General features: G+C 43.9%; 20 protein-coding genes across 25 annotated transcripts; 7 read left to right on the top strand and 13 right to left on the bottom strand.

Annotated features, from left to right (window-relative positions):
* The first annotated feature begins 3,170 nt into the window (after nt 1-3,170).
* Nucleotides 3,171-8,569, top strand: LOC4330770 (probable pectin methyltransferase QUA2). The gene is made up of 8 exons (NM_001416906.1): nt 3,171-4,012; nt 4,102-4,231; nt 5,347-5,587; nt 5,957-6,179; nt 6,301-6,464; nt 6,574-6,877; nt 7,188-7,326; nt 7,929-8,569. Exons 1-8 carry the CDS (start codon nt 3,384-3,386, stop codon nt 8,079-8,081), a joined length of 1,983 nt encoding a protein of 660 aa, NP_001403835.1. The 5' UTR covers nt 3,171-3,383; the 3' UTR covers nt 8,082-8,569.
* A 1,659-nt stretch (nt 8,570-10,228) lies between these two features.
* Nucleotides 10,229-12,773, top strand: LOC4330769 (5'-adenylylsulfate reductase-like 3). Its single transcript, NM_001416905.1, has 4 exons — nt 10,229-10,568; nt 11,373-11,560; nt 11,654-11,778; nt 12,064-12,773. Exons 1-4 carry the CDS (start codon nt 10,392-10,394, stop codon nt 12,507-12,509), a joined length of 936 nt encoding a protein of 311 aa, NP_001403834.1. The 5' UTR covers nt 10,229-10,391; the 3' UTR covers nt 12,510-12,773.
* A 720-nt stretch (nt 12,774-13,493) lies between these two features.
* Nucleotides 13,494-17,153, bottom strand: LOC4330768 (uncharacterized). The gene is made up of 4 exons (NM_001416904.1): nt 16,976-17,153; nt 16,723-16,881; nt 14,230-14,417; nt 13,494-14,067 (listed from the first exon to the last, which is right to left on the bottom strand). The coding sequence occupies exons 1-4, from the start codon at nt 17,107-17,109 to the stop codon at nt 13,877-13,879; spliced, it is 672 nt and encodes a 223-aa protein (NP_001403833.1). The 5' UTR covers nt 17,110-17,153; the 3' UTR covers nt 13,494-13,876.
* Nucleotides 17,154-17,357: 204 nt separating this feature from the next.
* LOC4330767 (histidine--tRNA ligase, chloroplastic/mitochondrial) lies at nt 17,358-22,423 on the top strand. The gene is made up of 11 exons (XM_015770386.3): nt 17,358-17,674; nt 17,778-17,873; nt 18,158-18,246; nt 18,405-18,534; nt 18,664-18,756; nt 19,140-19,214; nt 19,952-20,069; nt 20,372-20,514; nt 21,311-21,439; nt 21,781-21,941; nt 22,015-22,423. The coding sequence occupies exons 1-11, from the start codon at nt 17,384-17,386 to the stop codon at nt 22,151-22,153; spliced, it is 1,464 nt and encodes a 487-aa protein (XP_015625872.1). The 5' UTR covers nt 17,358-17,383; the 3' UTR covers nt 22,154-22,423.
* LOC136355158 (uncharacterized) lies at nt 22,291-24,084 on the bottom strand. Its single transcript, XM_066307417.1, has 2 exons — nt 23,228-24,084; nt 22,291-22,968 (listed from the first exon to the last, which is right to left on the bottom strand). The coding sequence occupies exons 1-2, from the start codon at nt 24,024-24,026 to the stop codon at nt 22,625-22,627; spliced, it is 1,143 nt and encodes a 380-aa protein (XP_066163514.1). The 5' UTR covers nt 24,027-24,084; the 3' UTR covers nt 22,291-22,624.
* A 318-nt stretch (nt 24,085-24,402) lies between these two features.
* LOC4330765 (outer envelope protein 64, mitochondrial) lies at nt 24,403-32,293 on the bottom strand. Its single transcript, XM_015770388.3, has 13 exons — nt 31,900-32,293; nt 31,650-31,802; nt 30,775-30,899; nt 29,860-29,985; nt 29,159-29,341; nt 28,914-29,058; nt 28,102-28,270; nt 27,505-27,639; nt 27,220-27,426; nt 26,549-26,676; nt 26,418-26,469; nt 25,713-25,782; nt 24,403-24,794 (listed from the first exon to the last, which is right to left on the bottom strand). The coding sequence occupies exons 1-13, from the start codon at nt 32,163-32,165 to the stop codon at nt 24,712-24,714; spliced, it is 1,842 nt and encodes a 613-aa protein (XP_015625874.2). The 5' UTR covers nt 32,166-32,293; the 3' UTR covers nt 24,403-24,711.
* A 12,994-nt stretch (nt 32,294-45,287) lies between these two features.
* LOC4330764 (transcription factor MYB41) lies at nt 45,288-47,262 on the top strand. Its single transcript, XM_015767734.3, has 3 exons — nt 45,288-45,606; nt 45,728-45,857; nt 46,105-47,262. The coding sequence occupies exons 1-3, from the start codon at nt 45,474-45,476 to the stop codon at nt 46,973-46,975; spliced, it is 1,134 nt and encodes a 377-aa protein (XP_015623220.1). The 5' UTR covers nt 45,288-45,473; the 3' UTR covers nt 46,976-47,262.
* A 3,059-nt stretch (nt 47,263-50,321) lies between these two features.
* On the bottom strand, nt 50,322-52,067 carry LOC4330763 (large ribosomal subunit protein uL29c). Its single transcript, XM_015767735.2, has 2 exons — nt 51,683-52,067; nt 50,322-50,741 (listed from the first exon to the last, which is right to left on the bottom strand). Exons 1-2 carry the CDS (start codon nt 52,034-52,036, stop codon nt 50,598-50,600), a joined length of 498 nt encoding a protein of 165 aa, XP_015623221.1. The 5' UTR covers nt 52,037-52,067; the 3' UTR covers nt 50,322-50,597.
* Nucleotides 52,068-55,449: 3,382 nt separating this feature from the next.
* LOC4330762 (DIS3-like exonuclease 2) lies at nt 55,450-60,410 on the top strand. Its single transcript, XM_015771173.3, has 6 exons — nt 55,450-56,041; nt 56,137-56,190; nt 56,279-56,344; nt 57,138-59,348; nt 59,432-59,503; nt 59,587-60,410. The coding sequence occupies exons 1-6, from the start codon at nt 55,643-55,645 to the stop codon at nt 59,986-59,988; spliced, it is 3,204 nt and encodes a 1,067-aa protein (XP_015626659.1). The 5' UTR covers nt 55,450-55,642; the 3' UTR covers nt 59,989-60,410.
* Nucleotides 60,411-60,840: 430 nt separating this feature from the next.
* On the bottom strand, nt 60,841-64,103 carry LOC4330761 (uncharacterized). Its single transcript, XM_015767245.2, has 8 exons — nt 63,725-64,103; nt 62,473-62,981; nt 62,319-62,391; nt 61,983-62,063; nt 61,831-61,894; nt 61,463-61,550; nt 61,270-61,354; nt 60,841-61,185 (listed from the first exon to the last, which is right to left on the bottom strand). Exons 1-8 carry the CDS (start codon nt 63,833-63,835, stop codon nt 61,102-61,104), a joined length of 1,095 nt encoding a protein of 364 aa, XP_015622731.1. The 5' UTR covers nt 63,836-64,103; the 3' UTR covers nt 60,841-61,101.
* A 389-nt stretch (nt 64,104-64,492) lies between these two features.
* On the bottom strand, nt 64,493-67,898 carry LOC4330760 (protein LNK1). Of its 5 annotated transcripts, none has more exons than XM_015768262.3 (7): nt 67,457-67,898; nt 66,703-66,937; nt 66,431-66,605; nt 66,041-66,071; nt 65,256-65,900; nt 64,953-65,089; nt 64,493-64,848 (listed from the first exon to the last, which is right to left on the bottom strand). In XM_015768262.3, the coding sequence occupies exons 1-7, from the start codon at nt 67,502-67,504 to the stop codon at nt 64,734-64,736; spliced, it is 1,386 nt and encodes a 461-aa protein (XP_015623748.1). In that variant the 5' UTR covers nt 67,505-67,898; the 3' UTR covers nt 64,493-64,733. The 5 variants fall into 5 exon arrangements, with proteins under 5 accessions (XP_015623748.1, XP_066163513.1, XP_015623746.1 ...); XM_066307416.1 differs by lacking the exon at nt 66,041-66,071 and adding an exon at nt 66,122-66,332 and having other exon boundaries at nt 67,457-67,844; XM_015768260.3 differs by lacking the exon at nt 66,041-66,071 and adding an exon at nt 66,122-66,335 and having other exon boundaries at nt 67,457-67,839.
* Nucleotides 67,899-71,398: 3,500 nt separating this feature from the next.
* LOC4330759 (annexin Gh1) lies at nt 71,399-73,592 on the top strand. The gene is made up of 5 exons (XM_015771878.2): nt 71,399-71,546; nt 71,646-71,791; nt 71,888-72,106; nt 72,676-72,888; nt 73,138-73,592. The coding sequence occupies exons 1-5, from the start codon at nt 71,471-71,473 to the stop codon at nt 73,426-73,428; spliced, it is 945 nt and encodes a 314-aa protein (XP_015627364.1). The 5' UTR covers nt 71,399-71,470; the 3' UTR covers nt 73,429-73,592.
* An 822-nt stretch (nt 73,593-74,414) lies between these two features.
* LOC4330758 (uncharacterized) lies at nt 74,415-75,231 on the bottom strand. The gene has a single exon (XM_015771879.3). It carries the CDS (start codon nt 75,186-75,188, stop codon nt 74,616-74,618), a length of 573 nt encoding a protein of 190 aa, XP_015627365.1. The 5' UTR covers nt 75,189-75,231; the 3' UTR covers nt 74,415-74,615.
* Nucleotides 75,232-81,324: 6,093 nt separating this feature from the next.
* On the top strand, nt 81,325-85,790 carry LOC4330757 (inactive TPR repeat-containing thioredoxin TTL3). Its single transcript, XM_015768645.3, has 6 exons — nt 81,325-82,424; nt 83,478-83,673; nt 83,810-83,982; nt 84,097-84,430; nt 84,534-84,689; nt 85,251-85,790. The coding sequence occupies exons 1-5, from the start codon at nt 81,511-81,513 to the stop codon at nt 84,681-84,683; spliced, it is 1,767 nt and encodes a 588-aa protein (XP_015624131.1). The 5' UTR covers nt 81,325-81,510; the 3' UTR covers nt 84,684-84,689; nt 85,251-85,790.
* A 1,182-nt stretch (nt 85,791-86,972) lies between these two features.
* Nucleotides 86,973-88,325, bottom strand: LOC4330756 (uncharacterized). The gene has a single exon (XM_015769251.3). It carries the CDS (start codon nt 88,247-88,249, stop codon nt 87,311-87,313), a length of 939 nt encoding a protein of 312 aa, XP_015624737.1. The 5' UTR covers nt 88,250-88,325; the 3' UTR covers nt 86,973-87,310.
* Nucleotides 88,326-94,399: 6,074 nt separating this feature from the next.
* Nucleotides 94,400-95,317, bottom strand: LOC4330755 (PLAT domain-containing protein 3). Its single transcript, XM_015767810.2, has 2 exons — nt 95,151-95,317; nt 94,400-95,084 (listed from the first exon to the last, which is right to left on the bottom strand). Exons 1-2 carry the CDS (start codon nt 95,250-95,252, stop codon nt 94,605-94,607), a joined length of 582 nt encoding a protein of 193 aa, XP_015623296.1. The 5' UTR covers nt 95,253-95,317; the 3' UTR covers nt 94,400-94,604.
* Nucleotides 95,318-96,536: 1,219 nt separating this feature from the next.
* LOC4330754 (uncharacterized) lies at nt 96,537-98,642 on the bottom strand. The gene is made up of 3 exons (XM_015768023.3): nt 98,246-98,642; nt 97,078-97,228; nt 96,537-96,963 (listed from the first exon to the last, which is right to left on the bottom strand). Exons 1-3 carry the CDS (start codon nt 98,625-98,627, stop codon nt 96,747-96,749), a joined length of 750 nt encoding a protein of 249 aa, XP_015623509.2. The 5' UTR covers nt 98,628-98,642; the 3' UTR covers nt 96,537-96,746.
* Nucleotides 98,643-105,495: 6,853 nt separating this feature from the next.
* Nucleotides 105,496-108,715, bottom strand: LOC4330753 (probable trehalose-phosphate phosphatase 4). The gene is made up of 11 exons (NM_001416903.1): nt 108,335-108,715; nt 108,042-108,182; nt 107,860-107,931; nt 107,698-107,775; nt 107,552-107,605; nt 107,325-107,426; nt 107,099-107,176; nt 106,897-106,966; nt 106,626-106,696; nt 106,370-106,462; nt 105,496-106,259 (listed from the first exon to the last, which is right to left on the bottom strand). The coding sequence occupies exons 1-11, from the start codon at nt 108,596-108,598 to the stop codon at nt 106,179-106,181; spliced, it is 1,104 nt and encodes a 367-aa protein (NP_001403832.1). The 5' UTR covers nt 108,599-108,715; the 3' UTR covers nt 105,496-106,178.
* A 12,672-nt stretch (nt 108,716-121,387) lies between these two features.
* Nucleotides 121,388-123,328, bottom strand: LOC4330752 (ethylene-responsive transcription factor RAP2-4). Its single transcript, XM_015770385.3, has one exon. The coding sequence runs from the start codon at nt 122,763-122,765 to the stop codon at nt 121,749-121,751; it is 1,017 nt and encodes a 338-aa protein (XP_015625871.1). The 5' UTR covers nt 122,766-123,328; the 3' UTR covers nt 121,388-121,748.
* Nucleotides 123,329-131,106: 7,778 nt separating this feature from the next.
* Nucleotides 131,107-135,398, bottom strand: LOC107276601 (uncharacterized). Of its 2 annotated transcripts, XR_003240544.2 has the most exons (6): nt 134,924-135,398; nt 134,679-134,803; nt 134,263-134,577; nt 133,975-134,144; nt 133,344-133,881; nt 131,107-131,621 (listed from the first exon to the last, which is right to left on the bottom strand). XR_003240544.2 is itself a non-coding variant. In XM_026022909.2 (5 exons), the coding sequence occupies exons 1-5, from the start codon at nt 135,311-135,313 to the stop codon at nt 133,538-133,540; spliced, it is 1,344 nt and encodes a 447-aa protein (XP_025878694.1). In that variant the 5' UTR covers nt 135,314-135,398; the 3' UTR covers nt 133,215-133,537. The 2 variants fall into 2 exon arrangements, 1 of the variants encoding a protein (XP_025878694.1); XM_026022909.2 differs by lacking the exon at nt 131,107-131,621 and having other exon boundaries at nt 133,215-133,881.
* Nucleotides 135,399-135,826: the final 428 nt, after the last annotated feature.

Below are 135,826 nucleotides of genomic sequence, written 5' to 3'. Positions count from 1 at the left end.
TGTTGACTTGACTGTCATAGGATTTTCATTTTTGAGATCTGAAAACTAACCTCATTGTTACCTATCCCGATACTATACTAGCTACCAAGATGAACCATTACTAATGATTTGTGTTCGTTGTTTGCCTTGTTACGTTTGCTGCTTGTTTGTGAGCAATCAAATGTGGGTGGTAGCAAGCAGCAACTAGAAAAAGAGATATGAGAAAATCTTTTAATTTTTCAGATCTGAAACCTAACCTCATTGTCAACTATCCCAATACTGAACCATCACCAATGATTTCTGTTCATTGTTTGACTAGTTACATTTGCTGCTTGCTTGTGAGCAACCAAATGTGAGTGATAGCGAGCAGCAACTAGTAGCACCAAAAAAAGGGAGAAAATCTTCAGCGTTTGGCCCAAAACCAACAGCAAGAATTCATCAGCGAGTAGTGGGGGATCGTTAAGCACTGCACTGGTGCTGTGTTGGCCGCTTCCCACATGGATATAAAGTGGCCATCTACCAACCTACTGTTTGACATTGACGACCATGTCAAAAATCCTTAGCTGTTCTATTTTGTCTCCACGGCGACGGATCCAGTGACCCGTCTATCATTTTCAGATCCGTGACCACTCGCCGCCGCTTTCCTCTCTTCTCCTCTCCAACCGCGTCGGCGTCTCGATCCAGTGGATGGACTGCATGTGCAATGCGTTTGTAAACTTAGATACAACTAGTGAAATGCAATCCAATCTAATCTGACATATGAAGGGTTTGACACCTAGGGCTGAAATCCATATGTTCCGATATGGGACGCACTGGCTACGTACTGTGCATGATTCAAAATGGATAGGCACAGCTCGTGGGACGAGTTCTTGGCTGCCGAGGGGAGTAATGCGCAACTGCATTGCACGGGCAGGAAAGGGACGAGTCCTCGCTCATCAGAGCCATTGAATGCGTGCGTTTGAGCTTACTCCTACCTTGGATGGTGAGGTGAGGTAAATGGATTTTGTCGGTGTCAAGCCTCTGTGCAGCCAGTATGGGCGCGTTGCTGTACCGACGGATTGAGGTGAGGGCTCGAGCTTTCTCTCCCGAGAGCTGGAGGGCGGCGGTTTCCACCGACATTTTCGCGGTCCAGCCTAGCTTGGCCGTGCCCCCACTGGCGTTCGCGTACATTGCATGTTCTGTTCTTCTTTTCAAATGATACAGGAGAAACGGACGTACTGTACAGAGGGAGGACGTTTTGATGAACCATGGAGGTGGAGGGTTTGATTGGTAGACGGTGTCGCGGTGACGTAACAGGAGATTTCTGGAGCTGTTGTAGATGCGAATGCGAGAAACAATTAATCAGATCCACCCCCTGTTACAGATCGAACTAATCCCCATCTTGAATTCAATACCGGACACTACCTAAGTAACGCAGTACATTGTAGTTACCAGCCGACATTGTAGAAAGTGGATGAGCTCTCCGTATCTAGTTCGCTCGTACAACTTCAGGCCTTTTCCAACCGACTTTACGCTTCGCTGAAGATCGCGAAGAAGGTTGCCAGGTAGGAGGGCAACGGCGTAGCTTCGCTCTATGGAAGCATCACTGACCCACTGACCCCGGGCTACATGCCGTCAAAAATTAAGCAGCCAAAAAACCACGTACTCGAGGTTTTTTGCAGCAGTGGCTCGTGGTGGGTTAGCGACGAGGCCATCCACGCCGGGTGGGAAACGGGCGCGTCGCCATCCGTCACAGCGCTGCAGGTTGGTTGGCTCGCCACCCGCTGGGGCCTTTGCACAAATCTTCCGCTCGTCACACGCGCGCACTGGCGCACACACATACACTCTACGCGGCTATGCACACGGGATGATACGATCTTTTGCCGCTGCAACCGCTTTTGTCCACGGCCGCGCGCGCGCCGGCGCGGGCCGCGCGGCGTGCGCCCGCCTTTGCCTTTCCAGCCGCGAAGAAGTGGCGGCATCGCGGGGCATGATGGTCGCATGAGATGAGAGGCCTAGCCGGCCAGCGAGGTGGTGACTGGCGGCGACGCGGTTTTTCGCTTGATTCGCAGGGAAATCTCGGGTTGTCACGGCGTCCGGCACGTCAGGTGTCAGATTATTTGTTCACAGAAAACTGCTTGCCGCCGACGCGTAGTACATGGCCTCGTCCTGCTTGGATTGGACCCCGAATATTGTTGGTACTACCGGTTTTCTAATTAAGCTTCACTGATTAGTAATTTAGTGTGCGGGTCTGTACTGTCTGGTCCTGTGCAAAAGTGATTAGTTGATTAATGCCAATCGTTGATTGCACCAATTACGTGGAGCTTAGCCAAGTTTATGCCACTTGCTCGTACGAGTCGAGTGTAACAGCACAGCATTCTATTCCAATTTGCATATCAAAACACAACATTCTGGCTCGAGCAAATGAATCGTCCGCATTATCGCTTTCGCTAATTCCCTCCTATGGCCACTTCCCACTTCCCACTGCTATGCTTCGTTGTAATTTGTCAACTCACTATGACTGGTACTACGGTAGGACCGTGCCAACCTCGTAGTAACAGTGTTAACACTGTACCAATATTCTTTTTTTTTTAAAAAAAAAATCTTCACTCCCCGGGATTACACATGACATGCGGCGACGACACTGGTTTGGGATCTAATGACCCGACACAATTATTAACTAATCACTTCGATAGATTATACAATCTCCCTGCCTCAGAGATTTTAAATTCGAGCAGCACTGCAGATCAGCCTGCACCCCTGCACAGTCACAAGGCGGCACGTCCAGAAAAACAATTCCACATTCTGTAGCATCACGAGACCAACGGGGGGCCGAACACACGTCAAACGCATCCGGTACACCCCCAAAACGGGCGTGGGCCCCGCCCCTCATTAAGGATCAGTTCCACTCGCAACACCGCCACCCTCCCTCTCCCACCGACCGTGGGGCCCACACCTCCCTGTCCCACCTGTCAGCCTCACGGCCCAACCCCGTAAAACCCTCCCCTATTTATACCGGGTGTTTTGGGAGTAAGCGAGAGATTGATTACGCATTATCACAGCGTGTTGTGTGTGTGCGCGCAAGCGTGGCGTTGCTCTCCTCCCGTTCCGTTTTGCGAGGCGAGGCGAGCGCGGAGATCCGCGGCGAAACGGCCAAGGCGAGGCAAGGACTCCCTCGGTTTACTACTCGTGGGTGTGTGATATTATTGCGCGGTATCTATCTCCCTCTCCTCTCTCTCGGCCTCTCTCCATTACTCGCCGCGTGCAATGGCGAGGCAGTGGTGGTAGTAGGCTGGTAGTGGTAGCGAAGACAGTGGAGTGGGCGGGCGAGTGCGGCGTCCGCGGGTGTGCTATTGCGGAATTGCTGCGCTCCGGTTGTGTCTGGTTTCCATGCGGCTGTGGTTGGGGCCGTGAGATCCGCAGCGATGTCGCGGGCGCTGTACCGGGGGGCGTCGGGGATCGGCGGCAAGCCGGTGGCGGGGTATGACGCGGCCGACGAGGCGCGGTACGACCCCAAGGAGCCCAGCGAGAACGGCATTGGCGGCGCCGGCGGGAGGGGGAGGAAGCGGCACCTCGCGGTGGCGGCGGTTAAGATCGGGGTCCTCGTGCTCGCGGCGGCCGCGCTCGTGGGGTCGGTGGCGTGGGCGGGGTCGCTGTACGCCGGGCGAGGGGCTGCCGCGGCTGCGGCCGCGGCCGCCGCCAGCCGTGGGTACCGCCGGCTGCAGGAGCAGCTGGTCACGGACCTGCTCGACATCGGCGAGCTCGCCGGCGGCGGGGTCCGCGCGCGGGAGGCGGAGGTGTGCGTTCCTGAGTACGAGAACTACGTGCCGTGCTACTACAACGTGTCCGACGCCGTCGACGTAGCGGATCTGGGCGGTGGCGTCGTGATAAGCTACGAGCGGCAGTGCTCGCGCGAGGGCAAAATCGCGTGCCTCGTCGCGCCGCCACGGAGCTACCGGATCCCCGTGCGGTGGCCGAGTGGCAAGGGGTTCATCTGGAAAGACAACGTGCGGATTAGCGGGCAGGAGTTCTCGTCGGGGAGCCTGTTCAAGAGGTGCGTGAGCAATTTATTTTCATCGGGGAAATTCTGAGGTGATGGTTTGGTCTATAGGTTCTAATTTGGTGCTTTTCAATTGTGTATAGGATGATGGTGGAGGAGGACCAGATCTCATTCCCATCGGACGCACATATGGCTGATGGTGTGGAGGATTACGCACATCAGATTGCAGAGATGATTGGTCTGCGGAACGAGTTCAATTTCAATGAGGCCGGGGTGAGTTGTATCCCCTGTTTGAATCTATATGCCTTTAATGATTTGTAGCTTCATAGCTAATGAATGCACGACTAGAGCTAGCTAGTGCCTAGTAGAAGAAATAAACCACTGGAATTTATGCCTATGAAGGTGTTACTCTTCTGTAAACTACTAAATTTGATTCTTCGAAAGGCGGCATACTCTCTATTCCTTCTTGGCAACATCAAAGGAATTTCCTATGTAGTTTAATTGTATGCAGATTCTTGTAATTGCATAAGGAGGCTTTCATTATGTCCGTTGAAGATCTGTTCTGGATTTGCTGTTTTGTTAATCATAGATAAAGCAGTACATTTGACACTAAGAGCAAGGATAATAGTATAGCTCACTTCCTACTATTAGCCATCTTAAAGCCAACATATATAATAGATTAGCTATAAGATTGGCTATAATTTTCTTCTCCTCTCTCTATCTCTCACTTATACATTTAATGTATTTATCTTGGAGATTGTGTTAAGCTAGCTCTTGCATGAGAGCTAACCCCCTTGATTTTTTGTTACCTCTCTCCTCCACATAAGCTCATAGTAGGCTTATAGCTCACTATTATACTTGCTCTAATATCTATTAATTTAGAATCAGGGAGAAAGTTCTGTATAACCACATAATCACTGTTTGTTTTTTCTCTGCATGAGTGTATTTCTCTTATTTGTTTACACCATGATCTCTTATTCAACAGCACTGGTTCATGGTGCCCTTTCCACTAGCGGCCCTCTAGAAATATTACATGGCAAGTGGGCTGACTGGAAAGTGCTGGTCTGTTTCTACTTAATCTGACCTTTGGAAACTATGCATGGCCAATGCCCTGGAAAGTGTATATCTGGGTTTCCTTTACTGTGCTACAAAAGTTTTCTGGTAGGACTGTAAGGCATCCACTATGATCCATTACAGAAGATAAAGTTAGAGATTATATTGCACTTCCTTTCTTGTTAAGTTGGCGTGATGTTTTCTGCTGAAGTAATTTTCTAGTTTCTCACCATGGTTCACTAGTTCATCTTCGACTTTGCTATTATAAGGTTAGAGATAATTGCAATTGTTATCACATGCCTTTCTAATAGTGTTTCTTGCCATAACAATTTCAGGTTAGGACAGTTCTTGATATAGAATGTGGATTTGGTACCTTGGGAGCACACCTTTTTCAGAGAGATCTCTTGACCATGTGCATTGCTAACTATGAGGCGTCAGGCAGTCAAGTGCAAATAACACTAGAGAGAGGAATCCCTGCAATGATTGGTTCATTTGCATCGAAACAGCTTCCATATCCCTATCTTTCTTTTGATATGGTGCATTGTGCAAAATGCAATATTGAATGGGACAAAAATGGTATGCATAGTTTTTGTTCTTTCCCGTGTTCTAAATCTCATTGGTTGAAATGTTTTTTGTCAATCTAATTTTAGCCTTAATGTCCTTCATATCTGCCATCTTAGGTTAGTATCTGCACATGAAAAGGATTAAAAATTGATATAAAAATCTGACTGAACCAAATATTCAATAGCATACTGATATCTACCTGAAGTGATTTCATTTTAGTTAGTGATAAATGAGCAAATTCTGTTCTTGTCTTATTTTTGGATCACTTCAGTGAAGCTCCCGCCCTTGCAATTACCAATTTGCATGTATATATTTCTTACTCTTGAATGACAATCAAAATGTTGTTATCTTACTATTTATTTCCTTAATGTAATGTTGCAGATGGTGGTTTCTTGGTTGAAGTGGATAGATTATTAAGGCCCAGTGGATACTTTGTGTGGACATCAAGTCTGAATACACACAGGGCTTTGCGTGACAAAGAAAATCAAAAGAAGTGGAGAACCATTCGCGACTTTGCTGATAGCCTCTGTTGGGAGATGTTGTCACAACAAGATGAGACAATTGTGTGGAAAAAGACAAATAAATTGGATTGCTACAGTTCAAGGTATCATGTTGCAGTTTCGCATTATGTCTTATTTTGAATATAACCGCTTGCTGATAACTCCAAGTTGTATGATATGGCTAAATGATTAAAAACATGCTGAATTTGATGTGTTCTTTCACAGGAAATCAGGCCCTGTGCTTTGTACTCATGATCCAGAATCACCATATTACCAACCACTAAATCCCTGCATAGCAGGAACAAGAAGTCAGCGATGGATTTCCATTGAACATCGCACTACATGGCCTTCTCAGTCTAGGTTGAACTCAACAGAACTTGATATACATGGTAAGTGTCAGTCTAAATGCAACTGGAGAAAAATAACAAACAGAACTACAGACAAACAATATGGTGAAGACATGAATATTTCTAAATTGTTTCTCTGCCTTGTTGTTAGGGGTGCATTCAGAAGACTTTGCCGAGAATACTGCAAACTGGGACTCAATGGTGCGAAACTACTGGTCTTTGCTGTCTCCTCTTATATTTTCTGATCATCCAAAGAGACCCGGTGATGAGGACCCACAACCACCATTTAACATGCTAAGGAATGTTCTAGACATGAATGCTCACTTCGGTGGATTTAATGCTGCTTTACTTAAGGCTGGAAAATCTGTATGGGTGATGAATGTTGTTCCTACAAATGCTCCAAACTATCTGCCGCTAATTTTTGATCGTGGTTTTATTGGGGTTCAACATGACTGGTAAGTAATTGCCCTTGGCTCACAAGTTCTCTCTAATTTCCCCCTTTTTTAGGTGGTGTTGTATACGTTCTGCTTATTTGAAATTCCTATTTCTCTTTCTTTCAAAGTTGCATATTATAAACTATAAACACCATTAAACATAAACCTTTTAGCATGCTTAACGAAAATACTTTTCATGTAGAATAAGCATATGTAAATAACATTGAGATCAATGCAACATGCATGTGTAAGAACCTTTTTAGATTTGTAGTTATGTTGATCTGCTGATCACATACCTTCGATCGACTGATAAAATGTGAAACGTGTTTAGGTGTGAAGCATTTCCAACTTATCCAAGAACATATGATATGGTCCATGCTGATGGCTTTCTATCACTTGAGAAGCACCAAAAGCATAGATGTTCTACTCTTGATATATTCTTGGAAGTTGATCGCATCCTACGTCCAGAGGTAAGCAACCTTTTCTAATTATATACTCCGTACTGATTTTGTAACAGAATCATTTAATCATAAAAGTGGATCCGTAACTCGCATATAGATGTTCTAGTACATGTGTGCCAACAAACCACAACAAGTTATTGCTGGTTCAGAATAACCAAATGATTCATATGGTAGAGGACTCAAGTATGGTGTGTGTGCTGGTGATTGTTGGGTGTGTCCCCTTTATTGGTTATGTTGGTTTAGGATTTTCCTTTTTCTCTGTTACTTTCTCTCCCACTTTTTTTGTGTGCCAATTTTGGCACTGCAATGACTGTGTGCGCCCCTAGTTGGGTAGTTATTGTAGAGGTTGAGAGTTAACACTTCTATTGTATGAAACAAGTTAGTGCATTATTGCTTAATTATGCCGTACAGAAGTATTGTATTTATTTGTGCAAATATTGTGGCAACCCTGGTTGAAGACATTGTCATTTCTTGTAAAATAGTGCACGCTTAGTTTAGAATCAGCACCCGCCTTACATCCTTTATATTCGAAGCTGTACATGCATCAGTTATAAATTGATTTGTACTCTTATGTTGTCTAAATTTTAGCTACTTATTTGATGCCTATGCAGGGTTGGGTTATAATCCGTGACACTGCCCCTCTTATTGAAGCTGCAAGATCTGTTGTAACACAGCTCAGGTGGGATGCCCGTATTTTGGATCTTGACATAGCTAGTGATGAAAAACTTCTGGTCTGTCAGAAGCCATTTATTAGAAAACAATGAACAGGACAGCTGACATGAGATATGAACTTATTCTTTACCACCTACATGGCTACATACTGTTAAAACTATTGTCCAAGAACAGTTGAGAACAGAATTCAGTTTCAACACTAGAGGCATGGTCAGCTAACTCGTCATGCATCGTCATGGAACCGCAAGGTGCCATTGGACTGATCGGACAAGTGCGTGCTGCAGAGAGGCCTGGTAGCTAAGCTTTCCAGGCCGAGGTTTTATTGCCAGGGTACAGAGATGAAGCCTTCAAAGTTATTTGAGTAGCACAAAGACTATATATTCAATAAAGGGATGATGCTGCGGTGTACATAATCGCGGCCAATGTGCCATATAGGTATAATTCATTTTTTCCCCTCACATTCTTCTTTTTGTAACGGTACTCATTTGTTTTGTATACCGATAGTCTGTAAATTCGTTGGTATCTATACCTGTCATCCCTGTGAAATCAAGATAAGTTATTCTCGAAATGAATGAGAAACAAAAAGAAAAAAAAATCCTTGCAGAGTTCCAATCGAATGTTCCCATATCCATTTCTCTATGTATATGGAATTTTTACTTTTGTCAGACACGGTGCTCTGTATGCTGTAAGGTTCAATTTGTTGACGAAGCCATCTTTGTGAATTGGTGGCATTCTGTTGTTTCAGCCACCCGTGATTCTATATGCATGGTGGAATTTCTTGTTCATCATGGTTGTTATTGTTACCAGCTGACACATCTATATGTCGTGATGACAGCGACATCCCATCCTAATGGACCTAAAATCCAACGGAATTGGCATCATGGCATGCTGATATCTCTTACAGACTGATAGTACTTAGTGGGGAGCAGATTAACAGGCTAGACCAAATATCAACAAGCATCACAAATAAGACGCTACCCTCAAATGCAGATTGGGGAATGCGCTCAACGCTGCTGAGTGCTCTCACTCATTCATACTTCCATTATTCGCTAGCGGATACAATCTTATTCGCGTGACAGAGACATGCCACCTGAGACCAAAATGATTGCCCCATTCATTACTCGTCCTGTAGCTTAACCTCACTCAAATAAAGACTCTTTAGAACACAATAATTTATGTAATGTACAGGATTTGGTTCAATTCCTCTATAGTTTCTTCAATTTTCTCCGTTTTCAAAGAGAATTAATTTTGCAAATCTGAAACGAGCCACAATCCAAACATCAGACAACTCAGACTGGTGCTCTGGTTATATTCCAAAAACCCAACCACTTGGAGCAACTATATATAAAAAAAAGAGGGCATTATCGGTGTATAATAAGCAAGACCACATTGGAGACAAGTAATCAGTTCAGAACGTTGTACAATTGGGACTGAATGACGGGGACCGCATGCTCCTGTAGCTTAATCAATTTTAGGCAGCCTATCATGCGATTCTTTTGAGATACAAGGGCAAGTTTTATAGCGAGAATGATAGTCACCCTTAACCTAGTCCATATCAACAACTCATTAATTAAGAGGTAATATATATAACAAATTACCTCTAACACACTTATCTCAATACATCATATTAATTTTACTTTATCTCTTTTCTATTAATTTATTGGTCTCTTTTTCTCATCTCTCTCTTTATATCAATCATCCACCGTATCATGTGAGCTTATATGGCACCTAAAGACGCAAAAGAACCTTCACAACATGCAACCCTGCAAGTTGCATAGGTAGATTTCCCGGTGCCTGCTTGTCCGTGACTCAAATCACCCAAAACCCAAATAGCAAATCGATGCAGCGAACGTCTCATCTGCGTCAAGCCTACCCATCAACTGATTCGGATTTTGACTCGAGAGAAGGAAAAGAAAAACTGATGCTAGATGGGGGCAAGGCTACAGCCTCCTCCAAACCGCGTACCCGCGCCCGCGACTGACAATGACGGCGCTACTGACACGTGGATCCACCGGCGGCTTTCCACGATGGCCCACATGTCATACTCCGTAGGGTGCACCGCAATCCTTCATCACTCGTCCTCGTTACCGCAGCACGGTGGGCCCGCAATCCGCGGTCCAGACTGGCACGTGTAGGAGTATCCGCCGTCCGATCGTGATCGGACGGCTGAATGGTGATCCAGCCCGATAAAGCGGACTCCCGCAACGCAAGCCTCACGTACCAACCCCACCCCCCACCCCCCAACGCCGGCCCGCCCATCGCAGCCCAAATCCCATGGCCGCCGCCGCCGCCGCCGCCGCCGCCGTGACCTCCCGGCGCTGAAGGCATCCAGCGGCCGCGCTCCAGGCCCCCCCCCCCAGATCTAGGATTGAGCGATCCCCTCCTTTTCCCCGCGGTCCCCCATGGCGACGCGGCTGCTGTGTTGGACGGCGCTCCTCCTCCCCATCATCGCCGCCACCGCCGCCGCCTCGCCGCTTCCCGAGGCGTGCCCGGTGCCTACTGCGGCGGAGGAAATCCTTGGGCCTGGCGGCACATGCACGACGCTGGATCGCCGCGGCGACCCTGTCGGCGTCATCGAGGTGAGCTGTTGCGATGGCGTGATATAAGTAACAACAGAATTTATTTGTTATATGCATACTGGTTTCCACCATGTTTAGCGATGCTATATGATCGTATTGTGCGAATCAAGGTAGACTGCCTATTTGCCTAAATGATTGATTGGTTAGTGTTTAAAGTGCGAATATTTGGGGTCCTGAGATTAGGAAGCTTTCTAGGGTTCATACCTATTCCAGTGGTGGTTCTGAGCCCCTGAGATTACGGGCGTAACTGAATCGATAGATTGTTACAGTGTTTAGCACCTTGCTACGGGCGTAACTGAATCGATAGATTGTTACAGTGTTTAGCACCTTGCTCTGACGTCTATTCATTAATATATTGCTTATGCCAAAACAAGCGAAGGCCAATTTTATACCAGATTTTGTTTGCTTGCTTTGGAGATATAATCATGATTCGTTCCATGTTTGTACCACACACATCCCTTCTGAAGCAGCCAAACTACCAAAGGTCTACTATATGTTGGGGTTCCAATCTGCTTTCATAAGCCTTTTTTCCGGCTATGAACCTTGGAAGCCATTTGCTTGTTTGATTAGTAGAAAATACAATACGAGTTCCTCTGCGGGTGGTATTTTGTTTGTCTTGTCATGTTTGGAGCTATGGTTCCCACATAAAATATCTGTAGCTTGACCCGCTTCTTGTTCTTTTGCATCAAAGCAAGCTCAAATTAGTTTTAACTGTTAGATAGTGATTATGGTATCTATTTCTCTCCGTCTTATATCTATTGTAGCTCTAAATGCCAAGCTGACTTTTAATCCTTGTCATCGCAGGGGGATGAGGTAACATTGGCGAAGGCCATTACTCTTCTTCACATGAACAAAGATGATTACATTGCTGTACTCTTCTATGCTTCCTGGTGCCCATTCTCACAAGAATGCAAGCCAAATTTTGAGATATTAGCATCTTTGTTCCCATCTATTCGGCATTTTGCGTTTGAAGAATCCTCAATCAGGCCAAGGTATGTTATGTGTGCCTCTGTGTAAATAAAAATGTGCCTCTTAGTGTAAGATGTTCTTTTGGTGAAATGTTAACTTGATTTTTGGAACTGCAGTATAATATCAAGATATGGGATTCATGGTTTTCCAACACTATTTCTCTTGAATTCAACTATGCGAGTGCGGTATCATGGACCACGGACTGTTAAGTCCCTGGCTGCTTTCTACCGTGATGTTTCAGGTGCACCAATTATTACATGTGGAGTGTGGACTCTGTCTCTCTCTATCTCTCTCGTTTTGGTAGTTTTCTTGCACTTTCAAGATTCAACTGAGCAGTTGTGTTATGTATCATTAAATGAGCTTGTATTTTCTTAGCTCGGGTGTGACATGAACATATAAGGTATTTTTGTTCCAAAATTCATGTCCTGGTCTTTGGACTTCAGAATTTCCTTTCCTTAAAAAATGTTTGGTAGTTATCTCTGTTTCTCTATAAGTCATTTTCTAATGTTGAATTTATGTGATGAAGGTTTCGATGTTTCAATGACGTCAGAGGCCGTGCTACATTCAGTAGATGGTATTGAGCTTAAGAAGGATGCTGAACAGGAAAATTGTCCATTCTGGTGGGCACGCTCACCGGAGAAAATACTTCAGCAGGATACTTATCTAGCACTGGCAACTGCATTTGTAATCTTGAGGTTACTGTATCTTCTCTTTCCAAAGATAGGTTCCTTCGCCAAACGGGCGTGGAGGAGGCATACTCTTTTTCCAAACTTGGTGGGTGTGCATGAATATTTCTTCACCTACCTTGAACAAGCAAGACACAAATTCTTTAGGTTATACCCTTCGAAGCGAGGGAATTTACAGGAAGGGGCCAGGAATGCCACTGCTTGGGCTTCCAAGTCATTAGCATCCGTCTCAATCGGAGAACCAAGCACTATTGGAAGGACAAACTCTACAAATGAGCTAAGATAAAGTGCAACTTTTTTGTCCGCAGGGATATTTGTACAGTAGAGTATCAGGATATGAACACTAAGAATCTGTTGTAACCGGCTTTGTTAGATATTGTAACATCCTTAGAATAATCACTTTTACCATTTCCCATTGTTACTTTCACTTCGGTTTATAGCTTTGCCTCTTGCCTAAATTCATACTCTTGGGAGTATGTGTTGCAAAATATCTTTGTTGTGTGAAATGTGTACATGGTCTCTGCAATCCCAAGTTGATGACATTTGAATCAAAGTATACTGCTGTCATGGAGATTTCTTGTGTGTCGCGCGCGGTATCAGACGTTTGATGCGTAAAAGGCGATCAGGAAGGGAATAAATTGTTGATCTGCTGGGTCGAATTTGTTACTTGGTACACTTCAAAAGAAAAAAAAGGAAGAAAGAAGACACTTTTGTTACTTGGTCAACAACACCGTATGTTTCCAGATCAAGTCAAATACTCAAAACAAAGAAAGGAATACTCAAATTGCAGGATACAGATGCTGAATACCAGCAAGACTTAACCATGCGTGGCATGAAACAAATATATAATTTGATTGATTTCAAATCATATGACGACCCAATCCAAAGATAAACTCTGGGAGTCTAACGTGGTGTAATGCACATGCCAAAACAAGAAATTCAGTACAATATGATGCAGATTGCTAGTGTTTACTGAGGGTAGTCTCAAGAGAACCATCAAGACACTGTTTGCAACTCAAACACTTTCCTTTTTTAAAAGAAGAGGAAAAAATTCTCAGCAAACAATCCAATTCCCGGCATCCACAATTCCACATAGGAACAACTCCCTGGTTTCTCTGTCAAAAACGCCCTAACTCCACAGCCTATCTCAACCTGAACCATCTCGGCGTAACAGCGGCTCACTCGCAGCTCGCTGACGAACGAATGCTGAAAAACGAATGACAACATATATCCACATAAATCCTGTTCACTACAAGTCTGCACTCCCTATTGTCATGAATCTTAATCCATATCAAATTCGGCACATCAGTACATACAAATCACAAAGATCAACATCTGCTCTCTTTTTTTTTTTTGCCGGAATGACCGAAGGAGGTCATTCAATGTAATTAAGATAGGAAGAAAATGTTACAAGAAAAATTTTACATCGACAGCTGGCTGTAAGAAAAGTTTTACATCAACAGCTGGTTGTCGAGGAAGGATGTGCACCAGAGCACACGCCCCGAACCATGTGCCAACCGCCCAAACACACGCTATAGAGAGGGAAGCCAAGCACCGAATCAGCCATCGCTATGCGAGACCGATCTGCTCTATTTTTTCTGAGTGTTGGCAGAAAGGTAGGTGTCTTCAACTCTACATCAAGTTGGTATATAGTTAACTCTCCTGTTCTTGACGTTCCCAAGGAATACTCTCACAGTCGGATACTCTACTAGGATGATCAGGACAGTCTATAAGGTTTATCTTGAGTGTTTTCTGCTTGTCATCATCTGAAGGCACATGAAGATGAGCCTCCATGACAAGTATGTCCCAGTCATGATGCCGTAGGAAAGAGAGTACACCATCGTCTGCAGAACAAAAGACAATGTACTGAGCTTTCCAGAGCCTTCTTCGATAGGAACTAGTTGAGTTCAATTGCTTAAAAGAAAATGGATGTCTTAAAAACTACACATAAAGAAGTAAAGAACACGAATGATTAAATATATGTAGTTTGAGGAATATGAATTAACCTCCATTCCGAATAGCTTTGAATTGAAAAATTCCTGAGCCCTGTGGCCCAGACACTGGGAATGTACATGATACAGATCTTCGTCGATGACCCACAGCAAGAGATGCATCATACCATGGTCCTCTTACTATAGGCACCCCAATTGCTTCTACAACTTCTTGGTTCTCAGTAGCCTTTTTAATTGCCTTACTGAAAGCATTCACAATTGCAGGTATCACATACTAAGAGAACAGGAAGTGAATCATAGTGTGATAATAAGTCATGCATATTTTTTTCAATTTTAACAAGGAAACTGTCGGTGAAGTGGGCCCGGGGTATGCGGAATAAGGGGAATTTACCTTCCCATCCTGGCGCATGACCTACAGCATGGCTCTACCCCCGTACCCCGCGGGTCATAGGAGCGGTCAGGGGGCCTCGGGGTGCCATGTCATGCCCGTTTTGCCCCGAGGCCTCGGGGTGCCACGTCATGCCCCTCGGGCCCTCGCGCCGTTTTGCCCCGAGGCCCCCGCCTGTCCGCCATCTGGCGGGGGGAGCGAGCGGGGAGGGAGCCCAAGCCGAGCCTCCTTTAATGAACGCAGCGCCTCAACTGCCCCATGCCGCATTCAATGCGGTAGGGGCAGACGTGCGGCGTGCGCGACTGGTGCGCGGCGGACAGGAATGACCGGTCTGTGACCGGCCTGTCACCAGTCACATCTGGCTGGGCAGACAGCCGTGCCCCCACGTCGCATCTATCTCCGGCGGAGTGGAGGAAGGTATGACCCGTCCCATCGAGAGGGTCATTCGAAATCCTCCCCGTCAGAGGACGGCCACCACAATTCTTCATCCATTAATGGGAGATTGACAGGGGTGTCCCCCGTGTCAGACAAGGGACGGCGCTGGGCCCCACTCAAAGGCAAACCGTGGCTTAGCTTCCAAGCTAAGGCACAAGACATGTAATTAATATAGAGAATATTTTCCCTTCTCCCTAGGTAGATCTCTCAGCATGTTTGGTATCCCCTTAGAATATAAAAGGAGGGCCATGCCTAGTGGAGAGGGGGATCGGACTCGGGATCCAGGGGAGATAGCTTCTCTAACTCTAGCTTGTACATCTGAGATTCGGAGGCTTCCCGAGCACAGAAGAATCATCATACAAACAGGAGTAGGGTGTTACGCTTCACAGCGGCCCGAACCTGTATAATCTTATTGTGCGCATACTAGCTGATAATTTAGGGGGCGAGTACGTGACTTCCAGAGGCGAGCCTTTTCCCCTGGCCGAACTCACAAAAGGGGGATCCCACGATCTCCCGCTCGAGAGGATCACTCCTCAACAGAAACCTATGTTCCTATGCCTCTATAATATCATTATTAGGGTAGCAGAGCTAGGTGACAGATAAACAATGTAAAATGAAACAGAGCTGGTGTTCATATCAATAATTTACAACTCATGTAGTATGATGTAAAAAACAATCCGATATTCACTTGCATGATCTGTTTTACAAGGCAAATATAAAAGACCCGAATATACCAGGCACATAATATGTAGAGATATTTAATCGCAGTAGTTTTAATTCTGGGGAGATATATATGTGGCAAAATTCAGGGAACAAGAGAGGCTGGGAGGGAACTTTAAAATTCAAACTCTGTGAAGGTGCCGAGACTGCTCATTATATCATGTCCCAGATTCTGGGAGGGCTCTTTATGGCGCATTTATGCTGGTTTGTGTTGTACTGTTGTGGAGGAGGCACTTGGATAATTGTGACCAGCCAAAATAATGAATATCTATTCTTTGGGCTAAGCTTCTAGTTGTTAGATGATGAGGGATACTCGAAACAACATGGTTTTAAGTTTTAACAATAAGATCTTGCTACCCCCCTCATATGTATAAACTACTCTTAGTATCCATGTAACAGTGGTAGATTCTTGTGAAGATACCTGGGAAAATTGGCTGTGGACAGAATAAGGAAAGTTGTCCTCAGCTCTAAGATGTACCAGAGATTGGAGTGGAGGAGTCCTGAGGACTACATACTGAGTGCACATTTGGTTGACCATGATAATGCCTCTGTTTGAGATAAGTTGTGTAATTTGCTTGAGAGCTTAATGAAATCATTAGGGCTATATTATCTACCTTCCTTTCTTGCTATCTCCCTTCGTTTCTATCTTCTGTTAGTACCTACAGGAGACTTTGCTGCCTATTGTAGATTTGTTATAACGTAGTTACTCATAAGAAGCTGGGTAATACTACAGTCTAAAGTTTCCAATTAAACTAAAAAAATGTCGAACGCAGCTAAGATCCTAATCAGAAGAAAGTTGCAAAACAGACATAGTAACCAAACAACAGGACTTCTTCTGACATAATATCCTTCAACACAGTTACTGCCCTACTGGTTATATGTTGCATGGATAGTACTGATGCTCAAGCATCAGTGATTCTAAAGAGGAACACCTTAAAAAAAATGCACGAACTTGATAAACGGATAAAGAATGGCGGGATGGAAGAAAGGGAGAGAAATATGACCTGCTGCATCCATGGAATATAGCAAGGTCGTTGAGGGCGCTAAGCGCGACGCCGCCAGCGATGCTGATAACCCCAATCGACACGATCCTCCGGATCCGTGACCTCTTCCCGCCACCAGTGGCACCTCCATTTTCTCCGGTTTTCGCCGCAGAGTAGGAGCTGAATCGGGACGCCACAATGCACACGGCAGATAGAGAGGTCAGATCAGGTGGATGAGTCCATGGGAGGGGAGGGAGAGGTCGGAGATGGTTACCGGTGGGGAAGGAAACTCGTCTCGCATGGAGATGCCCGCGCCCGAGGGATACAGCCGGATCCGCGGCCGGCGGCGAGCAGGCGGAGTGTTCCGGCGAGCTTTCTCGCTCCCGCCGCCGCCGCCGCCGCCGCCATTTTCCTTTTAATTATTTTCCTCTCTCTCCTCTGATCTCTCCATCAGGTCTAATTTTTGGAAGGTGACGTCAAACAGGAAGCGCAAATCAGCCCAAGCCCAAGAGTCATCGGAACAAAATTTGGATCATGATCCAATATGAGGTCCATTTTGGCCCAATAAAATACGGATCGCAACCACAAATGCTACCCAAATATAGCCCAATCTGATTCTGCGTTTTATCTCCTATCCACGAACAGGGAGACGAGCCGAGACCTCCTCGCGAGTCGTCAATCCATGGCCGCCTCCGCGTCGGCGTCGCTGCGCCACCACCTCCTCCTCCGCCGCCGCCCGCGCTTCCCCCTCGGCCCTAGCCCCACTTTCCGCACCTCCTCCCTACCCCGCCGCCACCAGCGGCTCTTCGCCTCTGCCCCATCCTCGTCGACGGTGGAGAATGGCGAGCCCTCCTCGCCGGTGGAGCCGTCCGACGGTGCGTCCGTCGTCGACGTGAATCCGCCGCGCGGGACCAGGGATTTCCCCCCGGAGGACATGCGCCTCCGCACCTGGCTCTTCGACCAGTTCAGGGAGGTAAGCGAACGCCGCAGCTGCGCTTCTCATCTCTCTCAAGGAGCCATCAAGGGTTGCTTGCTAGGACTAGTTGCTAATGCTAGCTTCCCGTTTGCAACTGAAGGTGTCCCGCGTCATGGCGTTTGAGGAGGTGGACTTCCCAGTGCTCGAGTCTGAGGCGCTCTTCATTCGCAAGGCCGGAGAGGAGATCACGCAGCAGGTACCAACGCCGCCCTTTACAGTGCAGTGTCACTAGCTTAGAGTGTACTAGCTCTCTAATGTGAAACCGAATTGAAATTATCTTCTCATGGTTCAGAAATGCACATACCTTGGCATACATTTCAGTAGATTATAAACTTGTTGATCATGGTAGAATAGATCAGAAGGAATCTAAGTTTATGTGCTCTTTCTTTTCGTTTTTCCTCTTATACCGATGTTCTAGTTCTGTTTGCAGATCTATTATTCAAGTGTTAGTTACGAAACCTTGTACTATTGCTTCTGTAGCTTTATAACTTCGAGGATAAAGGAGGGCGCCGTGTTGTTCTGAGGCCTGAAATCACCCCTTCCTTGGCACGCCTAGTTATAAAGCAAGGGTATGCCTTTTTCAACTGGTTTGTTTGTGGCATGCTTGACTTACATTCATGTTTGTGGCATTTTCCATTAATTTCTGTTGAGTGACCGTTTCATCTTTGCCATATTATGAGTTTGTTCTTTGAAATGTGATTTTTCGCTTACTTTTTCTCCTGTCTAGAAAATCAGTCTCCCTTCCACTGAAATGGTTTACTATAGGACAATGCTGGCGATATGAGCGTATGACAAGAGGAAGACGGCGTGAACATTATCAATGGAACATGGATATTTTTGGCATGCCTAAAGTTCGAGTAAGTAGTAAATTCGTTCTAGTGTGAGATTCATATTTGTCCTTGGATTCAAGATGCCACTCTGCTACATTGTAGCACCTTGTTTGATTTTAATTGATTTAGAATTGACTTATTGTTAATAAAAATCAGGCAGAGTCTGAGCTTCTTCAAGCTATTATTCTCTTATTTGAACGTCTTGGGATTACATCTTCAGATGTGGGGATCAGAGTGTCCAGCCGAAAGGTAACACTTTTGTACATATGGCTAACCTTTTTCCTCTGAAAAATCTTTTGCAATATTTTCTATTTGGTTATTATGTTTTTACTTTTCTTTCCCTATTTTCCCTTTCCTATGCCAGTCTGGTGTCAATATTTCATTTATCACTATTGAAACGTAAGGTACTGTGAGCTGATGTGCTGCATATCATGTTACTACATGAGTACATGCTCACGGAGAATGTATAAATTACATATATTTTTCATTTCTTATGTGATGAGGAGCTATTGGGACCCAAATGGTGTAGTGACTGCCACTTGATAACTGCTTTGCATGTGTTACTGCAGTCTGGACATGTTTATTGACATGGCACCTCTTTTGTATGTCTGACCATTCTTTGTTTTCTCCAGGTCCTTCAGGCTGTGTTGAATATGTACTCCATTCCAGAACATTTGTTTACTGAAGTTTGTGTGATTGTTGATAAAGTATGGTCAGATTCTACTAACGACTTTCCACCCTTTACATTGTGAAATTCGATATTTGTACCCTGATGTTTTCTTGCTTCTGTTTGAATGTTGACAACCATCAAATAACATATAACTGCAAATAATAGCAGGGAAATTAGCAATGTAGTGTATATTCTTTGGCTCATTCCTGAAAGTTTGTCTAATGAACTATGGGTCATTCACATCAAATTCTCTAGTAAGGTCCTGATGGTCTAGGATAATTATCAACTTGCCATTCATCAAGTTTGCCCGAAATAAGTTCATTTCTATCCCCTTAACTACCGTCGGTCTTGATTTAAGTGAAGTTCTGCATATTTTCTTCTTAGCTATTCAGTCCAGGTACAGAGTTAAGGATAAATCACTCAATTGAGCAGCCCATGGCTTATACAAATAGAAGCTGTGACATGGGCCTTCTCCCTGCTTGTTTCTCATTGAAATTTATGGGCTTGTTTGTAAGATGATAAATTTTTGCACCTTGTCTACCTCTCTGGTGAAACCCAGAAATGGACCAGTAATCTATTATACAATTCCAGTCTTATCATTAATTGTAATATGCCACAGGCCATCATTTATGCCTTTTGCGTGGATACTCTTTTTTATAGCATTAGATGAAGGAAATTCCTTAGGTGAATACTTGCATTAATGCAATGTTTTGTTGATATCTTCATGTTGGCATTTTTTTTTCCTTGTCTAACACTTAGTTTACCATTGAACAGCTGGGAAAGCTGACTAGAGAAGAAATTGAGAAGAAGTTGGTTACAATTGGGCTGTCATCTGAAGCTGTGCTGGGTATCATTGAGGTTCTTTCTCTCAAGTCGCTACCCAAGCTTGAAGGTTTCCTCCTGACCTTATTGTTTGTTTTTGTTCATGGACTATAATTAATCAATGGACTGCTGCAAAATGAATAAGCTCGTTTGATTATTTCTTTAGATCATGTGCCAAACTAAAAATTGTATTTCTAAAGAAAATCATCAACAGCTACGTTATATTCTGGGATCTTTTTTTATTTTTAAAAAATGCTCTTACTCTGGCGATTTCAACTAATGCTATCCGCATTTGCATTTATAAAAATATAATCATTGCATCTTTCAGAAAGGTGGCTATTGTTCATCTTTAATTTTGGTGTTCTCATACAGAGGTGCTAGGCTCTGATGTTGAAGCTGTTGCTGACTTGAAGAAGTTGTTCTCGTTTGCTGAGCAGTACGGTTATGCTGATTGGATTTGTTTTGATGCATCTGTTGTTCGTGGCCTTGCATACTACACAGGAATTGTTTTTGAGGTTGTTGTTGAAGCGTCACCTTATGTTACATATATCTATATTATTGTTTATTCAACAATTTATAGGGTTACTAACAAAAGTGACAAGTAAAGAATTTGAGATTTCATCAAATTATGTTAAGATACGTTTCTCATTTGAGAAAAGGTGCAGTTCCTTCAGGTTTTCATTTTCAACCAACAATGCTTTCCTCTGTTTACAAGTCAGTGCTCTAAATAGCAACTGCATAGAGTTACAACTAGGAGGTAGGAGCTACCCAAATACATTTTTTTGAGATTATTATGCATAGTTCTGTTGGTCTTTGCCCTCAAATTATCTGTTGTAGATTCTTCCTCCTAGCATCATCACGGGTGCTCATATTTCTGTTAGGCTTTGCTCCTCATGACGAATGCTCCTAGCATCATATTTTATTATTTTGTTAGTTGTTGCTGCTCAAATTATCCGCTATGAGTACTCAGGATAGATGCCAGTGTTACAATAGCTAATTTAGATGAGAACTGCAATTGCATTATCTTCATCATTACTGTTGGTCATACTGTTAGCTCTTCTGACAAGAGGATATTTAGGTTCTTATGCTTCCTTTAAGAAAGCCGTACTCTCATCAGCTTTCAAGTAGATAAAAGGATAGTGACATCAGCTATCGGCTATCGGCCTTTGTGAAAGCTTCTCTTTAATATGTTTTATCCTTTGCCTTCGGAATTCTATTTTTTAACCTGAATATTGGATGCATCCTATACCATAGCTCTTCTTGGTACCAACTCTTGTTTCAATTTTAAGTTCTATTGTTCTATTCATGTAGGCTTTTGATAGAGATGGAAAACTGAGAGCAATTTGTGGTGGAGGAAGGTATGATAGACTACTTTCAACATTTGGTAGTGAAGACATACCAGCTTGCGGCTTTGGATTTGGAGACGCTGTTATAGTGGAAGTATGTCTTCTTTTTCATTCCTTTTGTGGTTTGTAAAAGATTAGATTATCCCTTTGATGTTTAACAAGTACATAAACAATACCTGCTAATATATAAGTAGACAACTGACGACAGCAACAGGGAATTCACAATCTACATTGTAGTAAGTCCCATGCGGTACTAAGAACATGAAAAGGGGCGGTACTAAGAACATGAAAAGGTTATCACTGTTAATATACAAGTAGACAACTGATACAACAGCAAATTCTGGTGAAATGGTTATCATTGTTTGTTTATTGCTGTGAATTTATGATGCATTTTCAGATGCACTAACGTCAACACTATAATTTGTATCCTTGCAGCTGCTGAAAGAAAAGGGTCTGTTACCTGATCTGTCACGCCAAATAGATGACATTGTCTTCCCATTGGATGAGGAGCTTGAAGGGCCAGCATGTAGTGTTGCTTCCTCTCTGCGGAGGCAAGGCAGAAGTGTAGACCTTGTTGAAGACAAGCGTCTTAAATGGTATACCTTCTGAATTTTCGGGAGTACCTACTCGGCTGTTATCCAAATTTGTAATGCTTTTTATTTCTACCAGGGTATTTAAGCATGCTGAGAGGATAAATGCTGGTAGGCTGATATTGGTCGGAAAATCCGAGTGGGAGCGAGGTATGGTTCGTGTGAAGATATTATCAACCAGAGAAGAATTTGAGGTCAAGGCTGGCGAACTACAATAAGAGAATTTGTGAAGGTTTTGCTTCTAATCCTAGGCCTTTTTACCTTCTTTATGACTTCATCCACTAAAGCTCTGTTGAAACACAGCGATTCATGTCATTCACACATAGGAGGGGTACAACTCGTAGGCACTCCATTATTTTACTGATAGAATGCCTTTATTTGCTACTAGATGATTTACACGTTTGCCGAAGGTGATTGTATCTTCGTTTGCAGATACCCTTACACTATAGAGTTCAGGAGTAAATAAACTGCAGAATACATAACTGTCATACGATTACTGCCGCTGTGAACATACGCACAAGTGAATGCACTGGCTAAAATGATGTGGTACCCTGCACGGCTACACTGAGTTTGCTAACTGCTATGCTGTACACGATACACGTTAACACTTACAATGATACACGTATTTGGCTGGACGGAGACGGAGGCACACCGGCGTCCGCACTCCTTCCGCGTGTAGTGTTGGTGTTCTACTCGAGCAGCCTGCGCGACTCTGCGTACCAGCGGGTGTAGCAGCTCTCGAGGTTGGGCCAATCGGTGTCCGGGCACGCGGCGAAGTGGTGCAGCCAGAGCGCCAGGATCTCCTCCTGCTGCTCCCACCCCAGCTTCCCGATCAGCTCATCCAGCACGGCCACCATCTCCGTCCTCTCCTTGCTGCTAAGCACCGGCGCGTCCGTGCCGTTGCTGCCGCGGCAGAGCAGCGGCAGCCACGACCGCAGCAGCGAGACCCGCTGCTCGGCGATGGCGCCCTTGTCCTCGTTCCCTCCGGGGCTCGGCTCGAATTCCCTCGAGTTGGCGTGCTTGAACAGGAACACTGCACCAGATGGAATGACACATCGAGACGTCAAAGGTAACACTAACGATCACACAATTCACTGAATTCAGTATCAAGGTTATTCAGTTCATGAAACCTCGTGACCACGGAATCGCCATGTTGTATGTTCTTTTGCAGTTGCCGGCGGCAGCCGTACACGGGCACCGGCACGTTAGTCTACGCTGTCTTAATTAGGTTTTGATTGGCGCAAGTTATACGCAAAACATAGGAGTCTTGTGATATAACGTACTGTACGTACCAGCAAGCCGAAGCAACGCGACCTGGAGCGTCGGCTCGGCGACGAGCGCGCGGCTCCCCAGACGCGACGCGGCGCCGAACTGCGCGGCGGCCTCGCGGGCGGCGCCGCACTCGGCCATCTTCTGCCCGAGCCAGAGCAGCTCGGCGGCCAGCTTCTCCGCCGCGGGCCCGCCGAACCCATCGTCCAACGCGGCGGCGGTCGGCCTCCACCACCGCATGCCCGTTCGCACCGCGCGCACGGCCAGCTCCATGCCCGGCCACTCCCCTCCCGCCGCCGCGTCCAGCTGCCGCAGCGTGCGCGCGAACGCCCCCGACAGCGCGGCGCGGTTCACGGCCCCGATCCGCGCCCCGCCGCCGCGCGCGTTGTCGTCCAGCAGCCGCTCCGCGAGCCCCCGCACGAGCTCGTACTTGCGGGAGGCAACGGGGAGCCGCGACGCCACGGAGAGCACGTGCGCGAGGGCGCGGCCCACGCAGCTGGCCCCCGCGGGGCACCCCGGGTCAGCACGCGGCAGCGCCGGCGCGAGCGCCGGAGGAGGCGGCGGCGGCGGCGGGGACAGCACGCTGAGGAACATGAAGAAGAGGGAGATGAAGGACTGCGTGGCGAGGAGCAGGAGCCTTCGGAGCACGGTCAGGGCCCGCGCCGCCGCCACGGGGAGCGGCAGGAGGAGCACCGTGGAGCTATCCGCCGCGGCCGCCGACGGCGACGGCGGCGACAGGGCCGCGAAGAAGCTCGCGGCGAAGGAGGCGAGCGGCTCCATTGGTATCCGGAGCTGGTTCCTGCGCTGCTGCAGCGTGTCCATTCTTACAGCCAGCCAGCGAGGAAAGCAATTGCAAAGACCCAACAAGTGACTGTGTGACAACTGACACTATCGAACTCAGCCTATATGAGGCGGAAGAAGCGCGCGCGCTCGCTGCTTATCCGTATAGCAATGGCACGCGCTGAGGAGAGGCGGCCTGACGTGGTTACGGCGAACGTGCCTGTAACATTACATGGGCTGGGCGGGCCTGTAATATAGCACATGGGCTGGGCGGGCCTGTAATATAGCACATGGGCTGGGCGGGCCTGTAATATAGCACATGGGCTGGACGGATTCAACCCTAACGACGGATCCAAAGTGGGGCGATCAAGTCTCTTCATACGGGCTGCTTGCTCGACGGCTCGACGCCGCCGGTAACTTGCGAAAAAGCTCGACTATATACAAGGCACGATATCATTATGACATGATTTTGTACAAAATATATCTAACCAAATGTTTCTTCCGTCATCGCCTGGCCAAAATATGTGGCTTAATTCCTATACAAACACGCCAAAGTTCTCGAATTCGTGAGAACATCAACTGATGACGACTCAGCACCGCGGCAAACTGCTCAATGCCTCACACGGGCAACACAAGTAACAAACGGAGCGAAGGAGCTTCCTCAGTCGATCAAAATTGCGTACAATCAGGCGCCTCTCAAAAACTCACGAGATGGCAGCTGCTCGTATCACCTTAGTTTTTTCTGCAGCCTTCTCTCTGCCAAAAGGCCTGCTTTGTTCTGTGGCTCCAAAGCTAAAGCATGCCTGATATCTGTACAAAGAAATATGCGAAACATAAATGTCAGCTCTTCTGAGAAGGTCCTTATCTTAAAAGCATACTTAATGACATTCAGTACAGAAAGCGGGGTCATAGTATAGCACCAAGCTCTTCTGGCAACCAGTACTTGATAACTCATTTAATGAGTACACTGGACTCTTCCCTCAACAAGAAGAAAATTAATCAGCTCAATTTCAAGATTCGTTCTTCCAGAGTTAAACTTATGCTTAATGATTTGTTCTTCAGCTTAATGATTGCTCCTATAAGAGAGAAGGTTCAATGTAGAGAACCTACATAAGCCACCAGCTCACCTAAATAGCCCTTGTATTTGAAGATAATAATCTGATAGCAGAACAATATCTTCACCATATTCTGCTTACCAGAAGATGAAAGCAAAGGCATCCGATTTCATTGTAAATGCAAATGTCATTGTAGTATTGTACAGATAGCAAGACAAGACCATCCAGCAGAGGGAAATTGTCCAACTACAATCAGCAGATTCTGGTTTTTATGATTTTTTTTCCTAAATTGCTGTTTCTGTGGATGCATCCGATGTTATCCACCTATATTTAAATGTTAATTATATTGTGTTTTATCCACGGCATATTGCTTATTTAATATTAATTAACTGAGAGAATTTTGAGCAAAGATCTCAGAATAGAATGCAGCAACCAATGAGCTTTCTTTTCTAGCCCTTGAAATATTTTGCAACAGTAGTGATTTGGCATAAAAACACAGTTCAATGCATAGGGTTAGCAGACTAACTAGCCACCATTGACATAGATGGCTTCAACCTTTAACCAGCATTGCCATATGCAAATAATTGGCAACCCATAGAGTATTAGCAGTGGTTCATTTAGTTCTTTTCAATATGCTAGTAAAATGTAATGTCAAGATAGAAAATTGTCACACCTTGAAGAGCTTCTTGGTGATTCAGAACAGCTTCTCTTGCGATCCCTCGTCGTAGATATGCTTTAACATTCTGAAAAAACAATGAAAAATAAAAGAGTGGGGACTTTGATGTTGAAATCATAGAAGATTACTCCCTCCGTTACTAAATAATTGGCACCATTGGCCAACACTATTTCAATTGTCCACTAATAATTTTTAAATGATTAGACTACGATGAACAAAAAATTAATGCTTATGTTTAGGAGAGTACGAGGAACATGAAACAAATCTTAAAATATTTATGTCCCCTTCTAGAAAGCTACATAAACGTACACAGCTTGTGCTATAAGATGTTACTTTTTTTTTCCTAAAATACATTTATTTCAGGAATTTAATCTCAAGATCAGATAATCCATCTGATATTCTGATACCACATATATGGAACCTAGTACCGAAAAAGATTATGGGGCACATTATCAACAGTGAAAAAGATAAAATATAAGCAAATACAGAGGTCGGATATTCAACATACCAGAACATAAATGATCTACAATAAATCATATGCAGAAAAGCATGGTCAAGAAGTAATATATTAGGATGTGCATTAAAGAAATCATATGCATGCAAAATGAAGCATGGGAATTTGCACCTACGAGACTCTGAACAACAAAAGAAAAGGAATGCTAACGATAGCAAGCCTTCAAAAGCTAAGAAGAAGTGCCTTACCTTTTTATCCAAGAGTAAGGCCTGCTCACAATCTGCTTCAGCTTGCTTATAACTGCACAGGATTAAAAAGGTATAGCAAGTACCAATTTCAGATGAACCTAGAGCAATCGGAACGGATGTAGGAAGTATACCGGCCAAGTTCCAGATAGGCAGCTGCTCTATTGCTGTAATATGTTGCATTTGTGCCATTCAATTTGATAGCATCAGAATAAAATTCAACCGCCTTGCTCCATTTTCGTCCTTTGAAAGCACTATTTCCCTGTCAAGGGAGTTCAAATTTCAATCATAGATTGTGGAATTTTTTAAAAAAGTAGATTAGATGCTGACAAAGTGTGCCTCAAAACATGAAATTAATTGCTTTAACCTGATGGCATCTCAAACCTACAACTATAAGATAACTTCTGCGAGATTAATGATACACATACCAAGAAAAAAAAATGACACCTCCCACAGTTCCAAAATAAGCCATTTAGACTTGGGTGCAAATATTAGGCATGACCAAAAAACACTGATTTTATCCAAATCTTTTTATTAAGATAGACAATTGTTGCTACGATTGATAGAAGAGTATAACTTCAGAAAAGGTAGCAAGACTTATAATTAAGAATATAGCCAATTTGAATTAGCCTGGAGGACTACTGGTCAATTTAACATCAGGATTCTGGAGTAGTCAGAGGTGCCAAACAAGATCTAATTTGCAACTCATGTCCTATCAACCAAACTTTAGTCCCTATACAACCATCACTCAGCAAAGAAAGTAAGAAACAAAGGGTTAAACATTCATAAAAAGAAAAGATAAAACCTTCTCTTTCAACAACTCTGCTGCACCAAAATCAGCATCTCTATTGATTACTGGTGCAGTTACCAACTTGGACGCCAAAACGACTTGTTCTTTGATGGAAGAAAACATATACAAGACATTGCGAAGAAGGAATTTGTCTGATCCATGTGCTGCTAGCAATGAAAGAGATATAGGATGATCATTGTGACTTCCTAAGGGAATCACAGCCTGCAAAAGTGAAAAGAGTCAAACCATGTTTTATAGCCAAAGGGAGAGGAAATACCTGAAAGCAACTATTTAAACTACCTGACAGCAGCCTGAAAGTGTAGCAATGCCTACAAATGCACTCATTCTATCTTCAAACCCAGGTGAAAGTCTTTGCCTTGCATTCCTCTTTAAAGGATATCCAGCTGTGGTTGGCAGAACTAAAATTCCAGTATCCTAATTGGCATGATGTGAAAGAATGAGTTAAGAGAAAACTCCATAAAGAAATCCTTTAATGCAATGATATTCTTTTGGCAAAACATGTTGATTTTAATTTTCCATGAATTCTTAGCTTATGGTATTGGTGACACGGTCAGTTTGGCATCCCATGCAACACATTTTATCATTTTGAAGAAATGGATATAACCAAACTAAATCATCAATGTGCTCCATTAAATCTTCTCTCTCCAATCTAATCTATGTTAAATGTATTAGGAAGTATTATCACTTCTCTTTTGCATAAACAAGTTGTCCTTACACATTTTGTTTTCAGCCAAAAAACACACAATTCACTCTTTTAATGATTGCATATGAACCACATAACTATAATGTAATATTAAGTTCCTGAAAGGACCCAGTAAAATGAGCTACCAGTAGCTAAATAGCCAGAACTAAGGGAAGAATTAAGTGGAAGAATACCTTTAAAAGATTCTTGAGTGCAGCTCGCAATTCATTTCGTACAATGTATAAAGATTTGATGTTATCACTTTTCGAATTGACAGCTTGTAGCACACGAGTAGAGGTATCAAGCCCAAGCTTGGGTTTTACAGTATTAACCCAATCCTCGTGGTTTGTCTTGAATTCATATCTGAAAAGTTAATTGACATATAAGTTTCAGTGTTCAGTACTCAGGTTCTTTACTACAAGCAAGTGGGCGAAAGTTGTACTACCGAATGAAACAAATAATTCCATGAAATCATTGATCGTAAGTCATGCAATCATAAAAAAACCAGAAGGCAAAACCAGCATCATGGAAGTGGCCAATTGTGCTGTCAGCTGTCTGTGGGAAAGGTAACAAATAATTCACTCAACAATGGAAGCTTTGATGTCAGACATCAAATCAATCATCTATGTGTAAATTTCCCACTTCCCACCGGTAGAAAGCAATCAGCAAGTCAGAAATCAGAGACTTCACAAGAAAACTTATGAATATTCTTACAAGGACCTAATAGTTAATAGCTCAATTCATAAGCTACAATTTAATCATCTGATAAAATTCCCCAACTTATAGCATGTGAATCAGGAAAATTTAATTAATTCCTCAAATAATCATCACTTGAGCGTTGGCATAACAGACGAAAACATCAGCAGTATAACCCAAATTTCTAATAATTAATACTTTCATCCTTCAAGGTCCTTGCTCAATATACCTGTTTGAATCATTATGCATAACAAAACAATCTATTGCTCCCTCGTTTCTAAATTAAAGCAAGGAAGCATTGAAAACAAACCTCTGTAATAACAGCATAACTGTTGAGAGTGCTTTCAAGGCTGACATTCCTTCGAGCATCTCCACAGTGGGTTCACAAAAATCCTTCAGGCTAGGTACATGTGAACTGATATACTCACCAATATTGATGTGCTTAGGTGGCTGATCTGCAAACAGCATGTGGATTTGAATGCGGCACATTTGTGTGTAAAATAAACAAATCTAACCCAGACAAATTCAAGTAAATGAAACATCAGTGTGGCTTACATCCTGGTAATGTCTGGATAGCATTTTCTATGACATTTACTGTTTTCTCGTTGGGGACCTTCAGCAACTGAAAGCAATCGTCAGCAAAAAATAACTGCCTTGTTTGCGTAAGCCCACCTGTAGCAGCTGGTAAAAGAACATCTCCAACACGATGCAGAACACTTGGATCTCGTGCAAACCATCCTAACAAGGTATAGAAAGCCGTGAAATTAGAAACAGTCTATATGAATTCCCAATAAAGAAATAAATGTGTTGCCACTTGGCAGTGGTCAAAGGGCTCTTCATTCTGAGTGAAGGTTGACCTTCCTGTCTATTATGGTTTTACAATGGAAAGGATTGTAACGAAGTACCACATCTTTCAGTCTGGTGAAAAATAGATAATGTCTGCTTTGCGTTATCTCAGATGATCTTTGTAGGGTAACATGTAATATATGTGGCAAGATAGTTCCCTGTGATTGTGAAGAGCTCCAGTTGTTTTTTGTATTACCAAAAGATTACTTCATATGTGTATAGAGTGAATCACAATCTAATAACATCCACAATGTATTTTCTTAAAAAAAGTTGTTTGTGTAAAGAGTCTCACATGGCCTGCAGGCACAAGTTCACATGGCAATTTGTGCCACAAAAAAAAACTGAAGATGATTGTCACAATTAGTACTAAAATCTTTCTATATGTAAATTACTGATGAGAGAGATAATACCAATCGTGTCTAAACTTTGAGAGTTTGCAATGGTCCCAAGAGTAGATACAACCCCATGAGAGGACTTGAAACAAAGTACACCACAGAAGCATGCTGGAATTCTTACATCACCAGTTGTATCAGTACCTAAAAGAGTTCGAGGCTTTCAGAGGTCAGGAAGAGCAGGCAATAACTGAACAAAATTATGGGAGATTATAACAAGAAAATCATAAGAACCAAACTCAGTTTGCATCATGGATTTATACATGGGAAAAATGATAGAAGGTTAAACAATCATTAAGGTGTAACATGCATGATGGAGACTCATTTTTGGAGAAGCAAGAAAAATAATGCATGAAAAAGAACAGACTGAAGACTGAACTGATAATCACACAGATGAAAGGGCTTCTGCTAACGATATCAAGCAGATAACATTTTTATGTATCATCACATAGATGGAAACTTTCCTGACAAGAATTACAAAGATAAGAGTTGAGGACATGACCAAGTAACCCTAACTAAAAAATATTGTACTACTATTGTATGCACTTGAGTCCATCAATATACCATCATATGGTAGATGTTACACGATGATCTTATTGTAACCACACCCACAAAGTTCAAAACTGGATAAATTACTTGATGATATGCCACAGGCAGATAATTGTTAGTGCCATATCCTAACAAGGTGTTAAACAATATTCCGTTGTAACGAAAATATACTTGGAAATAGAAGTTTGAAATGTCCAAGATAGGAAAAACCTTACATGATAGTCTTCATTGTAGAATATTAGCACTACAACAGATACCAAAAAGGAAAAATCACACACTAAGTCTCCATGAAGCTTTTTTTTTTAAAAAAAAGAAGGTTTCCATGGCATGATAAGTGAAAAATGATAAGTGGAGGTAGTCAGTAGCGGTCTTTTGAAATTATACCAAGAGCAAAGTCGACAAGTTGTGCAGAAACTGCCACAGCAGAACCACTGCATGATCCACCAGGGAAGAGTGATGGAGATGCTGGGTTGATTGGTGTTCCATTGTGTAAATTTCCTCCAGAAACACTGTCAGAAAATAGCGAATGAGTTAATATAAACAAATGTATTCAAAGTAGGAACAGTATAAATTTTCACCAGAGGCATTGTGATAACATGGTAAGCAACTAAGCAAGTACAAGGCAATGCATTTAACTTGTAGCGTCAGAATGTTTGAACAATCTGCTGTCTAGTGCAGGATATTTAGGCTATTTGTTATCTAATCTGTAGGAACAGGGGTTGGTTGTTCCTGAGGAATCTTTATTGCATTATCCAAAGGTTGGATCCTGTTACCACAAACATGAGTTGGGGTCATTCTGTAATGATGAATTTATTTCAAGCAATTCAACTAAAAGGTTATTAAGAATGCCCCCAAACAATGTGAGCAAGTTGTGTGTGTTCCTGAAGAACAAATTTAAACAAACACGCCTCACAAGTATGCCCTGCTGCACTTCCCGTTGTACACAGAATAACTTAATTTATCACTTTTCTTTTTACGTTTCCAAGTAGTGCAGAAGAGATATTCCGCGAAAAATTCAGAGCATTTTATTGAATTAACACCCTTCCAATCAATAATGCTAATTTAAATCATTTCATGTCATTTCCCCTTTCCATTTCCTATCAATGGCATATCCTAGAGTCTCAAGTACCCACACTGCGGCATCCAGTAGGCCAGTAATCTGGCATTAAACAGTTCACAATAGTAAGAGTCATACCAAAACCAGAGGAATAACGGAATTAATCATACTTAATAACCAACTAAAAGTACAAAATACAAACCCAAATCCGAGCTCATCCATGACTGTGCTACCAACGTAGGTGCCCCCCTGCTTCTGCAGCATCGTGACAGGAACCGCCGTGCGCGTGGCTGCCTTGTGAGTCCTCTTCCAGTCCGGATTCCCAAACCCAGCCACATAGCCCTCGATCTCGAAGCTAAAACACGATGAGAAAAAAAACAGGTCAAAACCAGGATCGGAAACCCGCGATCCCGCGGAATGCGGAAGCAGAGCGGCAAGCCTCGAAAGCTCACTTGTCGCTGGCCGCGAATGTGAGGCCCGAGAGTAGCTGGCGCGCGGCGGGAGGCGGAGGCTGCGGCGCCGGGGCGATCTCGAAGCGGTAGCAGAAGGCGCCGAAATCGGGGGGAACCTCGGACCTGTCCCGCAGCCACCGGCGCCTGCGCCGCGCGGCCTCCACGAAGACGATGGCGCCGGCGATGGCGACGCCCGCGACCATCCACACGCGAGTGCTGGTGTACCCGCCGGTGCCTCCGCCGCCCGATCGCGCCGAGGAGTCCATCGGCGAGGCGCGCGCGCTTAGGCAGCAGAGCTAGGGTTTTAGGTGGGGTTTAGAGGAGTATTCGAGAAAACATCGCGGGGAAGGGAAGCCGAGGAGAGGGAGTGGGGAAGAAGAAATAAATGTTCCGCGAGTTCTCCTCGTCCTCCTTCCCTCTGGCTTCTTTTGTTTCCTAGCGAGTGTGTGGGACCCGACGTCAGTGACGGGTTGGTTGGGTATTAGCTTGTTTGACAAGACGAACAGACTGTTCAATCCGTGGGCTTGTCATGGGCTCAATCTGGTGCTAAATAAAGGGCCGTATGATCCTCGTGGGCCCAATAAATTGCTGGTTAAATCATGCAGCAAGATGGACTGGATGTTTATCGCCTTGCAAATTATCAAATTCGAGAGAAAAATAAGACCGAAATGGCAAGTTGCCAAGTTACAATTGTTCAAAGACAGCACAAGTTTCATGATGCTAATAACAATTGTCCTCACTAATTCTTGTCGCAATCTCGATTGAAAACTAATTCATGGTAGGCACAGGTAGGCCCAGATGGCCCATGGTTAAATTCACCTCAAATCCAGGACTTTTTGTTTTGGGGGACAATTCCATGTCTTGTTTGGGGACAAATCAATGACTTATTCTTCCTATCTGACAGTTCATCTGATTGCAGTTGTCAAAGGGAAGAAATGATTAAAATAAAATTAGAAAATGGCAATGCTTAACGAGTCCTGCTGTTCACTCTATACAGGCCCCAACGCCTGTAGTACATTATTCAGAATAAAAATTGCCGGGACAGTGCAATTCCGACCACTTGAAAAAAGAAACAATTCTGTCCTAGCTAACTCATAATATCATATCCCAGTATTGTCCTTACAGATCCCATTAACAAATTGGCAAGCTAGAATAGTACAATGCAAGTACAGTGTGTGATAGATAATTAATGGCCAATATAACCATGGATGCTTTGACAGATTAACTATCTTTGACATTGTGAAGGGTGGCACTCAATAGTCAGTGCACACTTGGTTATCTCTTTTCATGATCCAGCATTAGTCATCTCTCATTGTAGTAATCAGATTCAGATTTGCAACACAAATGCTTTATCCACAAGAGCCAGTCTAACTATAAATGTGGCTGAACACTCGTAGTTAAACTGACATAAAGCAAAGAGGGCACGTTACTGTGGGTCAATTCAGTTACATACATACATGCATTGAACTTTTGAGACCTCCTTTGGCTTGGGGGATTTTTTTTCTTAGGACTTGCAAAGAATTCAAATCCTTAGTATTCTAGTCCTACAGTGTCCTTTTGATTGAAGGAATGCAACTTACAAAATCATATGGAAAATATGAACTCGTAGCTCATGTTTCTTTTTTTGTTTGAGAAGTCCAATGCACGTACTCTCTTCCTTTCCCTCTCTCCTTTATCTCTTACCTGAACGAAAACTTCCTCTAAAATTCCTATGTTTTATTTCCCGTGAACTACTCAAATGCACTAGTTTTATAAGAGCATAACATTCAATTCCTACGTTACTACTATTCCTGCCTTTGAAAGGAGCATGCGTTAATAACAGTTTTATCTTAAGGAAACAATTTGTTTCAAAAAAGAGTATATGCCAAGAATAGGAGGATACAAGAAAACTTAAATATCTAATGAAATGGTATGCAAGATAAACAAGTAGTCTGACCAAAATGGTTAGAGCTGCAGCCAATTACAGGAGAAAGCGGCAGCGCTGATAATAAGTTAGGTTCATGATGATTGTCACCTGCAGCAAGTGGGCTACAGAAACTCAGAAAGAAGCAGTTGCAGCCAGGACAGGGATTGAATCTGTTAAAATAGCTGTCGCGGTGTGTGGAATGGATGCCTAAACTAGCGAAACCGGTAGCAAAGCAGGCAGAATCGCTTTCCTGAAGAGTTGGACATAACAGTTGGGAAAAAAATGGCGACGTGAAACCTGTCCATCTCGCGGCGAGGCACACGTCTCCCTGGGTGCCATGGCCAGCCCTACCTGCATTTCTTACGGCATCAGAAAGCAACACTTTAACAGCCAGGATGTGATTGCGCTCTGCGTGCTTTTTGCAAACGAAATGGGAGCAAAATCTTGCAAGTATCATGCGAAATCAAAACTGAAGACTGTGTTTTTAAACTGAAAATTGATTATAATAGCTTCAGAATTCATGCTAAATTTTTGCTGCAATATTAGAACAGACGCATATGGCACGGCTGTGTTTCAGTTATGCCAGTACGCCAAGATAGCAATACCGAAGAACATCGACGCAGACATCATGGTCGTCCTTGTTCGATTTGTCTGATAGTCAATGTAGGACACTGTACCTCTAATCATTTTGTGTCACAATCTCGTCGTCATTAGCGTGATGCATTCGTGCTCAGGACTCCACCATTTGATCTGGACAGTGTGAATAATGTTCAAGTCACAACCAACTGAGGAGGCTGGAGTTGAGCTACTAACCATCAAGGAGAGATTGGATGAAATTAGCATTGGATTTGAGCGGCCCTACACTCAATATTATACCATTAGACAGTTGTAGTGTATGCAATAGTTTAGTGTGCTCGTTGATCCCTGATGGATGACCGAGTTAGTCCACGTGCAATTCGCGTTAGTCGTATCTGTTCTTCACAGAAGAGACAAGGGTCAATGCCGTCAGGTAAGTCTCAGATAGTAAAATATCCAGAAAATTTTGGCAGCAGTTTACCTATTGATAACATATACTACAAGGTTTCAAATATCCACAAGTCTGAGACCTGGTTATAACTCATCAATGCACAATTGTAGAAAAGAAAAAAAAAGGAAAGATAAAAAATGATGCAGAAAATAAAAATAATTTCACTGGAGGAACAGGAGAAAACAACAGGTGATCTGTTCCTGCAGTTCACTGACCAGATTGCATCGACAGACAGTACTGAGGCGATGTGATTTACTGAAATGATAACTTATGGCACAGTTAGAAACCCAAGTCCATAAGGAACATCTTTTAGTTGGACTTAATGATCTGCCTTCCAATCACCGGAGATTGATGACATGGGAATACCTGCAAGTGGACTACTCTGATCAATTAGCATTTGATCCATTTTATTATTAAAATGGCTCTCGCATGGGGTGTTAGTTTTATCCTTCTGCAAGGAAGGCAGCCTCTGTGGAGCAGGAGGAAAAGGTAGAAGAAGCTGCATTTTTCGTTTCAGAGAGCAAAGACAAGAACTTTATGATATTGCTTAACTTGTTGCGAGTGACAAATGATGCAATTGTTACAGAGTACGAACGAGACAAATGGCACAAGACATGAGATGAGGAAAATTAGGGACCAAGAATCCTCTATGTCTTTGTGTTTGTCTTCTTCCATCAATTGTTCCATCTGGCTCTGCCGCACCTAGCCCTGTACTTACATGAATGTGAGTATGTCTCATGTACTACACCATAATGTTCAACATATTATTACATTTTTTTGTATGTTTACTTTCTTTTAGTAGTAAGCTAATCAATCATTAGTTTAAATTAACTGTCAATAATACTACTACTGAACTACTGTATCCTTCATGATTCAGACAGTCTTGCAGCAGAAAGCTTGCCATACGGCCATACCTGATAAATATACACTCCCTGCCCTACGTTGTTTTACTAGTATCAGTTTTTTTTAGAAAATGGATTAATACCCGACCTCTACATCTAAACTAGTATCAGTTAGCCACTTAGCCAGCGGTCAGAGGACGAAGAACTATTCAGAGTCCTACATTGTACGTTCAGTTCCTTTCAGAAAAAAAGAAAGGAGAGAAGAGAGTACTACGTTGAGAAAAATAGTATAGGAGACACCAGTCTCAAAGCTTTATTAAAAGGGAAGGTTGGTACGTGTGTCTCTAACTATCAACTAGTGCATTTCCATGGCCTTTTGGATGCATGGCTGTTGTGGTTAAACCTCAAAGCGAGCTTGGTCCGAAGCATTTGGCTTTGTCCTGACGATGACGACATGACAGGACACACTGCTTCAAGAGTGTCGAAGGGGGCAAAGCTCGTCATCAACAAAAGGATGTTCCGGATGGAAGCAAATTAGTAATACTTGGAGGTTCTCGGTTGTTGGATGCACCAACTCCTCTGCATATGTCAAAGAGAGGGGTGTCATCACTTGTTTGTCAAAGTTTGCATGGACCTACCCTTTTCTTCCCTACAACCAAACGAAACAAGTGTATATTTTGTTACTTTTAAGCCCAAAATATGCTAAAAGCCCAGGCTTTTATAGACTGGGCCATACAACGTAGCACCCCACTTAAACTTTCCTTTACTTCTAAAAGGCACTTTAGCAAAAAAGTGCTATAGGCCACATGTAGGCCCGTGTAGTAAGAATTGGCGCTCTGATATCATGATTAAATTAAAAGGTTTATTGGCCTATATATATGTGGGCCAGTGCGGTACAAATTGATGCATTGTTACCATTTGTAATACTTTGTCCTCCCTCCATTTCATATTATAAGTTGTTTGATTTTTTTATTAGTTAAAACTCTCTAGGTTTGACTAAGTTTATATAAAAAAATGAATAACATCTACGATATCAAATTAGTTTCATTAGATTTAACATTAAATATATTTTGATAATATGTTTGTTATGTTTTGAAAATGTTATTACATTTTTCTATAACCTTGATCAAACTTAAAGATGTTTGGCTAAGAAAAAGGCAAACAACTTATAATATGAAACTGATGGAGTAACTCAAAGCTTAAGATACGTTTTGAGCAAGCAAACTAAGCGAATGAATGATCATACTAATTTAGTAACCGTCTAGCTAGCTATTACCTCTGTTTCATATTATAGTCGTTTTGACTTTTTTTAGTTAAATTTCTTTAAGTTTGACCAAATTTATAGCATTTTTAACACAAAACAAATGTACTATCAAATATATTTAAATGTTAATTTTAGTGTAACTAATTATTTCGTGTTGTAGATATTTCTAATTTTTTTCTATAAATTTAATCAAACTTAGAAAAGTTTGAATATGAAAAAAAGGAAGGAGTTCTCTAGAATCACTTATACATGATGAAAACTCCGGAACATTTTTTGTCACAGACGGTTCTTGAAGTTTGTCTCTAATATTAGTTTGTCATAGATTGTCTTGCTAAAAATAATCATCTATGAATGAGTGTGCATGTGTTATGGGCCCCTACGTTTATCCTGTGCTTCTAAAAAAGATCATCTACAATGAGATATATCACATTCAACTTAAAAACCGTTTTTGACAAGGCATTTTACGGTTTTTAAGGCTAGATAATAGAGAGTTGGAGGCCGAGGGGATCCCTTCCTATAACAAAATAAAGAGAACGGAAGGTCAAATGGAGTACTTAATTCATTAATTCTAGATAACAAAATCATACTGCCTAGATGGTCGGTGTACCCATTCATGCCTCGGGTCACAAAGATTGATTCAAGATAGCAGCACACATGCAAACTTCGTACAGATTAGCACATCCATTGTGGCTAAACATCATCATAAACAGTTAGGAACCCGAACCCCCAGTTCTTAAACGTCTATGATAAGCTTTTTCTATTGTTCTGTATCACATATTCACATTGAACATTCTACTTCTTTGTGATCAAGAGTTGTTTCTCTCTTGCATTCTGAAAAAACAAACTGAAGTAATCTTATAGAGATTAAGTTTGCGCGGTTGAATTTTCTCTGCTAAAAATTCTGGCAAATCCAGGATCTGGAAGAGGAAGACTGAAACTCTGAAAAAGACATCCTCAGTATGTATCAACATAACTCAGGAATCTGTCCTGATCTGCAGGTCCCTACCCTCATCTAACTGCTCCTAGCTTAGCTCCTAGTTCCTATATATGCATGCAGCAGTGTCCGATCCTGTGATTTGATTAATTACAAGCATTGCATGAACATCTTTAGAACTGTCTCTTTTAGTTTTGCTTCTTTTTTTAAGCACTGCAATATATATGGTTGAATTCATCTAGCTACCAGTAGTCGATTCAGCATCATCAAAGATCTCAGCAGATCATCTGTTAAAATATGCAGCCTATAAGAGGACGAGTTGGTGAGAATTTGAGGCTGTCCGTTCTGCGTTGGACCATGCATGACTCATGCAAGATCTGTTAATATTTAGCTTCTATGAGCTTACTAGAGGCATACATATATATGGCTGCTACCATCTGGATAATCCTGGCTACACTGAATAATATATGCTACCTGTTTTCTGCGTGCTGCAAAAGTATCATGGATATATAGCCTTTTCATCAGTCATCTTCTTAGCTATAGCTAGCTAGCTCTCTCTGCATTGCAGCTCCAGAATTCAGATTCCTTAGCCCTCGATTAATGTTAAACACTGCTAAATGCATCTTCAACTAGATTACAAGTAGTATATACTCCCTCAGTTTCCATAAGTCGACGCTTTTTTTAATAAGTCAAACTTTTTTGCTTGATCAAGTTTTAAAAAATATAATAGCATATATAGCACCAAATTAGTTTGGTATGTTTATTTTGTGTTAGAAATGTTGCTATGTTTTTCTAAAAACTTGGTAATAAAAAAATCAAATAGTCTTATAGGAGTAATATATATATATATATATATATATATATATATATATATGAAACGGGGGGAGTATTTTCTGAAACGCATTTTAATTAGTATACGGATAGTGTTAGTCTGAAAAGCATCCCGGCCAATTACGTGTTTTAGGTTAGTACGCACGTACGTCAATAAAATAGTGATTTAACAAACTAATTATCTTCTACATTATGAATTTCCCATAACAACTGCTTAGTCGTTAACATATGTATTTGGATGCGCAGGGTACACAAAGTAGAGGCATATGTACTATGTAGCAATCATGCATGCATAATGTACTAGTTAAATAGAAATGAACTTTTTGAAAGAAATTAAGAAGGGACAAACTACGTGTTACTAGTTAAATAGAAATGACTTTTTTGAAAGAAATTAAGAAGGGCCAAACCACGTATATAGTCTACGATGACATGCATATGCACATGTACGTATGTGATACGTACGTACGTAGAAACACAATATGTATAACTAAAACAAACTATCGTAGTCAATCGTATCGATGGCATTAATTAATTAGATCACCCAAAATTCCTTTGGGCGGAGGGAGAGGCTTTGACGAGAGGGGAAATGTAAAATCAATTGGACGTGACCCTACCTCCCCACTGCTTCCGAAGGCCTGGGCATCCTAAATCTTGAGAAATCCGCAAGAGCCTTACGGCTGCGTTGGCTTTGGCACGAGTGAAAATCACCCGGAAAAGCTTGGGTGGGCTCTGGCATGTCATGTGACGATACTGATAAACTCCTCTTTGCGGCCGCCACAACCATAACGATTGGAAATGGTGCCAAAATAAGCTTTTGGGAATCGGCCTGGATGCAGGGGAGGAGATTGAAGGATGTTGCGCCGCTTGTCTACGCAGCCTCCAAAAAAAAGGAACATAACGCTTTAACAGGCTTCGCAAGCGAACCAATGGCTTCTTGACTTGGACCTGCTAGGGACTACGGGCTGGACGACAGACCTGATTGATCAACTTGTTGGGGTTTGGAGCGTCGTTCAGACTATACACCTGGTAGAGCACGAGGAGGACAATATAACATGGAAGCTTACTACCCACGGCGAGTACACAACAACATCGGCATATAACGCGCAACTTCTTGGAATCACCGCCACCAACTTCAATAGGCTAATCTGGAAAGCCTGGGCGCCGCATAAGTGCAAGACCTTCGCCTGGCTAATCATCCAAAACAGAGTCTGGACCTCTGACAGGCTGGCGACAAGAGGTTGGCCAAACGGTTACATCTGCCCCTTATGTCGCCGGACCCAGGAAACAACCCTGCACCTCCTCGCAGAATGTAGATACACAAGAAGAGTCTGGGCAACTAAATCCTAGCCAATGGCAGCAAACTTCAACGGTGCTAGATTGGTGGGATGCTACCGCAAACATACAAAAGACACCTAAGAAGGCACTCTGCACTTTGATGTTGTTGGTCGCCTGGGAGATATGGAACGAAAGAAATCGTAGAACCTTCCAACAGAAGGAGCTTTCAGCTACTTCCTTATTAGCCAAGATCAAGGAAGAGACCAAAACTTGGGCCTTAGCAGGAGTGAGAAGTCTTAATAGCTGGTTTTCTTTTAGTTAGCTCGGACCAAAGGTCCTAGCTTCTTTTTTTTTTCCTTTCGCTTTGTAAAGTTCTCCTTTTCTATTCAATGAAATTGGCGCTCGTCGATTCGTTAAAAAAAATCACCCAAAATTAAATAATTGAATATTAAGGAGGCCAGGGGGGTAAACAGCCTTGAGCCCTTCACTGGGATTATTCGCTCCATTTAAATACCAGGGAACCTACAAAAGTTAATGCACTAACCACAATCAAAATCCTACTTACTATTAGAAGTTTCTAGAAGCCAAAAAAGGCCGTCATCAAATATCAGACAAAATGCATATATAATTTCTCAAGCCTGGAGAATATGAAAATCTGATTCCACAAGCAAGTACCACACTAATTACTTTATCTTCAGAAACAATTAACCGGACCTGAAGATATATACAAGCTGACATACAGATCTGCAACTGCAAGCACAGAGTGACTGAGAGTGAGAGCTGTCTCACAACACCCTGAAAGCAACAGCTTGGAAATTACGTTGATCAAACCTACATATCATGGAATTGTTTTATCGCCCGGATGGACCGAGACAGAGGAGGAAGGTAGAGCTGGGTGACGACTGACATGCATGCTAACGTTTCTCGTTGCGTGCATGGGGAAGCTACGTCTATAGGCTTTGCTTGCTGCCGACCCCACGTCGATCGCGCCCATGGAGCACGTAGAATTCGTCGGTATATCAACTCTCCCTCGCGGAAACGACCATAGGGAGAGAAGAAGGATTTCCATGGCGTTGGCTAAACAGTAAGAACCCGTTTGATTCAAAGAAAATTCATAGAAATTTTAGATGGTCTTATTTCTATAGAAAATTCTCCTACATAGCTCTTTAAATCAAATGAATGAACCATATGGAGTCCTATGAAATTTCTATGGAATGTCTCATCCCATGCAAGTTTTAAAGAAATTTAACATGGGGTAAAACCTCATAGAAAGAATCCTTCGAGTCTTTATCTTTCCTTAAATTCCTGTGTTTTTTCTGTGATCCAATCAATCTATCATTCTAATATTTTAGTTTCCTGTGTTTTGCAATATTTGTTTTACGCTTTCATATTTTTTTTGTTAGAATCATATGTTTTTTTCTATTCTTTTTTTTATTCATGTGATTTAAAGAGCCCTAAATCAGCGACACAAGGAGCAGATCAGATCATAGAGTTCAGACAATATGTGCCCTGCAGGCAGAGTTTCAACGGTAGCGAATTGAATCTGGAATGAGAATTACCAATATTCAACATATACTAATTATCTAATTATTATTTGATATACTAATTAACATGATATAAATGATTTAGAATTAAATAAATAATCCGGGGTTCAGTAACCCTGGTAGTTCTACTCCATACAAAGAAACATCTCTATTGCTTCTAGAGTACTGGCGACAACTAGCAATAATGTCGAAAAAACCCCAAGGGATCATGTGTCACATTTTTCCATTAAGAAAATACATTGTGAAGTCCACTACTCAAGCTGTATTTTTTCTAATACACACTATATATATTCAAGAATCAGAAAAAAAAACAATTGATGATTATCTGCTTGAAAAAGATATTAGGAGACATAGAAACGTAATTACATGCAAAAGAGATGTACTAATCACATACTGCCTCCATCTCAAAATATAAGAGATTTTAACAATACTAAAAGAGTGACTAGAATATTAAAAAAAATGCAACGTTATAACTTTTTAGCAAAACTGATCAAAACTAAAGTAAACAGTCAACAATTCAAAAGATATGATGTAGATGCACAAAACAAATCTTACTCTATTGTGCAGTATTTTGGTTGCTCCACGTACGTACAGTTGTTAGAACGAGGAGCTAGCGAATCTAACACACTATCTGGGTCACTATGTTGATTTTGATTTGTTGTTCAGCGACCAGATTAATCAATCATAAGTAAGCCTCAGCAAGTGGAAATATACTATACTGAGTTGCCATATACTAATACCTTTTCGGCAGAGACTCTGAGTGCAGTCTCTATATATCTTAGTGGCAAGTAGCTAGCTAAGTAGCAACGCAATAGGCTATTCCTCCCCTTCTTGTCGGCATAAGTGAGCTCTATAAAGAAAACTCTTCTAGTTCATGTAGTGAATTGGCATGCAGAAGAGTTTGAGGTGAAAGTTTAATTTGATTTAGGGTAATCTAATTAGTAGGGGGGAATATCAAATATTTGTGAATTAATTTGATTCAAGTACTCCTTAAGTCAATCTGAATAACCATTAATGAAGATATCTGTATTTAGGGTGATTTTCTTAGCAGTTCTATTGGTTTTAATCAAGCTGTAATTTGTAATTATTTGTCCTGCAAACTCAGTAATAATTGATCATAGCTTCTCTGAAGTCTAGGCTAGAATATTTTCCATTAATTTAAGGAATACTCCTTAAGTCAATCTAATTCATGTAATATATTTTTGATTCATGTGAGAACATACTCAATCTACAAATGGAAAATCAAAATTAATAAATAGGCTATGAAAAATGCAGTCGATTTCATAATTAGCTTTGTGGGGTTTTTTTTCACATGTAGTCCTAAGTGGTGTTACATCCCCATATAGATTAGCTTTCTTTTTATGGAGGGAGTACGTATGATCTTACATATTTGTAAGCAATTGTAAGTTTGTAACACAACAATCTATTTGTACTTTTACTATTATTATCCAAAGTTGGAAACCATATGCAAAAAGTGAAGCTAGATGTCCTCTGAAGCTTTAAATCCATTTCATCTTTCCCAAATTAAGGTTGAGTTCATCTGGGCTGTACGACTGTGGCTACTGGTGGCTTGAAAAAGGAACAAATCATTCACATATGATTAATTGAGTATTAATTGCTATAGATTTAAAAAATAAATTTATTTGATTTTTTAAAGAAACTTTTATATGCAATTTTTTTTTCACAAATTGCGTTGTTTATAGCTATTTAGGAAACATATGCTAAGGGAAGATGAGGGAGATGCCGTCCCCAACTACCCATACGAACTCAGCCATGTCGCTTCTCAGTTTTGTTTGCCGTTTCTTTTTCTTTTTCTTTTTTTTCCTTTTTAACTATATGTTCAACAATATATAGTGCAGTTCTCAGTGGAATATAATACATTAAGGGCCCCTTTGAATCGCAGGGTAGAAAAAACGGAGGAATAGGAAAAACACAGGATTCTGACAGGAACTAAAGTGTAAAACAGAGGATTGCAAAACACAGAAAAAACACAGGAACGGTCGTTTGATTGGAGCGCAGGAAAAACGCAGGAATCGGATGAGAGAGACAGACTCAAAGGAAATTTTCCAAGAAGTTGGAGCTCTTGTTAAATTTCCTCCAAAATCCACATGCAATGTGCCATTCCATAGAAATTTCATAGGATTTAGAAAGCTTCAATCATTTAAATCAAATGGCCAAATAGGAAAATTTTCTATAGAATTTGAATCCTATAAAATTCCTATATAAATCCTTTGATTTAAAGGGGCCCTAAGAAATGCCACGAGTAGCTCTGAGCAGTACCTACCTAATCAAGTCATGAAGTACTTTGGAGGTGCAAGAGAAGACTTCGAGATCAGATCATTGCTTACGCTTAGACAACTGTCATTTGACAAAGTTACACTTACACCGGTTCCAAATACAATGTACTACATAGTACAAATAGGCAGGTCTGTCATGTGCAGCAGTGCAGGTCCGGCTGGACCGGCTCATTACCTGAAAAATTTCGAAATAATATACCAACACGCATGCATGCAGCATACTGAGAACAAGCTCTTTTTTTCTCCAGCATTATTAACGGTTTACATAAGTCTATATTGATTTCTAGATATTATCTATATTTTTATCCCTTTTGTTTTCACATCTGAGCTAAATGATCATATATGCTTATACTACAAACATAATTATTGGTTATAGAATTAAGGTTGACACATTTGTCCAATAAAATAGGAGAATGCTACGAAACGGTATCCATTCGGATAGGATGATACCTAGAGGTATCGCATGATACATGGGTATCAACCGATACCTATCCGTATCAGGTGACACAGGCGACACCTGGGTATCAGCCGATACCTACCTGGTATCAAGCGATACCTCAAAGGCATCATCCCGTCCGAACGGGGTATTAGCCAATACCTACTAGGTATCAGGCGATACCTTAGATGTACTATCCCGTCCGAACGGGATACCGTTCTGTAGCATTTTTCTTAAAATACAACCTTGGCTCATGCCATTCAACCACCATTTTCTATTATCTGTGGGGCTCTTCAGCAAACAAGGCTGCGGCTGCGCTGCTGCAGCCCGCTGCTTACTGTTCGCGTTGGTTGCCGCAGCCACAGCCTCGGCAGTCAATCAACCCTAGTAAATTTCATCGTCAAAATACTCTGCCTTTAATACATTTTTAGTATGCAAAGATAATAATTAATGGTATCATAAATAGAAAATAGAAAGCATGATATCTCTCAGTACCCTCAGTACCTAGGATCGAAACAACCTAGTTGTAAATATTTACATACTAATTAAGATGAATAGTCGAATAGTAAACAACGCCATACATTTAGAAACGATAGTAAATTTGTAGATACTCAAGGCCTCTTTAGATTTTAACCAAAATAAACCTTACCAAGTTTTGGTAATGCCAAAGTTTTGGTAAGATGGTAATATTGCCAAATTTTTAGCATGATTTCTTATATATTGACCAAATTTAGCAACAAACTAAACGTAGATATTTTTTTAATAATTTTGCTAAAAAAAATGGTATGGTTAAAAATAGAATCAAAGTGAACATGCCATCATATATGTTGCAATAAATGAACACCACCCCTCTTGCTCATTCACAACCAAGGTCATATATATGAGTCTTCACAATCCCATGTCACATGATCATGTGATCTTATGTTCGCAGCCAAGGCCATATTAGTCTTTCTCCCCCCAAAATATTTTTAAAATTAAGAAACACATATCGATCTCCTTTATATAGAGACCAATCCAGAGTGTTCTGGTGGCAAGCATCATTCTAAGAAACAGGAAGCCCCCAGGGTAAAGGGAGGCGGCCGGCAAGCTTGTGCTCCTTCCCACCTGCATCTCCTACTACTCCTCTTCAAGGGAGGCGGCTAGTTTGTGCTCCTTCCCACCTGCCACCTTCTTCATCTCCTACCTCGTCCTACTCCTATCACATCATACCACACAGCAATGGGGAGGTCTCCTTGCTGCGACGAGAACGGCCTCAAGAAGGGCCCCTGGACCACGGAGGAAGATGAGAAGCTCATGGAGTACATCCAGAAGAACGGCCATGGCAGCTGGAGAGCGCTGCCTAAGCTTGCAGGTATGTGTACATGCACAACGGATGGCGTACGTAGCTTTGATCTTGTAGCTAGCATCGATCCAAATGCAGCTATAGCTCGATGGCCATGGCGTTGAGTTTTCCTTTTTTTTACATGTTGCAGGGCTGAACAGGTGTGGCAAGAGCTGCAGGCTAAGATGGACGAACTACCTGAGGCCAGACATCAAGAGAGGAAAGTTCACCTCTGCCGAGAAGGATACCATCCTCCAGCTTCACGCCGTTCTTGGCAACAAGTACGTACTGCAGTGCACTGCACCTCCTCATCAAATCCATAGCATAAATATGCTTTTCTTGCATCCATCAACTGGTTCATATTTGCATCTAATCCTCAGGAATCGACCATGCTTGGCAATTGGCATGCAGTTCAGTGATACGCTAGCTGATACTGACTGCTGCTAGCTAGATAGCTAGCTCAATCCTGCTAGCTGTTTGATATTCTAATTTCTAAGTAAGCTGTTGCTGTCATGATCAAACCTGCAGGTGGTCAGCCATTGCCAAGCACCTCCCAGGTAGGACTGACAACGAGATCAAGAACTACTGGAACACACACCTGAAGAAGGATCTGATCCAGAAGGGCATCGACCCGACGACGCACCGGCCGAGGACCGACTTCTTCGCCGCGCTGCCGCAGCTGATCGCGCTCGCCAACCTCCGCCAGCTCGTGGGCCAGCTGCCGTGGGACGACCCCGCCGCCGCGGCCGCCGGGCTGCAGCAAGCCGAGGCGGCCCAGGCAGCGAAGTTCGGACAGTACCTGCACCTGCAGGCGCTGCTCCAGCCTCCGCCGCCGTCCGCCGCGACTAGCCCCAGATCAGGCTGCATCGGCGGCGCCGCCGCCGCCATGCCGGGCGGCGACATGGAGCAGATGGGCGCGGGACTGCTTAGCCCGCCGGCGATGTCGTCCGCGGCCTTGTCGCCGATGTCGACGTCGTCCTTGTCGCCGCTGCCTTCGCCGATGTCGTCCACGGCCTTGTCCCCGTTGCCTCCTTCGAGCTTCTTTGGCAATGGTGGCCAAGGCTCATTCCTCGCTGGACAATTGCCTAACATCCAAATGCATGGCAGCTCGTTGTTCGACCAGTCGGCCGCCATCATCAACGACGCCAACCACAACCAAGATTACGCTGCAAGCACTGGCGAGAGGGAGATCATCAATGGCGCCACGAAGACGACGACGACGACGCTGCTGCCGGAAGGCTCTCTTCCGCCGCTCGCCGACTACCCCACCATCTCCAACCTCGGTGATGTCTACAGCACCCCAAGCTGCGATGGCAACATCACTGAATTCCCTCTCTTGCCTGACGCCTTATTCGACGAGTTGATGAGAGACTATGTATCTCCTTCTTCCTCTTTTTAGCTGGCCTTTGCATGAGCTTAGCTCTGGTTTGAACTGTTTGTGTTAATCTTCAGTTTGATTTTTCTAGTTAAGAGTTTTTCTTCTTCTTTTTTTGCAACATACTTTATAGTGTGATTTTCACTTTAGTGCATGGTTCCAGTTGGAATTTTTTTAGTGCTATATAGTTTTTGGCATATGCATTGGTTATTCATAGACATCAATGTAATGCAGGGTCCTAAGCATATACGGCATATGCTGAACTTGTACAGATTTTCCAAGCTTGAATTATTCCTGTTTTCTTGTTTTTGCAGATTTCCAATTGCTTTCTGGAAGATTGGAAAGTAACCCTGCTCACTAACATGTAAATATTAATGACATGGTATCGATATAATGCCATAAGAATGGTCGGCATGCCTGCAGTATGCAAGTATATAAAACGGATGTTTGCATGGACGCTAATAATCATTTATAAATCATCTAGAAAAACTATTTCTAGATTCTCAACTGCGCCCATAGAGTTCATTTCTTTTTCAAAAGAGGGCCAGAACAGTGGAACTTAAAAAATTTTCACTGAACTATCATGTTCCAGAATACAGACTCTAAGAATTTAGATGTATCTGATATATTACAGGTAAGCAGGAATAGATAAGCTTTGTGATATTTTTCAAAACAAAAGCGTGTGCGCTCTATGCAACTTGCAAATGATTTCTTGAGGAAATGCAATGGGTATGAGGTGATCCACAATAAAAGAAACCTTCTTCACGCTACTATTGGCAGTCCCAGATATGGAGAAGAAACTTGTCTTCTCAGGCAGTTATAGGAAGTTGACTAAAATTTGTTGAGCCAAAAGAGCGACAGAAGGCGAGAGTAGCAATGATAGGAAGGATCCAAACACCTCAAAACATGTGGTGCTGTCACTGTCAATATTTAACAATACTAATCATGCATATGAACCATCATCTCTGTGGACACACTGCTAGTGTTTTTCCTTAATCAGTTGTCACCATGTCCTTGTCGTAGATCAAGCATTTAAACTGTTCATAGATTAGTTCTCTTTTAAAATGCCGTGCTTTCTTGTGAGCAGGTAAGGGTTGATGCCTTTTCCTCCAAGATATTGACGGCTAACATTAATCAACTCAATTTTGAGTCCAACAATAACAGCACAGCTTTATATGACACTGACAAGTGTCCACTTTCAGATTTGTTTATGTAAGATCACTGCTTGAGCGTCCTATACATAAAAGGTGTGAATAGAGTGTGCAGCCAAGAATATTTGGAACTAGGATGCAAGGTAGTACCACCTAATTTACGATCATATATAGGTTGGATATTGCAGTAAACTTATTTATGCTATTGCAATAATAAATAATAATGAACAGCGATAGATATTTGAAATTCATGTTCAAATAAAAAGAACATTTTGAAAGGTCTAGCTAAATAATTGATCAATCCGGCCTACAGTCTCGATGCCTGATGAAATATCACTTCTCTTGTGAGTTCAATCAAAAGATCATGTTTTAAATGCAAGTGGTTTTGTTAATAGTAACCTTTACTGATGTTATCATAAGGTCTTCTTTTTTAATGGAGTTATCACAAGGTCTTACCAAATTAAATAAAATAATTGCTAAATGTAACAGTAGTCTTGCAACAGTGTCTCATTTTAATCCTGTGTGATACAAGCAATTCTGGAAAAAAGAAGTTGAATAGAAGACAAGTAGTCTATCCATCCTAGTCAGGGCGCACAATGCTTCAATATATATTTGAAGCAGTCCAGCTGAGTAAGTCTTCATACAACCTTCATGCTTGATAAAATATCACCTCTCTTGTGAATTTAATCACAAGATATATCTTTACATGCAAATGGTTTTGTTCATAGTAATCTTTGCTGATTACCATCAAGTATTACTGTTTTAAACTGTAATGTCATTTGAATGTATTGTGATAGAAGCAATTTCTTAGTTTACCTGCATTTTGTTGGTTGGGAATCTGGGGGCACGCTATCAAATATATAACAGGAAAATGACTAAAAACTAATGCTAACCAGTAGAGTTTTGCATGGCTTTAGCAACTTTCAACAGCATTGGGCATTTCTGTTACTAGGATCCAGAGTCCCAGAGTGCTCTCTAGGAAGTAAGCACCAACAAAATTTTGCTTCTTTGTGTTACACTTGACGAAAAAAGATAGCATTTCATTTGTACCAGCCAGCAGGTAATGGAGCTTTCTAGTATGTTATTCATTTAAAAATCGACCAGCTCTTAACGTGCCCTACTTTGACCATGCAGTATCACTAAAACTAAATGAATTATATGCGATACGATGGACAGTGTGTAGATCATAGAATACAAAATGAAATTCATCCTGAAGATTTTAAACCACAACTAGTCCGTGCGAAACAAATCTAATTTGGGTAATTGAATGCACCACCCTATTCAAGGCATGAAAAACACTGGACAAACTGAACTAGTGGAAATCTTGTTCTTGCTATAGATTCAAGTTGCAGTTAAGATTTTGCCATTAGCTTCTCTCAGTGGCATTGGGCCTGAACCACACCTGTCAGTGAGAGAGTCAGCGGCTCAGTGCCAAAAGGCATAACAAAGACAAGGCATGGCGTTTGAAATAAAATTGCTGCAATTAACTGGGGCTGATATCCTCTTCATTTCATTTCTTATCTACCCAACCAAATTATCAGCAACATCACTTCGACCTTGATGACTTGAGACTTTCAACAAAAGAATTGCATGGATGCTATTTCCACTTGTTGGCATTTATCTTCAAACAATCACCAACTCAGTACTCTGCTCACTAAACAATTAGCTAAAAAAAGAGGAAGACAATAGTTGACTAAAAGATTACCTTGTGAGTGAAGCCTCTCTACATCTCAAGTTAAGATCTGTTGAAGAGATCAGAATAACAAGTTTTGGCTGAAGGGCCAAGCCACCTGGGCTTGCTTATGAAACTGATGATGGATCTAGGATGGCTCCCTAGCTCTGTGCAGAGATACCTGCAGCATACTCTAAAGCTAGAGTAGAAGGGGAAAGCCCAACATGCTTTAGGACAGTCTAACAGAGCTAGTTTAAGCATAAATCAGTGTTGAACAATAACATAAATCTAGGTGACCGACACAACAAGCCACAAGAACGTGGGCTTGGAGACAGTTGTACAGTTTTGAAACGTTTGATAAAACAGTGAACTTGAGTTTGGAGCAAAGCAGGGCACCAAAATTCCAAGCGAACTATTATAGACATGGCCTAATTCTCTTGTTTTTGTTACTCCGTATTCCAGAGACACTTCTTTAGAACTCTGCATATCTGCCTCTTATAGTATGTACGTACCCACAACTTTGTGACAGGTGAATTTGAATAGGCAGTTTGAGTTTCAACAAGTGTATAGCATACACTCGTTAAGCACAGTTTCATATATCAGTAATATAAGTGCATATATGGACAACACATTTTGAATAAACTGAAATTTACACAAATGGAATTGGTAATAGAACTTTTGGTTTTGACAGCAAGGACTTGGAAATCAGTTAATGTGAATTACATATCAATCCATTATAAGGAATGAAACCACAGGGAGAAAGAAACCTTCCTTCAAGACATGCATGAAATGACTTCTACAGACTGTCTGCTTTTGTGGCTCTCTATTCCTCCTTGTTCTCCCTTAGAGATGGTGGTGGTCTAACCACGATGCTTTGCTTCCATTTCCTGTCAAGCTTCCTAGACAATCTCTTGTTGATTCCTTGTTCAATTTCCCGTTCTCTTTTGACAGTCAGCATACGAGCAATCTGATGCGAAGATGACAACCCAAGTCAATGCTAAATTTAGATAGTAGAAAGCTGCTATTGAAGCAAGATGAGCAGGGTGAGAAAAACAACAGGAAAAAAAAATCTGATATCCTCCTCCTAAAAGGCAAGAAGCATTGATCGAGGCAGATATAAGTATGCATTACTCTGCTGCTAACTATTTGTCCTGTGCTGTCCCTGAGCAGAGGTGGAGACCTGAACTCCAAAGCAAGTGATAATTCATAACAATTGACTTATCAGAAGCCCTCAAGAAGAACAAGGTATCACATAACTGACCGTAGAATTAGTTCTTGTGTACTATCTGCATTTTGACGTCCTCAGAACAAAGTTTTGTTCCATTTTAAATTTTGGTCCACTGAAGGTTAATTTAACACTACTTTCCCAAGAACAGTATAAAAGCTCTTCAGATACACATTGCATTGCAATATCATTCTTCATGTAGTACTCTATGCACTAAAATCCAATAAACAATACTACAAACCCAAAGTAGATACTATGTAAGAATACGTAAATGGATGTCAGCATGACTTTCTAATCAAATTAAGTAAAAAAAAATTGCTTCTGAGACTGAAATTGTCCAAGCATTAACCCAAATCATCTGTAAATTCAGTATGGGCCAATATGCAACTGATAAAAATCAGGCAAAATTCCACCAACAAATTGGTAAGTTATTCCACTATTCTGAACCTGAAATCAACTCAATATATCTGAACATAATCAACTCAGTACTAGAGGTTGAACAAAAGGGCCTTGTAAACAGAACACACTGAGCAGAACATGCGACCACTCCACACCCATTTGGAAGTAGAAGGTGGAATTTCCACTCGTAGGTTGAACGCATTTTGGCCAGGAGTAAATGCTAAACTTTCGCAATGGAATTAGCAGTTGTGGTATATCTGTACCCCATGGAGTAAGAGACATACCCTCTTGCGCATGCGGCCGAACTCGCTGGATTTGAACTCCTGGCGCGCGGAGCGCTTGAGGCGGAGCATGAAGAGCTCCCCCTTCAGGTCCACCACTTCCTCCTCGATCTTCTCCGTCGGCATGGCCCGAATCTCCTCCAGCTCCTGCTCCCTCTTCGCCATCCTGGCCACGGCCGCGTCGCCCCTCCCCGCTGGCAGCCGCGGCGGCGCCGCCGCCGCCGCCAGTCCCGGGAACGGCGCCAGCGACGCCCCTCCGGTCAGGAGGCCGAGGAAGGCCGTGCGGGGAGTGGAGACGGCGAGCCCACGGGGAGTCGAGGCGAGGGGGGACGCCGCGGCGAGGGACATCGTCGCCATCTTTTGCGCTGCGCTCGCGTCTGCGCTCTCTGCCGGTCGGGGTTCGTGGATAAGGGGGTTTATCTGGTCATGTTGATTAGCCACTCGGGGCACGAATCTTCAAGCATTATCGGACGGCTTTCACTTGCTTAATATGCATGTCACATCTCTAAATATCGAAATCTACGCGGATTCGCGTGCAAATAACCCCTCCACGTGGCGCTGCACGATTCCAGCTTTCGTCTCCCTCTCGCAGCCGTCAGATCACAGATCAACGGTGTGGAATAGCTGCGGTGGACCTCGTTGTAATATGTGAGGTTTTAGGGGTCTTTTTGAAAAAGTTATACCAAACCTGCAATGCCCTTCTCTCCGCCGGCGCCCCCGCCCCCGCTTCCTCCGCCTCATTCGTCGGAGGTCGACTTGTCCTCCTACGCCGATGTCGCCGCCTCTTCCTCCTCCCCGCGCTCCAGCTCCACCTCCGCCCCTCCGACGCCCTAGGCTGACCCTCCCACGCGCCAGCGCGCCGTTCTGTGCCGTCTTTCCCCTCAAGTTCGGCGGCGGTGGCATAGATCCACCTCGTCGCTGGATGGGGCGATGAGTTCGGTTGCCGTGCTTGGGGATGGGGAGGAGGAAATCACATGCATCGCTACGTCCGTCTTCGCTTCTGCCTTTTGATTCGCCGACCGCCTCTCTCCCCAAGTCGCGGCACCAAGGGGATCTCGGACGGAGGCCACTGGCCGTGCAACAAAGGGCGTGGCTGAGGACCGTGCTACCGCCGCCGGATGCCGTCATGCAGGAGCGGGAGCTCCCTCCCCTGCTTCCCTACGGGTTCACAGTTTCACACCACAGCTGATTAATTCCACCTGTAATTAAGAAAAAAGAAGGAATTTCTTTTGTTGTTTTCGTTGATTTTTGCGTGTTACACGATGCTACTGAATAATGCTCAGATTGGCACCAAGGAATGAATGAGTTGCCAAAAATTAACTGTCACATTGTAACATGTTTTGTCTTTGTCTGAAATCTGAAGAGTTGGCCTTTCTTGACTTACAGTACGAGGGTGGTGCAGCTGAGGGTAGCAGAAGACCAAGCATCTGGAACACCTTCACACATCAGCACCAAGGCATGTTAACTACATCTCTGTTCACCTTTGCCTGCTTAAGCTGTGCTCTGTACAGAATTATGTTAATCAAGTTCAATTAAGTGTATTTGTATATCTACAAGTATAAAATTTGTCCTATTTAGCAACCAGAAACACTTCAACGATGTAAAGCAGAAATTAACAAGCTGAATACACAATGACAGAAAGGTATGCAGAATCAAGAAGCATATGGATTGTGCATCAAGTCTGACTGTTGCACTCCTTTTTTGAGAGAGAGAGATTTGATCTTTCACTGTGAGCGTAAATGCGTAATGGTATATTAAGTCCTACTACCATTTTACTCTCTTTTTTTTTCATGTTGCTTTCTCTGTGAACACAGCAATATATCAAGTTATAACTGCTTTACTCAATTTGTTTTCTACGAGAAGTTCGTTCATTCACTGTGAGCATTAAGGCGTAAAAGATTGTGCATCTACATGATGAGCCGTATCAGGGGTGCATACAAATACAACGGCTATGTCGATATGACGTGCACTCTGTACCAGGACCGGATTTATTTTTTTCCCAAAATGGACGCAGGATTGCTCAGATGAATACGATGGATGAGGATGAGAATGATTGGGCTGTGGTTTTATCGAGTTGGTATGGCGGTATATGCTGACAGATAATTTCTATGAAATGATATGCAATTCATATGAAATTATTTTTTGTGCCTCAATATTGGCTTATATGGTTATATTTGTTGTAATCATATTGGCAGTCTACTTAACATTTTAGAGCATTTTAATGAACACAAGATATTAGAGTATTTTTAAAACGAAATTCCTGAGTTTAGGCCACTCTACTAAGAACACTAGACCAATCACTGTAACGGCGTGGCAAAGCCACGCAAAGTTTTCTAGTTTTTTCTTTTTTTTCCATTTTTATTATTACATGGTATAACAAATTTATACATTGTTATTTGCAAACGAAAAATAATTTATAAATAAAACTTTCTATATATGTGTTCTTAACAATCTAAAAAACAAGGCTGAAAAATAAACTTCAATAATTTTTTTTTCCCAGAATCAACTCCAAATTTAGTGTTGAAGATTTAAATTTTGGCTCATAAAGTATAAACAAAAAGATGATACCCAAGTAGACCATTTCATTTCTAGGCTTGGTTGGATGGAAGCCAATTTGTACTCTACTAAAACTTTGGCAACTTTTACTAGTATCTAATGAATGTTGGATTTGTTATTGATTTTTATCCATACTAGTTTTAATTATATAATATTAATTTTAATGTGCCAAAATTTACCAAGGTTATGACACTAGCAAAATTTTGATACGACAAAACTGACTCTAAACTAGTCCATCCCTTTGTTTGTGCCTTTACTCCTAAAACTACACCAAAATTTGACATGTATCAAATCAAACACCACCTTTACGTCTTTAGCCTTGTCAAAATCTAGCATCGCCAATCTTCAACTTTACCAACAAACGGTAAGACTTATTTTGGCATTTAAGTAAGCAAGCTAAAAGTATCTTTAAAAGAGAGTCATATTATTAGTTACTACTAGCGAGTACAATATCGGAGAGAGGTCCTCTAACTTAACGTCCTTGTAACGTGGTCAGCAAGTACTCATATGTTAGCAGCCACATCTCTCTAATTTTAGATTAGACGATCTCAATCCAGTAAGATATAATATTTCAGCATAACCTCTCTACCAATAAGGTCAGTGTATCGTGAAGATATTCTCAAAAATATATCATAAAGATAAAACAAATACAGGATAGACAACTTTGTATTGTCGCATTATCGACTGTGGCGACTAAATAAGTGCGACAAAAATTGTTTTCATGGAGCATCATTATTCGACGTATAGTCGTATAAAAATCGACTAGCACAAAAACATTAACACGGAAATTGCCTTCTCCGTGACTTCTTTCCGATTGAAAAGATGCCTTCCATTTTCAATGCTATCTCACGTGCGCTGCGCCTAACAGTGGATCCATCATTCTACCACAGCGCAAGCAATCCAAAGGCCAGATCAGCGCTCATCCGCCGGCCTAGGCCTAATCGCCCGTACGCCGCCACCTGATAGCCAAAGAAGCAAACCCGGCAACCCAAGGAGAGCGATGTCGCATTGTAAAAGAGAGAAAAAAAAAGCGGTAACCCCACCACCCGCCGCCGACCATCTCGTCCCGCGAGGCGACGCGAACGCCACCACACACCACGTACACGTACTCCTCCCCGCAATCCACAACAAAAATTATTCCAAAACCACCCTCCTCTTCCTCTTCCTCCCCTCCCATTTCTTCCTTCCTTGCCCCCTCCTCCTCCTCCTCCTCTGCCTCTATCTATCCCCTCCTCGCCTACGCCTCGCATCGCCCTCCGGTGCCTCAAGTTTTTTTTTTCCGCGTCGGTATCGGCGGCGAAGCGGGCGCCTCCTCCACCTCCAGATCTAGGGTTCCCGCCGCCCAGGGCTCTCTCCCCTTCCTTCTCGAGGCTTAGCCAAACCCAGCAGCACGAGTGAGGCTGCGCCATGAGGGCCACCGGGGAGCACACCGCGGCCGTCCCCATCCCCGCGCCGCCGCAGCTGCCGGCTCCGGGGGCCGTGACGGAGGACGCCGCTGAGAAGGAGAGGAGGCGGCGGCGACGCGCGCCGCGGAGGACCAAGCAGGCCGCGGCGCAGCAGGAGGAGCCGGCGGCGGCGGCGGGGCCGAGGTCGTGCAGATCGATGCCGCCCATGCACGTGAGCGCCCCGTTGGATGCCGAGGCGGTGGAGGAGGAGGAGGCCGCGGGGACGAGCCGGTCATGCCCCTTGCTGCCCACGCCGAGCCCCGTGGAGGCGCTGCCCGTGGCGGGAATGGGACGAGGAGCTGCTGGGAGGCGGTTCTTCCAGTCCCACTGGCCCGAACAGGCCGTGGAGGAGGCGATCAAGGTTAGCCGCTGATGCCGCCTTGGTGGCTTGCAACTTTGCGGTAGAAATTTCGTGCGAGCTGGTCCATTGACTTTGCTGTTGCGTCCGTCGTGCAGGGAGGGAATGCCTTCGTGGGGAAGTTCCGTGTGAATGCACACAACCGAAATGAGGCAAGTATTGCTTGCTTCGTAGTTTTGATTGCTTGTTGTACTGTTTCCATGCAATTGTGTGGTAATGTTGTTTATGTGATTTTTGTAGGCGTACTGTACGATTGAGGGTATACCAGTGGATGTTCTCATTACTGGGGTGGCGCAAAACCGAGCGGTAAGTTCTGGTTGACATGCATTTGTGCTACCTGAATGTATGTGTTATAATGTTGTCTAACTGTGTAGTAATTAGTAGTGACTCTTTTAGAGAACACTAGTGGATATTGGAAATGCAGGGTGCTACTCTTAGTCTATCATGTATGTAGCGTTGAATTTCATGTTAAGGTCACACACACGTCTCGCTAACTGGTTACATATATGAGGAATTGGAATACACTAACTCCACGTTTATAGATACCTCATGAGTAATCAGGAAATGCAATGTTTGTCATATTTGGTATCATATGAGCCTCAGGGAAAGTCATGTGCAACACTATTGCACCTTTCCTTCCCATGATCTAACAACGCCACTTTTTTTTAAGTTTCTGTCATGTCACTGGATTGGGCACCTCTATTTTTGTCGTTAGTTTGAGACCGTGTGCAAAAAATCTCTGACTTGTCTTCTCGTGGCCATCCTTTCTTCTGGTACACTTTAACTTTTGGAACCCCTAACTTTTATTATGTTGTATGCATTCATCTTACCTGTGATAATCCTACAACAGCATTCAACATGATACCTTATTTATAGAAGCAATTCATTCAGGAGAAATGTTTAGGTGATAGATTCCTAGTAAAACTTTTTTGTCTTGTCTTGCCATGTTACCATATAGTTTATTAGAAATGACCATATAGTTCGTTAGAAATGGATTCGTTGTTCTGCTCATTTTCATTGCATATACCATTCCTGTATCCATAGTGAATGTTTTTTAAATTATTTTTTTTGATACAATGTTGTACGAACCACTTTGCAGATTGAAGGTGATCTTGTTGCTATGACACTTGAACCTGTTGCTTACTGGACTAGAATGAAAGGACCAAACATTACGTGCAACCCTGCTATAGGAGAGGGTTCTGCTGTTCGTGAAGTTGGTGAAACAAATGGGAATCATGATGGGAAGAAAGGTCAGACAGATGCCAACTGCAGGTTTGGAAATTGCAGCAATGGCCAACCTGTTTCGGACAGGACGCATTACCGTCACAAGAACAGTGGTTTTAGTAAAGCTGTTACGTGTGAAAATGGTCATGCTACTGTCCCAGAAAATTGTGGAAAGGACTTAGGTGAAGGAAAATCTGAGGCTTCTAGAGCATTGCATAGGATCTGTTCTATGGTATACTCTAACCCAAGCAGACGTCCCACTGGAAAGGTATTAGCTATTATTAAGAAGTCTCCTCGCCGTGACACTGTTGTAGGTTTTCTTGCTCCTTTCGCAGTGTGTCCTGATCCAGAGCAGCAGAAAAATCAGATGAGTATGCTTTCAAAGAGGATGAACCATAGAGCATCATCCTATTTTTCAGGACTGATTCTTCTCTTGCCAACTGATTCCAAATTCCCTCATATGGTTGTTAATGTTAGTACTTTGCCAGATAGTGTCAGAAACCATTTGGAAGAAGGTGATGCAGCTAAAGAATTAGTCGCTGCACGAATTTCTGATTGGAATGAGGAAAGTCTCTATCCCTGTGCTCATGTCATACAGTTGTTGGGGAAGGGTGGACAAGTCAAAACACACATGGATGCTATACTTTTTGAAAATGCAATATCTGATGCTGAATTCTCTCCTGAGTCCATGGAATGCCTTCCTGATATTTGCTGGAAAATTCCTCAGGAAGAACTTGAAGTAAGAAAAGATTTGAGAAATGTCTTGACCTTTACAATAGACCCCCCTACTGCAACTGATCTTGATGATGCCATATCTATTGAGATGCTTTCAGGGGGAATTGTGCGTATTGGGGTGCATATTGCAGATGTTTCTTACTTTGTTCATCCTGAGACTGCACTGGATGCTGAAGCTCAGATCCGATCTACTAGTGTTTACACCTTACGACGCAAAATATCAATGTTGCCTTTGAGACTTTCAGAAGATCTGGTCTCCCTTAATCCTGGGGTAGACAGGCTTACCTTTTCGATCATTTGGGACATAGATCCTCATGGGAACATAATTAATCGTTGGATTGGACGTACTGTTATTTCTTCATGCTGCAAGCTGTCATATGATCTTGTGCAGGATTTGATTTGTAGCGATGGAACTAAGTTTAAATCTGCTTCTTCTCTTCAAGTACATGGCATATTTGAACAAGATGATGTTATCAAGTCCCTTAGGTGCTTATATGAGATCTCAAAGAATCTGAAGGAGATTAGATTTAAGGGTGGAGCTTTGTCCCTTGAAACTGCAAAGCTTATGATCCAATTTGATGAAGGTGGAGCTCCATGCGATAGCTTTCGCTATGAGAGGAATGATGCTTGTTTTATTGTTGAGGAGTTAATGTTGCTAGCAAATATGTCAGCTGCAGAAGTTATATCCAATGCATTCCCAAATTGTGCGTTACTTCGTAGGCACCCTGAACCGAATTTACGGAAGTCCAGAGAGTTTGAGGCATTTTGTGCTAGGAATGGTTTTGAATTGGATGGTTCATCATCTGGTCAACTTCACCTTTCACTTTCTAGAATGAAGGAAAAGTTAAAGGATGATCCTGTTTTGTTTGATATTCTCATGTTTTATGCTTCAAAGCAAATGCAGTCAGCAGAATACTTTTGCACAGCAGACCTGATAAGCAAGAGGGATGATTGGGCTCACTATGCGTTATCTGTCCCTCTATATACACATTTCACATCACCACTTCGAAGATATCCTGATATAATTGTTCACAGAACACTGAATGCAGTAATTGAGGCTGAAAAGATGTATCTGAAACACAGGAGATCTCTCACAGGCCAAAACGGATTCAACACCGCATCTTGTGAGATGATGCACGGATGCTTTACAGGTCTCCAATTTAGTAAGGATGCTGCTGAATCCAAAGAAGGGAGTGAAGCATTATCTGCTGCTGCTAAGAAGTTTAAAGTCCCTTCCCCTGATAATCTTGGAGAGGTTGCTGAACACTGCAACGAAAGAAAGTGGGCCAGTCGTCGTGCAGAAGATGCTGGTCAGAAGCTCTACATGTGGGCCTTGATAAAGAGGAAAGAGGTACCGTGGTATCATTTTTTTGGCTTCTGCAACTGATTTTATCTAAGCTTTATTTTGAAAGGCTTATGGTTTTACTTTTGCAGGTCCTGGTTGCCAATGCTAGAGTTCTGGGGCTTGGACCAAAGTTCATGTCAGTTTATGTGCCCAAACTAGCGGTATATATATGCCTAACCTCATGGAAGCACTTGTTTTTGTTGTTTTCTTCTTAGCCTTGATGTGATCAATCTTTTTTGTGTAGATGGAACGGAGGATACATTATGACGAAGTTGAGGGCCTATCTATTGAGTGGTTGGAAGCCACTGGAACATTGGTGCTTGATTCATGCAGGAACAGGCCTCCTCAAAGGAGGGGAAATCAGGTGAAGTATAGAGCATTTGAGGAAGTCGCCATGATGGTTAACCCATCTGAATCAATATTCTCCGAAGAAGATGAGGAATCTGGAGCAACAGAAGCTGGTTGTGACACTGCCAAGTCAGTTTTGCTGAGTGATGAAGCAGTGAAAGCGCAAGTTGCCCCGGCCGTCCTGCCTCTGGTGATACAATACTTGAGCGAAATTCCTGTGGTTCTTCATGCGATTGGTGGTGAGGACTCTGCGTTGGACATTGGAGTAAGACTATACATGTCATCATATTTCAAGTGATAGGAAATAAGCATTAAGACAGAAATCTATTTTCTTTGGTGAACAACAGTAATAAAAAAATGACAGAAGAGTAGCATTTAAAAGTTCCTTTCAGGGTTCAGCAAGCAAATATCAACTAGTGTTGCAGATGCTCCATTCCTGTGTAGCTTCTTTCTCCGTTATCATATTTACCTCCATTTGACATCCAAGGTTCTCGCGGTCAAGTAGCCTTCCTTTTTTACTTCAGGCCACTTGACCAAGTCCCAGATTCAGCTTTGACAGAAGACTCTGTATCGGTGATGTATTCATTAGTTGCTCCTTAGATGCTTTTGTTCTTGTGTTGAGCCACCTGCAGTTTTTTATACTGGTGAACTCTTACACATGTTTGTCATCTTGCTTTGTTACTTTGGAAAAGAATAAAAATACTGAAGCTTTATTGAATATTTCAATAACATATTCAAGCTCTTTAAATTCCATCTGTTCCTTCAAAACCTGAGCTTGACTTGAGAAGCGAAATACGATGGTGCCCTCTCGTATGTCTGATCGAGTGATCGTATTATAAAACGCAGCCACAGTTATACTTTTGCACGCGTCAGTTATCCTTTTGCACGCGTCATGTGATTCGAATAACTCTGATAAAAGGGGATAAATATGTCATTTACGTTTTCCGTATGTAATGTAATCGTCTTCAGTTGGTTTATCTATAAACAGTGGTTAATGGTAGCTAGCACTAACAGTTATCGCTGCGCCTCAGCTGCTTTAAAATGATTCGCTAGAAGCCTAGAACGGTCACACGATTTGCGAGTTCTAGTGATGTTTTGCATGCAATTTCTTGTAGAGGCATGGGGAGATTGCAGGTCATTTATCTCCTGATTCGCCAGTAATATTGTTCTCATATAATGACAAGCTGACAACACTGAAACAAATAACCAGCGCGTCCATGTTTCGCTAACAGTAGCAAGAAAATTACAAATATGTACAGCTCTGAGCAAGCTCGCATGAGAAACGCAAGTTTCCATCACTCCTACAATCCTACACGATCCTGTGCACTAAAATTCTCTCAAGTCTACGAAAAACTGTACAGATGCATCATTCGCAGATTCAGCACAATTCAAGCCTTCAAGGACCACCAAATCACCACCGGCAAATTCCTGGTTTCTCAGTACGGCAGAGGGCGAGCGTCTCATCGTACTTGGAAGGATAGACGAAACCCCACAGCTGCATTGCAAAGAAAACAGCAGTTACATATCTGCATCCCAGATGAACATGATAGCATTCAGCCAGAAGCCCACAATTAGATACCTCGACATCTTTTACCGCGAAGTCTGGGGAATGAGATAAACACATGTTGTTAAAAGTCTCTGAATTGGAACTTGAACCACTCAACCTGAAAAAGGGTAACCCAGAAGAAAAGATGAGAGCTATCAATGACAAAAGGCAATAAAACCAGCAGATTTGACGGCGTGAAAGACATGCTTAAGAGGTGGGAGATTACAGGTCGGCATCTAGATAAAGTGCGAAATGACCTCCACCTCCTAATGCCAAATAGTCGGTGGAGCACACTGTGAAATAGTTATTAGCACCTGCAATACCAGAAATGAATGCTCAGGGGCTCTCCTGAGTTAAGTCTTTGCTAGTGTTAACAGTAATATATTCAGCAACTTGATCCCCCAGAATTTTTGTAGGAGTATGCTAGTGTTATATATATTGAACAGGAATCAGGGGACAAAAACAATCATAAGTCACTGCTACACAGAGAAATACATCTAGTAGTCTGGAAGGTAGGGTCAAATGGAACAAAATTATTTCGCAGCTTTTGATGTTCTTATGCAAAGAACATGAAAACAGGAGGTGAAATATTACCAGTCGGTCGATATATACTAGGATTGCTGTGTAAATTAGTGAAAACAAAGCAGCTATTGCTCCCCTGCAATATTAAGATTCCATCATAATCTGCATAAGGTAATTAAACCAGAAAAAAAGGGTATCAGAAATTCAGAATGTGTAGGTGGAACCTGATATTTCTTTGCACTGGTTGGCTGCAATGGAGCCTCAACTAAACCGCCAAAAACTGCACCTTCTTTATCCCCAACTACCTGTTAGGGAAAATATTATTATTATTACTAAACAAAAAAAAAAAGAAGTTTTGTAAAAACTGAACTAACATGAGCTAAAATTATGGAGACCGATATTTAAACCATAGAATTTTATTGGAATAAAGTGCTATCACAGTATCACCCACGTAAGAATATTTGGAACTTCAATATGTATATTGGCACACTGGCTGCTGGCCTTGGAGTACCAGTTAAACTATAAAAATCAAACAGCTTCAAGCTACAGAAGAAGAATACCAAGAGAGAGTAACCAGGGCAAAGCATGCTCCTTCTGTATAGAGTAGACAAAGATATTCCATGCCTCCATGTGCTGCACAATTGTGAACGCAAACATTAGACTTTAGCTAATGCATATAGTCATACCATATTAAATAACAGACATGTTTTAAACCTGTATAGCAAGACCCAGTTCATTCCTTTGGCAAGAACAGGAAAAGATGCATAAATATTGAACCTCATCACTTCTGACAAAAGAACAGATGGTTCTGACATAGCTGGCAAATTAATGAAGGAAGCAACTTCCTTTGATTCTTCAAGCTCCAATACAGGTGAAACTGATTCAACATGATCTACCACCTCTCTATCAATCTTAGGCTCCACATTTTGTTTGAAACCACCAATTCTAGCCGCTTTGCTAATGATTTTTCCAATGGAATGTTTTCCTCTACTTAGGAGCCCAGACTTTCCCTTTTTTGACTTCCCCATTGGTGTTAAAGTTGGGTATCCCAATTCCCCATTCTGATCAGGAATTATCTCCATGGAACCATTACTAGAACCAGATGATGACAGGAATGAGATCAAGAATGCTCTAAAGGAAGATGTGTCAGGGCCATCGGGGGTGTCAGAATTTTGCTCAGAATCTTTGTCATCCTCTGATTTTTCTTCGTCTTTGTCCACCTCCTACAACGATCAAAGAACTTGAGATGTGAGCTTACTGGAAAACAAGATGGTGAGTGAAACACGGGTCAGTGATTAGCGGCAATTCATAGCTACAAACTGGCATCAAAGATCAAACACATGCAGTAACAATTTATTTCAAACAATCAACAATGCAAACCATCTTTAAACTATAACAGAATGCAAAGGGATACATCAACAAAGACAACAGATAAACAGCTGGGGTAGGCTTTCAAAAGCGCACTGAGATGGAACAGAACTATTTCCCCTCTCGAGACTAGCAGAAGCTGACAATACGAAGAACAACTTTCAGGTAGCAAGTAGAAACATACAGGTGAGCTAACTTTACTATTGCAGCTACCTCAACTTCTCAAGTCCTCAATCATGTCAAAAAGAACACAAATATCCCCACCCGACGAAGTCCACTATCTATCAGCATTCTCCAATTCCGTTGCCACTCATCCAGATCGCGGCAAACCCCCACAGAAAACTAAACAAAGACAGGCAGAGAATTCAGCAACCTACACAAAAACCCTAGCAACGGGATGATCCCTGCGGCGAAATCACTCCAAAAAGTCCAAACCACGCTGATATCTCTACCGGCAGCATCCGACTCAGCCCGATCGCGCAAATCTAGGACGCGAGCCGCAAACCGATCACAATTCAAAACCAGATATAAACTGCCCGCACTACGAGGAACGGTAGAGAGGAGAGATGGAGAGAGAGAGAGAGATCTCGGGTCTCACGGGGAGTGGGGAGGAAGGCTCGCGCTCGGAGATTGGGTTGAGGATGACGGTGGTGAGGTCGGACACGAAGTGCGCCGCCTTGCTGCCCAGCGACGACGGCAGGTACCCCATCCTCCTCGCCACCCACCCCGCCTATTTCTGGAGGGGAGCGCCCCTCCGCGTCCCGCGCGGCCGCTAAGTTTAGGAGGCGACGAGCGCGCGCGCGCGCGAGGGAGGGGGACGCGAGTCAAGGCGAGCTCGTCCGACTCCCGAAAGCTTCCGGGTTGGGGATTCCTCTGCCGGGGGAGACGAGACGACGGAGGCGGTGGTTGCAGGCAGGAGGAGGCGAGGATTTGGGCCTTTTCCTCCCCACGCTTCGCTTCTCCTGCCGTTCGGTGGCGAACACAACTGCCAAGTCAAGATTGGATTATCTAGCCCGGTCACTTGCACACTTGCAAGATTTGTTTCCTTTCCTCTAATTGGCGGTTAGTGCACAGGCGGCCTCGGTTCGGCGACAGGGTTTATCTCCAACGACCGCGGTAACCATTGCGGTTATCGTGATGAACCGTGAAAAAACTGGAGAGAGTTTACATTTAAGTTTCTTTGAACTTGGTAGAATTATCCGGCACTTATCGTTTCCGCACACGTGATAAGCCTAATTACCATGGTAACCGTCAATAAGAGAAACCGTGTAAATCTGCGACCAAGGGGTAACCGTCAATAGAGGAAATTTTTGGACGGTACAATGGGGCATCTGACAAGTCACAGGTAAATGCTGAAGACAACAAAAAAAAAACACTGTAGTTTCTATTTAGAATCACATCTCTGAACAGCAAAGCGTTGCTATCACATTACATTTCATCTAGTAAGTCTGTACTCTTTAGTGATTACTGTATATACATGCGTACCGGAACCGAGAGGGAAAAAAAATTGCCGGACCTAGAATGCTCAATCGATCAGACATGTGCAGTAAAAAAAACCACATCGCATCAGCAGCCACTCCTACGTGTTTTTCACGGTGCAGTACAATTCAGGGACCAATGCCGAGCGCCGAATCAGGTGGAGATTTATGGTGGAGCGGTTTCTGGAGAAGCAGCTGTGCCACTGAGCGATCCATAGGGTTCATCATCTGAATTTCTCTCCACCTGTTTGATTTGAACATGTCAGAAAATTACACTTCACAAAAACTCAGCTGTCGATCACTTCAAGTGTCCTAAACATAATTGAAGATCACATTAAACCGTTGTACCTCTTTGAAGCTGATGATTCCATAACTCCAAGTTGGTTAACGGTCTCTGTTGTACTAGCAATGCGATGCCTATGCTCAACACAATTGGCCAATCGATACAAGGCATCTCTTATGCGAGCTTTGGATGCCACGTCCAACTGCAAAGTACATTGGAAGGATACAAGAGCTGAATACTTATCATGGACAATCTGAAATATTATCAACCTGAATAATAGCTAATTGCATTCACAAATTCCTGAAGAATGCAACATAGCTAGAAGGGTTGCAAGAGGGTGTTCTAAGTTACTGATACTATTAGTATACCTGATTCATGCCTTCCTGAAGCTTATGGAAGCCAAGATCCTTAACTGGCACAGCTTCTAGAATCAGTGGTGAGCAAGGGTTCACACATAAGTCTGCTGAAGTCTTTCCCTTCGAGAGGAACTGTAAGTCTGCACTTTTCAGAACATCGTCACCTGCAAATCCTTCAGGAAACTGGTGTGTTTGTGTCAAAGTAACGTTATTCAGATGTTCTGGGTGTTCATATGCAGTCAATGATGGAGGGAAATACATCTCTAGTGGATTTCCAGCCATTTCGTCGAGGATCATGTCTGGAGTTCCATTCAGTGGATCATGAGATCTCTTCATCGAACGCGGAACGTAGGTTGCAACGAGATCCGGTGCTGAGAAAGTCGATGAAGATACAATTTCATCATCACACATGATGCTTGATGTTGTTGGGGCTAGCATTTCCTGATTTGTGCAAAAGATAGCCTCTAGTCCCTCACAGCCACTTATGCGTTCCGAGCTTGTTACATTGTCAAATGGGTAGAAAACATCAACATCTGAATGTTGTGAAAATCGCTCGATTTCCCCGGAAGAACAGGCAAGTGCTTCATGATTCAAAGTTGCCGAACTTCTTCCTTTGCTGGGTGGTTGTTGTATGTTGATAGGATTTGCCATATTATTCTGCAGAGATAAATTGAAGAGAAATGTTAAAATGTTCCTATATGGAACCAAGATTATTTTGAGGAAACATATGATCTGGAGATTTGTTGCATATTGAAGAGGCCAGAGATCTTGACTCTCGGAATGACAAGAGAAGCTACCCTGGGGAAGAAACCCTCGGCATCATCTAACCTATAAAATTAGGGGGAAATCAATTAGAAAGATCAAAAGTTTGGAAGTACCTGATCAAGGAACAATGGTTCAGCACTAGTAGTATCGGAAACTGAAACTGATGATAATATAGACTTTGTTGTGCTCTCATTCGAAACAGTTGACAAATTGGTATTGTCCAAGAGACAGCTGCTTGGTACTAGCTGGGCATCTGGTAAGCAAACTGAAGACCACAGTGGATCTTCAAAGTGATTACTTCCTATCTCAAACGTGGACTCGAAACTTCTTCAGAAAAAAATGAAAGAAAAATGTTCAAGATTCACATAAAGGACTCAGCTTCTGATGGATAAAGATAGATGCTGGAGGCAGCAAGAGATTACCTCAGATCTGCTTCGAGGTCATCCAAGTTGAGCAGTTCAGACCAATCACAGTATAACAAATCTTTCCCTTTGTTCCTGTGCTCATCCTGCATAGTATTGCCTTCTGACGAAGGAACGTCTGAAACATTGCTAACACTGACATATTCATCAGCATCAAAAATGCTTGGTTTTGTACCTGAATGAATGCATTTCATAGACATGGTCTTAGACTAGAACTATCCATCATAAAAGCTCCATTATCAAAAAGGAAAGATACAAGCAAGATTGCGTACTTTTTGGAACAGTGACATCTTTCTTGTAAGTTGGTGGATAAGTGCTTCTTTTACCGCAGGATTCATTGATGGATCTCCCGTCACAATATCCAATATTGTTTCTGATGCCACCGCCCTGTGTAGGTCCTGACCTTGTCAAATAACCAGCTGGGCTGATCCTTGACTTGTCATGGCCTTGAAGCAGCACGGTGTGGTCATTCATCAGAGCAAAGTCATTCATAACAACGTGGGTGACCTGAGAAAAAAATCGCTTCATCTTTAGTAGTCCAGAAAAGCTACTAGAACATTACAGTTCAACAGTAAGAAATTTATAGCAGTACCAATCTTTCTGTACTAGTAGTATGATATTTTTTCTCTGTACTGTTAAACGGTTAGTTATTATTTCTTCAATTTTTCCTGATGACTCTCATCTAGTTCGCAGATCAGATGTAGTAGATCAAAATGAAAGTCAGCAGCATCAACTCCAGTCCATACCAACTACTGTACTGAACTATACAGAGTACATACGACTCCGTTTCCGTACATGAACTTCAAGCATAATTGTTCTCAAAAAAAAAAAAAGAACTTCAAGCATAACAAGTTAACAACCAAACAATAACCATAAGTTCTTTCTTGGAGGGCCAATACCCATATTAATTTTGAGCAAGATCACAACAAAAATACAAGATACTACATCGATTCTACTGATCAAACAAGCTGGAGAAACAAAGCAGTATATATGCATCATGCAACGAGAAAGCTGAAGAACACTTACCTCGTCGCAAGGATCAAACCCCCATCTCCTCCCCACGGACGCATGCATTATTGATCCAGCCAAACAAACAAGACAGCAGCTCAACCAAGGATCGGAGCGCAGAGATGGCAAGGGAGAAGACGAAGAAGAAGAAGAAAAAAAAGCACTGTGCACGGCAATTCGGCAAGGAGCAGGAGGGGTAGCTAGCGCTAGTGGCCATTTATATCATCGTCGCCCCCCGCTGCGGCGCGCGCCTAACCTCCAGATCGGGCAAGCTTTAGCCTAGCCATAGACCAGTCTCGGCTTCTAGCGTTGCGGTGCTTAGGCTACGACGCGACGAGACGAGGCAGCAGCAGCTAGCATCGGCGCCGAACCGTGTGTTGGGTGAAAGGGAGTTAGGCGCTGGGCCAAGTGCGCGCCAGAACGCTTGTCCCGGAGGAGGGATATGCTTTGGGTTGGGGATGGGGATCGAGTCACCCAACCAACAAGACTCTTCGCGCCGGAAGAGCAGCGGTGGCCGACCCGCGCCGCGACGTGACGCCGCGGAGGGCGCCAGAAACGGGCCGCGCGACAGCGACGTCGCGCTCGCCTCCGCGCGCGGCTCGGATACGTCACGTCTCGGTCGTCACGTTTCAAAGGTTCCGCGACCGCGCCTGCCCATAAGCGGAACTGGTTCTCCGCTCTCGCGCCTTTCGTGACAATGGCAAAGTGGCGGTGGGAGATAGACGCGCTCGGACGGACGGATAATCGAGCGATTCGGCTCGGCCCGGGCGGGCTTTTTTTTTTTTTTCTGGCGTGGTAATGAAATTTCACGTGACAAATCACGATCGATGTGCAACGGTACAGGATAGCGGGCGTGACACTATCACACTAGCCTGGATTTGACACATGGAAAGCTGGAGTAGCTTGTTACTGTAACTCGTCAGGGACGTCGGAGAAGATCTCTGCTGAGGCCAGATCCCAAAAATTTTTTTTAAAAAAATCACATTAAATATTTGAACACATGCGTGGACATTAAGTATGAAAAGAAAAATTCAATTGTACAGTTTGCATGTAAATTGCGAGATGAATTTTTTTAGCATAATTACGTCATGATTTGACAATGTGATACTACAGTAAAACACTTAGTAGTGATAGATTAGTTAGGCTTAATAAATTTGTCCAGTTTACAGACGGAGTCTGTAATTTGTTTCATTATTAGTCTACATTTAATACTTTAAATGTTTTCGTATACTTTAAAAACTTTACACCAAAAGAAATAAACACACCCTGAATTTATTAGTGCAAGAGTGTTCGATTTGTGTGTCTGTGTGCGCACCGTACCGTGGACGATGCTGTTTTACCACAGGTAGGAATTCTTCAAGCTTTTGTTGTCCGGGTTTTATACAGACTCAATACTCCTCTGTCAAATTTATTTGACTTCGGGTTCGGAGTACTTCGGGTACATATTTGCAAACGAAAATAATTTATGAATAAAAATTTTATATATGTATTCTTATAACTATCTAAAAGCAAATGCTAAAAATAAATTTTGATGAAGAAAACTTAAAATTAATTTTAAATCTAAGATTGAAAATTTAAATTTTAACTAATAAACATAACATAAGTATAAGTGAAAAAAGATTGGGGTGGGGAATTGTTCTGTGTTCATCTCATTCCAGTTCAATCCTCATCGAAACCTTAGGCAAAGCGATGACGCAGGAACGGTGACGTACGTTCCAAATCATCATCGCGTCTTTATGTTCGTTCTGAACTCTGAAAGCTGGCCGTCCAGAAAAAAATAAGGCCCGCTTTGATTCGGAGGAAATTCATAGAAATTTTAGAGGATTTTATTTTTATAGGAATTTTTTCTACAAAGCCCTTTGAATCAAAGGAATGAACGCTATGGAATTCTATGAAATTACTATGGAATGCCTCTTCCCATACAAGTTTTGGAGGAATTTTAACAAGAGGTAGAACCTCATGGAAGAAATCCTTTGAGTCTTTATCTCTCCTCAAATTCATGTGTTTTTATTGTGGTCCAATCAAACGGTCATTCCTATATTTTTCCTGTGTTTTGCAATGCTCTGTTTTACACTTATTCCTCCGTTTTTCTATTTCCGTGATTCAAAGGGGTCCAAAAAAAACAACTACAGGAAAACAACGGTCTCTGCACGCATTTAATGTTTCTCTCGATGGCCATGCATTCATCGCCCTACCGGCACTACTGCGCCTGTTTATCCCCCCGCTAAAATTTAGCCCTGTTACTTTGAAATATTTGGTCACATATATAAAGTATTAAATATAAATAAAAAAAACAACTAATTACACAGATTGCGTGTAAATTGCGAGACGAATCTTTCAAGCATAATTACGTCATGATTTGACAATGTGGTGCTACAGTAAATATTTGCTAATGACGAATTAATTAGACTTAATAAATTCGTCTCGCGGTTTACATGCGGATTTTGTAATTGTATTATTATTAAACTATGTTTAATACTTTTAATGTGTGTCCGTATATCCGATGTGACACGCCAAAACTTTACACCACTGTACCTAAATATAGCCATATCTCGAGAGAAACTTTGGAGGTCAATTGGCTACGTGGCTGTGCCCAATAAGTGCCTAACTGTGCAGTCACTGTTGCACTAGTCAGAATTGTGTATGGTATCCATTAGTTAGAGTTGTTCTAAATTAAGGCCGAGTTTAGTTTCAAATTATTTCTTTAAATTTCTAACTTTTTCATCACATTAAAATTTTCCTATACACACAAACTTCTAATTTTTCTATCACATCGTTCCAATTTCAACCAAACTTTCTAATTTTTGTGTGAACTAAGCACACCCTAGGAAGGGAACGATGGGCTAGAAAGTTCAAACATCAGACAGCCTAAACAGCAAAACGTTTTCCGACTTTCTGTGGTGGCCATCCATTGACGGCCGGGCAGGGCAGGCAATAGTTTTGGTGAAGATGTGAAGCTGCTAAGGATGTTAGGATTGTTGCGTCCTTGCGTGCACATTGCTTTAATTCCTAGTAAGAACGGTTACGCGTGTAACCCTGTATGATCCGTCAATAGTAAGTTAGGAGCGCTAAGCAACGGCGTATAAGTATAACCATCGGCCTAAACAAGCTAGTGTCCCAATCACATTGTTACAACCAGCCCTAATACAGCATGATTTAATTTAATCTCCGTGCTGCCACCCCCAATCCAAGTATTCTATCGCCACCACCAAATGCACTATGAAAAGCGCACACATGGTTGTTCTTGGAATAGGGATGAAAACGGATCGGATACGGTTGGAAACTAACTTTATCATATTCATTATCATATTTTTTTTCTCGGAATCGAAATCGGAATCGGAAACCCGGATACGAAAACGGAATCGAATATTATCAAATACAGATACGGAGCGAATACGAATCGAAACGAATACGGTAACGAATATTAATCGGAACATAAAAGCCCCTTAAACTGACCTTCACAAATCAACGAAGAAATATAACTTCTTGTTTTTTTCTAATATAGCATGTTATATTTGTAAAGATCAACAATTAATAATACCATAACGAGAAACATCCACAAACTTGCACATCCCGACAAAGTCACACTGTCACACGTATTACCGGTTACAAACTTGCAAATGATGACAGTCACACGCATTAACGCCTTGGACGGTCTTAACCACCACCTAATCCACTTAAGGTAGCTAAATTATTCGTCATCAAGACCTTCCTATTGATGCCATCACCGCGTCCAGTTGCCCAACATGTGGCGTCTCAGGCACGGACACGTACTGAAGTCTCGGGTCCCACCTTGCCAACCTCTCCCCCGTGATCGTGTCTTTCCATACCCTGCGCGACGCGACGCGACGCTGTCGCCACCGTCACCGACCGCGCGCGCACGCACGCACACTCCGTGTCCAAACTTTCCTCGAACTCCTCCCCGCCGCATAAATCCCCTTCGCCTCCCCGCCGCGCCCCGCGGCGTCGCACGATCTCACTGAGGCATAAAGTGAGAGACCGTGATTGGATCGATCACCGGAGCGACGATCAATGGCGACGCTCACCGTGCCCGCCGCCGTGCCGCCCGTCGCCGAGGACTGCGAGCAGCTGCGCAAGGCGTTCAAAGGTCAGGCGCGCGCTCCGCCGTCCTCGCCTTAATCCTCCGCCGGCCGGCGCGAGGCCGGACCGGGTGCTGACGCGATCTGCTTTACTGGTGGTCCCGCAGGGTGGGGCACGAACGAGAAGCTCATCATCTCCATCCTCGCCCACCGCGACGCGGCGCAGCGCCGGGCGATCCGCCGCGCCTACGCCGAGGCGTACGGCGAGGAGCTGCTCCGCGCCCTCAACGACGAGATCCACGGCAAATTCGAGGTCCCCGATCTAGCTTGTGCGGATTAATCGGCTCCCCCCTTTAGCTCCGTCGCTATCTGTCTGATTTGATTCGTGTGGGGGTTGGGATTTTGTCAGAGGGCGGTGATCCAGTGGACGCTGGACCCGGCGGAGCGGGACGCGGTGCTGGCGAACGAGGAGGCGAGGAAGTGGCACCCGGGGGGCCGCGCGCTCGTCGAGATCGCGTGCACGCGCACTCCATCGCAGCTCTTCGCTGCGAAGCAGGCGTACCACGAGCGCTTCAAGAGGTCGCTCGAGGAGGACGTCGCGGCGCACATCACCGGCGACTACCGTAAGGTGATGATCCTGAATCTATCATCTACCACGGAGTTCTTGAAATTTTGATAGATCGATATCTCTGTCATAATCACAGAAACCATGAATTTTACACTTGCTGCTATGCTTCTCAGGGATATACGAGATGTTTATCATGACAATAGACTTATGCGAGATGTTTACTTCTTGATCTCCTTGTTCTCATGATTAGTATGTAGTGTATAGTGGATAACTCAATATTGAAGATGAATTGTTTTGCTAAGGATCTAAATCATCTCTTCAATTTAACTCTAGTATACTGCAATTCCACTTTTTTTATTTGTATTTTGTGTGGGCATTGATAAATGGTAACGTAGTTCTTAGATGATCATATCTGAGAAGATAATGCAGTTACTAGCTGTGTGAGATGATATCACTTCAGTTACCCTGGTCTGTATACTAGAATGTGACCATCTCCTCAGTTTACGTTGACTGGACCATTTTATTATTGTGCTTTAAAATTTGTGACATACTACTAAATTGCATACGTCAATGCTAAAAAAAGAACACCCTTGTTACCAAAATGAATTATTTTTATTTCTTTCTTGCAGCTTTTGGTGCCACTTGTGACTGTATATCGCTATGATGGGCCAGAGGTGAACACATCGTTGGCACATTCTGAAGCCAAAATACTCCATGAGAAGATCCATGACAAGGCTTACAGTGACGATGAAATCATCAGGATTCTCACCACAAGGAGCAAAGCACAGTTACTAGCAACATTCAATAGTTACAATGATCAGTTCGGCCATCCAATCACTAAGGTAATAATAGCATTGATAACCGTTTTTTTTCCCGTTGAAAAACATTTTACTTACCATTCCTTGTCCAATCACTAAGCTGAATGATAACATGCATTGTATTGAAATGTTTCATTCAGTAACATGCCATTGTTTGCACTGAACATGGTATTTTAGGAACTGAAATTATTACACATTGCTAGTGGTCCATAATGTCGTTTGCCGACCTGTCCTTGTCTGAAACTCTTCTAACACATTCTGGCACACTGACAGGATCTTAAAGCTGATCCTAAGGACGAGTTCCTTGGTACACTAAGGGCGATCATAAGATGCTTCACTTGCCCTGACAGATACTTTGAGAAAGTCATTCGATTGGCTCTAGGAGGAATGGGCACAGACGAGAACTCTCTTACAAGGATCATAACAACTCGTGCCGAGGTAGACCTGAAGCTGATAAAGGAGGCCTACCAGAAGAGAAACAGTGTCCCATTGGAGCGAGCTGTTGCTAAAGATACAACCAGAGACTACGAGGATATACTCCTTGCCCTCCTTGGAGCAGAGTGAGGTGTATATCTGCTCCATCTCGTCTGTCTGATCCTCCTTGTTTGATCGGAAAATAAGATCTGCATAGAACTGTGTTCTATTTTGTTGTTTCTGAATGATACAAGTGAGCTAGTCTGCATAGCAGTGCTCATATAATAAAATCTGTCCTGCATACTGGTTTGTCATCTGAGCTGCTTCAGATACTATTGGAGTATTGGTTCATTATCAAGCGTTATTGTTGCGTGGGGAATTCAGGTAGTTTTCAAAAAAAAAAAACCCCAGTTACATCGTTCGGGAATAGGGTTTTTAAAAAAAAAGCCCAGTTACATCGTTCGGGAATAGGGTGCCATGAGTTAGCAGAGGATGGTTACAGACATAGGAGACCATAGAATCGTGGAAACTTAATTGTTCTTAAGGCTAAACATGTTTTGTCGGATACTCCCATGAGAATCTCATGGTATATTCAACTCAATACTATGGCACTTTTGCGGCGTAGATTGGATCGGCTGTCAATTTTCACGAGTGACCAAGACTTGTCACAGTGTAGTAACTTGCTACGCATGGCTCTTACATGGTTCGTGTGTATCAGGACTTGACTTCAGGAGATTATCAGAAGGTGGCAACCTGCAGTAGTGAGTACATGACAGTTGTTACTTGTACGCTGAAACCTCTTCCACGAACTTATCAGGCTCTTGTACTCTTCCTGTTTACAGTACATGAATTAATTTCTTTGAGCATGTCAGCGGCGATCTTTTACCTTCCGTTTTTCGTATGTCCGCGCAATGTTGTCACTCGTGACGGTGTATACTGGTGCTTGTATGCCATTAGGCCGGCTCATGTCAACAACCGATTAAGACAGACAATATTAACAGACAGGTCAATTCCAAGAAGTAGTTGAACATCTGACAGCTTTTTTTTTCTCTCTGAAAGAAGAACATCCGACAGAATTGCTAGACTAATTTCAACCAATCTTGTAAGTAACGAAGTCCAAAAAAGCCAACCAAGAATTGAGATTACATGAGTGTATTAACGCATATTTCTGCAAATTTGGGAAAGCTTGAGTACAAACGCCATCATTTTTTTCAAGGATGTTATAACACACTAACCTTAAGAGATGCATGCGCAGAAAGAAAGTACTGTACTGCCAATTACCAAACCTTTACTACAGTATTGTATTGGCTTCCATTGACCAGTCCGACAAGGAGAGGTTACTCGTCGGACAAATCGAGCCACGAGTCGAACTCCGGCGACCCAAGGTCCGGCAGCCCATCGAACACGCCGGGCGGCGAGCACTGCATCAGCTGCACGGTCGAGACGCCCGGGTTGCTGCTGCTGCTGCTGCCGGCAGCAGTCGCCGTGTCCGAACCGTGCCCCTGAAGCGCGCCACCACCGTACCCACGCACCGCGGGCGACGGGTTGACCGCGTGGACGGGGATCCTACGAGGCAGCGGCCGGAAGATGGCGGCCGCCGGGAAGCCGGTGAGCTCCTGCACCATGGAGCGGAAGCTGGACACGTCGGTCGCCACCACGGTGGTCGACGAGCGGCGCGACGTCGACGCCGACGGGCGCGGCGGCGGCGCCGCCGCATGCCTCTTCTTGGCGGCGCGCTGAGGCTGCGCGGCCGCGGAAACGACGGCGGCGGCGGCGGCCTTGCCAGCCGGCTGCTGCAGCCTCCCGACGGCGTGATGGTCAGGGCGCCCCGAGACACCGATGCACGGCTGGTACTTGGCGCCGAACGCGGTGTGCGTTGGCGCCGTGCATTCGTGGTCGCACGAGTACATTGGCTTCTCGTGACAGAGGCTCAATAGTGTGTGTAGGTTTGCCAGTGGAATAGCTGCGTTTGATGGCTACTTATATATACTTAGCTGGAATTTACCGCCTGGGTCTAAATTCTTTTACCTCTTCGGTGATTATCCCGGTAGTATATTCTCCAGGCAGACGATCTTTTGGGCCAAGCAGACACATAAAGTGATGTTTTTTCTCCTAAAGATAAATATAAAGATAAAGATAAAGATTAATTTTTTACGCAAAATAAGATGGTATTAACGTATAATTAATTGAGTTTTAATTATTATAAACTTAAAAAATAGATTAATATGATATTTTAGAGCAACTTTCATATAGAAAGTTTTCCCACGAAACACACCGTTTAGCAGTTTGAAAAGCATGTCACGAAAATTTTTATTTTCATCCAACTATCGTTGTAGAATAGAACGGAACCTAAATGTTTAATCAGACGGTAGTGTATCGAACAATCGAGTTGGGTTGTTTTGACTTCGATTAGTAATTAATCTGTACATTAGTACATGGCGAGTTGATCCTTATCTTAGTTCTTCCTGTGCTCGTGCTCGTGAAGTGATCGTCAGTTAAAACAAGGAGGGTGTTCTACAAGCCAGTGGGGGGCAGATCAAACAGTTGAGGAGCGTTGTGAAATGGCATTGCGATCGCTAAGCTTTTTCCGGCAGGTCAAGTAGGACGGACTCTCTCTTCTCTGCTCTGCCTCTGCATGCAACACATCTTGCTTTTCGCGGTAGATTAACTTCTGTTCACGAGTAAAGCAAACCTTTTTGTTGCACTTGATATAGTTCCATTGGCCATTTCTTTCTAGATATGAACTCGATGACAGGTAGTTCATATGATTTGCGGTTTGCGGATGCTGCCCTCTCGTGTGACCACGCTGCTAGTGGATTCCCAACTGAAATCCCGTGGTCAAGCTCACGTACGCCAATAATTTCTCGGTCACGATGGTCGATGTATCACGTAGCTGAAACTCAGTTCAGACGAGAGTACAGCAGTATCGATCTAGCAAGCATACAGTTCCCATAACGTCGACGCATGGAAGAATCGTGTGGGCAATATTATCATCCAGACGCACGCGCTAGCTTAGCTTAGCTAGCTTGACTGACGACTTCTAATTAGCTGCCAAGGGAGATGGTGTGTACATACCGTCAATGTGTAACGTAACCATGTATACGATGTCATACAGTGAGATAGACCAGGAATATATGTGCTAACTAGTACGACACGCGTCATTCAGTGCGTTCGTGACTTGCTATCGTGGCGTCAACGTAGTTGAACTCTCGGCCTGTTGATTAAGCATGGGGATAATTAATCAATTACCGCATACCTGCACACACTTAGGACATGTTCACTTTAATGTCAAAAAAAACCTTACCAAAAATTAGCATACTTACCAAAATTTTTTACAGAATTTCTTATATAGTTATCAAAATTTGACAGCAAACTAAATGTAGCCACTTTTTTTAATAACTTTACCAAAATTTGGTAAGGTTGAAAATGACATCAAAATGAACAGGCCTTAAAAAGCTACTACCTGCTGGTACAATTTTGGAGGCGGTATTTTACTGACGTACTCCACGTATTAGCAGTTAACACAGAGAAGTCATGCACGTGCGAATGCGACAGTATCTTCTGATAAAAAGGAGGCACCGATGTGTCGGCCAGCTGCAGGCTGGAGCGGGCATGGCTTTATCACTGAGCTAAGTGCTCGCTAATAAACAAAGAAAACTCATTGATTTATTATGAAATCAAACCGCTCTATCTCTGTCTCGAAAAAAAAATCCGCTTTATATCAAACAATGGATAAGGATTAGCCATGATGAAGTGAGTCGGCATGGCGAGCTGGTTGCAATCAAAGCAGAGAGACCCACAAGGCACAATCCATTAGTATATGCTAGTATGATTTTATTATTTTTTCTGAAGACAAGTATATTGGTACGTAGTAGAACGGGATCCTGCTCCATCACATAATTTTGAGCCGTACGCAACCGTAACCTCGTTTCTCGACTAATATGGGCCGCACATACGTCACAGTCCTATTCTGGCCCAACTTCCACTACGTAAACGCACATGACATGACAATCCAGTTTTGGCCCAACCATATGTGGGGGAATCCAAATACGGGCCTCACGTAATCCCTTTTCGGCCCAACCATATATGGCCTGGAAGGTCCAAAAGGTAAGGCCCAGTGAGGCAGGGAATGAGTAAGTAAAGGGAATAAGTCTATTGACCTCCCTCATATCTTGCCCTTAGGTGAATTGCATCCCTCAACCACAGAACCGGGTATAACGTCTCCCTCAATTTCAAAAACCGGTACAAGTAGAGTCCCTCGGTGGTTTTAATAGCAGTTTCATCCTACATGACACTTACGTAGCGGGTTAACTTGACCTTCACCCCATGTGACATCAACGTGGCGCTTATGTGGCACTAAAATGAAAACAAATCTAAATAGGATCCACATGTCAGTGGTAAAACAATAAAAATAAATATCAGGCCCACCTATCAGTTACCCTTTCTCCTTCCTCTTTACCCCCCTCTCTCTCTCAAATGGATGGCGGCAAGCAACTGTGGATGGAGGAGGCGGCGACGGGACAGAGCACGAGCCTCCCCTCCCCCCTCCCCGGTCTTGCTGCCAACGTGGGTCTCGGAGAGTAGCGCGTGCAACATGGGTCCTAGAGTACTCAAGCAGCGCGTGGATGAAGTTGGATGCCGAGAAGTGGGATGAGCAAGCCGACCAATCCAACTGAAGAAGGTTGCCGGTCCAACTAGCGTGACGATCGGCAAGCTCCTCCAACTCGTGCAGCGCTGTTGGCCAGCTGGCGAGCTCCTCCCTAGTGCGCCGTCACCGCTGCGCTACCTCTATTGATGGAAGGTGTGTCGACGTTTGAGGTCACGACTACTGTATTTGCATGGTATGGGGATCGTTGGTACCGAGATTGAGTTAAAAGAGATAGAGACAAGGGTTTTTATACATGTTAGGGCCCCTTATCTGACAGGTAATAGCCATACTCATGTTGGCCAAAGCCGGTGTTGCTCTTTATTCATCTGAATTACACAAGTACAATATTTGGGATAACCTATATAACTATCGTCGACATGGTGGCACGAACACCAACACGTAGTCGATGACAGGGTAGTCTTCCTCCTCGAATATGAACTCGTCGAGATCAGAGATAGCACTAGATTCCTCTTTGTCGGCCTCCACAGGCACTGGATGAGGTCTGTCTAGGCTTATCTCTGATGTCGATGTCTGGTGGCGTATTGGTTTGTCCTGGCTTAGTGTGTCAATCTGTTGTGTCTTGTTGGTCTGTCTCCCCTCCTCCTAGGGGGTATTGTATTTATACCCATAGATGTCCCTTTGTCCAAGTAGAACTAGAGAGACCAATATGGATACAATTCGAATAGTCATTATAGTTTTCATATAGAACTCTACTCGTCCTTCCTTATCTGGAACTCATTCTATATACGAGCTATGATTTCGTATAAGACTTGGTATATGATGGGCCTCACCGAGCTTAATCAATTACTATTAGATATGTGGTATCAATAACCCTGATAAGGTGAGAGAAGAGGAATAGATGAAAGATGGAGGGGTCAGGGGGAATGTGAGGATGAGTTGGAGGCCACTGATAAGTGGGTCCGATTTGATGACGCAACAAGTCAATTGCCACATCGGATGAAACTGCCTCCGAAACCACCCTGGGAGTCGATTGCAATGGTTTTTGGAGTTAGAGGATGGGTTATACCCGATTTTGCAATCAAGGGATGTGATTCAAGGAAATGAGTTGAGGGGAGTAAAATAGACTTATTCTGTGAGTATAAAGGACAGTAACTATTGGATGGTCCGGTAAGCCCATGCGCATCGCTGTCCCATGCTGCTCATCACTGTATTGAAACGGTAGTTGCGCTTGAGTTGAGAATAGGGCGGTTTCGATCTCGTAGTGCGATTTAGACATGCCATCGGCTTTTGATTTGGACGTCTCCTAGGCATTACTCCGTACGACAGAGAGACGACCAATTCTTCCGAGACAGGAGTGTTTTGGCATTTCTTACATGGAAACGCTTTTCGATCGCGCTTAACTCCTGCTGCAGAGTTAGTTTCAGGAAACTGACAGGGGAGATCAGGAATGTGGCCTTAGTGATTGCTTAACTATACTTAATTTCATGGCACATACTGATCCAACGTTCACATGCTCTTCAACGCTCGGTTGCAAATTGCAATTGACAGTAGCAGCAAACCATGAATAGGTTTATAATAATGATCAACCGGTTGTCAACGGCCAGTATTGTATTGTCGGTAATCGGCATCAGCCACAAACACCAGGGTTGTTAGCTCTAACGAACCACTATTCATATATCAGTCTGAAATACTGAAATCCGATGATGCTACGCGGCAACGGTTTTATACTTTTATGATATCATAACAATCTGCCGTCACACCATGCAATGATGCGAGAAACGACGCTGACCACAGAAAGATTTGTTCGTGCCTGTGCTGCTTAACTTTTTGGTCTAAAATACAGTGACCCCAAATTCCCAGAACGATGGGAGACCTGCTAGCTGCTTTGCCAACTAACGCGCAATACGCTATTATTAGTGATGTGCTATCCATGTTTAGCACGTCGAACACGTTTTGGAGCAGATCGATCGATCACGATTCACGTCGTCGGTGACGGTGCGTACGTGCACATAATAGTGGAGCACAAAAATGGCCAACACAAACCCAAGTCCAGATTGCTAGCTAAGTCGTGCCTGCGTGGTTTGATCTGGTCCAACATTTTCCAGCGATCCAACAGGTTAGTGGTGGTCAGGAGTCAACCGCCCCAAGTTTTTGTTTTTTAGTAGTAGTAGTGAAAAATAAAAGGATCAGGCATAGCTGTTGTGTTATCTGTCTTCTGATCAGAATTTGCCTGATAGTTGACAAGCTGATGCTGTTTGAGAGTTGAAAAGGGAGAAAAAAAGAACATCGTATTTCACACGCACGCTTCCCAAGCTGCTAAATGATATTTTTTGAAAAAAACTATTTATAAAAAAATGCTTTAAAAAAATATTAATCTATATTTTAAGTTTAAAATAATTAATATTAAATTAATTACGCGCTAGTAGCTTATCTCGTTTTACATATTTTCTCAATTTTCTCTATTCCTCTCTTCTCTTCTCACGCCTAACACCCAATTTTCAGAGCGACGGACAGCAAGCATCTCTTAACCAAAGTTAAAACAATCAAGTAAACTCATGCTACACATGCACGGAGGAAGCGAGCCATGTTGTACCAACCTTTTGACCCACGTCCCTTATAAGCGTTTCTTGAGAGGCACTGGAGTAAAATAATTTCACGAGGTTGCACATATGTTCATGCTTGGTACTACCAAACATTTTTTTTGAGCCTGGGATTGCTTTGAGATTAGTGCAACGACTATAGCTATAAACCATTCTCCTTTTTTTTAAGAAAGAATTATAAACCATTCTTCTTAGCCACACTTCAGCAAACCTCAGGTCACACACCAGTTTTCCTCCCGACATGTCCGCTGCCTTCTACCTTCCTCATGCTTCTCTACTCTTTTTACACTACACCGATCTTCTTCTCTATTGTTGTTTTCGTCACTTAAGTTTTATTCTATCCATTCTAAACATGTAAGTCAACATTATCAAATATTTAAAAACAGAGACGTACTATTCTCGAAAGAGGAAAACAGAGGCGTACTACTAATCGTCTTGACCCTGCCATTCCATCAACCTCTGTTGTCTTATGATGGTAAACAGTAAGTGGCCCCATTTTGTCTTAGCATATTCTCCCGAAGAAACTAATTTCGTTGGTGCCCATGTGCCTCAAATTTCAACAAAAGAAATTCAAATTATGGTTCAAACTTCATCAACACAGTAGAACATTAATAAACTCCAAGACATTCGACCCAACCAAGCAGTTCCCACCATGAATGCCTCCCCAACCAAACCATGGTCCAAGAAATCCATATCTACTCCAACTCTCCAAGAAGAAAAACAAAACAAAACAAAACAAAAAAGAGGAAGGATAATAGAACTTGCCCAAAATGGCCCACAGGATGAACTGAACAGGTACAAGCGGGTGCATGTAAATATTCCCCAATTTAAATCCCCCTCCTCCAAAAATATTCCCACCCCAACCTCGCAACCCCGCCGTTCGTTGCCAGCCAGGAGCCAACGCCCGCGCTCCCTCGTCCTCGTCGTGACCCCCTTCCCCGCCTCCCGGTGCGCGCGCTCGCCACGACGCGGCACGACACAACGGCCGGAGCGGGCGCGCGGCCGCGGACGTCGCCGGTCGCCATGACGGAGTCGCGCCGCCCGCCGTCCGGCTGCGCGATGTTCGGCATCTACAGCGGCATGTTCCGGCGACGCCGGTCAAACTCCATGTCCTCCATCGCCCGCATCAACGGGGTCCCACCCGCCACCGCCGAGCACGAGCACGAGGCCGAGGCCAAGGCGGCCTCCGCGCCGGCGAACCAGGCGCACCGGAAGGGCGGCGGCGTCCACGACGACTCGTCCCTCGCGCACCGCCCGGCCAAGCCGCTCCCAGGGACGAACAACGGCGCGCAGCGTGCCCATGCACCGGCAAGCGACAGGGCCGTACACGCGACGAAGGCGGCGAACGGCGGGGCGAGGAATGCGGCGTCGGCGGCACCGGCCGCGGAGTACACCGGGATGGCAGCGGAGCTCGACAAGATGATCCTCGATCACCAGAGGGTCAAGGGCACCACGCAGCTGGTGCGCGCAACCTCCGGCAACATGATGCTCCACCGCAACCTCGGCAACCTCAATGCCGGCGTCCCCGGCGCGTCGGCGCGGAGCTCGCTGGAACGCAACCCCGCCAACAAGCCGGCGAACGAGCGGAAGGCCACCAACGGGTACGCGTTCTCCGGCCTCGGGAACATCGTCAAGGAGCCGAGGGCGCCGCCGGCGTCGTCCGAGCTGTGCCGCGCGCTGTCGCACCGGACGGACCCCGAGAAGCTCAAGGAGATGGGCAACGAGGAGTACCGGGAGGGGCATTACGCGGAGGCGGTGGCGCTCTACGACCAGGCCATCATGGTGGATCCAACGCGGCCGGCGTACTGGAGCAACAAGGCCGCCGCGCTCGCCGCGCTCGGCCGCCTCATCGAGGCCGTCGGCGACTGCAGGGAGGCTGTCCGGATCGACCCGTCGTACGGCCGCGCGCACCACCGCCTCGGCGGGCTGTATCTCAGGTACGCGCATTCCGCATTTGGGCGTTCAGATTGTTCATCACCAATGTCATTAGTGCAATTGAAATCTTTAGGAATCCGGCAAAAGAAATGAAATTAACTAGTATTTGCACAGGAATTCTTAAGGACACTGATCAACTGGAATTAGGTCTTTAGTAAAAAAAAACTGGAATTAGGTCAGTTCATATCGTGACTTGATTTGGAAATCAGATTTGACTAGCACCATAGTTATAGTAGCATGATCTAATTCTATTGGAAAAGGGATTTGATCATGGCTTTTGACAAGACGACAACTGATTGTTCAACTTTACCCACTAATATTTCGTAGGCAATTATTTTGGCCGAAAATAGGTGCACCAAATTTAGATGTTGGGGAATTAGTTAATGGAATGGCTAATTTGCATCAGCATTGGCTCTTTGTCAATGATGACTTATTCATTTTTTTTTGAAAGAAATGAATTCATGGTTGAGTAGGGGTACTGCTATTCTTTCTTGGAAATCTCAAACTTTTCCCTTAAGAAATGGAATTACCCATTGTTTGTGATTAGGCAATAGTACAATTTGATACATGTGCTCCTTTGGAACATTTGATCATTTGATCATTGGTTTAGCAGGTCAAGCAAGACCTTCTGCCGTAAATTACTCTAGCCATTTGCGATCACATTGATGATTGGTAATTCCAATAGCTAATCACTTCCTCGACAAGCATTCTCACACTTCTTTTTGAAGAGAATGATTGCAGCACTAGCTTAGTACTAGCTTGTTGAATTTTGCGATCTGTCAGAGAACAAGTCCACACACACTTCATTTTTCTACTGCCTACTCTGTACTGAGTACTGACATTGTTTTGTTTACACAACACCACGATGATTTTTATCGATAGTAAACTTACACCGTTTTTAGTTCCAAAATAATTCTTCAAACTTCTAACTTTTTCATCACATCAAAACTTTCCTACACACATAAACTTTCAATTTTTCTGTCATATCGTTCCAATTTCAACCAAACTTCTAATTTTGGTGTGAACTAAACACAGCCATTGCTGTTATTGCTCAGATTAGGAGAACCTGACAAGGCAATCCACCACTTCAAGCAATCGGCGAACGACTCGACGGGCGCGGACGTGTCGCGCGCACAGTCGGTCAAGAGCCGCGTCGCCAAGTGCGGCGACGCGCGCAAGCTGAGGAACTGGATCACGGTGCTGCAGGAATCGCAGGCCGCCGTCGCCGACGGCGCCGACTGCGCCCCACAGGTGAGCGTCCCTCGCGCCACGTGAAAGAAAAAGAAAAAGAAAAGGAAAGAAAACGTTTACGCGACACGACCAGCATCCGATCAAATGCAGCGATCTGATCATACGTCTCTGTCACGATGGAATTTTTTTCTGGAAGGTCATGGCGTTGCAAGCCGAGGCCCTGGTGAAGCTGAGCCGGCACGACGAGGCCGACGCTGTGCTGGGCGGCGCGCCGCGGTTCGGCGTCGACGAATCGACCAAGTTCTTCGGCACCGTCGCCCATGCCTACGTCCTCATGATCCGTGCTCAGGTCGACATGGCTGCTGGGAGGTTCGTTCTCAACGTTGTTTTTTATTTTTTTTCCTCTTCCTCGATCAAATGGAGATCAGCAGAGATGAGATGGCTGTATTCTGATGCCGTCGTGTTCATGCTGGATGTGTGAAGGTTTGAGGACGCGGTGGCGACGGCGCAGACGGCGTGCCAGCTCGACCCGAGCAACCGGGAGATCGCGAACGTGCACCGGCGGGCCAAGGTGGTGGCGTCGGCGAGGCTGCGCGGGAACGACCTCTTCAAGGCGTCCAGGTTCGCCGAGGCGTGCGCCGCCTACTGCGAGGGCCTCGACAGGGAGACCGGCAACGCCGTGCTGCTCTGCAACCGCGCCGCGTGCCACGCGAGGCTCGCGCGGTACGAGAAGGCCGTCGAGGACTGCAACGGCGCGCTCGCCATGCGGCCGGCGTACAGCAAGGCGCGCCTCAGGAGGGCCGACTGCAACGTCAAGGTTCGCTGCCTCCGCCGTGCCGGAAATTTTCATCGCCATACCTGACATGAATGCGCGATCTCATTTTTGTCAACGAACTTTTTGTCTGTGTTTTTGTGATCAGCTGGAGAGATGGGAAGCGTCGTTGCGAGATTACCAGGTGCTGATCCAAGAACTCCCGGAGAACGAGGACATGAAGAAGGCGCTGTCCGAGGTCGAAGCCAAGCTCCGGAGCCAGAGGAATGGGGGCATTGCAAGCAGATCACAACAGTGACGCCATGTAACCACAGCTAGCCTTACCAATTCATGTTTACATTCATCGAATATACCGTCAAAATAATTTTCCTACTAGGTTTCACCATAGTACTACACCAAAGAGAAATATAAGTATGTACTATTTGCTAATATATGTTCTAGAAAATGATAAATCAGTCGTAGAGAAAACCAGGTCCTTTTCAATCAAACAAAAATCAAGTAAAATGGACAGTGAAGACATATTTTCATGCCCTTGAATTCCTTAATTTTATTTCAAAAAAGCCCTCATCGGTACTTTTCTGGGAGACATTGTGTAGATTGCTTGCATACTGGAAAGAAACAAATCCAAAACTGCATCGTAGTCCCTATAGTACTTGGGCACTACTGTGTCGGCTCTAAAAAGAATTTCAGTACTCTTTATCTACCTTAATTTTAACTGGTTAGGTCAAGGACAGCAGTTGATTACCACGCGCAGATAAAGAAATAAAAAGGCTGTTTGAAAATTAGGGAGATTCTCGCCTGTGCTTCTTCTTTAGAACAAAGCATTGGCATGTTGATCTCTATATAAGTTTATTCTTCCTTGTAGGCTTCTTTAATCTGTCGGCTACCCGAAATCAACTGCAAGATCTGAAGAGGACAAGACTTTGGACAAAACAATGCAGCACGCACCATTGCGCGGTTTGTTAGTGTCAAGTCAGTATGATTCTTTTTTTGTGCACTATACGCCAAATTACAAGAGAATTGAGAGTAATGAAACTGTACATAATACTTGCTGCACCGAGAAGTATAGCTAGTTAATTTGAATGTGGGTTGGCAGTGATAGCAACCATGAAAGTTTCTGAAGATTTAAGTTTGCCTCACACAAAAAACATACTGGGTTGTACTTTGTACTACAAAACTAATATCCATCCCAAACAGAAAATGAGTGAGTATCCATTTGAGCATGGCTCCCTCTTGCTGAAACTATATCTGGAATCCGGATGCCTGTACAAAATTTTGCAGGACATGCATTGCTAAATGCTGTGCCGTGTGACTGACTGTACTATTGATGGTGCGTATATGTAACTGAACTTCAGTACTGCACACCGTAGTGCATGGCTTTCATTTATCAGTTTGGTTGGCACAATGGTCTGGATGTCTGAACATATGGTTGCTTGTAGTTTCTTCATTCTGAACCTGTTATGTGGCATTGAGAATGGTTTGCATTTTTCGGCTTGTCCAGAATCTGTTAAAGCTGAACACATAATTGGTAATGTCCAGCAGTTAAGGCAGGCTAATGCTAGTTCCGGGGATGAGAAATGTGAGCTCTAGATGTACACTTCCCGCGAGCAGATTTAGTTCATAAAAACTAGAGAAACTCTTTAGTAAACAGGGCTACTGAAGAATTATAATTCTATTACAAGTTCAATGTTTCTCTAAATGATCTTTTTTATGTAAATCCTCAAAATTAAAAAATGCTTGCATCTGTTCGCTATTCAACCTTCCGTTGATTTTTCAGAAAACACAATCGGAAAATTTGTCACTAAGTTTGGTCTCAATAATTGTAAAGTACTCCATAAGATTTAGTTTGTAGATCGTAACAGGTGAGCTGGTTCAGTTATGCTCTGAAACTTAGAAAAATCAACTTCTCTTAGCACTTTCCGAAAATTTTGCACATTATACAGAGGTCGGAGACTAATAACTACTCCATATGTTTCAAAATATAAACATTTCTAGGATTTAAATTTTGTACCGCAATAAACATTTTTAGGCACTGATTCCATTACATAGAAATCTTTACGTTTTCAACCAATGAGATGCTTGGAAAGGAGTAACTCAAAATTCAAAATTTGACCACTGAATTCTCTTAACGTAGTTTTCCTAAAGAATATAGAAATGTTTATATTTTGAAATGGATGTGGTAATAATAAGTAGTGATTCAAAAGGAATGACAAAAAATGGGCTAAAAGAAATCCGAGTTGACACTAGAACCAGCTTTTAATCCACCTACTACTTCCCCTGTACATCTGTCGGATAACAACAGTGGCAACAATTGCCTCTGGGCATACAAGGACAATTCTTTCAACAACATGGCCTTCTCTAACGAACTGTGACTGATCCATTAAAAAATGTGGCCAAATACAACATTAAGATCATGCCTTTTTATCACAGCTAATATGAGCTGAGCAGAGGTAAACCAACCACTCCAGCAAATGATTATCAGTTTGCAAAAAGAAAACAAGATATTCTGAAAAGTTCATCATAGAGATTCCAATCTATCATACAAGGCTAAAGCGCTAATGGTTGTATCTTAACTCCACTAGGAAAGTAGGAAATTAAAGTGAGCTATACAGCTCATCATATATATATTACTCGTTACATTTCACAAACAAAAGTACTATTCACCGTGTACTAGCATCTAGTAAAAGGTTATTACAGCACTATTTACAGAGCAGAAATCCTTCTGCAGAGAGACCATTGTGGTGGCCTTGGCAGAACAAATGAAGAATCTGCTGCGTGCTCATCGAACCCTTTACATGAGCTTTATATAAAGAAGAATATATAATTCTCCGAGGGAAGAAAAAAAAGGAAAAGAAAAGGCAAGCATGTAGCAAAAAAGTAGAACAAAACACACATACGTTGCTCACAGAACGATCCTTGTGGTGATCATCTCTTCCAGCTCCGGCAGCGCAAGACGGCGTCGTCGCCGCCGACGATCCACGTCTCCTTGGCGATGTCGACGGATACCTTGAAGAAGTCAGGGGCGTAGCTCATGAGCACAAGCCTCTCCTCCTTCTCATCCTCTTCTTCCTCCTCCTTCTTGGAGTTCTTGATCACCTCCTCCTCTGCATCTCCTCCTAACCTCCTCGGCAACCCCTTAGCCGGCGCCGACCGGCACCGCATCAGCATCAGGGCGTTCGCCGGCGGCGCCACGTCCGCTTCCTTCTTGTCCTGCTCCTCCTCCTCCTGCTGCTTCTGCGGCTCTTGCTCCCGCTTCCTGCTTGATACCTTCTTGCCTTCCTCGAGCACCATGAACCACTTGGCCAATGCAGCCCCGTGCTCTGTGTCCTTCCCCGCCGCGAGCTCCTCGTCGTCGTCATCCTCCCCGGAGGTGTACTCCACCACGGCGCCGGGAAAGCTACCGAAGCAGCCGGCGACGTTGAGGCGGAAGGCGCCGTGCACGGCGTTCAAGAACGGCAGCGCGTCCTTCTTGATGCCGAGCGCCTGCAGCCACGTCGCCTTCTTGGCCGCCTTCGCTCCCCCGGCACCGCCGCCGGCGCCGCTGATCTTGGGCTTGGCCGCCGGCCGCCGTGCCTTGATCTGGCCGGCGCACGTCACCTTCGGCGACGACGGCTCGTTGTCGACGGGGACGTCCGCGGCGCGGCGGCTCGGGTTCCTACCACTGGCCGCCGCCTTGAAGAGCGCGGCCGACGGCGGCGGCGGCCCGGACCTGCTCGTGCTGTGCCGGCGCTTGACCGGCTCCGACGCCGACGGCCGCGACGGGCTGCAGATCGCCTTGGGCGGCATCAGCGCCAGGTGCGCCCGCGACGGGAAGCAGACGAGCAGGTCGGTGGCGGCGCCATTGCTCCCCCTTCCTCCCTTCATCTCGTTCGTTCGACTGATCGCTCGATCTGTCTCAGCGCTGGTCTTAAAAGCAGAGGAGAGCCTTCCACCTTCCAGTTGCCGCTGCCGCTTAAAAAAGAAAAAAACTCGTAGCGAGCGATCCATCATGCAAAAAGGACACCAACGTGGCGCAGTGAACGGTAGAGATGGAGGCGTTCGGCCTGAGCATCTGCTTTGAGATTCGTGCGTTCCCTTGTAGATGTGTGCCGCCTCAGTGCCAAAATACAGTAACCTAGGGTGTGTTTAGTTCACATTAAAATTGAAAGTTTGGTTGAAATTAAAACGATATGATGAAAATGTTGGAAGTTTGTGTGTGTTGAAAAGTTTTAATGTGATAGAAAAATTGAAAGTTCGAAAAAAAAATTTAGAACCAAACTCGGCCCTACTAAGGAAAATGATATATTATAGTACTATAACTCCAATAGGCCATTGTTCAGATTTTATTAAGATTTGTAGTAGGGTGAATATGTTCAAATTAGTATTATCCTTCGGTGCTGGTAATAGTTGTTATTTTAGATAAAGGTGATGTCAAACTTGAGAATCTTTGATTATGAATTGTTTTTAAAATATTTGTCTATTAAATATGGTGACTACCTGTATAGATTAGTTTTAAAAAGTAATTTAATAAAATCATATATTTGTTAACACTTCTATATATATTATAATGAAAAATAATGGTTAAAGTTTTTTTTATATCGTGTCCTTGTCTAAAACGATAAGTATTATTAACCCGGAGGAGAGGTACCAGCTGTTTGAATAAATTATGGTAAATTATAGGGGGATCTTGGGAGGCTAATTGAGGTAGTTGATCACGGGGATGGGTGTCTTTATGTGGTGTCGTGGTCCTTGACCATTTTATTATGGGTGTAATCTACAGGGTTTTTATTATAATCCAGCATCCGCCACCTTTCTACCGATCCAATCAGGAGCAGGAGGACAAGGGTATGTGTGTATGTCGTGTACGTTGCACGGCACCAAATTTATTTCTGTCCGTCCACTGTCTACTGCAAGAGGAGCCCAGTTTTTGTACCACTGCCGCTACTAATCTTCCTCTGAACTGAAGAACCCGGCGTCGTAGCATGCAAGCAAGTACTGCCATACTCCCGAAGTACGCGGATTAACTTATTAATGCTATGCTGGACTATATACGGTGATACAGATTATACGGTATTTTTTTAAACGAACCGGCGAGCCGCTAATTTCACTTAATGTAGGGAAAAAATGTATAATCTGAACTAAAACCAAAGAAACTATTTGACAATTGTTAACAGTGAAATTTGGTAATCCCAAAATTACCATCGGTTTAGAGTCAGTATCGGCTTCAAAGTTCTAGAATCAGCCGATGGGAGAAGTCGCCACGATGTCGTGTTCTTGGTGGAGTCGGATCAATCAAAGGAAGCTTATCTAGAAGAGTTCGAGTTCAAGAAGGATGCGACATGACAGTTATCTATTAATTAGGCATAGTTTGTTAGTTTCCTTTTATCTTTAGGAAAGTGTGTTTAGTGTCCGATAAGGACTTTATCTTTTCCTTTTTAGTTTCTTTCTTGTCCGATAAGGACTAGTATCTCCCTATGGGTATAAATATGTACACCCGGGGTCATTGTAATCTATCAATCTATCGATCGATAATACTCTCGGCGCATCGCCACCCTCTTCCCTGAGGTTTTTACTTATCTTTCGGCGGAACTTGGGCACCTGACGCAAGGCTGCATCGGCTTTCGATCTCCAGCGAAGGGGTAAGTCCTACGTTCTGTCGGGTCCTGGTGAATCTATCGGCTACGTTGGTGTTGTTCAAGGCTGCATCGATTCGATCTCTTGGATCGCTCTGGTTTGGTTGATATATTTGCCTACCTGATATCTCAATTCTATCTCTAATTGCATTGTGTTTAGAGACGCATCGGTTTAGTTGGGACTGTCTCGGTTAGGTCTGATCTCCTGTCTTAGCCGATATATCTCTACAATCATAATGCTGTTCTAAATAGATTTGTTATATCCATCACATTAGATAGATCTATCGGCTCATCGAGTATTAGATTATCATATACAATCTCGTGCTGCATCGGTTAGGTTCGATCTACTAGATTGTTGTTGATAATATAAGTCTTGTTAAGCCGATAGGTTCATGCTAATGTTTTATCGGGGTGCTAGCCGATAAGTTATCTGGACGTTGCATCGGCTTGTAGGGATTGTATATACATATAAGTTGGATTTAGCCGATGGCAACAAAGGTTTCACTGTTTAATCTAATCTTGTGGATCTTATGACATCGGACCTCCAGCCGATGTGTGCTTTAACCTTCGGATCAATATTTGTTCTACTATTTCATATTGTTAGCCGATTGGTTTCTACTGGATTATATTGCTATATTATATTATCATCAGCCGATTGCCTTTATATCATTATCCACATTGGACATATAGCCGATTGCTTAAACCCTATCGCTATCGGCTGGTATCGGTATCGGCTATTATCGGCTATCGGCTGGAACTACTCCATCGGCTTGTCAGCCGATCGGCTGTTTAGATCTACTATTTGCATATCTTGTCAGTTGCAGGATCAAACTGACTGGCACGCCCACATCTCATCAATCTTTGAACCTGCATAGGAGCTAAGCAGATCTCCCAGGCCGGTGTTCAATTTTTTTCGTCAACAACAATACATCCGCTTTTTAATAGATGACGCCGTTAATTTTCGGATACAGGTTTGAATTTGTCTTATTAAAAAAATTTAAGAAAATTTTAACTATAGATACTTTGATATAAATTTAGCACCAATTTAACCACAAAACTATAACGTTTATAACTCCAATATAATAGTAGTGATAGGAATTTAAACTCTAAATTATGCAATTTCTTTATTATTTAAATATTAAATAGGTAGTTTTGATATACTTAGCTTTAAATTTGTAGTTTTATGATGACTTTAGCGTTCAATTTGTAGTTTAGTGATACAACGTGTTAAAATGCATGTAGTTTTATGAAAATAACTCAAAAATTTACGTAACTATCATTTATTTTGTTGTGCTAAAAATACTTTAAGCATAATTTATATCTTATGCCTTTGCGAGAAAAATAAAACAAACGGTTAATCGTGTATTTAATTAAAAGTTAATTGTGTCATCTATTAAAAAATGGAGGAATACAACGGAGGAATACTGTAGACTGAACTGAGAAGTGATCTTCGCTAGATTTAATTTGGGAACAAAATATAACGCGCCCGTGCATAATCTGCATCTGCCGTGGTGATGGATAATCTGGAACAAGCATGACCGAATCTGAATTCTGAATTGACACTACCTCCGTTTTTAAATATAATGATTTTTTTTATTTTTATATGATGTTTTCATCATTATCATCTTGTTAAAGAAATGTGCAAATAATATTTACTCTGTCACAACTTATTTTATCATTAAAGGTACTTTAAAAATAACCTTGTGAAAGTTAATAACGTTTTTATATGAAAACGGAGGGAGTACTACTTTTGTCGTACCACTACAAGATACAGGTATGGCACCTGGACCTTCTTGCTCTGAACTTTATTTTCTGCCGATCGAATACTTGTGTGTTTTAAGTGCAGTGCGCGTGCATGCACAGTTCGTTCGTCAGCTCGCATCTACAGCTGCGGCGAATGGCAATGCTACAGGATATGCAGTATGGTGAACATATCTGCATTTCCACTACTACAACTCGTGCCGTGGTGCAATGAATTGTGTACAGCTCCATAACTTGATGAGAGGTCCAGTGCCTCGTGACTGTCACGGTCTCTACGAGCGAGAAGAGGTGTGGCTGCCGCGGTGGCGCCAAACCTAATAATTGTCAAGCGGCGACGCAGAATTTATTTAGAAGAGAGATTGATCATTGCAGCATCACAAGAACTGCCCATGAAACTTCAAAGCAAACTAAACGCTACTGCATATATTAGTGGACTTATTTTTCAATCCGATGGGCACCGGTAGTATATAGGTTACTAGGTTAGTTAATTATTTCTGTTGAGATAATAAAATTCACCTAATGATGGTTCTCTTGTACCATTAGCACTTTCGATCAATACTAATGAGGTCGCCGTGATTGTTTATCTGTGTGCCAATGATAAGCTGGGAGAGGTTGGTGTGCATGAGTGAACCCGGTGATGTGTAAAGATTGTAAAAGGGAGTTAGCTCAAATTTAAGAACATTTGGTGCAATCATGAAAGGGGAGATGCACTTGAGAGGGATGCAAGGTATGGGGGACGGCAATGGGTGGCTAGGGCGCTAGGCCCATGCTCCACCGGCCGGCGGCAGTGGCAAAGCCATCGATTTATTGCGAAGTTGCTTTGCTCGGCACGCTAAGGGAGGCCGTCTCTCGGCAGAATTCATATTCCCGTCAGTTTCTATCTGAGTACGATAAAATTTGGGTTAATTTGATCCATAAATATCATTTGCAAATTTGTCGAAAAAAAATATCATTACTATTCGCGATATCTATTGGGTGCCACTGAAATTTTGTCAAATCGATAACAATTCCATTATCGTCTAGTTTTTTTGTTATCCATGTTAGATTCCTCTCCTTCCTCCATGTATGGCCTACGCTTCTTCAACCTCCTCGGCTTCACCGATTCCTATGTTGAAGCTTAACTAGTAGCAGCAGAATCGTCATGCTAGGGAGAACGAGATGGCACCACCTTATGGCGGTAGTGATGAAGAGGCAGAAGAAGACTTCAGCGCGGTGCCTCAAGGAGGCCGTTAGTAGTGCAGGAGCTCGATGAGGGTGCTGGCTGCGAGGAGCTCGACGAGAAGAACTTTGTGTCGGTGGCTTGAGGAGGTCCGCAACGTGACAAAGAGTGGCAAACTCTAGTGGGCGAGATGATAAGAGTTTGGCTCCAGCAGATGGGCTCAATACCATAGCCTCTAGTGGCGACGCACGGTCAGCGTGGAGAGGTTGCAAGGGCGGTCAGGGTGGTAGAGCGGCAGGGCTAACACTCTAGTACCGATGCGTAGCTTGGCCTCCTTCCTCCTCAGTTCCCTTTATTGCTCCAGGAGCAAATTTGGGACCCCGTCGTTGACCGGTCACCCATGGTCCTGTCTTCATCGTCTTGATGCCTCACTCTTGAACCATCGCCATGGGAGAAGAAGAGGAAAGAATGAAGATGGAAGGAAAATCTGATGGCGATGGTATGGTAATGGTATTTTTCTAATTCGGTATATTGGTAATGATATGGATCAAATGAACCAATAGAATTTAGACCTAGGATTTTGAACTAAAAATGAATTCTCAAAAACAAACTCTCCCAGGGTAGTAGTTATCCTTTTTTTTTATTCGAGGGTACTAGTTATCTGAGCATCTGGAAGTTTAATACTTCTCTGTGTCTTGTTGATAGGCTGGGGCCCACTCGAGCGTTGAACTAAAATTCTGGCCCAAACGCAACGATGGGCCGAAAAATTGGACCTCACAAACGAGGCTAATTGGGCGCGCGCTTGCCTGCCACAGGGCCTCAGGGGAGGCTCATTACTGGCCCATGCCATGAGCTGATGGGCCAGCCTGCTGATGATACCCAGCAAGTCGTCGATCCATCGCTAATGATATCCCAGATTTCTTATGACTTTAGGCGCAAAATCCGAAAGCTATCTCATAGTATTATGGCGCATTAATTAATTAGGGAGTAGCTATATTTATGGCACCATATTTTTCATCAAAAAAATGGTCGGCATGTATTTACATTGTAAGTCCCTAAATTGCGTATGTAATTTTAGTGTATTTACAATGTAAATTCCAAAATTACATATGTAAGTCCTAAAATTACATATGTAAGTCCTAAAATTACATATGTAAGTTGATGTAAGTCACAAAACTATAAATTTGCAATGACACAGATATTTAGTTTTTAAGATTAATTAGTAATCCTGATTAGCAAATAACGTTAAAACAGAATCGGAGGGATATGCGTACACATGCGGTGATTTCTGCATCCGCATCTGATGGTTGAAACAACCGACTGAAATCCATCATAATTTGTGGCGACATATTTTTAGCAATACCGATTAATTATTTAGTTTTCCATTGTTGTCATTGAGCTGGATTTATTTCACTTTACGTTGCTGTCTTAGGCGATTTTTCCTCCATTTTGTTCTGTATGACGAGGCGGCACGACGATGCGTAACCGAGGAAACACAACGCCGGTTCATCACCGGCGACTCGCAAAGTTATTAGTCGGATAGTCTGTAGCATCCACCGTACATGATAACGCACGCGGATTACCATCTTTACAAATCAAAACATGAACACCCCCCCACAGTCTACAGATGCCACTCACCACAGATAACGTACGAGCTTATTTCCCACGGCGTGGCCGCGTCACTCGCTCACGCCGCGGCGGCGCCCGCTCCTGCGGCGGAGCATTTGTCGCGGATGGCCTCGAGCTTGTAGGGCGCGGCGTCGGTGGCCAGCCACTGCTCGACGGTGAACAGCTGCTGCGCGCACCCCTTGTGCGCGCCCGTGACGGTGACCTCGACGTAGTTGCAGTACCATCCGTGGTGCGGGCCGGTGCCGTCGGACGCCACCCGCATCCAGCACGGCGGCGCGGCCATGCACGGGCCGCGGCCGCTGAAGATGTCGAGGTTGCCGCGCTCGAAGTAGGAGTGGCCCTCCCCCATCAGGCCGCCCCACGACGGCAGGTCCGTGATCCCCACCCCGTTGCCGTCCGCGCCGGCAAGCTCCAGCGTGATGTTCGCGTCCGTCCCGGCCTTCCAGATCGACCCCGTCCGGATGTACACCGTGTACACGCACTCCATCTTGTCCCCGCCGGCCACGGCGCCGGCGCCGGCGTCGGCTCCCCTCACCAGCTGCGAAGCCGCAAGGAGAAATTAAACGATCGATGACGAGGTGCCAGAGATCCAAGGCCGACGTACCTTGATGCGAGTCGGGAGGAGGTCGCGGCGCCCATGCGCTGGCACGGTGGCGGACGACGCGACGGCGAGGAGGAAGAGGAGGGAGGCGGCGAGGTTAGCCATGGATCCGATCCGAATCGGATCGAGGGAGCTAGTGGCGATGTGTGTTGTTTCGGTGTGTGAGCTGCGGAGATCGGGGGGAGTGGATGTGGATCAGTATAAAAATGGAAGCAGTTGATGAGTCGTGGGCTCGTGGCGGTGGGGGCCTCGCTGTCACAGTGTTGATGGTGCGGAAAATTTCTTCGGCCGCATTCGTCTCGATCGGACATGAACGCGCATTATTCTAACGAGAAAATCATGCTGGATAGGCCCCATGGGCCATATGCCATGGCTACTCCACCTGCTTCATACATCTGGCGGCAACTGTTTGTCTTTCTCCCAGAAGTTTCACTATTAACGCTGTTTTTGGTTTCACAGCAAAACTGCAAAATGAACCAGTAGAGGCTCCAGGATGGCAGTGAAAAACAGGTTGGATGAGCCGGATAACGTTACTGGCAACCAGGCACGAAACGGAGGGATCCGAGAAAGTAGAGGACGAATAATAATGGTAGACGGAGGGATCTGCTTACTGCTTGGTACGGTCGCGTCTATCTCCTTGGACCGATTGCACGTTGGCCATGTTACACCACATGACTATCCCTGCTTATAGATAGTAAAATTTAAAACTGTCCGTACAGTACGATGGACGAGCCTTGGAGACGAAATACAAGTCCCAAGTCCCAACCAACCCATTTCATTCCTTGCGTCGAAGAATTCTGATGCCGCATCAGTCCTACAGCATCAGGCACTCATGAGTCCTGACCCAACATTAGGATTGCCACTTCCAGTCTTGTCTGAGGAACAATTTGCAAGAGGAAAAATACACCCTCTGTCCCAATATATAATAAGTTTTGGCATTCAAAATTTGTCCCAAATGTTACAACCTAGTACAACTCTTACCACAAATCTACCAATTCTACCCCTCAGCATAGTTATCAGTGAAAGAGAAGAAAATAAATCTACCAATTCTACCCCTCAGCATAGTTATCAGTGAAAGAGAAGAAAATAATGGAGTACTAGTTTATATTGCCGTATGTGCTTTTGCCGTCTACCAGTTTAAAATTTGATTTGCGTGTGAGTGGATTTTTACTGTGTTTTACCAGCTTTCTGGCGCCAATGCGTTTGAAATGCACGTGTGAGTTTGATGGCAGCAAACAAACCGCCACCACTGAGTTTTAGTACAGGAATAATCATTGAGGGTAGTATGGTCTTTTTTCTACTTTACTTAATACTTGTGCACAAGCTTAAAACTTGCTACATATTGGGATAGAGGGAGTAAATGATCATACAATTGGCTCAAACTTTGGCTTCGACGGAATTTTGCAAGGAACCATTTCTCAGCTTATCGAGCAAATCCATATTCATGGTGGAAAACTGAAAATACAGCAAACACAATCGGGAACCGACTATGACTCTTGGAGGCAGTTCTACGGGATTTTGATGAAGATAGGATTACATAAGTATTCGCAGTGTACATAACACATGACACCAAGTATAGGAGGTGGCACTAGTTAGTAATCAGTCAAATTGTTGCCGCAGGGCCATCTCAGTTTCACTCTTCCACGAAGCGTGTGATGATTGCCCCCTCATCCTTTTGATCTTCTCCTTGTCTTTGACGGTCGATCCTTTCTTCTTTTCTGGCTCTCTTGCCTGCTCTGGTCTATCGTTGCAAACAGGACACACCATACCTCGTGCGTGTGAATAGGTCTTTGGTATACCACATTGGAGGCACATTCTACAGATTGAAAAGAAACACAGTTTTAAGAGCAGTAAATAATTAACCAGGAATATAACGAATTCAGCTAAGTTTTCAAGTTATCTTGTTGTAGTATTGATAAAAATGACCAACCTTAGAAGATCAGCAGCATCTTCTGGACCAGGATTTGCCGCACCTATTATTCTCTTTCCTTCAGTAGAAACTGGAGGGTTGGCACCATTTGTTCCACTGCTAACTCGTTCACGAATTGCAACCAATTGAGGTTTTGCGACCACAACGGCACCTGGAGAAGGCTTTCAGTCAGATCACTCTTAGATGTAACATGAACTGGAAACAGTATAAGTGCTATCGCAGAAACTTGACACGCTAATACTAAGCACATAGAAGCGCATACAGTGATCAGATCCGATTTACCATGTACCTTGTGCCCAAGCATATCAATAATTTGCAAAATATAAACTGCCAATCCGATTCAAAGCAGTTGTAAGAACAGAGCCCATTCTATAAACAGTCATCAGTGATGGGAACTTTTTTTTTGGACATGCTGCACTTTGACAGTACTTTCATGCAAAACGTGAAGTACGGTACTTTTGGAAAAAAAATCAACCATTGAACGCATAACATGAATGAATTTATCCCCTTATTTTGCTATGCGAATGTAAGATCCAATTTCTAACTGTCCTACATGTATCAGGGGTGCCAATTGGAGCTACCATGTCAAAGAAAGCCTGGCTAAAAAATGTTCCCTTCTTTTGCGCTGCACCCCCTCAATTGGAACTTGGCAGGCATCCCAATTGTGCCAAGATCTTGATTCCATGCGAGCGCATTCCCTAGTATCTGTATAGACATCTAACACGAAAGACTAGGCACACATCAATCAAAGCACTGAGCAGTATGAACAACCCAAGGGCCAAGGCCCTCCAACACCACTGCATATTACCCATTTTTGGACCAAAATCTCAACCAGCACATTGCAATTCTTTCTAGAATTGAAGCGATTGACTCTAGTAGAACTTTTATCCAACACAGACACACTGTAATCAAAATATCTATACATCAAAGGAAGATCACCACACCAAGTATAGGTGATAGTATCATTCAATCCACAAAGTGTAATCTACTATTCTGATTTCCGAGAATGTCAGATTTGAACCTACGTTGATAATTGCTTTGCCAAAAGGGACGAAATAGAGGGCTCATTCTAGTACTGCAGATGTCAAATCGAGTCTAAAAAACACTACTCATTAATAAACTTCTGAGAGAACATCAATACTCGCTTCAATTAGCTGAGAAGGCTCACCAGGAGGCGGCTGCTTGCTGTCACTTCCCCTCCCGCCCTTGCCGCGGCGGTCGAGCACTCCGAGCGCCTCCACGGCCTCCTCGGGCTCGGCGACTCTATTGTTCAGGAACTCCGGCGGGCCCGATATCTCCGCGAAGGCATCCAGTGCTGAGGGCAGCAATGAGCCGTCCCCGCCGCCGCCGCCAGCATCCCCGCGGCTAGGGTTTGGGCGGGGGCGGGGCTTCGCGGCTGGCCTCGGAGCAGCGGAAGCCTCCTCGCCGTCTGATCCGGCGTCCTCAGCGGAGGAGTCGCCGGAGTCGCTCAGCTCGCCAGCGCCGGCGCCGGCGGCGGCTGGGTCGTCTTCCTCGGCGGAGGAGTAGCCTTGCAGAAGCGACAAACTCATCTCCGTGTTCGTCTCGAGCCGCATGCCGTTCGTTCGTTGGGTTTTGCTAGTGGCCTAGTGGACCTGAGCAACAATTTGGGCCCAAACTCCCAAAGCTGCAAAACCACATATGGGCCAAATACTGCTACTACAATTTAGACCCAAAGCTGAATATCACATATGGGCCAAATTCTTTGCAATTGGCTGGGCTGCTAATCCATCCCAAAATATTTTTTGGACTCATTTAGTTTGATGCCCTACCACTACCAAACCATTGACAGTACCAAATCTTAGGTATATTTTGGCACTACCAATATTTTGGTAGAGTTGGACTATATGAGTTGTATTAGCTATTGCAAATATTGGAATCAATCCAAACATCTACAAAGTACTATTTAAATTGCCAATTATTTGGTAGGGTAAGTTTTGGCATCAAACCAAAACAGTCATTTTTCTCTAAAAGACTGTACATCCATAATACTCAACCAAACATGCCTTATCCAACAGCTACAATATTAATATGCTCTAACCTTTTTTTAAAGAAAAAACGCTCCTAAAAAAATGATTAAGTCATTCCATGTCCAACCACGTTCTTCACCTTACTGCTTGCCTGTAAAACCCACACGTGCCACAATTGATGCATGTGCGTGTGGCTGCACGCCAACCTGACAATCTTGACGGTGACTATTACACTAGTTAAGCCGTACTAATAAAATTCCACATACCAGCAACTGGTTTTTTTTTTTGATAAAACAACTGGTAATTATTAGTAGTACTACACACTTTTCTCTATAGTGATTCGGTTGGGCAGTGGGCCTGCAAAAAACTTTCACGACCGGGTCACTGATGGTTGGACGACGGAGATATTTCACAGGCGGCGCCAGGTCGGACAGTTGACTCGCCGCCGAGGCGCCGAGAAGGACAAGAGTTGATGTCAAGTACAGTCAGCAACACGATGATGTTCTCGGCGATCTTATTCTTTAGTGGCGTCATTATCGATCATATCGCAGTCATTGGCCCATTACACTGCATTTTTTCACTTCTCAGTTTCTTTATGTGTGCAGTATAGTACTATACATATAAGTACAGTATCTTATGATATATATTCTGTTTTCTTCTGTCACATTCATCGTCGATGCTCCAGGACCAGAAATTAAAAGGACATGCGAAGGAATAATGTATGTGAAGTGAAGATGCAACAACCGTCACTCTGAAAGACTGAAAGTGGGACTCTCAACTGAAGCGACGGTTTAACAACTCCGGAAGGAGGCAATGTTCGATCGATCTTTGTTTAATCAATCAAATTAAGCTTCATTAGTTTAGTTTGAGCTAGCTGGTCGTGAGTGCCAATCAGAACTTAACTAGAAGTAGCATTTTTTTTATGAAAAAAGAAACATAAGAAGATGAGACTTATGCATATTTATTTCGCAGCGTGTGCAGTCAGCTGGATACTCCAGATCGATGAAATCCTAATTGGTTGCTACTCGATTGGACATTTTGGCAGTTTAATAATTAATTATATAGAGAGAATAAATTTGAGTTTGACATCAAGTACTTCATGCTCTTCATGTCTTATCACAAGTTTTAAGAAATAAAAGAAACGTCAGTGTTAAGCTAGTTAATTACTAGTGTTGTCATTTCCTTGATCTGCAGTTGTATGCTTGAGGACTAGTACAACTGCGTTACATTATAGCACTTTAGTACATCCATTTGTTCCTATTGCTGGCTAGTCAACCAATGAAGGCCAGGCCTTAATATGATAATTAACGAACATGTTACAATGTTACCATACATTCGGCATGGTCAGACAATCGCTACGTGTAACTACGTGCGTGCAAAAACAATACTACTTGAACCACCACCACATGATCTTCATTAATGGGAAAAGGTGGACACGACTGTACACGAGATCCGATTCATATTTCCTGACAAATAGGACGCCAACAACTAGGGATGGCACGATACGATAGCTAGTTTAATTAGGACTCGGGTGTAAACATATAGCGTAGTACACGACTCATTCGCGCGCTTGGATCTTATAATAGATAACATTACCCATCCAAGCATATCCTTGCATGCATTTTGAGGTAGTAAAACGCATATTACTATTACATACTCCCTCCATCCCAAAATGTTTGACACCGTTGACTTTTTTAAAAATGTTTGACCGTTCATCTTATTTGAAAAATTTAAGTAATTATTAATTCTTTTTCTATCATTTGATTTATTGTTAAATATACTTTTATGTATACATATAGTTTTACACATTTTTTTAAATTTTTTTAATAAGACGAATGGTCAAATATGTTTAAAAAAGTCAACGACGTCCAACATTTAAGAAAGGAGGGAGTATGTAGTACATGCCTCTTTAAGTCACCCTTAGAATCAAGTACGGTACTGTATAAGTTAATATACAGATGGCTAAACTTTTGGAAGCACATAGCACTCCACGTATTGAAAACCAACACGTACACGCACGCGCATGCACGTTGATCGATCGATCCCCCCTGAGATGCTACGCTAAACTTATCCGCCCACGCATAAACAAACCCCCGCACGGGTACGGTCACACACGCCCATCGATCTCACGCGCGCTGGCCCGGTACGATGCGTGCCTGCGAGGCAGATTGATCGGCCGTGCGTGCACGCGCGCGCGCATGCCGCCGCCACCTGTAGTGACCGCCCCGGGTCAGTAAACAAAACAAACACCGCCAACTCCTACACCGAAACCGCGGCCTCGTGCGGCGCGCGCCCCTCCCTGCAAGACCGCGGCCCTCGCGCGCAAGCCGTAATGCCTAGCTCGTCGTCCGTCGTCTCCGCGCGCGCGTGTCCACCCGCAGCCGGCACGGCCGAGGCGGCGACACGCGTATATGGCCCCCATGCCGCGCGGCCGGGGTCGCGGTCGCGATGGGGATAGCCTAGTGTGACCTGATGGACGGATCACGGATGGAAGCATACGCGCCTCTTTTCCGCGGAAAAAGCCCCCGCCTAGGGCGCCCCGTGGGCGAGCCCGCAGCCACAGGAGGAGATCGAGCGACGAGCGCGCGACACATCTGACGCCGGCGGGACGAGGCCCCCCGGGTCTACTGGTCGCTAAAGCTGGCCGGCACGCCAAAGCCGAACAGTTCTCGTCAACACGTCAAATCCCAATCGCTAGCTGCACGAATTGGTAACTATAATTCCACTTTCCACCGTCCTGCAGGGTAGTATAGCTAGCTAGATAGAGTACATATATAATTTGTACATGGAAGATTTGATCTATGCGACGCTAGCTGCTACAGGCTGCCTACGGATCAGGCAGGAATAAGATACAGTAGGGATGAGTTTGTGTGATCGATCGATCGACCATCTTTAGTCCTGGGGCAATGCTTTTGGAGCAAGCTAGTAGTAGTAGTAAACTCAGAGGGCATATGCATGCAGAAGGCCCATGCGCATGGGTATGGGCAGATAAAAGATCTGGAATTGGCATGCAGATGCAGGCATGAAGGGCATTTTGACAGTTGTTCCTCTCCTAACACCTGGCTAGCTAGATTAGGTCCATGATTGGGCAGGCATTAGATTCTCGGGAGTTGTGCTGGCTGGCTGCCCTGCATTGTTTGGTCGCACTTTGCATGGGCTCGTGTTGAAGGCGGCACTAGCAGGAGTGGCTCCTCTCTCAGGATGTGACTCGATCGGAGACAGAGACCCAAGCTCAACTGATCAAAACCCAATTACTTACCCAACCCAACCACCACCAGGCACCAATAATGAGGGTCATCTAGGGTTAGTTATTTTATACGGTGGCTTAGGCACCAATCATGAGCTAAAACACAGTGGACTCAACACCTTTCCACATAGGAAAGGGGGGCACTTGTCAAATGTCAAAGCCTTTTCTGGACACTTGCCTGTGTACCAATACCTCAATACCCCTGCACTGCACTGCAGGTGGTGCTGCAGAATAAAAAGCACCATGGCTTTAGTGGATTCCAACTCCCTTCTCAACCATCAGATTCCTTTACACATAATTTGTGCCTCGATCACCAGTCACCCCTTTCCTTTTGATCTACCTAAAAAAAGCATTAGCAGCAGCAGTATCTCTCAAACAAAAAATGCCCCTTTCTCTCTCACTCACTTCACCTGCTGTGTGTCTGATCCTTCTGACCTTTTTATTCGCTAACAGAACTAGTGATAAACCTCTGGAAATGTGAAGCACTCCATGCTAATATAATCTTCTACCAGTAACAAACTCAATAATAGTAGCACTAGTACATGTAACAGGAGTGTGCCACATTGAGGCATGTAAAAATTATATATGCATCTTGTGAAGAGTTCTAGATTGTTTAGGTGAATAGTGGATACCGGATAGATCTCTCCACCTGGGAGCCATGTGGGGCTTGTGGGGGTCTGGCTCGCCATTGTCACTTGATTCAAGGGCAGCCAGCTTTCTACGAGGCCTTTGGCGTAAAATATCCACGCAAAGCAGCTTGGATCTGTATAAACAAGCATTATTTCGCTGCACCCTATAATGGTTGCATCGCCTATTTTATTGCCCTGATCCTTTTTAACCTCTTCTTTAATCGCTGGCTTGGTTAATTTGGGGATCTCAATGCCAGATTAGGGGCCAATTCTATAATCAGTACCACGATCAGTGACTGTACGCTTGTGCGCGCGCGCGCGCGCTCAAAGCCGCGCCGGCTTTAATTAATAATTCCATGTTGGCTTGGGTTAGTGTAGCTAAAACTTATAGGAAACAATGCAGGGATAATTAGCTAGTGATCGAGTGTAGTATGCCTGTTTGGATCATATCATATATCTATCCACGCAAGAAAGGATTCCGAGACCAGCTGCTTGTTAATTTTCTTCTGTTAATTACTACATTTTTAGGACTCCTAGTATAGACTGCCAGCTAGCAAAACTGCAATCTTTTGCTTCTACAGCAAGGGACAGAAGACATATAACACGTACTGAAAGTTTCGATCGCTACCAGCCGAGAGAGAGATAATATATAGGAGCAGTTAAGATGGTGACACTGCAGCAGTAACAATGATAAAGACCCTATGGTATGGCACAAAATCACCACCTGGGTATATATATATCCACATCGACGGATGTTGCAACGCAACAGCTTCATCAACTCACGCGCCGTCGTTTGCTGCAGAGATACGCATGCATTTTATCGGCTCTTGATTGCAGCAAATAACACTTGGATGATGAGTTGAGCCCCAAGAAGAGGGGTTTGGTTGCTGGTGCCAAAAAGGCATAAAGTACGAATGATGAGGCCACTCTGAGCCCGTAAAACGCATCGCATACATGCCACCTTTCATAGGACCAAGGGGTCCAACAAAACCCTACCTTGCGTGGCCATCTGAGAGACGACTGCAGATCAGAGGACGATGGATCGCTGCAGCTGTGAGGAGGATGTGTGTGCATGGGTGCTTCTGGTTGGTTGGAGCAGTGAAATGCGGGGCTCGCAGCTTGATGGCGATTGATAAGCTAGGTTAGCAGTATTCAAATTAAAGTTGTTTCGGTTGGCGGATGTTTTCTAGTATCAGATGTACCACTGAATCCCAATCATAAATTGCATCAGAATATGTAACCACCAATGGCCTAGCTAGCTTGCGAGTTCCTGTGCTATGGTGTCTGCAGTACAGTGCACATTGGTATATACTGGGCATGCAGGACAAACAGGGGCAAGGACCTACTAAATCCAGCACACACAAGGGCGCATTATTGTGTGCGTGATTGGATCGGCAATGCTTTCATTTCCAGCAGCAGTTACTCATTTTCATGTCTTAGGAAACCTGCTTTGCGTCTGGGAAAAAAGTGGTAGGATGATCAATTGGTCACTGGAAGTGACACATCAAAGATAATTGCAACTTTGGTGGTCCCAAACAGTCAGCTAGCTAGCTCAATCTTGGCAGAGGCTTGCTTCCACATATGAATGATTTCTGATAAAGATGAACATTTTAAGTAGCACTGGCTTTTCCAGCAGAAGAACATGAGCTAGTGCTCTAGAACTGTACTATGGCCATGCAATCACATGAGAATATGCATCGAATCATTGTGAGGAATCATCTGGACAGGGGGGAGAGGCTTCACTCACTTAATGCATGTATATATAGTAGTGGTACTATACATCTACCGATGATTAACAATTGGCTATACTTATATTAATGAGTCGTCTTAAGAGGGAGTTGCGGCCTAATTAAGGCCACAAGGCACAGAGATTGTTAATTAGGTTGTGCTTAATTCCGCTCTACTTTTTACCGGCAAATCTGATCATATCAAGAACTTACACCAATATTCAAAGATGCAGCACATATAGAATACATTGCATATTGCACACATTGACGAGCAGCGAGGCAGGACCACAGCATGCATGGTTGGAAGAGCCAGCCTATCGTGTGTCTCTGATCAAGGAATCATCAACATGATCGAGCTATTGGGTTAGTAATATAGGTGTACATGTGTAGATCTCTGATACACACGTCTCCGTCTTAATAAGCTGTTTCCATAGTACAGCACAGGCTGAAAAGCAATTCAGAACCCTCCCCCGTTTAATATATATCACACGTTCGTACACGCGAGATGTACCCGTTAATCACGGCTGCTCGACAGGAATCAGAGCGACCTGGTTAATCCTGTAAACAATGCCCTGCGATCTTGTTGGAGCTAGCTAGCTAGTTTGTCACTGCACGCAAGAACCCTGCAGGTGATCATGCAGGGAGATCCTGCAGCAAGCCGTTCACATGCTTCCCGCGAGGTGTTGTATGTGTACGGTGTTAGCTAGCCACCTGGCCTCCTTTTGTTTCCCGGTGCTCATGCATGCTCACATCACAGTATATCTTCGTCGTCATGAGATCATCGAAAGAGCAAAGAAAGTTAGCATCCCAGATCGATGGAGAGGTACTACGACATGCGAAATAATCCATTGCTATTAATTAATTAACTCCATTACATTTTACAGAGGGAGATCGAGGACGAACTGTCGACAAACGGATGAATTAAGTCTTGCTCTAGCTAGCTAGTAGTAGTACATTTTACATGGGGTGATGAACAGATCGATGGAGATAGAACCTTCTCTTTTTGTTAAGGGTCTAGGATGGCAGGTTTCTTTGCATATGCCTTCCAAGTCCATGGGACCAAAAAAATAATAATAACAAGGGTAGTAGTCGTAGTCGTAGTAGCAGTAGCAGCAGTAGACTACTAGTAATAGTAGTAGCACATTGCCGGGTAGTAGACATGGTTACTGTTCTAGACTGCAGCTGCAACACCACCAGTGACCAACATGCCTGGAGCCATGCTTGCTTTGGCGCCGGCCGCTGCGCGCCCAAACATGCCGGAATCTGATCGAGAGCTAATTAAGCGAGAGTTTTTTTTTCTTCTTTTTTGGTGGTCTCCTTTTCCTCGGCGGCACAGGGGACGGAATCGAACAGCTAGCGTGTAACCACCACGAGTCCGTCGCAGAGGCCAACCACAGAAATCATCGGAAAAAAATGGGGGTAGTACGTGGTGTTGGTGGGGTATGTTCGCATGTTCGCATGATTGACCATCTTAGTTTCAGTTTCTTACGGCCTCTACACCGTGTCGCCGCTACACTCTCGGACGAATCATCAACGACGACGACGACGACTTCCGCTTCCACTCCACCAGCCTGAGCAAGAACTCCATCACCTGCAGAAACGGGTCAAAAACGTTTTATATATTCTGTACGTGCTGTGCTCGTGTGTATACGTACAAAAAGGTAAAATATTTGGACATGTTCTTGTCTGAGCTGGGTTTACCTCTGTTGGGTCCTGGAGAGAGTAGGAGGCGTTGGTGTCCTTGGGGCACTTGGAGACTAGGATTCCCAGGCCCTGACCTCTCTTTCTCAACACCTGGTTTCAACATAGCGAGGCAAAAGGTTTTGACCAAGTTAATTGCATGTGTGTAAAACAAACACCAGTCGGAATCACCGAGGCAAGCATGAATTAATCGGTAAAGTGATGATTAGATGCATGCATTTATGTTGTGTTCTTGTTAAACTGATGTGATGTTTACCTTGAAGGCGTCCTCGTCGGTGCGGTCGTCACCGATGTACACCGGCATGACGTCGCCGCAGTTGGCGAATCCTGGGGAGGAACAGCGAATAGGGGCAAAGTGTCATCAGCCGATTTTTTTTACGACAGTGGTGTGGAACGCAAGTGAAATAAAACCGAAACGAAAGCGACTGTGACGACGCTGACACGAACAGGTTAATTAAAAAGATAGCAAGAGTCATAGTCTCATAGAAGGTGGAGAAAAGACAAAATGTCCAGATGTTCGTACATACCCAGCGATTCAAGCAAGAACTCCAGAGCCTTGCCCTTGTCCCACTCAATGCTCGGCCTGATCTCCAAAACCTAAAAAAAAGACAAAAACAAAGTTGCAATCTTCGTTAAAATAGATCCTCACTAGGTATCTCTAACTGATTTGATTTTCTGGGTAATTACTTGGTAAGTTCATTAGAGATTAACAAGATTATGCATGCCTACCTTCCTTCCTTGGGTAAGCTTCAACTTTGGGTATTCCTTGATCACGGCCTTGACCTGCTCCCCCAAAGCATTCCATCTCTGCAAGAGAGCAGTAATGGTTCAGACTTGAGACGATGGGTGTGGATAAATTATGGCCGCACATGATGCAGCTGCCCGTTATTATAAAGCAGTGTAATTAAGTGAAGCTGTTGTGTTGGTATCCCAAGATAGAGTGAGTCCTGCCTACCTTTTCATCTACACATCTGAAGTGGACGGACAGGCAGAACTTGTTGTTCTCCACCTTGGCTCCAGGTGTAGATTTCGTCTTTTCCACCAGCGTCTTGTACACCTGACAAAATGTGAATATTTCATCACCATTAATATCTATGGGTCTCGAGTAATCAGTGCGGGTTAATCACAAATCGACAAGTGTCCAGCTACTAATTAATCCTCATTAGCGAGGCAGGTTAGTACCTCGTCGATCATGGGGAGGAACTCGCTTGCTGGCTGGCAAAGGGCAGACTCCGGCTGCAGATTGTCATGGGAGAAGAAGAAGATTAATTAGCGAGAGTGAGCTGGGAATGAGGAGATGATTGGATGAAGAGGTGCAGCGAGCATACGTTGGAGCTTGGTCCCTTGATGTCCATGCCATGGCTGCCGGCGTAGTAGAGGTCGGAGAGGCCGACGAAGTTGCGAACCTGAAGGGCAAAGAGGAATCAGAATACACGCGCGAGAGTGTCACGGTGTCTGGGACGGCGAGAGGAGTGGCTCCGGCAATGTACCTTGTCGCGGCACCGCCCGCTGACGATCGCCGTCGGGAAGGTCTTGGCGACTTCGCGCACCGCCGCCCTCATCTGCGCACGCGCGCGCACCGCCATGGAAAGAGAGCGTCATCAGCAAAAGAGAAGAGATGGGAGAGGTGGCCGGAACAGATCGCGGCACGATGCATGGATTGGTGGCTCACCGCGTCGCTCATGTAGGCCGTGTCGGGGTCGGCGACGATGGGAGAGAGCGTGCCGTCGTAGTCCATGAACATTACGATCTTCTTCCCCCTGGACTTGGCGGCGATCTCCTCGAACTTGCTAAGCGCCGACGGGTGCTTCCTCTGTTCGAACCACCAAGAAACACAGAGAAAGGTTGAGACACCACTCCAGAAAGGCAATAGCCGGGGGCTGGGCACCGAGCGCGAGAAACGCCGCGAGAAGGAGAGGACAAGCAAGCTAAGGGGAGAGCTAGCTAGCTAGCTACAACACTCACCACCCAGGCGGTGAACTCGTCGACGTCGGAGGCGGAGCGGGACGAGCGGGTGGGGGAGGAGGCGCGCATGGCGTCGGCCCAGCTGGTGCAGCTCGCGGAGCGCGCCGCCACCGCCGCCGCGGCGAGGTCGAGGTACGTCTGCCTCATCGACGCGGCCGCGCTGCGGCACGCGAAGAGGCCGCCCGCCGGGCCGGCCGGTCCTCCCGGCAGCGCCGCGCCTGCCGCGATGCCCATCTCAGAAACCACCACGTCCTGGTTCGTCATGATCACACACCACAAACACAAAGCCAAGCACTCGTCGAGACGAACAGCCTCAAGGGAGGAGGAGGAGGAGGAGACAGGGAGTGAGTGTGTGTGCTCGCTTCTCCGAGAGTTTGAGAGGTGGGTGGAGGCGGAGTGGGAGAGGACGGGGTACTTATAGCTGCGAGGAGTGGGCCCAGCGATAGGGCACGTGGGGGGCCGCCACGTGGATCCCATGTCACCATATGTGGATTCTACGTGTGTGAGGGGGCTCGCCTGCTTAGCTGGTAGGCCGCGGCGGGGGCATCCCCTGCCGTATCGTTTGTTTTCTAGCCCAGTGTAAAGCGTAGGCCGAGTTCATGAGTCCACCCGCGCGAGCCGCGAGGCGCGAGCTAGGGTTGCACTGCTATTCGCTAGCCAATGGCGAAGATGGAGGTGGGGGAGAGGGGGGAGGCCTTGTCGTTGGGCCAAAAGAGGCAATGTGGAGCCCCGGTGCCAAATCTGTGAAGTGTACGCCTACACAAACTGAAGGATCTGTGAGCATGTTGTATCATTGGCACCGACTGTAGCCCCATTTGTGAAGAAGTACGCACGCATGAGTGGTGAAGCCAACTAACCAAGAGGTGTAAAATTTAAACGGGAAATCCAAGCCTAAAAGCGCTAACTGAGTAAAATTTAAGTGGCTTCTAGCACATTCATAATTTTCATCGGGCATTCAGTTGCGTAATGGTTTGCCCGTGCTTCTATCCTACAATTGCAATCCTTTTTCCCAAGATGTGTGTTCAAATACCTACACATTTGTCAAGGTCGGTATGTAAAAGGACTGACAAAATTATGATTACAAAGCAAACCGCAAATGAGGATGTGAAGCAAAGTTTTTTTTAACCAAGTTGGTTTGTTGCCAACGTACTTTACATAAAGAAAGGCGTCTCATTTTTTTTAAAAAAAAACAAGGTTAAACCTTAATATGTATATTTAATTATAAAAAATAGACAAAAACTAGATTGTACAAAATTGCAGTAGTATGCCATGTGTAGTTTTATTTCTCTTTAATTGTAATTTTGTTGTTATATATAGTAGCATTGCTTTACTTTATTTTTATTCAGGTATGAGTTTTTTAATTGTAAATTTATTTCATATAATTTTGTACCTTTTATATGTTTAAATATGTTGTTCAACTTGTTATATATAAGGAAAAAGAAACAATCAAAAGCGACTAAAATTTCTTAAACTTTTAATCACCTGAAATCTAGATGGTCAAGTAAGTTTTAGGACATGCACGGATTTGTTGCAATGCTATTTCAATTATACTTAGACAATTAAAATTATGATGAGAATTGATGCATGATTAGTTGGTATCTATACTATTATAAAAGACACCAGTGGTGGTGATGATTATATTTTCTGATATTATACAATAGTCTATTTTTTAATCGAGTGAATATCATATATTCAAATAAGTAAATATGTCTGTGATATATTATTATATATTTTCTTTATCCATAGTATAGTATGGGCATTTTGCTCGTCTTTCGAAAAGAACTAACTAGGAGTAAAGGGTTTCCGCAGGGAAATAATTTATTTCAAAATCTATTTGGCCATGTTATTTTTAGAATTTTCTTTTCAGATTTGTTATTATCACAGATTATTTGCTCTACACTTGTAAAAGGCTTCCACTATATTGTTTAGATCACAATGGTTCTAAGCTATTTATGACGTTTGCTTCTGAAAATATTAATTTATCATGTTAATTAAGTAAACTCCGTATCAATAATTTGTGTAAAATTCAAACCTGAAGAAATACGAAACGCAACATCTTATAACCTCAATATTCCTAAAAATTAAAACCTTAATCTTGACCCCTGGAGGACTGAAACTGCCTTCATATTTTTCCTTATGGACAATATGCTTAGAACCATCATAAAAATCTCCACGATGGCATTTTGCAAATTTTATCTAAATTTTACCACTACATTAACCTTTCCTTTTAAGATATTACCAAGATGGAGCTAATGAATAATTGATGAGTCATCTACTTCGTTAACTAAAAACATGTGATGTGACTATCAGAGCGCCGGCCAAAAGGCCAAAAGGCCAAAAGACCCCACAAGGGCTTAAAATAAGGTATCAAACCAACCACGCTAAGTAAAGATCGAACTGCACATCGACCAAACGTTAAGCGTGAACCTTGAAAGGTTTATGATTGTAAAACTGTAACCTTTTAGGTTAATCGTAAAATTCCAGCTGTGAGCTGAGACAACCTTACTCTAATACCACCTTATGCTACACAATGTCAGTACTGCAGAATGGAACAGTGCTTGGGCACTACCAAGGACACTAAATTCACTGAACCTGGACATCTTTCCAAAAAGAATGGAGAGTGTATCATGCATAGAATTTTGTACAGGGCACTGTAGTTTGGAGTAGTTAATTCTGTTCCGATAATTGATGGCTATCATGAGCAGAACTACTCTTGCATTGCTGTTCTGCTATTCTACCAATAGGACGAAACACAGAGTAGTCCCAGACCTTTTTCTGGTTGTTGGACATTTGGTTTCAAGTCCGTTCGAGAGAAATTAAAGGGCCTCATTTGGTTGCAATTTCTGGACAGTACACCTGAAAAAGTTTTGGCTGTTGATCTTATTTGCGTGCCTCAGCTTCCCCTCATACTAATATTCTTCAGTGTCGTCTGATATTCAAGGTACAGTTTCAGTTTCTCCCACGTTAATTAGCAACTGTCAAATATCTCCGATTTCAAGATGCACGTACTGATTACTGCTGTTCCAGCCAAGTGCTGCAGCAGTACACTAACAAGAAAGATGGTCAACTGAAACAACAATTTTAAAAAACACAAGTTGGGGCATACTAACTTTTCATTGGACAGCATCTCCTCAAGCTTTCTGCTGTAAATTATTTTCTCTGATACGCTTGGTTAAAAGAAGAAACAAAAAAACATTACCAACTATGCCGGTAGTGCTGGCAACAATAACAACCAGAAGATAGAAACCAACTTAAAACAAACTACTTCTACACTACTATATCATATCTCCGTGTGTGCTTAGCTAGCTACCTGCAAACAACACATCGTAGTGAATTGAGTAACGTGTTCATGGGTCGGAAAGATGGGGATAGGTAGGTCGATTTTGCCCAAAATGGTTAGAGATATCATTAAATGATCACTTGATCAGGGATTATGCGCAGTTGAGATGGAAAGAAAATTTATCTGCGCACTTGGCACTTTAAAGCTTAGATTTTCTGGGCCGTCGCTATCGGGATTGTTAGTGCGCGCTAAATGGGAAGAAGAAAGGGGAATAAAAGAAAAGCTAAGAGATGGCAAAACATCGTCGCATAAAAAGATCGAGACCGCTTTCCGCGTCCCTCCTAAGTATGCATCCTTTTCTTCCTCTCTTCCTTTTGCCTTTTTCTTTGTTTGTTTTTGCAAAGTGCCTTTTGTCACTAATAAATCACCTCAAATTGCCGCCTCGTTTCCTTAACAGCCATAACAAATCTATAATGTTTCAGATCAAATAAAGTAGGGAAGAGCAGCAAATTGGACTTGATGTGTCCAAGGTTAAGACAGACCAATATTTTATACAGTTCATAATTACCTACACTATGAGATTACTCCATCTATTATAAGTTATTTTATCATTGTAGCATTCATTTTGTTAAATACTTGTCATTCTCACATTAATTCCAAAACTTTTTTTACTCTAAATTCCAAAGAGTTTTTAGAGGTGATTTTCCTATCCTTCATCAACTCAGTCACACACAATTGTTGATCATAGTTAATAGCTAGTACCTAAGAAGGTAATATATAAATTGTCACATTTCCTTATTTATATTTGAGATTTGTTAGAATAACAAGTGATCTAAAATGAAGGAAGTAGAAAAAAAAACTAGCAAAGTTCACTGTGACCTAGTGCACTCTCTACTGAAACTCCCTTGAATCAACTAATCTTATTTATATTTTCAAATAGAGAAAGTATTAAAAAAATCATTACCCAGCTGCTGATCATCTGACCAAATAGAATTGTTTGATTATTGAAACAGGACAAGTCGAGGGAAGTGGTACAAAATCTCTTTACATTTCCTTGCAAAAAATATATTTTTACATTTGAAAAATTTTGTTGCGCTGGACAACAATGTGGGGTGCACACATGCATGGTCGTCGTAAGCTACAGCCATTGATAGGTCCTCTCCTCGCTCTCGTCATAGCGGTAACGTAGTGTTATATATATATGTCGTGACCCAACGTCACGGATAAGATTGGGGATAGACGGAAAAACACTCTTTTCCCGCCTATCCTAAGAAATAAACCCGAACATCAAAATGCACGCCCTTTGATCAATAGGATTTTTTATATTCCAATATGTCCTGTCTCGCTACAGGTTTTGGCTGCTTTATATAGTTTGTAACTTGTACATATGAGATTACACTTATGCCCTCATTGGGCCTATGTAAAGTTACAATTGTGCCCTTAACATGTTAGCAATTCCAAGGGCAATTTAGTACATCTCGAAGGTTTTTATAGTCTTTTGGTGCCAGCTGGATGGAGTGGTTGAGTGGTCCCCGGAAATCTTCTCGTGGCATCTTTATTGCTCGAACTGTCTTCTCCATGAGAACGAGCCTTTTTCATGGTAGAGAGTCTTCTCCTTGGCAAGTAGTCTTTTCCATCTCGACCATTCGACCACCTTTTCCTGTTCACCTAGTGACTGATAGTTTACCTGTCATTGGCTTAGACAATACTCAAAACAGATCTGGCTTAGTAATAAGAAATTGCTTGAATAGTGTTTCCAACTCGCATAGCATTTTACCATTTTTCTGTTCGAATGGCACTTTTCCACCCGTACACTTAGAATAGAAACTCACTCTTCCTTCTAAGTGTTTCGGGCGGATAAGGAGGGATGGTGGTGACCCCCAGCTACAGCAATATATGCGTGCATAAAGCCATTAAACCATCGTCCACTAGAAAACTAAGGGGGAGAGATGGAGCGAGGAGGAAAAATGGAGGGAGGCACTACCGTGCGGCGGGGCGCAGTGACGAGAGGCCGACGGCGCGGGAGTAATCTCCCCGGCCTCGGGCCGGGGAAGAGGAAGGAGAGGGCGCGCCCGGAGTCCCCTTCCGCGTCCTTGCTCATGCCGGCTCCTCCGACACGCGCAACGACGAACGGCGACAACGAACAGAGCACGGGGGCGGCGGCAATGGCGCGGAGGCGAATGGGAGAGGAAGGGAAAGGGGAGGCTGGGGTTTATAGGATGGCAATGTCGGTTTGGGAACCGGCTTAGGGCGGTCAAGGCGCGAGCTGGCGCTCGGCGCTCGCGTCCAAATCGGCGACAGGGCGGAGGGAGGAGGATGACGCCGGCGGGAGGAAAAAGGAGAAAAAGAGGGAGAGAAAAGGGAGCTCGCCCCTTGCCTCTTTGGGGAAATGGAGGAGGGGAGCGGGGGCGTCGCGGCAGAGAGAGGAGGGCTCTGCCTCCGTCCCTTGGCGGCTTGCGCGCGGAGAGGCGGGGCCGAGGCGATGACGACGGCGATGACGGCGGGACGGTTTGGAGCGGCGCGACGACACGAGCGACAGGCGCTGACGACGGCGGCGACCAGGCGGTCGGCCACCACGGCACGCGCGCGCGGGAAACAACGGGCGGCGCGGCGGATTGAGCGGCGCGGCTCGGGCACGCGCGCTGGCTGCGGGGCCGAGCGGCTGCGCGGCAGGGCAGCGGGGCCGGGCGACGCGGACGGCGCAGACGGCGCGGCTCTCGCGCACGCGCGGGCGGCGCGCGGGCGGAGCGGAGGGAGGGAGAGAGAGAGAGAGAGAGAGAGAGCGCCGGGAGGGAGGGGGAGATGGGCCGAGAGAAATTCGGCCCATCGAACCCGGGGGAGGTAAAATAGACTTTTGCGGAGGAATTTGATTTGGAGGGATTTGGATTCGGAATTGAACTCGACGATAGATCGGGGATTTGAGATCTTGAGATGGCACGGACGCTAGACAACAAGCAAGGAAGCAAATTTCGCAATTAGGGTTTTTAAGAGATAATTTTCCCGCTAGACGCCACGACGGAACGGGCGCTACACGTAGTTACTGAGAGTGCATTATGCAATACATGAACTGTTTTAATATAAGATTTATTTATGAAATCAAGAGCCACAAAAATAACAATACTAAAAAAATCAATGTCTATTTTATTATGTATTATTGAGTGATAGAAATACGGTTCTACCATGTTAAAAAAGTTTTAGAATGATAATATATCTATTGCAAATGCAGCAAAAACGAATGACAAAAACCAATGACGCTTTACTGAAGTTCAATTTTTACACACACATTATGGGCTAACTAGCAAGCATGCCAATAGGCGCACTGATTTTCTAGTATTATTATCAGGTTATTATCCATCCTATAGTGCCAGACTGGCAGTGCTAAAAACAACTTTATGGATAAGTATAAAGGGTGCATTCAATTGATGGCGGGGGCATATATGTACCACAGTACAACATGTTTAATTACGAAGGTGATGTCGTGGTGGAGTGTTGGAAGATCAAATGAGGGACCAAGGAGTGCGTGTGCGTGTGGGGGAGGGGGTTGGGGTTGGGGGTTGATAGTAGCGGTCATAGGTATGGACTAAATATGTTCTTCCTTCATCCCAGAATAAATTAATTTAGAATTGGATGTGATATTATCTAGTACAATATATTCGTATGTAACCCGTGTGATATTCTAGATTGGTTTATTTTGAAACGAAGCAAGTAATATATGCGTGCACGAAGAATGGGGGACTTGTGATAAAGTTTCTTGCTTGCATGAATTTTGGAGCAACTCATGACAGTCAAAATTGATAGTTACATGCCTTTTGACCATGTTATCCTACCTCTTCTACTATTATTTTGACTGAAACATTAATTGGTGCCTCGCTCAAATGATGGTGATGTGCATACTACCGTACTATTCCGTTCTTTTAATCTGAAACAGTCACTAGCCCTTACATGCTATGCACTGTGCAGTTCCGATCATGGAGAATTTCTACGTGCGGCGTGATGGAAATTGGAGGAGGAAGTACGCATCCATAACCAATAATACGAGTATTCCAACAGTAGTGGCAATATATATCCACACACGCATTTGCTTTTAGAGAGAAACTTGACTAGGACTGCCGCGCCACATGTATATATATTTTAACTATCAACATACATATATAATAGCCACTTTGCCATTTCTAGACAAACTTAACAGTAATATAGCATGTAAATCGGTGCAATAGAGAATAGAAAGTTTATATTAACAATGCAGAGAGAATCCCTCAGCTGCCTGCAGGTTGAATAGCTGTAGTACTGGAAAGAGGCATAGTATTGTGGAAAAGTAACGTAATCCGTATGCTGCTAATGCAGTACAGTATATACTTATCTTCGAAGAAAGATGCTGCAATCAGCTTTCGGCCGTGGAGATCGAGAGGAAGGGGAGAGCCATTGGCAGCCAGGCACCAATCAGTAAACCCATAATAGTGCATGATCTAGTGGTCTCTATAATTGCGTACTTGTAAGAGTTTGCATACTTGCATGCTAGCTACTCCTATCCCAGTAACCCTGTCGAGTTATAAAAGAACAAATGGACCGGGGGACACCATAAAGCAACAGGCATCGCGCACGGCAACGATGGGATGTGCAACAGCTTTCGATTTCACGTGGCCCAAAAGGTTCCCTTCTTTTCCTCGAGTCATTTTATAGCAAAGAACGGCAGGAGATTGGTCGCTAGCTAGCTTAGCTTACCTTGCTTGCTCGAGTGAATCGCCAACCAATAATCTCTCTCTCACAACCCCAGCATGCGGCCTCACATGCATGGCACATACGGCTGGGTGGATTTCCTACTGGCTTGGTCTTTGCATGCAGGGGTTAGCTAAGCTAAGCAATAGATATATGCTGCTTTGCGTGGGGCACGCACGTAGTCGGGGATGAGAGAATCTAGACTTTGACCGGATTCTGCTTGGACGAGAGGATCAGAGCTCGAGCCGCTGGAATCTAGAAACAGCACGCAGGATGTGCGAGATTCCATTTCGTCATTTCATGGGCATATAGTATAGGAGCATGTAGAATATACTCCATCCGTTTTGGAATGTTTAACACCGTTAACTTTTTAGCATATGTTTGACCATTCGTTTTATTTAAAAAATTTAAGTAATTATTAATTCTTTTCCTATCATTTGATTTATTGTTAAATATATTTTTATGTAAGCATATAATTTTATATATTTCACAAAAATTTTTAATAAGACGAACGGTTAAACATGGGTTAAAAAATCAACGGTGTCAAACATTTCTAAGTGCCCCCGTATTGCACATGTACAGTACACTACAGTTGGCAGCGAGCCTGCAGGCCTCGTGCCGTCACTCGTGCCGGGAAACTCACATGCGCGGGCTCGTCAAAAGCGGGCCGGGTCGGCCGGCTAGGCAGCCAGTGGCTTGTCCGAACCTGATCGATTGCCCCTGCCATTTACTAGTACTCCTATATTGGGGGTCGGCTTCTCCTGTCAGGTTCTTGCAGGTGCAGCTTTCCATTGGAAAGAAGACCAGACGCGGGCTATAATTCTTGACTACGGCCGTATTTAGTTTCAAAATAATTCTTTAAACTTTTAACTTTTCTATCACATCAAAACTTTCCTATAAATATGAACTTTCAACTTTTCCATCATATCATTTTAATTTCAACCAAACTTTTAATTTTGGTGTGAACTAAACACAGGCTACAACCTCACCGCGAATGTCGCAGGCGCAACTTGCTATGCGTGGAGGGTCTGATCACTGTACGGAGTTATTGGCGAGCTGTATCTTCGTTAGTTCTTCCGGAATCACTTCGTGCAAGTCCCGTGTTGACTACAGTATTATTTATATGCTCTAGAGTACTTCGTAGTTAGTTTTTTCTTCTATCGTATCATCCCTGTTTTGTGTACTGATCGTATGACATCATGGCTTTAAGTTGCAGCCCACCGTATCGTGGATTCAGGAGTGGAGAAAGAGAGACCTATGGAATTTATGCTTGGCAGGCCGGACGGAATACGCTTGATCATGCAAGAACCAAGATGGCTTACGATGCGATTCCACGCAGCCTGTCAATCGGGTCCAGCTACACTGAGGCCTACCCGGATTCTTCATCTTGGGCTGGCGAGGCCACCGCAGGTCGAGAACGCCCCATACTCCCGGCTGTTCGGCCCAAGCGATTGTACGCGAATCGCTGGCTTCTCCCACCGTCAGGCCGCTCGTCTCGCGGCCTGCTCGAGAGAATCCGGCGACGTGCAAACGTACCCCACTATGCAGCTCAGCCCACCGGCCCCCGCGGCCCGCGCGCGGCCGGCCACGCAGCACAGGGCATCGGGGCAAGCTGCTGGTGGACTCGAGTGGGAGAAACAGCCGGGTCCGCGAGCCTAAAGTGTTCGGAATAGTCTGGCCTGGCCTATGTATCCAGGCTTGATTTATGGGCTACTTCAGTTCAGGCATCAGTAGCAAACACTCGTGCAGTCGTGCTCCTGCTGCTTGTGTATCTCGTGTGTGTGGCCTGGCCTCACGGGCACGGAGAAGGCGCGTAATTTCCATCGTAAAGACTCGCTTTTTTGTACACGCGGGTCTTTCCGACCAGGAAAACGGCTGCCACTCTAGGAGAGTTTTACCGGCCGTGTACAATGGGTATAGGCCAAATGTCACGCCAGAGCCAGGCAGGAAAGGGACGATCAGGCTATCAGGAGTAGTATGTGTGGCACGCGTGCATGGTAGTTAAACCTAATCAGACTTTACTACTAGCTAAGTTCCAGAACGGAGGCGTCAATCATCAGATGCCACTGGGCTTAAAAATGTAGGACAACAGCTAAAGTTCCAAACTTTCACCCTGCCCTGTAGGTCAGTTCATCAGTCACTCAGTACGTTTAAGTTAAATTACCACCACACAGATACTACTACGACATCAGCAGGTAGGAGTAGGATCGGACTATCGGAGCAAGTAATTACCATGTCGCATTCACGCCCCCAACTTGCCGAGAAACTAATGACCTGCTCTAATGCACTTCTAGAACCAGTTTGACTGAAAAAGGAGGAAACGAGTAGCTAGCATGCTCTGTCTCCATTCGCAGGCTGGCGGATTCCATCGCTCTACGAATCCAGAGTGGACGGAGAGGGCGAGAGCGAGAGTGAGCCAGCCAAATAATGAGAGTTGGGCAGGCAGCAGCACGGCAGATCCGCAATGGTGCGTGGTGATGGCGCTTTCCGCGACTTTGACGAGCCCTACGTCCTGTTCGCGAATAGATTCTGAGAACTGGAGTAGCTGTTAAAAATTTGAAGAAGCTCGAAAACCTCTTAATTCTATAACTATAATTTTTTAAAATCTTAATAAAAGTCTAAATTATTTGGAGAGCTTCTTACATAAGGAGATTTTATGAGAAATTACAGCCAACATAAGGTTTCTAAACCGACCCTTAACTTCTACTCCCTCCGTTTCAAAATGTTTGATACCGTTGACTTTTTAGCACATGTTTAACCGTTCGTCTTATTAAAAAAATTTAAGTAATTATTAATTTTTTTCTATCATTTGATTCGTTGTTAAATATATTTTTATGTAGATATATAATTTTACATATTTTATAAAAGTTTTTGAATAAGACAAACGGTTAAACATGTGCTAAAAAGTCAACGGTGCTAAATATTTTGAAACAGAGGTAGCAGTAATCTACTACTGCTACTGCGAGCTACAGATTCCGCTGATATGAACGCATCATATGCCCGTCCACTTTTTTCCCTCTCATCAAATCCAGCCCATATCTTAACTCTTGTCCCATCTCCTCCTCCTGCTCTACACACCAAACGGCAACGCCAAAAGAAGAATATTACATTAGAACTAGTCTCGCTAGTAATTGAGATTTATTGTCGATCCTAATCAGATAGAATCGTATCGTGCGTTTTTTGCGTGTTCCTTGCCGCATTCTTCTGATGCTCAAGGGAGAATAAAGGTGCTGAGTAATTAACAGGTGTGCTTAGTTGTTATAAACAGGGAGGATTTGGCTGGAGCTATGTACGAGTGGCCTCTGGCCGCTGGCCGCTGCAGTTGCTCCCCTATGAAAGCAAAGCCGTTGATGCTAAAAGGATTTTATTTTTTTTCTTAAAATATAGCACCATATTTTTATTTGATTTTAATAACTTTTTCCCATTGTTCTCTCTCTTAAAAATGAGTATGCTTCTATCTTTCTTATCTTCTCTTTCAAGTAGGAATAGATAATAATTATGTTTAATCCTATGTGCATTTAGAAAATAACAATATAAACTAATTACAGTGTAAATTTCTAAATGTAAAGTGTGATTATAATATAAGTGTAGGTAATTTAAAGCGATTTGACTTTTCTTTTAAAGCTACTGTCTTTTATGAAGGAAAAGTTAACACTTGCAGAGTTTTTCTTATAAAACTTTTAGAAACGCTAACGTGATATGCTCTGAGTAAATCTAGAATTTTTTAACTACTTATATAGTTACATCAAAGTTTCAAACGGTTAAAAAGATTTGTTTGGAGTATGTATAGGTTTTTAGGTTTTTTTTTTTTTGCTAGGGCTTGTTTTTGTTAATCCCCTACAAGAAAGTGATTAAGTGATTGGAAAGATGTAGGTGTGGAACTAACCAAATAAAGCTTAAATTAAAGGTCTATCTATGTGACAACTCCAATTCCAAACCCTAATCTGTAGGTCACCAGTCAGAATTGGGGGGTGTCATTGGTGTCGAAAAATAGGGAGAACTCGCTGGAGTCAGGGGAGAAGAAGCCCAAGCACAAATCTTGGCGCGGTTCCAATGATCCAACATCTCTAAAATTTTATCCCCAAATTTCTGCCACGTAGCATTCCCGTTTAATTAATCCATTACTGGTATCCCTCGCAAAGTGATGTGCAATTAGGCATTACTGAGAACAAAGGGATGAAAATAGGTTCATAGAGAGGAGAGGAGAGGGTAAGGTTGGTTGGGAATGGACGATCATGATATGATGCCTCATCTCATCACCTCCCTCCGGCCGGCCTCTTTATGCTCTTCCTTAGCTTAGCTTTCACCGGCGATCGACTTGGATGGCCGGATTATTAATAAAGAAATGCGTGTAGTGGGGGCGAATAAGGGTAAGGCTAAGGCCGTAGTAGAGACGCCGATGGGATGAGATGAGGGCTGGCCGGCCCGGGGTGACCCGCATGTCGTTTTCGGAGGATAAGCTCGGCTAGTCGGGCGCTTGCATCATGGGGTTCGGCGAGATTCCGGATGCATCCGTTGCAAATTGCCATGTTGTAGTAAACAAAACGCCATTTTTGTGACGCCCCGGTGATGTTAGCGCTTTCGTGTGCATCCTAACTGAAACAGCTCAGGAGGTGAGCTGGGAATTTGGATGCCAACGAACGATGAACTCATCTCTGAGGCTCCGGCTCCTCCAATCAATTGTGTGCAGTTTACGCCTGATGCACGGTGGATGGCGGCCGGATCATTTTGTTGCAGGAGTGAAAAAAAACTGAACTGCTCTGAATATCTGAACAGCTGATAGCCTGAGAGAAGAGCCGGGAGAGGTATGAATTAGTAGGGCATCTATTTTTCGCAGCCATGAATACTTTACAAGCTCATCAAAGTTTAATTCTTTTTCAAAGATGAATGAAAACTTAACCTTTCTATGTGGATTAACACAGCTCAGTATCTGATGGTAAGCAATTGCAGGCTAGCATAGTAGCATCGGAGACATAATAATCACAATCAGAAGGCATGACAACTGATTAGGCAACTCGAGAGTACACAACTACACACATATAGATCAGACAAGCACGTGAGAAAGGTACATATAGTTACATAAGCTACTGAATTTCCAACATGTAACAAGGGATTACAGCTTAATTCTCGACCGGCCGCGCCGTGAAAAAAACAACCGGCAGCTCAACCAGGAGATCAGATCACTGAGTACACCAACGACACTTGCACGACGACGTAATACCAACGACCTTACTACTACTGAGTACTGACTAGTTACTGCTACTCGCAGCAGCCATGGCCGACGTCTAAAATGCCACCGAGCCATGGAAGCCACGGAATTCAGAGAAGATTACACAGCTAGTTGAGTTGAGTGACTCTAGCTTGACGAAGACTACTACTAGTACTAGTAATAGACTAGTAGTAGCTGCTTCTGCTTGTTTATGAGAGGATTGAGTCCCAGTCGATCTCCCAGGACGGGTACTTGCGCAGGTGGAATGTCTCCGACTCGTCCCATGGCGCCTCCGTGAAGTCCAGCTTCTCCATCTCCGGCACCGGGGGCGACAGCGGCGTGGGCGGAGGAGGGGAGCCGGCGGACACCGAGTCCTCCCCTTCCGTCGACGCCGAGCACTTGGGGGACTCCGGCTCCGCCGCGGAGGCCGCTGACTCGGCGGGGGTGTTCTTGGACGAGCTCGTGGCGAGGGACTGGCAGATGGCGGTGAGCTTGGCGTCGACGGAGGCGTGGAGCGGGCCGGCGAGGTGGGCGCCGCCGCGGCGGAGGGTGGGGAAGTTGAGCCGCGCGAGGTCGCCGCGGAGGCGGAAGGCGGCCTTGTCGTAGGCGAGCGCGGCGTCCTCGGCGGTGTCGAAGGTGCCGAGCCACAGCCGCGTCCGGTTCTTCGGGAGGCGGATCTCCGCCACCCACTTCCCCCAGTGGCGCTGCCGCACTCCGCGGTAGAGCTTCGACTGCGCCGCCCCGGCGACCGCCGCGAACGGCCCCGCGCGCGGCGGCGACCCGGACTGCTTCATCGGCTGGCCACGCGGCCGAAGGAAGGCGCCGGCCAGGGCCCTCTGCTGCTGCTGCTGGGCCAAGAACTGGGCCTGGATCTGCTGGATCTGGGCTGGGCCCAGGTGGGTCAGCCCCATCGGCCCGTTCGTCGCCGACGCCGCAGGTGAAGCAGCATGATACTGCGAAGAGTACAGCGGAGGTAGCTGCGAGAAAGACGAGGTGGTGGTGGCGGCGGCGGTTGTGATAGAGGAAGTGGGATAAGATGGGGTGGGCATGTAAGAATCTTGGCTCATGGAAGGAGAAGAAGAGTAGTAGTGGTGGCAGGGGGAGGAAGCGGAGGAAGAAGAAGCGCTCCTAATAAAAGGTTCGAGCGCTTTCATGAGCTCCTGATCCGAGGATGCGATCTGGTGTGTGCTAGTGTTATACTTGTACATGTCTATTGCTGCGGCCATGAGGACTGGATGGAGGTAGAAGATGAAGATGGCAAGGGTATGGAAATCTTAAAAACAGGAAAGAAAAAAGGGGTGCTTTTTGGATGCAAGAAGTGAAAAATCAGCCCTGTTCCTCAATAAAAGTAGAGAAACAAAGGGTGCAAAGAAAGAAAGAGCTTTTGAATAGAAAGAAGAAAAATTTGAGAGGATGAACTAGAAGGGTATTGCAAAACAACCCTTTCTGGCCTTAGAAAAGCAAAGGAAGCCTAAAAATCGGCAAGAATCCAGAAGAGAAAAAAGGTTCTCTGGATCTCTGTTCCTCCTAGGAGAAGTTGATGGGATGAGAAAGAACCTGTACGCACAAGAACTCCTCTTTCGATCTAATAAACCCGAAAGAAGTACCTTCTTGGGACAGGACCTTTCTTGTGTGTTACCTGCTTCTAAAAAGATCAGAGAAGTTCAGAGAACAAACCTGTTGCTGCTCGTCGCTGATGATTTTTTTCAGATCGCTCAACCTCACCGTGGACTGGGATGGGATGGGATGTGGCTTTGGTGTTCTTGGGGTGGGGTTGAGGCGTCTCTCTGAGGAAGAAGAGGCCTCACACCATGGCCTTTATATAGCGCCACTTTGGCCGTGCAAGCAACGCAACGCAACCGAAGGCAAGCATCTCTCTTCCTCTCTGTTCATTGCCAATCTTTCTCTACAAAATATACAAAAAGAAAATAAAAGGGTTTTTTTTTTGAAATGTGAATTACTAGTACAAATAAGCTGTAGCTTTCGCCCATGCCGTCAGGCCACGGCAGGTAGCACGCGGGGGTAACAAGTTGCAGCCAGTGAGGATGCCCCACGTGTGCTCAGGACAGGGGTGTGCACGTCGCCACACTGTGTTTTGCTTACGTGGCGTCCTGTAGTTGGTTGATGGACTGATGGTGGGCTGGATTGACTTCAAATTTTGCTGCCCTTTGTCCAGGGGAATTCGCCTTTTGGATTGCGCCAAGGGCTAAAAGCCTTCTCCATCTGAGGCCATTACAGTTTTGAAAAGTATTCAATGACTGGCATTTACTCTGTAAATTAAGATATGTTGGATTCTTATTCTTTCATTCATTCTCTTTCAGCTTTACTTTGCGTAGTTTGATGGTTTGCCTCTACTACCATATCTTGAATATATTCTTCTTATTTTAAAATCACCTTGTTTCTTTCGCTGGGTTGGGGGAAAAAAATCCAGAACTGCTATTGTTGCGTTACAAGAAAAACAGTGGTGTGAATTGGTAGAAACAATTTGAGCTTGAACTGTTCTTGGTATTGGAGAAGCGGGCACCATTGATTTAGACATGAAAAAGGACATTATTGATTTCTAGTGCCTCCTCAATTATATCGCCATTATTTGCAGGTCTAATTACAAGCGCTGTACAGCCGTGATTTTATTATTGGCAAATTGTTTTCCATCGGTCAACACAGCCACGTGATCGTATAGTAGGGAGCCCCTCAATAATGCATTTTGGTCAAAAACTTATGGTGAAAATTTTACAAACATCAATTCTTGGATAGCAACATAAGGAGGAAAAAATGGCGAGGTGAATAGTTTTTTCAAACTTTGCTGGTTACAATCAACCTTTCAATGAGCTGATTCATGCGTCTGTATGTACTGTACGTGGTTGTCTTTGGACTTTCGAGTTTAATCCTCGTGATACAAGTGTGCTGATTGTAATGTTTCACCTGTTCAATCTGAAATTACATGATGATGCAAGCTGAAGAGAAGGCCGTTAGAAGCAGGGAATTAATTAATCCGTTGCTTATGCACTGAAAAAGCAGCAAGCTAGGGTGCAAATGCGTGTTGGGCACATTAAAGCACAAACGGGAAGATGTTGCCGAAGATTATAACGCCACACCTATTCGGAGCTTTAATTTCGGGGACACTTATATCATCCGGAGAGATTGTGGAGTACGATATGTGTACGCCTTGATTTTGCCAAACCGTGCGATTTCTCTAGCAAATCAAACCTACACGAGTCAAACACGTACGATACATTCTCACAGTACATATAAAACCACATGTGGGCGGAAACTATTTTAACAGTTTAAGTGTATGTCTACTCGTTTATTTACATGTCATCCAAAATAGTTATGAAAAAAATAAAAAAATATGAACAAAATAGATAAATATGTAATATATCAATCCACAAACATGCAAGTTAAAATTCAACTTCTACAAGTTGTAACAAAAATAACAAACAAAACTCAAATTACTATATGTATATTTACAATTAAATTTGTTATAACTTGTAGAAGTTAAATTTAAACTTGTGTATCTGTGGAGTGATATATTACATATTGATATATCTTATCAATTTTTTTTAAAAAAATTCATAACTATCTAATTGACATGTAATAAATGGGTAGATGTCCATTTGAGCTATTAGAATCCATCTCCTGCATTTGTGATTATCCACCAGCTGATCGAGACCAGCTTCAAATCGTCGAAAATTAGAATGGCCAAGTAATCTGCCCCGATAGGAAGGGTACTATAAGCACACAAGCACAACCTGCACGACAGGTTGCAGCGCCTTCTAATATCGATCCCGGCGAACAAAAAAATCTGGTGCAAGTTGAGCGCCCGCGCGAGCAACACAACCGTGGGCACGGAGCTGGACGTTGACACGCATATCGGTGATGAGAATACGAGAGCATACGAGACGGGGAGATGCCCCGCCGATTTGGAGCCGGAGATCTCGAAACGATCGATGCCGATCCACGTGGGCAAGCGCTGCGTACGTCGTCGTGCAACGCGACGCCTTCGTTTTCGATGGATCCTCCCGGCCGCGCCCGCGCGAGGTCAGCGTCTCGCGAGGCCGCGAAGCAAAAAAAAAACGCAACGACGCGCGCGCGCGAGGTGGTGGGCCGCGACGATCGCACGGGGATCTCCGCGTTTTTGGCAAGAAAACCGTAGCATTTCCGCGCACGCCCGGTGTGCTCGGCTCGTTCGCGCGGCACGGGTCATCTATCGTCGATCGCCTCGCGGCTGCAGGACAGGACAGGAGGAGGAGGACGAAAAATTGTTCGTTCCGGGTGGCTTACGGTGGCACGAAAGAAAGTTGCGCTTGATGTTTACGCACGAATAGTCAGACCGATCTACGACCACCGATCACCACGGGATCGAGTGGTCTCGTCCATGCCACGGATTAGTGGATGAGATCGAAAGCAAGGTGATATAGTACTTAACAACAATTATTGGTCACCAATTCAGGGCTATCAAGTAACCTCGCTCTGAGTAATGATTATGTGTGCATCAATGTAAATTAATCGATCCATGCGTAGCCAAGATGAGATGTGACATTTTTCTGGCTGTAGCGTTGTATTTATGTGTGGAAACGCAAGGTCAAGACGAGGGGCTAATGAACTGCCAGAAGCATCTGGATCATGGAATTGCAAAATAGAAGTAGCTGCAAGTACTGTACTTGCATCAGCCTATATAGAGATATATACAACGAATGCTAGCGTCTCCCACTACCGAACTCACTAATCAAAGATATCCCTCGAATTAATCTAGGAGCGCTGCTGATCGAGAAGATAGGCATCGGGCACTAAAAAAACTGCTGCATCATTTCGACGCAAAACTAATCTCCATCAGACACTAGTTAATTAAGATATACTTGTTTAATTAGTCCTGTGTGAGCTCTCCAATTTACAAAGTTGTGGACAATGGAGCTCCGAAATGAGCTAGCTCAACGACAAAAACACTCACTAGTCCTTCCAAAATTAACCTAACTAAGAACTCCTATACTAGTACAGTAATTGCGTCGATTAGAGGCAGATATTGGGGTTGCGTTGGATCATTGGATGGATGGATGTGAAGAGGAGGAATTTTTTTTTTTGGGTGGTGGATGGCGGCAAGTGGTGGACGGGTGGTGGTACGAGACGGCGAGCATTTTTGTGTAGGTGAGCTCCTCCCCTCCCCTGGAATCCAATCCAATTCTGATGCGCGTGCCGCGCCCCCAATCATTCGATTCACGTCAATTTTTGGTGTTTTCCTCGACGCCTTTTTTCACCGCACCCATCTTGTTCACGCACGCACACCAGCGCGCCGCAGTTGGCGAGCTCTCGTCCTCACCAATCAGGTTATCTACCAGCTTTACACGTACGCGAATTTCTGTCGGCTATTGGCGTGCTTCTGCTTCACGTAGCTGAAAATACGTGCTACGATCCCTCTTTGACTAGAGGGTTCAGGTTCAGCGAATGGTTGGTTATCTTATCTGAGCAAAACTCCTTCCGATGTTCATATGCCAAACGAAAAGTATAGTATAATTCGAATACGAGAAAAGAGCAGTCATGTTCCATCTATAATAAGGTATGAGGTGATGAGGGAGAGCAGCACAAGAGAAGAAATGGGCAATGCTCCAAGCAATTGTTGGCTAACCGTGCGTGATTAGCATCGCCCGAGTCAAAAAGACGCGGGGCCTAATGGAAAGCTCCCTTCTACTCCACGCGACGCGATACGGGGCGGCCTGATCACGCACTCAATATGGACGATGTGGACGTGTGTGGATCGGCGGTGATCGCCGACGCAATCAATGGTTCTCCGGAGTTTAGAATCGTTTTCTCTTAAAGTGAGTGGATTTTAAACTATCGAAGAGATATCCTAATTGTTTATATTTATTCTGTTTTTTAATATATAATGCTATTAACTTTTAAACACATATGTGACCATTCGTATTGTTCAAAAAGTTTTTTCAAACGTATAATATATGTAAATCATGCCTGAGTAATTTGAGTGATAAAAAAACTCACGATAAAATAAATTATAATTATGTATTTTTTATGAATAAGACGAATGGTCAAACCTAAAGTTTATGGCATCATCTATTAAACAAATGCGGTAGTAAGTTATTGAAATAGTTATAAAAATAAAATAAATGAGATGATAGATTAATAGTATGTGATATATCACTTCACAAACATGCAAATTAATAAATTCAACTTTTACAAGTTGCAATGAGAAGAACAAGTAAAACTATAGTTAATGTATATGTACAATTAAATTTATTTTTTTACTTAGAAGTTAAATTTTACCCTACATATTTGTGGAACGATCTTTCACGTATTAATCTATTTTGTTAAATTTTTTATATATTTATAAATATATAAACGACATGCAAAAAATGGAAAATATTCAATCAAGAGTTTGGAATCGTTTCCCCGTAAAATGGCATGGAAAACAACAAAAATTTGTGAGATGTGTGTGGCGAGAGAGTATTTTCCCTCTCTCTCAGTATTGCATTCTTAAATATTCTTAAAAACTGTCACAAACAATAATCACGGCCATTTAATTTAGGCCCTGTTTAGTTGGTGAAATGAAAATTTTTGGATGTTATATTGGACGTTTGACTGGATGTCGGAAGGGGTTTTCGGACACAAATGAAAAAACTAATTTCATAACTCGCCTGGAAACCACGAGACGAATTTTTGAGCCTAATTAATCCGTCATTAGTACATGTGGATTATTATAGCACTTATGGCTAACCATGGACTAATTAGGCTCAAAAGATTCGTCTTGCAATTTTCCTCCCAATTGTGCAATTAGTTTTTCTTTTTATCTATTTTTAGTACTCAATATATGTGTCCAAATATTCGATGTGATATTTTTGAGAAAAGTTTTTAGGAAACTAAACAAGCCTTAACTACACGGACATTAAAAGAAAATCAGGTGTGCTAACAACATGACATGTCAATGTTAGTAAGAGTTTATTAAAATAAGATTAGTACATATAGCATTTTCCTAATTGTGAAGTAACTACCAAAATAGGAAATGCTTCACGTAACAATTATGTTTTACATAATAGGAGTAGATCTCTATCTCCATTGGCATTTCTTATTGTTTTTACAGGGTTGGTGGTCGGGTGATAGTGCCATACTATCATGCGAGTTCATCTAGTTTTTGACTTGGCACCTCCAAGATGCGAGTCCTGAAACGCGGCTTCTGCGCCATGGCACGCTACTCGCTAGTGCTCCACCATCTTCCTCCCATACAGGAAGAGCCCAAAGGGACAGTAGTGGTGTAGTCGTAGTTGTGCCCGTGAAAGCATGAGCTCCTGTCTGCCCTCTTCAATACTTCAGCTACCCGAGGACAGAATACTGATAATGGGTAGGCTAGTAACAGTAGAAGTAACTGCACGCACTCCTGCTTCAGATCTTCAGAGAAACTGTGCAGCGTGCAGGCACATGCTCCTGCCCGCTTACCTCCTGATAGTCTCTTGTGTCCTGCGAGCCCGAGTCTCCATGGTGATTTAATTTGTGACTTGTAGGTAGACTGGACTGGATCATAGCAAAACAATCATGGATAGTTCCCGTTCTTTTCCGATTAACAGAACAATTAAGATACAGATTCTATCTTATTTCTGTTTGCACGTTTTTCAAATTACTAAACGATACTCCCTCCGGATTGATAATACTTATCTTTTAAACATGAGCACGGTCTCCAAAAAATAATTTTCACCATTATTTTCTACTATAATATGTATAAAAGTGTTAACAAATATATGATTTTATTAAAGTATTTTTTAAGATTAATTTATACATGTAGTCACCATATTTAAAAGATAAATATTTTAAAAATGATTCATGATTAAAGATTCTAAAGTTTGACTTCACCCTTATCTAAAACGATAAGTATTATTAGCCCGGAGGGAGTATGTTTTATAACTTCATATATATAATTGACTCTGAAATATCAAATAAATCCATGTTCAATTTTATAATAATTAAAATTTTATTAACCACGCGCTAATAGTTTTCTCACTTTTGTATGTGTGAATTTAATCTTCATCAGACTTACTTTGCGTGTGTGAACTTAATTTCGAGCAGACCCTCTTTATACAATGTGCAGCAAAGCCACCGCTCTGACTACATGTTATTTTCGGCCTATTCACCGATTATTTGCTCCATGCTATCAAAAGAACGGTTTCTCAAGCAATTCCGTCTTTGGGACTGTCTATACATCTCTTTTCTGGCCACATCATTCAAACTATCTATTAAGTTTGTTTCTCAAAATGTTTAATTTATCTCAATATCCAAATAGATTGTCCATAGCTATAATTTAGTGAATAATTGTTAGAATAAATGGGCTAGGCCCGATTTTTCTATTAAATCTCAAGGGGCCATAATAAATGTTAAGGATAATAATACCACCCTGGGAATTAAAAGAGGAGTATCTCAACTTAAATAGGGAGTTATTGGAGGCTCCCTGTTTACCGGTTGAGGTGGGGATCAGAAAGCCACGCGCGCGCGCCGAGCCGAGCTGGCCGGCCGGGCCGAGGTTGGTTACTTTCCAAACACTGGTTCTTCCTCCTCCTCGCGCCGCTGCCTGTGCTGCTACTGCTTCACCGGTTCTGATCGCTTGCGCGCACAAGAGATCGGAACGAGCAGGGCCTCCGGAACTACACCTTCGCCTGAGATCTGTACCGGGTAGGCGGGTTTTTGGGGAGTGCTTCTGCACGACTGCTCCTCGTCCTCTGTTCGTTTTCGATTGTTCGTCTGCATCACCCATGTCTGCCCGGGAGCTGGTGCACCGATCGATAACACCAATGGAGGTAGTTCTGCCTCACAATCCATTGGAGAGACTTTCACAGGGTATAACCCTCTACTGTTATTTCGGTTTTTGATATTTCTGTTAGTCACAATGCTATTGTTATTTCGGTTTTTGATATTTCTGTTAGTCACAATGCTATTGCGTTCTATGTATGATGATGATGCTTATTCTATCTTAAGCATGCTCCTATTTATGTTTTATTTTATCACTAGATCACCCCACATTGTTCATGTCATGATTATTGTCTTAATATTTTGGATTAAAATATGACGATATATGACTATATTTTCAACAATAATAATACTTTCTCGGTGCGTAAAAATTAACTTCTAGTTATGTATCTAGTTATAGGCTTATGTTAACATCGTCACAAGAAGTTTTTTAAGGAGGGAGTATGTTTTAGACAAATATATAACAAATTATCCACATTTCGTAAAATAAAGGAGCTATTCGTAACGATGGCAACTACAGTTGTGCTTTCAGTTCCTTGACTCTGCGATTTGTTAAAGCTGCAGTCCATGAGCAGTTAGCAACATGATGGCAGTTAGATCCATCATTAGGGTGCGTTTGCCAATGTGTTTCCAAAGAGGCTGGTGAGATTGGTACCGTATCATCTTTTCAGCTGCAAACCACAGATGGCGCACATGGTTTCCATCAGTCTGCAGATAGCGTCTTTTTATTTTTGTAGTTTTAAAAAATGAACTGCAAACACGTCCCCCACAAAAGAAAAATGCATTAACATCCATTAAAAGCAATGTCCTGGAATTGAAAACCTTAGCGGATGAATCACGTGTACTTGTTTTGAGATTTGCATGTCTGAAAGGAGCATCTGTTCCAAGAAATAAAAGGAGCACAAATCTCTACAGCGTCAAATTATATGTGAATATGGCACAGAAAAGGGAGAACATCATCTCCACTTTACAAGCTTCGGATCTTGTAAAGTTCATTACGCTAAGATGAATGATGCTGGTTTTGCAAGAAGTCTACTTCCTTGCTTGCAAGATTTATTCTCGCGAAGTTTTCAAAAACTAACAAAGAATTCTTCTCGGAGAAGAAACAAAGTTTACAAATGGCTATTTGAAATCTCTCTTACTCTTAAAGAATCACACATTTGTTAATTTGCCAGCATCGATCAAATCACTCCGGGAACCTGTTCTTGAAGTCCATCTACAGCTCAAGAAAGAAACGTTTCAAGTGTTTCAACCGTACCCGTGAATTGTGAATTGCGATGGGATCCTTCAATCTCTCTGGAATATTTCCAGCAATCACGACCCATCTTCTCTAGAATTATGTCCTGAAATTACCAGGTATAATGTGTTAGCCTGCCATGACAGTAGTAGTTTATCCTTATGTGATTGTGATGAACTGATGATCTCTAGCATTATTACTCCTTGGGATATATTCCTCCTTTTATGACCGACAGTCGCGTCGCCGGCGGTCCCCATGGTTGGGCCCCAGAAGATCGCCATGCAGTTCCTTTTTATTCTTTCACGGGGAAAAGGGTGAAAGGGGCTTTACGCCGCAATGTGAACTACTGACATTTTATGCCACGTTTAGAAATGAGTAAAAAGGTTAATGTGATTTAGATACTAGAGTAAAAATTCGTGCTTGCGCTTTCGACGCTTTCAAGTTCTCTCTAGTCTCTACTATCAGTAAATCAATCTAAATCATTTATAGTTTAATCAATCATATCTATTTATACTATCATCTTAATTATTGATTGTATATTTTTTTCTACTGACAGTATAATTGGACTAAAATTATATAATAAACACACATTCATTTCCAATTCAGTTAGCAAACGAATTCAGTTAACTGGATATAGTTGCTGCTCATATTCTTTTGTTAACTGAATTGGGTTGTAATGAATTTGACTAGTACAAGTACAACCCAATCTAACGCGACACAAAATCATACAGTATTTTAGTATAAAGTTGATGCCCACTAATTTCTAAAGCTTCACATGCAAGTGTGTCACATCATCACTAAATAGCAATTATTATCTAGAGTTTTTTAAATCACGTGCAAGTGTATCACATCATCATACACTAGCAATTTATTATCTAGGGTATTTTAAGTATCATGTAAACATGACATATTATTTACAACTTTATTGTATTTTTAAAATTCAATATGCAATTAATGTAAAATTATTATTTACATATTATTTTCACATTATTCAAACATATACATCTATCATTTCTATCATTTCTATAATGTATAAAATTCATTCATCTATATATCGTGCGCATCATGAGCGTTTCACAGGGCCCAGTGGCCAAGCCTTATTTGATGCACGTGCTGTTATGCTTACATAGGCCGGTCCATGGAATCTATCAGAATGGGCTGCAAAATTGGCACAAACGGAAGATGGCACGCTTAAGCGGCAGAATATTCTTTCTGAAATTTGAACTCGGAAGCTCTCAAAGCTCAGATCTCTATATTCCATAAAACGCTGGAAATTGATAAAACAAACTATCCGCAGACAATTAGTAGAAAACGATCTTTTTTTAGTTTGAGATAATAAGTAAATGGGTTATATCTCCAGCCTATACCGTTAGACACACAACCATTAATTGAAAAATGATCTTAGCTCTACAAATATGCAAAATAAGTGCGTACTCCCTCCGTCCCAAAAAAAAAGACAAACCTGAGTTTCCATGTCCAACGTTTGACTGTCCATCTTATATGAAATTTTTTTATAATTAGTACTTTCATTGTTGTTAGATGATAAAACATGATTAATACTTTATGTGTGACTTATCTTTTTAATTTTTTTCATATTTTTTTCAAATAAGATGGACGGTCAAACGTTGGACACGGAAACTCAGGGTTCGTCTTTTTTTGGGACGGAGGGAGTAGATGATATAATATACGCTTGCACCCATGTCCATATAACACTTCCAACTTTATTTGTTAGCATTTGGACTTTGGAGAAGTGATGAAAAAAAAGTGCACGAAATGTTACAGATATCCTAAAATGATTTTACGTAATATGCAAATGATCAACTCTTACCGTTTGAAACTTTTCCAATCCAGCCAGCCAATAATATAAAACGGCGTCACATGCAACAATTTGTATTCTCTCCAAGAATATGAGCAGATTGAATTGCAGTTTAGATTGAACTGCTCCAGACCAGCCAATGTGACTGGAGAGGGTCTAGAGGGATGGTGATTTCTGCTCATTGTTCAATATGTGTCTTATGGTCCTCAGTTACTGAGGACAACATCTGAAAGTTCTGTTTGGAGGACCTCAACCTCCGTAGAATCTGTTACCTCCAGGTCTGAAGAAAGAAGACGCAAGTTACATAAATCTTTTGCAGAGTTAGTCCTTTGGAGTCCCTTTGAGCCATTAGGTGCCCTTTCAGTAATATTTGCCAGAATTTCCTTGGTAGCATTGTGCCAGATTGGTTGAGCTGCATCAAGAAATCCAGAAACAGCCAAGACCGGAAGATCAACACTTCCTACGTCAGGTTCATCCTTGTCGTCTCGTCCATGGTAGTCTGAACCACCAATCTTCAGAAGACCATATGTATCTGCCAGATCACTTAATCCTGTCGAAGATACAGTCCCCGGTTATTCCATCGAATCAAAGTTCCACTCGAGTGATTAAAAGAGTTTATTTTTACGAGCATCTTTGTTCATACCTGATAGCTTGCCATCGCTTCTGTAAACCTCAATGCCATGCAAGCCAGCAGCCTTCAAATCCTTTATCACAGCCACAGGATTTTTCAGTGCCCATGGATGAGCTAAAACTGCCACACCCCCATTTCTACAAACTAATTGCACCACAGACTCCCCTGCTGGTTCATTGCCACTGCAAATGAACAGAAGAAAAAACACACGTCCACACCACGAGTAAATCAAACTACTCACCTGATAAGTATAGTTGCAAAGACATACATTGATCATGGACAAATTAGGAGGATACTCACGTGGCATAAGCAGGTCCACCGTCATACAAGTACCTGCTAAAAGCTTGCCTAATGTTCTCAACGTATCCAGCTTCTACCATGGCGCGAGCCACGTGCAACCGGCCTGGAGCCACTCCATCCCCTGCAATGGTGCACACGTCTTCGAGCTCCATGGGCATGTCGAGGCTCCGAAGCTTCAGCAGCATCCCCTTCGCACGGGTATAGCGGCCATCCCTGATGCTACCGAGAAACCTATCGAGTTCTTGTGGTTTTGCAGGGCCCAGACTACCGTAGTACGCGAGAATATGGACGGGTTCCTCGGCTCCTATTCCATCACTGATTAAGATCAACGACATCGGCAAGACGGCAATGATCAGACATGCAGGACTGTGTATGTGCAAGGCGGTAGAGACTAGAGAGTACGATGTTTTGGTTACCTTGGTGAGTACATGGCGCTTATCTCGACACCGGGTATGATCCTGATGGAGCACTGCTTCGCAGATTCGATGGCCTCGGGGACGCCGGCCATGGTGTCGTGGTCAGTTAGCGCGAGTACTTTCACCTGCGCTGATCACAAGGGCATTAGCGTTAGGAAACGCGACGATTTGCGGTGACGACGAGTGCAAGCGTGACCGAGATCGTTCGTGTTCGCGGGCATTTCGGTGCTGTGCTTACTGCTTACCCCATTGCGGTGCGCGCGCTGGACGAGCGCCGCGGGTGAGAGCGAGCCGTCGCTGCACGTCGAGTGCGCGTGCAGCTCAACCGCGACGCGCGGCCGCCGCCTCCCGGTCGCAGCGGGGCGCTGCCCGTCCGCCTCCTCATCGCCCGCTTCGCCGCGGCGCGCCCAGCGGAGCACGGACCTCAGCGCGGCCTCCTCCTCCTCGCTCGGCGCCCTCCTCCTCCTCTTCTTCTTCTCCTTCCTCCGCTTCCTCTTCTTCTGTTCCTCCTCCTCCTCCCGATCGGCGGCCACATCGTCGTCCGGTGCGGCGACGACGACGTCCACGGCCGCCACCTCCTTCTTGATCTCCTCCTCGGAACTCGTAGCGGCGGGGGGTCGAGGCATGTGTCCCATCCGAGGTGCAGCGGCAGAAGCAGCGTGCGCGGGCGTGGCAATAAAGAGAGAGTAGCGTGTGTGGGAGAGGGAAAGGCCAAAGGCGTCGTGTGTTGAGGGCTTTTAAGACGAGCGGTCGCCATCAGCGACAGGAACGTGGTGGATGGCCGTCCCGTGTACCGATGGTCGCGGGCGGCAGCGGCAGCGGCAGCGGCAGGGAGGGGGGCCGCCGCGAGCGCTCGTGTCGCGTGCCGGTCGTGCTGCCGCAGCCGGCGGGCCTGTCGTGCACGGGTGGCGTTGCTCATGCGAGTACAGGTACAGACGTTCAGTACAGCTAGCTGTCAACGTGACCGAACTATGCGGGCCGGGCCGTTGTACAGGGAGGTGATCTATTGACCGGTCATGCATGGCCAGGGCGTTAATTGAACTGTTTGTCTGATGTGCCGTTCCTAACGCGCGTCGCGAGCAGAAGTCGCGCGCACCCGCCGACGCGTACGCTGCGCCCGTCGCTAACCATATACTCCAATTAGCACT

The sequence above is a fragment of the Oryza sativa genome, chromosome 2 (genome assembly GCF_034140825.1).
Source record: "Oryza sativa Japonica Group chromosome 2, ASM3414082v1".
Taxonomy (NCBI): domain Eukaryota; kingdom Viridiplantae; phylum Streptophyta; class Magnoliopsida; order Poales; family Poaceae; genus Oryza; species Oryza sativa.
Note: the sequence above shows the minus strand (reverse complement) of the source record. Positions and strands in the feature narration are given on the sequence as shown.

What these genes read in the sequence shown, in the direction of transcription:
- LOC4330770 (NM_001416906.1), top strand. Translation starts at nt 3,384, where the DNA reads ATGTCGCGGGCGCTGTACCGGGGGGCGTCGGGGATCGGCGGCAAGCCG. An exon ending in TTGGATTGCTACAGTTCAAG is followed by an intron (nt 6,180 to 6,300) that starts GTATCATGTTGC and finishes GTTCTTTCACAG; the next exon opens with GAAATCAGGCCCTGTGCTTT. An exon ending in ATCGCATCCTACGTCCAGAG is followed by an intron (nt 7,327 to 7,928) that starts GTAAGCAACCTT and finishes ATGCCTATGCAG; the next exon opens with GGTTGGGTTATAATCCGTGA.
- LOC4330769 (NM_001416905.1), top strand. Translation starts at nt 10,392, where the DNA reads ATGGCGACGCGGCTGCTGTGTTGGACGGCGCTCCTCCTCCCCATCATC. An exon ending in GAATCCTCAATCAGGCCAAG is followed by an intron (nt 11,561 to 11,653) that starts GTATGTTATGTG and finishes TTGGAACTGCAG; the next exon opens with TATAATATCAAGATATGGGA. An exon ending in TTTCTACCGTGATGTTTCAG is followed by an intron (nt 11,779 to 12,063) that starts GTGCACCAATTA and finishes TATGTGATGAAG; the next exon opens with GTTTCGATGTTTCAATGACG.
- LOC4330768 (NM_001416904.1), bottom strand. Translation starts at nt 17,109, where the DNA reads ATGGCGGCGGCGGCGGCGGCGGCGGGAGCGAGAAAGCTCGCCGGAACA. An exon ending in ACGAGTTTCCTTCCCCACCG is followed by an intron (nt 16,882 to 16,975) that starts GTAACCATCTCC and finishes GTCCCGATTCAG; the next exon opens with CTCCTACTCTGCGGCGAAAA. An exon ending in ATATTCCATGGATGCAGCAG is followed by an intron (nt 14,418 to 16,722) that starts GTCATATTTCTC and finishes GAATGCTTTCAG; the next exon opens with TAAGGCAATTAAAAAGGCTA.
- LOC4330767 (XM_015770386.3), top strand. Translation starts at nt 17,384, where the DNA reads ATGGCCGCCTCCGCGTCGGCGTCGCTGCGCCACCACCTCCTCCTCCGC. An exon ending in GAGAGGAGATCACGCAGCAG is followed by an intron (nt 17,874 to 18,157) that starts GTACCAACGCCG and finishes TTGCTTCTGTAG; the next exon opens with CTTTATAACTTCGAGGATAA. An exon ending in TCAGAGTGTCCAGCCGAAAG is followed by an intron (nt 18,757 to 19,139) that starts GTAACACTTTTG and finishes TGTTTTCTCCAG; the next exon opens with GTCCTTCAGGCTGTGTTGAA.
- LOC136355158 (XM_066307417.1), bottom strand. Translation starts at nt 24,026, where the DNA reads ATGGACACGCTGCAGCAGCGCAGGAACCAGCTCCGGATACCAATGGAG. An exon ending in CGCGTTGCTTCGGCTTGCTG is followed by an intron (nt 22,969 to 23,227) that starts GTACGTACAGTA and finishes CATCTGGTGCAG; the next exon opens with TGTTCCTGTTCAAGCACGCC.
- LOC4330765 (XM_015770388.3), bottom strand. Translation starts at nt 32,165, where the DNA reads ATGGACTCCTCGGCGCGATCGGGCGGCGGAGGCACCGGCGGGTACACC. An exon ending in CACTTTCAGGCTGCTGTCAG is followed by an intron (nt 27,427 to 27,504) that starts GTAGTTTAAATA and finishes TCACTTTTGCAG; the next exon opens with GCTGTGATTCCCTTAGGAAG. An exon ending in CAGAGTTGTTGAAAGAGAAG is followed by an intron (nt 26,677 to 27,219) that starts GTTTTATCTTTT and finishes CTCCCTTGACAG; the next exon opens with GGAAATAGTGCTTTCAAAGG.
- LOC4330764 (XM_015767734.3), top strand. Translation starts at nt 45,474, where the DNA reads ATGGGGAGGTCTCCTTGCTGCGACGAGAACGGCCTCAAGAAGGGCCCC. An exon ending in AGCGCTGCCTAAGCTTGCAG is followed by an intron (nt 45,607 to 45,727) that starts GTATGTGTACAT and finishes TACATGTTGCAG; the next exon opens with GGCTGAACAGGTGTGGCAAG. An exon ending in CACGCCGTTCTTGGCAACAA is followed by an intron (nt 45,858 to 46,104) that starts GTACGTACTGCA and finishes TCAAACCTGCAG; the next exon opens with GTGGTCAGCCATTGCCAAGC.
- LOC4330763 (XM_015767735.2), bottom strand. Translation starts at nt 52,036, where the DNA reads ATGGCGACGATGTCCCTCGCCGCGGCGTCCCCCCTCGCCTCGACTCCC. An exon ending in TCGGCCGCATGCGCAAGAGG is followed by an intron (nt 50,742 to 51,682) that starts GTATGTCTCTTA and finishes TCTTCGCATCAG; the next exon opens with ATTGCTCGTATGCTGACTGT.
- LOC4330762 (XM_015771173.3), top strand. Translation starts at nt 55,643, where the DNA reads ATGAGGGCCACCGGGGAGCACACCGCGGCCGTCCCCATCCCCGCGCCG. An exon ending in GGGTGGCGCAAAACCGAGCG is followed by an intron (nt 56,345 to 57,137) that starts GTAAGTTCTGGT and finishes ACCACTTTGCAG; the next exon opens with ATTGAAGGTGATCTTGTTGC. An exon ending in CCTTGATAAAGAGGAAAGAG is followed by an intron (nt 59,349 to 59,431) that starts GTACCGTGGTAT and finishes TTACTTTTGCAG; the next exon opens with GTCCTGGTTGCCAATGCTAG.
- LOC4330761 (XM_015767245.2), bottom strand. Translation starts at nt 63,835, where the DNA reads ATGGGGTACCTGCCGTCGTCGCTGGGCAGCAAGGCGGCGCACTTCGTG. An exon ending in AGCCTTCCTCCCCACTCCCC is followed by an intron (nt 62,982 to 63,724) that starts GTGAGACCCGAG and finishes TGATCGTTGTAG; the next exon opens with GAGGTGGACAAAGACGAAGA. An exon ending in CCAGTGCAAAGAAATATCAG is followed by an intron (nt 61,895 to 61,982) that starts GTTCCACCTACA and finishes TTAATATTGCAG; the next exon opens with GGGAGCAATAGCTGCTTTGT.
- LOC4330760 (XM_015768258.3), bottom strand. Translation starts at nt 67,504, where the DNA reads ATGCATGCGTCCGTGGGGAGGAGATGGGGGTTTGATCCTTGCGACGAG. An exon ending in AGATGTCACTGTTCCAAAAA is followed by an intron (nt 66,606 to 66,702) that starts GTACGCAATCTT and finishes GCATTCATTCAG; the next exon opens with GTACAAAACCAAGCATTTTT. An exon ending in GACCTCGAAGCAGATCTGAG is followed by an intron (nt 66,336 to 66,430) that starts GTAATCTCTTGC and finishes TTTTTTCTGAAG; the next exon opens with AAGTTTCGAGTCCACGTTTG.
- LOC4330759 (XM_015771878.2), top strand. Translation starts at nt 71,471, where the DNA reads ATGGCGACGCTCACCGTGCCCGCCGCCGTGCCGCCCGTCGCCGAGGAC. An exon ending in GCTGCGCAAGGCGTTCAAAG is followed by an intron (nt 71,547 to 71,645) that starts GTCAGGCGCGCG and finishes GTGGTCCCGCAG; the next exon opens with GGTGGGGCACGAACGAGAAG. An exon ending in AGATCCACGGCAAATTCGAG is followed by an intron (nt 71,792 to 71,887) that starts GTCCCCGATCTA and finishes GGATTTTGTCAG; the next exon opens with AGGGCGGTGATCCAGTGGAC.
- LOC4330758 (XM_015771879.3), bottom strand. Translation starts at nt 75,188, where the DNA reads ATGTACTCGTGCGACCACGAATGCACGGCGCCAACGCACACCGCGTTC.
- LOC4330757 (XM_015768645.3), top strand. Translation starts at nt 81,511, where the DNA reads ATGACGGAGTCGCGCCGCCCGCCGTCCGGCTGCGCGATGTTCGGCATC. An exon ending in CTCGGCGGGCTGTATCTCAG is followed by an intron (nt 82,425 to 83,477) that starts GTACGCGCATTC and finishes GTTATTGCTCAG; the next exon opens with ATTAGGAGAACCTGACAAGG. An exon ending in GTCGACATGGCTGCTGGGAG is followed by an intron (nt 83,983 to 84,096) that starts GTTCGTTCTCAA and finishes GGATGTGTGAAG; the next exon opens with GTTTGAGGACGCGGTGGCGA.
- LOC4330756 (XM_015769251.3), bottom strand. Translation starts at nt 88,249, where the DNA reads ATGAAGGGAGGAAGGGGGAGCAATGGCGCCGCCACCGACCTGCTCGTC.
- LOC4330755 (XM_015767810.2), bottom strand. Translation starts at nt 95,252, where the DNA reads ATGGCTAACCTCGCCGCCTCCCTCCTCTTCCTCCTCGCCGTCGCGTCG. An exon ending in TCCTCCCGACTCGCATCAAG is followed by an intron (nt 95,085 to 95,150) that starts GTACGTCGGCCT and finishes GCGGCTTCGCAG; the next exon opens with CTGGTGAGGGGAGCCGACGC.
- LOC4330754 (XM_015768023.3), bottom strand. Translation starts at nt 98,627, where the DNA reads ATGAGTTTGTCGCTTCTGCAAGGCTACTCCTCCGCCGAGGAAGACGAC. An exon ending in CAGCAAGCAGCCGCCTCCTG is followed by an intron (nt 97,229 to 98,245) that starts GTGAGCCTTCTC and finishes AGCCTTCTCCAG; the next exon opens with GTGCCGTTGTGGTCGCAAAA. An exon ending in GATGCTGCTGATCTTCTAAG is followed by an intron (nt 96,964 to 97,077) that starts GTTGGTCATTTT and finishes TTCAATCTGTAG; the next exon opens with AATGTGCCTCCAATGTGGTA.
- LOC4330753 (NM_001416903.1), bottom strand. Translation starts at nt 108,598, where the DNA reads ATGACGAACCAGGACGTGGTGGTTTCTGAGATGGGCATCGCGGCAGGC. An exon ending in GCGGGCGGTGCCGCGACAAG is followed by an intron (nt 107,776 to 107,859) that starts GTACATTGCCGG and finishes TTTGCCCTTCAG; the next exon opens with GTTCGCAACTTCGTCGGCCT. An exon ending in TCAAGGGACCAAGCTCCAAC is followed by an intron (nt 107,606 to 107,697) that starts GTATGCTCGCTG and finishes GACAATCTGCAG; the next exon opens with CCGGAGTCTGCCCTTTGCCA.
- LOC4330752 (XM_015770385.3), bottom strand. Translation starts at nt 122,765, where the DNA reads ATGGCCGCAGCAATAGACATGTACAAGTATAACACTAGCACACACCAG.
- LOC107276601 (XM_026022909.2), bottom strand. Translation starts at nt 135,313, where the DNA reads ATGGGACACATGCCTCGACCCCCCGCCGCTACGAGTTCCGAGGAGGAG. An exon ending in AGCGCCATGTACTCACCAAG is followed by an intron (nt 134,578 to 134,678) that starts GTAACCAAAACA and finishes GATCTTAATCAG; the next exon opens with TGATGGAATAGGAGCCGAGG. An exon ending in AAGCGATGGCAAGCTATCAG is followed by an intron (nt 133,882 to 133,974) that starts GTATGAACAAAG and finishes TATCTTCGACAG; the next exon opens with GATTAAGTGATCTGGCAGAT.